At 45.4% G+C, this 143792-nt stretch overlaps 6 protein-coding genes and 4 long non-coding RNA genes across 31 annotated transcripts in view; 3 read left to right on the forward strand and 7 right to left on the reverse strand.

Annotated features, from left to right (window-relative positions):
• Positions 1–4665: 4665 nt before the first annotated feature.
• On the forward strand, positions 4666–13865 carry LOC127914039 (solute carrier family 35 member G2-like). 2 transcript variants are annotated; one of them, XM_052488905.1, is made up of 2 exons: positions 4666–5243; positions 11443–13865. In XM_052488905.1, the coding sequence occupies exon 2, from the start codon at positions 11453–11455 to the stop codon at positions 12845–12847; it is 1395 nt and encodes a 464-aa protein (XP_052344865.1). In that variant the 5' UTR covers positions 4666–5243; positions 11443–11452; the 3' UTR covers positions 12848–13865. The 2 variants fall into 2 exon arrangements, with proteins under 2 accessions (XP_052344865.1, XP_052344864.1); XM_052488904.1 differs by having other exon boundaries at positions 4667–5247.
• Positions 13866–19573: 5708 nt separating this feature from the next.
• Positions 19574–21010, reverse strand: LOC118363147 (uncharacterized). The gene is made up of 2 exons (XM_035743842.2): positions 20704–21010; positions 19574–20521 (listed from the first exon to the last, which is right to left on the reverse strand). Exons 1-2 carry the CDS (start codon positions 20837–20839, stop codon positions 20025–20027), a joined length of 633 nt encoding a protein of 210 aa, XP_035599735.1. The 5' UTR covers positions 20840–21010; the 3' UTR covers positions 19574–20024.
• Positions 21011–26702: 5692 nt separating this feature from the next.
• Positions 26703–30540, reverse strand: LOC118363876 (uncharacterized). Its single transcript, XM_035745162.2, has 4 exons — positions 30143–30540; positions 27502–27585; positions 27190–27321; positions 26703–27089 (listed from the first exon to the last, which is right to left on the reverse strand). The coding sequence occupies exons 1-4, from the start codon at positions 30507–30509 to the stop codon at positions 26809–26811; spliced, it is 864 nt and encodes a 287-aa protein (XP_035601055.1). The 5' UTR covers positions 30510–30540; the 3' UTR covers positions 26703–26808.
• An 18384-nt stretch (positions 30541–48924) lies between these two features.
• atr (ATR serine/threonine kinase) lies at positions 48925–85036 on the reverse strand. The gene is made up of 46 exons (XM_052487028.1): positions 84795–85036; positions 84394–84485; positions 84162–84314; positions 83023–84071; positions 82544–82686; positions 82249–82446; positions 81461–81618; positions 81218–81373; positions 80876–81074; positions 79668–79921; positions 79288–79585; positions 78963–79134; positions 78711–78866; positions 76748–77038; positions 74914–75003; positions 74539–74765; positions 74298–74441; positions 74133–74226; positions 73789–73914; positions 73480–73686; positions 73260–73373; positions 73047–73162; positions 72855–72975; positions 72474–72611; positions 71642–71852; positions 71342–71508; positions 71091–71255; positions 70894–70985; positions 70716–70807; positions 70457–70634; positions 70185–70370; positions 69486–69642; positions 69288–69387; positions 69136–69215; positions 68511–68653; positions 68319–68416; positions 61390–61619; positions 61094–61228; positions 60184–60387; positions 59888–60031; positions 59629–59779; positions 50206–50362; positions 49945–50098; positions 49680–49831; positions 49379–49481; positions 48925–49272 (listed from the first exon to the last, which is right to left on the reverse strand). The coding sequence occupies exons 1-46, from the start codon at positions 84845–84847 to the stop codon at positions 49099–49101; spliced, it is 8022 nt and encodes a 2673-aa protein (XP_052342988.1). The 5' UTR covers positions 84848–85036; the 3' UTR covers positions 48925–49098.
• Positions 50821–54906, reverse strand: LOC127914041 (uncharacterized). Of its 2 annotated transcripts, XR_008087705.1 has the most exons (4): positions 54779–54903; positions 54071–54134; positions 53269–53396; positions 50821–50957 (listed from the first exon to the last, which is right to left on the reverse strand). It is a non-coding gene; the product is annotated as an uncharacterized LOC127914041 (long non-coding RNA). The 2 variants fall into 2 exon arrangements; XR_008087704.1 differs by lacking the exon at positions 54071–54134 and having other exon boundaries at positions 54779–54906.
• Positions 50841–52852, forward strand: LOC127914042 (uncharacterized). The gene is made up of 3 exons (XR_008087706.1): positions 50841–50951; positions 50986–51081; positions 52765–52852. It is a non-coding gene; the product is annotated as an uncharacterized LOC127914042 (long non-coding RNA).
• On the forward strand, positions 79928–80795 carry LOC127914040 (uncharacterized). Of its 12 annotated transcripts, none has more exons than XR_008087700.1 (4): positions 79928–80167; positions 80254–80307; positions 80367–80512; positions 80602–80795. It is a non-coding gene; the product is annotated as an uncharacterized LOC127914040 (long non-coding RNA). The 12 variants fall into 12 exon arrangements; XR_008087693.1 differs by having other exon boundaries at positions 80254–80293; positions 80353–80535; XR_008087692.1 differs by having other exon boundaries at positions 80254–80293; positions 80353–80512.
• A 3344-nt stretch (positions 85037–88380) lies between the features above and the next one.
• On the reverse strand, positions 88381–106036 carry LOC118363150 (plastin-1). 5 transcript variants are annotated; one of them, XM_052488909.1, is made up of 18 exons: positions 105998–106036; positions 104252–104407; positions 103636–103778; positions 101804–101896; positions 94617–94777; positions 93348–93477; positions 92914–93046; positions 92744–92825; positions 92488–92653; positions 91222–91364; positions 91019–91114; positions 90725–90920; positions 90432–90510; positions 90166–90280; positions 89529–89662; positions 89314–89437; positions 89074–89198; positions 88381–88942 (listed from the first exon to the last, which is right to left on the reverse strand). In XM_052488909.1, exons 4-18 carry the CDS (start codon positions 101871–101873, stop codon positions 88804–88806), a joined length of 1893 nt encoding a protein of 630 aa, XP_052344869.1. In that variant the 5' UTR covers positions 101874–101896; positions 103636–103778; positions 104252–104407; positions 105998–106036; the 3' UTR covers positions 88381–88803. The 5 variants fall into 5 exon arrangements, with proteins under 5 accessions (XP_052344869.1, XP_052344867.1, XP_052344866.1 ...); XM_052488907.1 differs by having other exon boundaries at positions 103636–103773; positions 105798–106035; XM_052488906.1 differs by having other exon boundaries at positions 105798–106035.
• On the reverse strand, positions 96748–101743 carry LOC127914043 (uncharacterized). 4 transcript variants are annotated; one of them, XR_008087710.1, is made up of 3 exons: positions 100443–101742; positions 98430–98477; positions 96748–96858 (listed from the first exon to the last, which is right to left on the reverse strand). It is a non-coding gene; the product is annotated as an uncharacterized LOC127914043 (long non-coding RNA). The 4 variants fall into 4 exon arrangements; XR_008087709.1 differs by lacking the exon at positions 100443–101742 and adding an exon at positions 99210–100019; XR_008087708.1 differs by lacking the exon at positions 96748–96858 and adding an exon at positions 96889–96954 and having other exon boundaries at positions 100443–101743.
• A 2785-nt stretch (positions 106037–108821) lies between the features above and the next one.
• The window catches only part of LOC118363198 (serine/threonine-protein kinase PAK 2-like), a 57636-nt gene continuing 22665 nt past the window's right edge, over positions 108822–143792 (reverse strand). Inside the window, exons 1-15 of one of the 2 annotated variants that reach the window (XM_052488912.1) lie at positions 123429–123886; positions 122561–122751; positions 122260–122369; positions 116586–116727; positions 114860–114876; positions 114653–114772; positions 114367–114487; positions 112742–112805; positions 112379–112427; positions 112184–112296; positions 111775–111892; positions 111565–111664; positions 110805–111001; positions 110565–110702; positions 108822–110466 (exon numbers count right to left, since the gene is read on the reverse strand). In XM_052488912.1, coding sequence (XP_052344872.1) covers positions 110380–110466; positions 110565–110702; positions 110805–111001; positions 111565–111664; positions 111775–111892; positions 112184–112296; positions 112379–112427; positions 112742–112805; positions 114367–114487; positions 114653–114772; positions 114860–114876; positions 116586–116727; positions 122260–122369; positions 122561–122735 — 1551 coding nt within the window. In that variant the 5' untranslated portion in view covers positions 122736–122751; positions 123429–123886 and the 3' untranslated portion in view covers positions 108822–110379. Of the gene's footprint in view, positions 110467–110564; positions 110703–110804; positions 111002–111564; positions 111665–111774; positions 111893–112183; positions 112297–112378; positions 112428–112741; positions 112806–114366; positions 114488–114652; positions 114773–114859; positions 114877–116585; positions 116728–122259; positions 122370–122560; positions 122752–123428; positions 123887–143792 lie in introns of those variants that run through there. The other variant, XM_052488911.1, reaches the window with a different exon arrangement.

The following is a 143792-nucleotide window of genomic DNA, read 5'->3' on the forward strand; positions in this document are numbered from 1 at the left end:
AAGTGTTTGAAGCTCTCCATTCCTCCCTCTTCTCTATAATTCATTCTCTCTGCTCTTAATCCTCAGTCTGAGTCTAAGAAAAATGCACAACTTCTCACAGAGAAAACTACTAAAGCATCTCTGTCATTTTCATCTCTCTCTCAATTTAAGGGCTTTGTTGGTATGGGAAACATATGTTTACATTGCCAAAGCAAGTGGCATAGATAATAAATAACATGTAAATAAACAATAAAAATGAACAGTAAACATTACACTCACAAAATTTCCCAAAAAATAAAGACATTTCAAATATCATACTTTGTCTATATAAAGTGTTGTAATGATCTGCAAATAGTTCAAACACAAAATGGAAAATAAATAAACATAAATATAGGTTGTATTTACAATGATGCTTGTTCTTCACTCGTTGACCTTTTCTTGTGTCAACAGGTCACAAATCTCCCTGCTGTGATGGCACACTGTGGTATTTCCCCCAAATGATATGGGAGTTTATCAAAACCGGGTTTGTTTTCCGGAGACACCTGAAACCCCACCTCTTTAAGGAATACCTAGGATAGGATAAGTAATCCTTCTCACCCCCCTAAAAGATTTAGATGCACTATTGTAAAGTGGCTGTTCCACTGGATGTCATAAGGTGAATGCACCAATTTGTAAGTCGCTCTGGATAAGAGCGTCTGCTAAATGACTTAAATGTAAATGTAAATGTTTTCAAATTCTTTGTGGATCTGTATAATCTGAGGGAAATATGTGTCTCTAATATGGTCATATATTGGGCAGGAGGTTAGGAAGTGCAGCTCAGTTTCCACCTCATTTTGTGGGCAGTGAGCACATAGTCTGTCTTATCTTGAGAGCCAGGTCTTCCTTCGGTGGCCTTTCTCAATAGCAAGGCTATGCTCAGTGAGTCTGTACATAGTCAAAGCTTTCCTTACGTTTGGGTCAGTCACAGTGGTCAGGTATTCTGCCACTGTGTGCTCTCTGTTTAGGGCCAAATAGCATTCTAGTTTGCTCTGTTTTTTTTGTTGTAGATTCTTTGCAATGTGTCAAGTAATTATCTTTTTGTTTTCTCATGATTTGGTTGGGTCTAATTGTGTTGCTGTCCTGGGGCTCTGTGGGGTGTGTTTGTGAACAGAGCCCCAGGACCAGCTTGCTTAGGAGACTCTTTTCCAGGTTCATTTCTCTTCAGGCTTTGTTGTTATTATTTGTATTTCACCTTTACTTAACCAGGTAGGCCAGTTGACAACACCTTCATTTAACCATGTAGGCCAGTTGACAACACCTTTATTTAACCAGGTAGGCCAGTTGACAACACCTTTATTTAACCAGGTAGGCCAGTTGACAACACCTTTATTTAACCAGGTAGGCCAGTTGACAACACCTTTATTTAACCAGGTAGGCCAGTTGAGAACACCTTTATTTAACCAGGTAGGCCAGTTGAGAACACCTTTATTTAACCAGGTAGGCCAGTTGAGAACACCTTTATTTAACCAGGTAGGCCAGTTGAGAACACCTTTATTTAACCAGGTAGGCCAGTTGAGAACACCTTTATTTAACCAGGTAGGTCAGTTGAGAACACCTTTATTTAACCAGGTAGGCCAGTTGAGAACACCTATACTTAACCAGGTAGGCCAGTTGAGAACACCTTTATTTAACCAGGTAGGCCAGTTGAGAACACCTTTATTTAACCAGGTAGGCCAGTTGAGAACACCTTTATTTAACCAGGTAGGCCAGTTGACAACACCTTTATTTAACCAGGTAGGCCAGTTGAGAACACCTTTATTTAACCAGGTAGGCCAGTTGAGAACACCTTTATTTAACCAGGTAGGCCAGTTGACAACACCTTTATTTAACCAGGTAGGCCAGTTGAGAACACCTTTATTTAACCAGGTAGGCCAGTTGAGAACACCTTTATTTAACCAGGTAGGCCAGTTGACAACACCTTTATTTAACCAGGTAGGCCAGTTGAGAACACCTTTATTTAACCAGGTAGGTCAGTTGAGAACACCTTTATTTAACCAGGTAGGCCAGTTGAGAACACCTATACTTAACCAGGTAGGCCAGTTGAGAACACCTTTATTTAACCAGGTAGGCCAGTTGAGAACACCTTTATTTAACCAGGTAGGCCAGTTGACAACACCTTTATTTAACCAGGTAGGCCAGTTGAGAACACCTTTATTTAACCAGGTAGGCCAGTTGACAACACCTTTATTTAACCAGGTAGGCCAGTTGAGAACACCTTTATTTAACCAGGTAGGCCAGTTGAGAACACCTTTATTTAACCAGGTAGGCCAGTTGAGAACACCTTTATTTAACCAGGTAGGCCAGTTGAGAACACCTTTATTTAACCAGGTAGGCCAGTTGACAACAAGTTCTCATTTACAACTGTGTCCTGGCCAAGATAAAGCAAAGCAGTGCGACACAAACAACAACACAGAGTTACACATGGAATAAACAAGCGTACAGTCAATAACACAGTAGAAAAAAATAACGTTTATATACAGTGTGTGCAAATGGCGTGAGGAGGTAAGGCAATAAATAGGCCACAGAATAGGTTTTGGAATCACTTCCTTTTAGGTGGTTGTAGAATTTAACGGCCCTTTTCTGGATTTTGCATTATTTGGTGTTTTACGTTGTACGAGGTGGATATATTTTTGCAGAATTCGGCATGCAGAGTCTCAATTTGGTGTTTGTCCTATTTTGTGAATTCTTGGTTGGTGAGCGGACCCCAGACCTCACAACCATAAAGGGCAATGGGTTCTATAACTGCTTGTAGTATTTTGAATAGTCCCATAAAACGCTTATAGTGCTCTCCTCTTCACAGTTGCCATAGAAACAGAACATATTTCCTTCCAAGAAGCAACCTAACACACACTGTCTGTTTTGCGGATGGACGGACAGACAGACAGATTATAGTACGGCTGTTGGACTGAATAGAGCCATAGCACCCCTCTCCTCTAACCCAGAGCCCTTCCCTGGCGAGCCTGTCTGTCTGTCTGTCTGTCTGTCTGTCTGTCTGTCTGTCTGTCTGTCTGTCTGTCTGTCTGTCTGTCTGTCTGTCTGTCTGTCTGTCTGTCTGTCTGTCTGTCTGTCTGTCTGTCTGCCTGTCTGTCTGTCTGTCTGTCTGTCTGTCTGTCTGTCTGTCTGTCTGTCTGCCTGTCCTGTCTGTCTGCTTAACTGACAGACAGGAAGATAATACACTACTCATTACTGTAGAGAAAGCGCTGTGTTAGTGGGTTACCCATATGGCAGGTCTGGTCTCACTAATAGACTGCTTCCTGTCTGTCTGTCTGTCTGTCTGTCTGTCTGTCTGTCTGTCTGTCTGTCTGTCTGTCTGTCTGTCTGTCTGTCTGTCTGTCTGTCTGTCTGTCTGTCTGTCTGTCTGCAGGAAGATAATACACTACTCATTACTGTAGAGAAAGCGCTGTGTTAGTGGGTTACCCATATGGCAGGTCTGGTCTCACTAATAGACTGCTTCCTGTCTGTCTGTCTGTCTGTCTGTCTGTCTGTCTGTCTGTCTGTCTGTCTGTCTGTCTGTCTGTCTGTCTGTCTGTCTGTCTGTCTGTCTGTCTGTCTGTCTGTCTGCAGGAAGATAATACACTACTCATTACTGTAGAGAAAGCGCTGTGTTAGTGGGTTACCCATATGGCAGGTCTGGTCTCACTAATAGACTGCTTCCTGTCTGTCTGTCTGTCTGTCTGTCTGTCTGTCTGTCTGTCTGCAGGAAGATAATACACTACTCATTACTGTAGAGAAAGCGCTGTGTTAGTGGGTTACCCATATGGCAGGTCTGGTCTCACTAATAGACTGCTTCCTGTCTGTCTGTCTGCCTGTCTGTCTGCAGGAAGATAATACACTACTCATTACTGTAGAGAAAGCGCTGTGTTAGTGGGTTAGCCATATGGCAGGTCTGGTCTCACTAATAGACTGCTTCCTGTCTGTCTGTCTGCCTGTCTGTCTGCAGGAAGATAATACACTACTCATTACTGTAGAGAAAGCGCTGTGTTAGTGGGTTATCCATATGGCAGGTCTGGTCTCACTAATAGACTGCTTCCTGTCTGTCTGTCTGCCTGTCTGTCTGCAGGAAGATAATACACTACTCATTACTGTAGAGAAAGCGCTGTGTTAGTGGGTTAGCCATATGGCAGGTCTGGTCTCACTAATAGACTGCTTCCTGTCTGTCTGTCTGCCTGTCTGTCTGCAGGAAGATAATACACTACTCATTACTGTAGAGAAAGCGCTGTGTTAGTGGGTTATCCATATGGCAGGTCTGGTCTCACTAATAGACTGCTTCCTGTCTGTCTGTCTGTCTGTCTGTCTGTCTGTCTGTCTGTCTGTCTGTCTGTCTGTCTGCAGGAAGATAATACACTACTCATTACTGTAGAGAAAGCGCTGTGTTAGTGGGTTACCCATATGGCAGGTCTGGTCTCACTAATAGACTGCTTCCTGTCTAACTGTCTGTCTGTCAACCAGCCTCAGGGACAAACTATAGACTGCATGCAGCTAAAGGAAGAGGTAATTACTGGTATGGGGTACAAGCCATGACACAAACACATGCTTGCATGCACGCAGGCACACACACATACACACACACAATGACAACCCAGGAGAGAGAAAGTCAGAGAGAGAGAGAGAGAGAGAGAGAGAGAGAGAGAGAGAGAGAGAGAAAGAGAGACTATCATCATTCCCTACTACAGCAGAGGAGCGTTGAGAAGGTGATGAAATATAGATGTGGGATAGAGAAGGACCAATAGTTCCCCGCTGGGACCAGATCTGTCTCTGTGTGTGTGCGTGAGTTTGTGCGTGTGTTTGTGCGTGCGTGCATACATAAACGCGCACACACACAAACGTGACTGACAGTGGTCAGTGTTTATGATGATGATTTTTGGTCGCTATGCATGCTTAAGCATAATGACATCGTTCCCTCTTCTTTCACTCTCTCTCTCCACCGTCGGGCAAGCTGAGAAGCGCAGCTGCTGTGTGTGTGAGTGAGGGAGGACGGGTGAGGGATCGGGAGACAGAAAAGGAGGAAGGATTTTTATCACCGACACCCTCTACCCCTGTGGTCGACAACAGTGCTCTACCGGCGGTTGGAGGAGCCAGATAGACCCGTTGGGAGACTGGTAACCTTGGAGGCACGCCAAACCACCCATGAGGAGGGAAGCGGGTGGAAGGATGCCTCTTTCCCTGATCTGACAGAAGACATTTGTTCGGTGAATGAGCGGAGGGCACCGAATTGACGCAATACAGTAGGTGAGTTTCTGGTAGTAGTTACACATATCACTTGATTTAGTCATCAATCTACGCGAGAGCAGGGAATAATGACGGTGGAATAGTCGGCTAACTGACACGGTATCGACCATACCACGGTGGGGCTATTTTCTGTTTATTTTGTGGTTTCTATAATTGTGGTGATAATTTGTCCTGCCGCGTACAGCAGCATTACTTCCTGTGCGCGGGTACGCGCCTCGTTCCAATCATACATCCAGCACGGACCGTGTGTGTGTAACCTTGACAAGACACACTCATCCTCTCTCTCGCCCAGTGACAAGATGACACGTGCACGCAACCCACCACACAGACTCGTGGCATCTTTTTCGTCAGCATCCAGCCAGCCAGACAGCATTCTGTCCTTATTAGAACAGTCAGTGATTGAGTCACCATGAGTAACCATACCTGAGACCTGAAAACCTGCTGAAGCTCTTTCTATACATAGCTCAATGGGTAACACAGTCCTGGGGGCCACACTCAGATGACCTATATTGTAGAAGGTGTGTGTGACTACTGTCTGTGTATATTGTAGGTGTGTGTGTGTCTACTGTCTGTGTATATTGTAGGTGTGTGTGTCTACTGTCTGTGTATATTGTAGGTGTGTGTGTCTACTGTCTGTGTATATTGTAGGTGTGTGTCTACTGTCTGTGTATATTGTAGAAGGTGTGTGTCTACTGTCTGTGTATTTTGTAGGTGTGTGTGTCTACTGTCTGTGTATATTGTAGGTGTGTGTGTCTACTGTCTGTGTATATTGTAGGTGTGTGTGTGTCTACTGTCTGTGTATATTGTAGGTGTGTGTGTCTACTGTCTGTGTACAGTGCCTTGCGAAAGTATTTGGCCCCCTTGAACTTTACGACCTTTTGCCACATTTCAGGCTTCAAACATAAAGATATAAAACTGTATTTTTTTGTGAAGAATCAACAACAAGTGGGACACAATCATGAAGTGGAACGACATTTATTGGATATTTCAAACCTTTTTAACAAATCAAAAACTGAAAAATTGGGCGTGCAAAATTATTCAGCCCCTTTACTTTCAGTGCAGCAAACTCTCTCCAGAAGTTCAGTGAGGATCTCTGAATGATCCAATGTTGAACTAAATGACTAATGATGATAAATACAATCCACCTGTGTGTAATCAAGTCTCCGTATAAATGCACCTGCACTGTGATAGTCTCAGAGGTCCGTTAAAAGCGCAGAGAGCATCATGAAGAACAAGGAACACACCAGGCAGGTCCGAGATACTGTTGTGAAGAAGTCAAAAGCCGGATTTGGATACAAAAAGATTTCCCAAGCTTTAAACATCCCAAGGAGCACTGTGCAAGTGATAATATTGAAATGGAAGGAGTATCAGACCACTGCAAATCTACCAAGACCTGGCCGTCCCTCTAAACTTTCAGCTCATACAAGGAGAAGACTGATCAGAGATGCAGCCAAGAGGCCCATGATCACTCTGGATGAACTGCAGAGATCTACAGCTGAGGTGGGAGACTCTGTCCATAGGACAACAATCAGTCGTATATTGCACAAATCTGGCCTTTATGGAAGAGTGGCAAGAAGAAAGCCATTTCTTAAAGATATCCATAAAAAGTGTTGTTTAAAGTTTGCCACAAGCCACCTGGGAGACACACCAAACATGTGGAAGAAGGTGCTCTGGTCAGATGAAACCAAAATTGAACTTTTTGGCAACAATGCAAAACGTTATGTTTGGCGTAAAAGCAACACAGCTCATCACCCTGAACACACCATCTCCACTGTCAAACATGGTGGTGGCAGCATCATGGTTTGGGCCTGCTTTTCTTCAGCAGGGACAGGGTAGATTGGTTAAAATTGATGGGAAGATGGATGGAGCCAAATACAGGACCATTCTGGAAGAAAACCTGATGGAGTCTGCAAAAGACCTGAGACTGGGACGGAGATTTGTCTTCCAACAAGACAATGATCCAAAACATAAAGCAAAATCTACAATGGAATGGTTCAAAAATAAACATATCCAGGTGTTAGAATGGCCAAGTCAAAGTCCAGACCTGAATCCAATCGAGAATCTGTGGAAAGAACTGAAAACTGCTGTTCACAAATGCTCTCCATCCAACCTCACTGAGCTCGAGCTGTTTTGCAAGGAGGAATGGGAAAAAATGTCAGTCTCTCGATGTGCAAAACTGATAGATACATACCCCAAGTGACTTACAGCTGTAATCGCAGCAAAAGGTGGCGCTACAAAGTATTAACTTAAGGGGGCTGAATAATTATGCACGCCCAATTTTTCTGTTTTTGATTTGTTAAAAAAGTTTGAAATATCCAATAAATGTCGTTCCACTTCATGATTGTGTCCCACTTGTTGTTGATTCTTCACAAAAAAATACAGTTTTATATCTTTATGTTTGAAGCCTGAAATGTGGCAAAAGGTCGCAAAGTTCAAGGGGGCCGAATACTTTCGCAAGGCACTGTATATTGTAGGTGTGTGTGTCTACTGTCTGTGTATATTGTAGAAGGTGTGTGTGTCTACTGTCTGTGTATATTGTAGGTGTGTGTGTCTACTGTCTGTGTATATTGTAGGTGTGTGTCTACTGTCTGTGTATATTGTAGGTGTGTGTGTCTACTGTCTACTGTCTGTGTATATTGTAGGTGTGTGTGTCAACTGTCTACTGTCTGTGTATGTTGTAGAAGGTGTGTGTGTCTACTGTCTGTGTATATTGTAGAAGGTGTGTGTGTCTACTGTCTGTGTATATTGTAGAAGGTGTGTGTGTGTGTCTACTGTCTGTGTATATTGTAGAAGGTCTGTGTGTCTACTGTCTGTGTATATTGTAGGTGTGTGTCTACTGTCTGTGTATATTGTAGGTGTGTGTGTCTACTGTCTGTGTATATTGTAGAAGGTGTGTGTGTTTACTGTCTGTGTATATTGTAGGTGTGTGTGTGTCTACTGTTTGTGTATATTGTAGGTGTGTGTCTACTGTCTGTGTATATTGTAGGTGTGTGTCTACTGTCTGTGTATATTGTAGGTGTGTGTCTACTGTCTGTGTATATTGTCGGTGTGTGTGTCTACTGTCTGTGTATATTGTAGGTGTGTGTCTACTGTCTGTGTATATTGTAGGTGTGTGTGTCTACTGTCTGTGTATATTGTCGGTGTGTGTGTCTACTGTCTGTGTATATTGTTGAAGGTGTGTGTGTGTCTACTGTCTGTGTATATTGTCGGTGTGTGTGTCTACTGTCTGTGTATATTGTTGAAGGTGTGTGTGTGTCTACTGTCTGTGTATATTGTAGGTGTGTGTCTACTGTCTGTGTATATTGTAGGTGTGTGTCTACTGTCTGTGTATATTGTAGGTGTGTGTCTACTGTCTGTGTATATTGTAGGTGTGTGTCTACTGTCTGTGTATATTGTCGGTGTGTGTGTCTACTGTCTGTGTATATTGTTGAAGGTGTGTGTGTGTCTACTGTCTGTGTATATTGTAGGTGTGTGTGTGTGTACTGTCTGTGTATATTGTAGAAGGTGGGTGTGTCTACTGTCTGTGTATATTGTAGGTGTGTGTGTCTACTGTCTGTGTATATTGTAGGTGTGTGTGTCTACTGTCTGTGTATATTGTAGGTGTATGTGTGTGTACTGTCTGTGTATATTGTAGGTGTGTGTGTGTCTACTGTCTGTGTATATTGTAGGTGTGTGTCTACTGTCTGTGTATATTGTAGGTGTGTGTCTACTGTCTGTGTATATTGTAGGTGTATGTGTGTCTACTGTCTGTGTATATTGTAGGTGTGTGTGTCTACTGTTTGTGTATATTGTAGGTGTGTGTGTGTCTACTGTCTGTGTATATTGTAGGTGTATGTGTGTCTACTGTCTGTGTATATTGTAGGTGTGTGTGTGTCTACTGTCTGTGTATATTGTAGGTGTATGTGTGTCTACTGTCTGCGTATATTGTAGAAGGTGTGTGTGTGTCTACTGTCTGTGTATATTGTAGAAGGTGTGTGTGTCTACTGTCTGTGTATATTGTAGAAGGTGTGTGTGTGTCTACTGTCTGTGTATATTGTAGAAGGTGTGTGTGTCTACTGTCTGTGTATATTGTAGAAGGTGTGTGTGTCTACTGTCTGTGTATATTGTAGAAGGTGTGTGTGTCTACTGTCTGTGTATATTGTAGAAGGTGTGTGTGTCTACTGTCTGTGTATATTGTAGAAGGTGTGTGTGTCTACTGTCTGTGTATATTGTAGGTGTGTGTCTACTGTCTGTGTAGTTTGTAGAAGGTGTGTGTCTACTGTCTGTGTATATTGTAGAAAGTGTGTGTGTCTACTGTCTGTGTATATTGTAGGTGTTTGTCTACTGTCTGTGTAGTTTGTAGAAGGTGTGTGTCTACTGTCTGTGTATATTGTAGAAGGTGTGTGTGTCTACTGTCTGTGTATATTGTCGGTGTGTGTGTCTACTGTCTGTGTATATTGTAGTAGGTGTGTGTGTCTACTGTCTGTGTAGTTTGTAGAAGGTGTGTGTCTACTGTCTGTGTATATTGTAGGTGTGTGTCTACTGTCTGTGTAGTTTGTAGAAGGTGTGTGTCTACTGTCTGTGTAGTTTGTTGAAGGTGTGTGTCTACTGTCTGTGTATATTGTAGGTGTGTGTCTACTGTCTGTGTAGTTTGTAGAAGGTGTGTGTCTACTGTCTGTGTATATTGTAGAAGGTGTGTGTGTCTACTGTCTGTGTATATTGTCGGTGTGTGTGTCTACTGTCTGTGTATATTGTTGAAGGTGTGTGTCTACTGTCTGTGTATATTGTAGGTGTGTGTCTACTGTCTGTGTAGTTTGTAGAAGGTGTGTGTCTACTGTCTGTGTATATTGTAGGTGTGTGTCTACTGTCTGTGTATATTGTAGAAGGTGTGTGTTTCTACTGTCTGTGTATATTGTAGAAGGTGTGTGTGTCTACTGTCTACTGTCTGTATATATTGTAGGTGTGTGTCTACTGTCTGTATATATTGTAGGTGTGTGTCTACTGTCTGTGTCTATTGTAGAAGGTGTGTGTCTACTGTCTGTGTATATTGTAGAAGGTGTGTGTGTCTACTGTCTGTGTATATTGTAGGTGTGTGTGTCTACTGTCTGTGTATATTGTAGAAGGTGTGTGTGTCTACTGTCTGTGTATATTGTCGGTGGTGTGTGTGTCTACTGTCTGTGTATATTGTAGAAGGTGTGTGTGTCTACTGTCTGTGTAGTTTGTAGAAGGTGTGTGTCTACTGTCTGTGTATATTGTAGAAGGTGTGTGTGTCTACTGTCTGTGTATATTGTCGGTGTGTGTGTCTACTGTCTGTGTATATTGTTGAAGGTGTGTGTCTACTGTCTGTGTATATTGTAGGTGTGTGTCTACTGTCTGTGTAGTTTGTAGAAGGTGTGTGTCTACTGTCTGTGTATATTGTAGGTGTGTGTCTACTGTCTGTATATATTGTAGAAGGTGTGTGTGTCTACTGTCTGTGTATATTGTCGGTGGTGTGTGTGTCTACTGTCTGTGTATATTGTAGGTGTGTGTGTGTCTACTGTCTGTGTATATTGTAGAAGGTGTGTGTGTCTACTGTCTGTGTATATTGTAGAAGGTGTGTGTGTCTACTGTCTGTGTATATTGTAGAAGGTGTGTGTGTCTACTGTCTGTGTATATTGTAGAAGGTGTGTGTGTCTACTGTCTGTGTATATTGTAGGTGGTGTGTGTGTCTACTGTCTGTGTATATTGTAGAAGGTGTGTGTGTCTACTGTCTGTGTATATTGTAGAAGGTGTGTGTGTCTACTGTCTGTGTATATTGTAGAAGGTGTGTGTGTCTACTGTCTGTGTATATTGTAGAAGGTGTGTGTGTCTACTGTCTGTGTATATTGTAGAAGGTGTGTGTGTCTACTGTCTTGGTATATTGTAGAAGGTGTGTGTGTCTACTGTCTGTGTATATTGTAGAAGGTGTGTGTGTCTACTGTCTGTGTATATTGTAGAAGGTGTGTGTGTGTCCACTGCAGCAGCATCCTCTGCGTCAGAACAGTGAATTACAACCACTGGCTGAGTCACCTGGCAGACACAGAAGAGGGTCACGTCAGATAGACGACTCCGTCTGCTCTCATAGATAGTCCATGGCAATGAGGTCGGAAGACAATGCCATTAGGTGAAACCCCTCTGTTTCTGTCTGAGGGGTGTGTGTCGGTGTCTAACGTTTGTCCTCACCTCTCCTCCCTACAGGTGAGTAACCATGGAATCCACTCATCTTCTGGACGGCTCCAAGAAACGGGTGAAGATCCACCCTCACACCGTCACCGCCAAGTACGCCCCACACACACCCCACACACACACACACTTCCCCCAGCCCGGAGACGAGGGGTACGATGACGCGCCCTCCTTCGAGGACTTCGGCTCCTTCCTGGAGGAGACCTCGGACAAGAAACAGCTGACAGGAACCAGGAAGTGGACAGGAAAGGCCGGCGCTCTGTTTGGAGGGAAGGACAAAAACAAAGACACACCCCCTAGACCTCCAATGGGAGGAGGCGAGGGGGGAGTGGAGGGAGGAGGGAATGGTGCAGGAGGGGGAGTAGGGGAGCAGCTAGCGAGTTTCGGCGAGGCGTCTGTCTCTGCGTCTCGGCTCACGTGGGCCAGTGTGGTCTTGGCGGGGCTGGCTCATGGCTGTGTGTGTGTTCTGACACGCCTGGCCGCCTCACACTTTAATCTCCCACCCTTAACTCTCCTCTTGGTACGATCCATCCTCCAGCTGCTCTATGGGACTGTACCAATGAAACGGGCGGAGACGGCCTTTGGCTCAAAGGGCTATCGGCGGAAGCTGCTCCTGTACGGTCTGACTCACTCCTTCTCCCTCTGCTGCGCTTACTCGTCCTTATCCTTCGTCTCCCCCGGCGATGACGGGGTCATGTTGACAACCTGGCGCCTGGCGACCACCGTCCTGTCGGCCACTCTGGCGTTGTTGCTCCTGGACGAGCGGCTGGGATTGGTAGACCTGGTCACCGTAGCGACAGGCGTGTTAGGACTGGGTCTGGCGCTAGTTCCTAACCCAACAGGGCTGGATGAGAACAACAACGGGACCGAGTCAGGAATGCCCAATGGGGCGACACCGGCACAACAGTCGGCCCAGTTCTGGCGGGAAGCGTTTGGTTGGTCCCTGACTGTTCTCGCAGGGCTATGGATGTCTCTGGCTCTAGTCATGTACCGCTCTCTGAAGGAACGGGTCAGTGTCGGCACCGCTCTGTTCACTGTCAGCTGGACCGGCTGTCTGAGCACCGCAGTCTCCATGCTTCTCCTCCGACAGGGGCCAGTGTGGCCGGCCAGTCTCCAGGCTTGGTGCATCGTCCTGGGGGTAGCTGTGTGCTCTGCTGGGGGGTTTGTGGGGGTGACCCATGGCCTCACCCGACTTCACCCAGCTTTGGTGTCGGCTACACAGGGTCTGGAAGTACCGGTCGCTATGGTGCTGGAGATCGCTGTTGTGCCATTGGTTCCCTCAGTGTGTGAGGTCATAGGGGGTGTGGTGGTGGTGGCAAGCGTGGGTTGGCTTGTTACAGTGAAGCTCCTCCCCTCTCGAGGAAGTGGGAGGAAACAGAGAGAAGAGTACGAAGAGATCCTGGACTCGCCAATTAAATAGCACACACGCACACACACACACAAAAGCACATGCAAGGAGACATGTACGCACAAAGATTCTGGACTGCCAATCAAATAGACCACTCCCCTTCTATCTATGTTTCTGTCTTTCTCTCTTTTCCCAGGGGGTTTGTGCTCTCTCTCTCTCTCTCTGTCTCTCTCTGTCTCTCTCTCTCTCTCTCTCTCTCCTCTCTCTTTCTCTCTCTCTCTCTCTCTCTCTCTGAGGTCAGTGTGTATATAAGAGGACTCTATGGTGAATGTTAATGCTTGAGCTAAAATAGCTGTCTTTAACCACTGATCTAGAATCAGATACACCAACTCCAATCCTTAACTTAACCATTAGGAGGTGTCAAAATACAGTGCCTTGCGAAAGTATTCGGCCCCCTTGAACTTTGCGACCTTTAAACTTCTTCACAACAGTATCTCGGACCTGCCTTGTTCTTCATGATGCTCTCTGCGCTTTTAACGGACCTCTGAGACTATCACAGTGCAGGTGCATTTCTACGGAGACTTGATTACACACAGGTGGATTGTATTTATCATCATTAGTCATTTAGGTCAACATTGGATCATTCAGAGATCCTCACTGAACTTCTGGAGAGAGTTTGCTGCACTGAAAGTAAAGGGCTGAATAATTTTGCACGCCCAATTTTTCAGTTTTTGATTTGTTAAAAAAGTTTGAAATATCCAATAAATGTCGTTCCACTTCATGATTGTGTCCCACTTGTTGTTGATTCTTCACAAAAAAAATACAGTTTTATATCTTTATGTTTTATATCTTTATGTTTGAAGCCTGAAATGTGGCAAAAGTTCGCAAAGTTCAAGGGGTCCAAATACTTTCGCAAGGCACTGTATCTGACCCTGTATCAGTGGTTTGGGAAAACATCTACCTACCCCAATGTGAATAGTAAATGTATCTATTTTGTATTGTAGTTGTTGTAATTGTTGTGAAGTGCCAATACTGTGTTGTCTTACTGGCTATTGTGATGTCATATTAAAACCTCACTGTGTTACTGTGATTTGCTCTCCTACTGACTGTGTGTGTGTGTTGGCTGAGTTTCACATGTTAAAGTGTCACTGACTATGCGAGCCAGCTGAGGGTTAGCGAAGGTGATCAATGCCAACTATAGAGACAGACAGCCAGAGGGAGGGAGAGAGAGAGAGAGAGAGAGACGGACGGAGGGAGGGAGGGAGGGAGGGAGGGAGGAGGGAGGGACAGTCAGAGGGAGGGAGAGAGAGACAGACAGACAGCCAGAGGGAGAGACAGACAGACAGCCAGAGGGAGGGAGAGAGAGAGAGAGACAGACAGACGGAGGGAGGGAGGGAGGGAGGGAGGGAGGGAGGGAGGGAGGGAGGGAGGGAGGGAGGGAGGGAGGGAGGGAGGGAGGGAGGGAGGGACGGACGGACGGACGGACGGACGGACAGACAGAGGAGGAGAGGGGCGAGGGGGAGAGAGAGAGAGACAGCCAGACAGACAGAGAGAGAGAGACAGCCAGAGGGAGGGCGAGAGAGACAGACAGACAGAGAGAGAGAGGGAGAGAGAGACAGACAGCCAGATGGAGAGAGAGAGACAGACAGAGAGAGAGACACAGCCAGAGGGAGGAAGAGAGAGAGAGAGACAGCCAGAGTGAGGTAGGGAGAAAGAGACAGACAGACAGAGGGTGGGAGAGAGAGAGAGAGAGAGAGAGAGACAGACAGACAGCCAGAGGGATGGAGAGAGAGAGAGAGAGAGAGACAGACAGACAGACAGCCAGAGGGAGGCAGAGAGAGAGAGACAGCCAGAGGGAGGGAGAGAGAGAGAGAGAGAGAGAGAGAGAGACAGACAGACAGACAGACAGACAGACAGACAGACAGACAGACAGACAGACAGACAGACAGACAGACAGAGAGATGGAGAGAGAGAGACAGACAGCCAGAGGGAGGGAGAGAGAGAGAGAGAGACAGACAGACAGACCGAGGGAGGGAGAGAGACAGACAGCCAGAGGGAGGGAGAGAGAGAGAGACAGCCAGAGGGAGAGAGAGATGGAGGGAGGGAGGGAGGGAGGGAGGGAGGGACAGACAGCAAGAGGGAGGGAGAGAGAGAGAGACAGACAGCCAGAGGGAGGGAAAGAGAGAGACAGACAGACAGCCATGGGGGAGGGCGAGAGACAGACAGCCAGGGAGAGAGAGAGAGACAGACAGCCAGAGGGAGGGAGAGAAAGAGAGAGACAGAGGGAGAGAGAGAGAGAGCGAGAGAGACAGACAGCCAGAGGGAGGGAGAGAGACAGACAGCCAGAGAGAGGGCAAGAGAGAGGGAGAGAGGAGGATGGGAGAGAGGAGGATGGGAGAGAGCAGGATGGGAGAAATGAGGATGGGAGAAAGGAGGATGGGAGAGAGCAGGATGGGAGAGCAGGATGGGAGAGAGCAGGATGGGAGAGAGCAGGATGGGAGAGAGGAGGATGGGAGAGAGCAGGATGGGAGAGAGCAGGATGGGAGAGAAGAGGATGGGAGAGAGGAGGATGGGGGAGAGCAGGATGGGAGAGAGCAGGATGGGAGAGAGCAGGATGAGAGAGAGCAGGATGGGGAGAGCAGGATGGGAGAGAGGAGGATGGGAGAGAGCAGGATGGGGGAGAGGAGGATGGGAGAGAGGAGAATGGGAGAGAGGAGGATGGGGGAGAGCTGGATGGGAGAGAAGAGTATGGGAGAGAGGAGGATGGGGGAGAGCAGGATTGGAGAGAGGAGGATGGGAGAGAGGAGGATGGGGGAGAGGAGGATGGGAGGGAGGAGAATGGGAGAGAGGAGGATGGGGGAGAGGAGGATGGGAGGGAGGAGAATGGGAGAGCAGGATGGGAGAGAGGAGGATGGGAGAGAGGAGGATGGGAGAGAGGAGGATGGGGAGAGCAGGATGGGAGAGAGCAGGATGGGAGAAAGCAGGATGGGAGAGAGGAGGATGGGAGAGAGGAGGATGGGAGAGAGCAGGATGGGAGAGAGGAGGATGGGAGAGAGGAGGATGGGGGAGAGGAGGATGGGAGAGAGGAGGATGGGAGGGAGGAGAATGGGAGAGAGGAGGATGGGGGAGAGGAGGATGGGAGGGAGGAGAATGGGTGAGAGGAGGATGGGAGAGAGGAGGATGGGGGAGAGCAGGATGGGAGAGAGGAGGTAGGGGAGAGGAGGATGGGGGAGAGCAGGATGGGAGAGAGGAGGATGGGAGAGAGGAGGATGGGGGAGAGCAGGATGGGAGAGAGCAGGATGGGAGAGAGCAGGATGGGGGAGAGCAGGATTGGAGAGAGAAGGATGGGAGAGAGGAGGATGGGGGAGAGGAGGATGGGAGAGAGGAGGATGGGAGAGAGCAGGATGGGAGAGAAGAGGTAGGGAGAGAGGAGGATGGGGGAGAGCAGGATGGGAGAGAGGAGGATGGGGGAGAGCAGGATGGGAGAGAAGAGGTAGGGAGAGAGGAGGATGGGGGAGAGCAGGATGGGAGAGAGGAGGATGGGAGAGAGGAGGATGGGGAGAGCAGGATGGGAGAGAGCAGGATGGGAGAGAGCAGGATGGGAGAGAGCAGGATGGGGGAGAGCAGGATTGGAGACAGGAGGATGGGAGAGAGGAGGATGGGGGAGAGGAGGATGGGAGGGAGGAGAATGGGAGAGAGGAGGACGGGGGAGAGGAGGATGGGAGGGAGCAGAATGGGAGAGCAGGATAGGAGAGAGGAGGATGGGAGAGAGGAGGATGGGAGAGAGGAGGATGGGGGAGAGCAGGATGGGGGAGAGCAGGATGGGAGAGAAGAGGTAGGGAGAGAGGAGGATGGGGGAGAGCAGGATGGGGGAGAGGAGGATGGGAGAGAGGAGGATGGGAGAGAGCAGGATGGGAGAGAGCAGGATGGGAGAGAGCAGGATGGGAGAGAGCAGGATGGGGGAGAGCAGGATTGGAGAGAGGAGGATGGGGGAGAGGAGGATGGGAGGGAGGAGAATGGGAGAGAGGAGGATGGGGGAGAGGAGGATGGGAGGGAGGAGAATGGGAGAGCAGGATAGGAGAGAGGAGGATGGGAGAGAGGAGGATGGGAGAGAGGAGAATGGGAGAGAGGAGGATGGGAGAGAGCAGGATGGGAGAGAGCAGGATGAGAGAAAGCAGGATGGGAGAGAGGAGGATGGGAGAGAGGAGGATGGGAGAGAGCAGGATGGGAGAGAGGAGGATGGGAGAGAGGAGGATGGGAGAGAGGAGGATGGGGGAGAGGAGGATGGGAGAGAGGAGGATGGGAGAGAGGAGAATGGGAGAGAGGAGGATGGGAGAGAGCAGAATGGTAGAGAGGAGGATGGGAGAGAGGAGAATGGGAGAGAGCAGGATGGGAGAGAGCAGGATGGGAGAGAGGAGAATGGGGGAGAGCTGGATGGGAGAGAAGAGTATGGGAGAGAGGAGGATGGGGGAGAGCAGGATGGGAGAGAGGAGGATGGGAGAGAGGAGGATGGGGGAGAGGAGGATGTGAGGGAGGAGAATGGGAGAGAGGAGGATGGGGGAGAGGAGGATGGGAGGGAGGAGAATGGGAGAGAGGAGGATGGGAGAGAGGAGGATGGGGGAGAGCAGGATGGGAGAGAAGAGGAAGGGAGAGAGGAGGATGGGGGAGAGCAGGATGGGAGAAAGCAGGATGGGAGAGAGCAGGATGGGAGGGACCAGGATGGGAGGGACCAGGATGGGGAGAGCAGGATGGGAGAGAGGAGGATGGGAGAGAGCAGGATGGGAGAGGAGAATGGGAGAGAGGAGAATGGGAGAGAGCAGGATGGGAGAGAGGAGGATGGGAGAGAGCAGGATGGGAGAGAGCAGGATGGGAGAGAGGAGGATGGGAGAGAGCAGGATGGGAGAGAGCGGGATGGGAGAGAGGAGGATGGGAGAGAGGAGGATGGGGGAGAGCAGGATGGGAGAGAAGAGTATGGGAGAGAGGAGGATGGGGGAGAGCAGGATGGGAGAGAGCAGGATGGGAGAGAGGAGGATGGGGGAGAGGAGGATGGGGGAGAGCAGGATGGGAGAGAGCAGGATGGGAGAGAGCAGGATGGGAGAGAGCAGGATGGGGAGAGCAGGATGGGAGAGAGGAGGATGGGAGAGAGCAGGATGGGAGAGAGGAGGATGGGAGAGAGCAGGATGGGAGAGAGGAGAATGGGAGAGAGCAGGATGGGAGAGAGCAGGATGGGAGAGAGGAGGATGGGGGAGAGGAGGATGGGAGGGAGGAGAATGGGAGAGAGGAGGATGGGAGAGAGGAGGATGGGGGAGAGGAGGATGGGGGAGAGCAGGATGGGAGAGAAGAGGAAGGGAGAGAGCAGGATGGGAGAGAGGAGGATGGGAGAGAGGAGGATGGGGGAGAGCAGGATGGGAGAGAGGAGGATGGGGGAGAGCAGGATGGGAGAGAGCAGGATGGGAGAGAGCAGGATGGGAGAGAGGAGGATGGGAGAGAGGAGGATGGGAGAGAGGAGGATGGGAGAGAGGAGGATGGGGGAGAGGAGGATGGGAGAGAGGAGGATGGGAGAGAGGAGGATGGGGGAGAGCAGGATGGGAGAGAGGAGGATGGGAGAGAGCAGGATGGGAGAGAGGAGGATGGGGGAGAGGAGGATGGGAGAGAGGAGGATGGGAGAGAGGAGGATGGGAGAGAGGAGGATGGGAGAGAGGAGGATGGGAGAGAGGAGGATGGGAGAGAGCAGGATGGGAGAGAGGAGGATGGGAGAGAGCAGGATGGGAGAGAGGAGGATGGGGAGAGGAGGATGGGAGAGAGGAGAATGGGAGAGAGGAGGATGGGAGAGAGGAGGATGGGAGAGAGGAGAATGGGAGAGAGGAGAATGGGAGAGAGGAGGATGGGGGAGAGGAGGATGGGAGAGAGGAGGATGGGAGAGAGCAGCATGGGAGAGAGGAGGATGGGGGAGAGGAGGATGGGAGAGAGGAGAATGGGAGAGAGGAGGATGGGAGAGAAGAGTATGGGAGAGAGGAGGATGGGAGAGTGTATCTATCCATCTGATAGCAGCTGTTTGTGAGTGCATGCTGTGATTAAGACTAATAATAACCTCTCATCTCTCCTCTCGTCATCTCTCGTCATCCCTCCTCTCGTCTCCTCTCCTCTCATCATCTCTCCTCTCCTCTCATCATCTCTCCTCTCCTCTCATCATCTCTCCTCTCCTCTCGTCTATCGTTGTGTCAGGTCACAATGCATGTAAACCAGGATGGTGGGATTCAAATACCTTGAACCCTGTGACATTTTGAAACTAGGCCTTGAAGAAAAGAGAGAAAAGCCGACAGTTTCCAAACACACCCTCCTTCTAGCCTAGCCTCCAGCTGGCTGCTACTTTATATGGAAAACTCTCTTCATGTCACCCACACACACAAGCACACACACCCCGACACACACACACCAGCACGCACCAACACACACACACCAGCACACACCGACACACACCGACACACACACACACTCAAACACACACACACACACACAAATACACACACACACACACACACAGATGAATGAAGTTCTGTGGCAGCAGAACCGTCACTGTGTTATAAGTCTGGCAAAACTTCAAAAATCCTAAACAGTTTATTAAAGTGTATAAACTTAGTAATGAGAAAAAGGACTGTGTCTGATTATAGCTGAGATGTCAACAGTATCTGAGACACTCCTGTTATTATCCACAATGTCCATGATGACAAGTTTCCCTGGTAAAGATGGTGGGTGTATAACTTGAGACAGGAGGAACCCTTTCCACCAATTAAAAAGTTTAACAAATCTTTATTCATCACTTAGACAATTAGAGTCACAGAGCATTTCCTTTAATTCTACAGAATTTAAAAGAATACTAAACATATTTCAGGGCGATTGTTTTGCTTTACTATTGTATAAAATTCCAAAATTTCAACAAGTTTATATTTTAGTTTTAATTCAGTCCCTGATAGAGGACAATTTCCATCAGACATCCTTCCTTTAATTTCTCCTCGTCTTTTTTCATCCTTCGTTCCCTACAGAGGATATTAGGCCCAGCTGGGTCTGCACCTTCTGCTTTTACATCGCTATAGCAACCAGAGGCCACTCAATCTTTCCCGGGTCCGATGATGGTGATGATGTCACTTCCTGTTTCTTTGTGCTTGACGGGAACAGCTTCATGCCCAAACCCAGTCCGAGACCCGCCCCTACACTGCCAGGTCTCGTCCCTATTGGTCTACCTGTCCCACTAAGCCCCTCCCCTAAATCCATTCTCTTTATGCCCTGTCCTGATTGGCTCTGCTTCTCTATGCCCGGCTCCAAAAGATTCAGCCCCTTCTGTCACCTCCCCTCTCAGCTTACTCTCCTCCAATCGATGTAGTCTATGGTTCTGCTCTTTGCTGTTCTGAAGGAGAAGATGTAACACAGCCATCATCCTCCCATAACTTTCTGCTCCCTCCTGCCTGATCTGCTGTATTGAAGAATTCATCCTCCCCTCTCGTTCTGTTACCTCCTCCTTCAGCTCCACTAGGCCTCGATGGAGCCTGGGGCTCGCCTGCTCTGCCTGTCCCCGGAAAACTGCTTCGATGGCAGGCAGGCACTGCTGGCAGACTCCCGGGGTTCCACAGCGTTGCTCCAGGGCTTCCATCAGCATCATATCCCTCTGGTGGGAGTCCTCCAGAGCCACGAAGAGTTTGTTCCAGCGAGAGAGGTCTGTAGCCTGGCAGGTAGTCATAGGGGAGTCCCCTGGAGGGAGAGGGAACCAGACGCCACACTGTCAATCTACAGTCAGCCATACAAGCCACCTCTAGATTGTAGGCCTCAGGTGAACAAGTGAAACAGAGAGAGAAAAGGGGGAGCAGGTCAAGGAGAGAAACGGAGAGACAGAAGAACAAGGGAAGAAATGAAGGAGTGAAAGACAGACGTACCGTCCTGTTGGTCCTGTGTAATCTCGTTTTCGTAGTTGTCTGCGTAGTTCACTTCATATTCCTCTGCGTTCACACACACCGACACACACACACAGCAGAGTACACACACCATAAGCCAGACCCTGTTCACCAACATGCTGCCGCTTCCGAGTCTGTGTGTGTGGAAGAAAGTGTGAATGCGAGTGTGTATGTATGTAAAAGAAGACCGTCCCGTTGCCAGTGGTACTCCAGAGGTCTTGTGCTGTATTCTCTCTCTCTCTCTCTCTCTCTAGTTGACTAGACTGAGCCCACGATTGTCTGGGCTGACTTTTATACACCAGGAGAAGGGGAGGAGAGAAAAGGGGGATAAAGTGGGGGAGGGCGTGTTACACCACCATGTAACCACCTGTACTGTGAGAGGGAGGGGCAATATGCAGGGTGGAGTGGTGCCACTTTTACAGCAGGACAACGAGAGAGGGAGAGACAGAGAGACAGGGAGAGACAAGGAGAGACAGAGAGACAGGGAGAGAGGGAGAGAGGGAGAGACAGGGAGAGAGACAGGGAGAGACAGAGACAGGGAGAGACAGGGAGAGAGAGAGACAGGGAGAGAGGAGAGACAGGGAGAGAGAGAGAGAGAGAGAGAGAGAGAGAGAGAGAGAGAGAGAGAGAGAGAGAGAGAGAGAGAGAGAGAGAGAGAGAGAGAGAGAGACAGGGAGAGAGGGAGAGACAGGGAGAGAGGGAGAGACAGGAGAGAGAGAGAGAGAGAGAGAGAGAGAGAGAGAGAGAGAGAGAGAGAGAGAGAGAGAGACAGGGAGAGAGAGGGAGAGACAGGGAGAGACAGAGACAGGGAGAGACAGAGAGACAGGAGAGAGAGGGAGAGACAGGAGAGAGAGAGAGAGAGAGACAGGGAGAGAGGGAGAGACAGGGAGAGACAGAGAGACAGGGAGAGAGGGAGAGAGAGAGAGAGAGACAGGGAGAGAGGGAGAGACAGGGAGAGACAGAGACAGGGAGAGACAGAGAGACAGGGAGAGAGAGAGAGAGACAGGGAGAGAGGGAGAGACAGGGAGAGAGAGAGAGAGACAGGGAGAGGGAGAGACAGGGAGAGACAGAGAGACAGAGGGAGAGGGAGAGACAGGGAGAGAGGGAGAGACAGAGAGAGAGGGAGAGAGAGACAGAGACAGGGAGAGACAGGGAGAGACAGAGAGACAGAGAGAGAGGGAGAGACAGAGAGAGAGGGAGAGACAGGGAGAGAGAGAGAGAGGGGGAGAGGGGGAGAGAGGGAGAGAGAGAGAGAGAAAGATATATATATATATATATATATATATATATACATGTATATTAGAGAGAGAGACCACTGCACAACAGCAGAATCTGAGACGGGGCTGCATTTCCTGACAAAATGTAAAAAATATAAAACAATTAGTGAGTTTCATTTTCCCAAATTTGAAACCCTTATTCAAGGTTTCAAAGACCTCTCTGATGAGAGTAGGCTACCCGTCCTGTTGGGGGAGGGCGCAGAGAGCTGTGGGTTGGCAGCTGAGAGGGAGAGACAGAGATAGAGAGGGAGAGAGACAGGGAGAGAGAGAGACAGAGAGAGAGGGAGAGGCAGAGAGAGAGAGAGGGAGAGAGATAGAGAGGGAGAGACAGAGAGAGAGGGAGAGACAGAGAGAGAGGGAGAGAGATGTAGAGACAGAGAGAGATCGAGAGACAGAGAGAGAGGGAGAGAGAGGGAGAGACAGAGAGAGAGGGAGAGACAGAGAGAGAGGGAGAGGGATGCTGAGAACGAGACACAAATAAGTTACACCTGCTGATCCCAGAAGGGACTTTAACAGCCACAAAACACAAAGCTAAATATGTCAGTGTCTACCTCCTCCCTTGGCCTGCAGGTCATCACATTGCTAACAGGGGAAACACATTTACCAGCAGATGACAGATGTGTGTTAACACCCTGCTTGTCTGTCCTCTAACCAGAGAGAGGGAGACACACCCTGCTTGTCTGTCCTCTAACCAGAGAGAGGGAGACACACCCTGCTTGTCTGTCCTCTAACCAGAGAGAGGGAGACACACCCTGCTTGTCTGTCCTCTAACCAGAGAGAGGGAGACACACCCTGCTTGTCTGTCCTCTAACCAGAGAGAGGGAGACACACCCTGCTTGTCTGTCCTCTAACCAGAGAGAGGGAGACACAACCTGCTTGTCTGTCCTCTAACCAGAGAGAGGGAGACACACCCGGTTGGATAGACCAGAGAGAGGGAGACAACCTGCTTGTCTGTCCTCTAACCAGAGAGAGGGAGACACACCCGGTTGGATAGACCAGAGAGAGGGAGACACACCCTGCTTGTCTGTCCTCTAACCAGAGAGAGGGAGACACACCCTGCTTGTCTGTCCTCTAACCAGAGAGAGGGAGACACACCCTGCTTGTCTGTCCTCTAACCAGAGAGAGGGAGACACACCCTGCTTGTCTGTCCTCTAACCAGAGAGAGGGAGACACAACCTGCTTGTCTGTCCTCTAACCAGAGAGAGGGAGACACACCCGGTTGGATAGACCAGAGAGAGGGAGACACACCCTGCTTGTCTGTCCTCTAACCAGAGAGAGGGAGACACACCCTGCTTGTCTGTCCTCTAACCAGAGAGCGGGAGACACACCCTGCTTGTCTGTCCTCTAACCAGAGAGAGGGAGACACACCCTGCTTGTCTGTCCTCTAACCAGAGAGAGGGAGACACACCCTGCTTGTCTGTCCTCTAACCAGAGAGAGGGAGACACAACCTGCTTGTCTGTCCTCTAACCAGAGAGAGGGAGACACACCCTGCTTGTCTGTCCTCTAACCAGAGAGAGGGAGACACACCCTGCTTGTCTGTCCTCTAACCAGAGAGAGGGAGACACACCCGGTTGGATAGACCAGAGAGAGGGAGACACACCCTGCTTGTCTGTCCTCTAACCAGAGAGAGGGAGACACACCCTGCTTGTCTGTCCTCTAACCAGAGAGAGGGAGACACACCCTGCTTGTCTGTCCTCTAACCAGAGAGAGGGAGACACACCCTGCTTGTCTGTCCTCTAACCAGAGAGAGGGAGACACACCCGGTTGGATAGATCAGAGAAAGGGAGACACACCCGGTTGGATAGACCAGAGAGAGGGAGACACACCCTGCTTGTCTGTCCTCTAACCAGAGAAAGGGAGACATACCCGGTTGGATAGACCAGAGAGAGGGAGACACACCCGGTTGGATAGACCAGAGAGAGGGAGACACACCCGGTTGGATAGACCAGAGAGAGGGAGACACACCCGGTTGGATAGACCAGAGAGAGGGAGACACACCCGGTTGGATAGACCAGAGAAAGGGAGAGGCTAAGAATATGACTTAAAACAATAACAACAGTCATATAAAACGACACAACTTAATGAGTAAAACCGTGCTATTAATAGCCCAGTGACCTCAGGCATTGTCAACATATAAATAAGTGTTGTTCAACGTTGTGATTTGGGCCACTGCCTCTGGTCTTTACCACTGAGGGATGGAGAGGGAGCAGTTCAGTAGTGTACAGTTCAGTAGTGTACAGTTCAGTAGTGTACAGTTCTGTATAGTGTACATTTCAGTATAGTGTACAGTTCAGTATAGTGTACAGTTCAGTAGTGTACAGTTCAGTATAGTGTACAGTTCAGTAGTGTACAGTTCAGTAGTGTACAGTTCAGTATAGTGTACAGTTCAGTATAGTGTACAGTTCAGTAGTGTACAGTTCAGTATAGTGTACAGTTCAGTAGTGTACAGTTCAGTATAGTGTACAGTTCAGTAGTGTACAGTTCAGTATAGTGTACAGTTCAGTATAGTGTACAGTTCAGTATAGTGTACAGTTCAGTAGTGTACAGTTCAGTATAGTGTACAGTTCAGTAGTGTACAGTTCAGTAGTGTACAGTTCTGTATAGTGTACATTTCAGTATAGTGTACAGTTCAGTATAGTGTACAGTTCAGTATAGTGTACAGTTCAGTAGTGTACAGTTCAGTAGTGTACAGTTCAGTAGTGTACAGTTCAGTAGTGTACAGTTCAGTATAGTGTACAGTTCAGTATAGTGTACAGTTCAGTATAGTGTACAGTTCAGTAGTGTACAGTTCAGTATAGTGTACAGTTCAGTAGTGTGCAGTTCAGTAGTGTACAGTTCTGTATAGTGTACATTTCAGTATAGTGTACAGTTCAGTATAGTGTACAGTTCAGTAGTGTACAGTTCAGTATAGTGTACAGTTCAGTAGTGTACAGTTCAGTATAGTGTACAGTTCAGTATAGAGTACAGTTCAGTAGTGTACAGTTCTGTATAGTGTACAGTTCAGTAGTGTACAGTTCAGTAGTGTACAGTTCAGTAGTGTACAGTTCTGTATAGTGTACAGTTCAGTATAGTGTACAGTTCAGTATAGTGTACAGTTCAGTAGTATACAGTTCAGTAGTGTACAGTTCAGTATAGTGTACAGTTCAGTATAGTGTACAGTTCAGTATAGTGTACAGTTCAGTAGTATACAGTTCAGTAGTGTACAGTTCAGTAGTGTACAGTTCAGTAGTTTACAGTTCTGTATAGTGTACAGTTCAGTAGTATACAGTTCAGTAGTGTACAGTTCAGTAGTGTACAGTTCAGTAGTGTACAGTTCAGTATAGTATACAGTTCAGTATAGTGTACAGTTCAGTATAGTGTACAGTTCAGTATAGTGTACAGTTCAGTATAGTGTACAGTTCAGTAGTGTACAGTTCTGTATAGTGTACAGTTCAGTAGTGTACAGTTCAGTATAGTGTACAGTTCAGTATAGTGTACAGTTCAGTATAGTGTACAGTTCAGTAGTGTACAGTTCAGTATAGTGTACAGTTCAGTAGTGTACAGTTCAGTATAATGTACAGTTCAGTAGTGTACAGTTCTGTATAGTGTACAGTTCAGTAGTGTACAGTTCAGTAGTGTACAGTTCAGTATAGTGTACAGTTCAGTATAGTGTACAGTTCAGTAGTGTACAGTTCAGTATAGTGTACATTTCAGTAGTGTACAGTTCAGTAGTGTACAGTTCAGTAGTGTACAGTTCAGTATAGTGTACAGTTCAGTATAGTGTACAGTTCAGTAGTGTACAGTTCAGTATAGTGTACATTTCAGTAGTGTACAGTTCAGTATAGTGTACAGTACCAGTATAGTGTACAGTACCAGTATAGTGTACAGTACCAGTATAGTGTACAGTTCAGTCGTGTACAGTACCAGTATAGTGTACAGTTCAGTAGTGTACAGTACCAGTATAGTGTACAGTTCAGTCGTGTACAGTACCAGTATAGTGTACAGTTCAGTAGTGTATAGTACCAGTATTTGTAAGTCGCTCTGGATAAGAGCGTCTGCTAAATGACTTAAATGTAAATGTAAATGTAAATGCAGTATAGTGTACAGTTCAGTAGTGTACAGTTCAGTATAGTGTACAGTACCAGTATAGTGTACAGTACCAGTATAGTGTACAGTTCAGTCGTGTACAGTACCAGTATAGTGTACAGTTCAGTAGTGTACAGTACCAGTATAGTGTACAGTTCAGTAGTGTACAGTTCAGTATAGTGTACAGTTCAGTAGTGTACAGTTCAGTAGTGTACAGTTCAGTATAGTGTACAGTTCAGTAGTGTACAGTTCAGTAGTGTACAGTTCAGTAGTGTACAGTACCAGTATAGTGTACAGTTCAGTCGTGTACAGTACCAGTATAGTGTACAGTTCAGTAGTGTATAGTACCAGTATTTGTAAGTCGCTCTGGATAAGAGCGTCTGCTAAATGACTTAAATGTAAATGTAAATGTAAATGCAGTATAGTGTACAGTTCAGTAGTGTACAGTTCAGTAGTGTACAGTTCAGTATAGTGTACAGTTCAGTAGTGTACAGTTCAGTATAGTGTACAGTTCAGTAGTGTACAGTTCAGTATAGTGTGTGATTTAGCATTGCTTCTGGTGTATTGTCACTTAGTAAATCTGGCTCATAATGACAACCCTTAGATCTTTAGATCTTCGCTTTACAAAGGATGTGTGATTCTTCTCCCCTTTTCAAGATGTGTTTATTGATCGTAAGGCCCTCCGCGAGGCCCTGACATTCAAACTCCTCTTTACATGAGACCATCACAGTATTTCTGATGTTGTCACACAGTGAAAAGCAGGAAACCACTGAAGATGTTTTGATTATATGAGTTATCATAGAGTCTGAAGCTCGCAGGGAGACGCATGTACACCACGTCTCCCTCCTCCAGCTCCAGAATGACTCCATTAGATAAATGGATCCAGTATCCATGGCTATTGTAATGATAGTTAGACATGGTCGCCTGCCCATTCTTTAACATGGATATACCCATGTAACCAAGCCCATGTTGAGCAGCGGTGAATCTGATGTAGTAGACGCCTCTCACTGGTGCTGTGAAGGCACCTGCAGCAGAGGACAAGAAGAGAGGGGTCAACTCTTTACTTTTCTCCACTTCAACTCTGGCACACGGAACACCACCTCTGGACAGAAACAGGCATCTTACCTGTAATCGGGCTGTAGGCCTTGCCGATGTTGGTGATGACTCTGGTGTAGACCAGGTTGGCGTCAGTATTGAAGGGACCTATGGGTCCCTTATCGTTCAAACCAGCAGCAGAGAAAGCCACTTTTGGTCTGTCTGTGAATACAGGAGAGAAAACACACAGTCCCACTTAGAGCGTTATTTTGTTCTGTCCCCACGATGATAGTTCTGTGCAATGCTCCGTGACTGAAACAACAACAGGGTGATGAGACGTTAGATGTGAGACATGTGAGCTGTAGTTCTTCTCTCAACGGCCGGGTCTGGATCTGTCGTTACCTGTGTTCTGTTTCTTCAGTTCCTCAACATCATTCCTCGTGGTGGTCAGTTCTCTCTCACTGGCACTCAGTCTGGCCTCCAGGGCTGAAGAAGATCAAAGACACATCAATATTCCACCAGCAAAATATGTCATATGTTTTGTGGTTTAGTAATGATATTGATTCAATTAATATATACAGAACAAAAATATAAACGCAACATGTAAAGTGTTGGTCCCATGTTTCATGAGCTGAAATAAAAGATCCCAGAAATGTTCCATACCCACAAAAAGTTTATTTCTCTCAAATGCGGTGCACAAATCTGTTTACATCCCTGTTAGTGAGCATTTCTCCTTTGCCAAGATAATCCACCCACCTGACAGGTGTGGCATGTACAGTGGGGCAAAAAAGTATTTAGTCAGCCACCAATTGTGCAAGTTCTCCCACTTAAAAATATGAGAGAGGCCTGTAATTGTCATCATAGGTACACTTCAACTATGACAGACAAAATGAGAAGAAAAAATCCAGAAAATCACATTGTAGGATTTTTAATGAATTTATTTGCAAATTATGGTAGAAAATAAGTATTCGGTCACCTACAAACAAGCAAGATTTCTGGCTCTCACAGACGTGTAACTTCTTCTTTAAGAGGGTCCTCTGTCCTCCACTCGTTACCTGTATTAATGGCACCTGTTTGAACTTGTTATCAGTATAAAAGACACCTGTCCACAACCTCAAACAGTCACACTCCAAACTCCACTATGGCCAAGACCAAAGAGATGTCAAAGGACACCAGAAACAAAATTGTAGACCTGCACCAGGCTGGGAAGACTGAATCTGCAATAGATAAGCAGCTTGGTTTGAAGAAATCAACTGTGGGAGCAATTATTAGGAAATGGAAGACATACAAGACCACTGATAATCTCCCTCGATCTGGGACTCCATGCAAGATCTCACCCCGTGGGGTCAAAATGATCATAAGAACGGTGAGCAAAAATCCCAGAACCACACAGGGGGACCTAGTGAATGACCTGCAGAGAGCTGGGACCAAAGTAACAAAGCCTACCATCAGTAACACACTACGCCGCCAGGGACTCAAATCCTGCAGTGCCAGACGTGTCCCCCTGCTTAAGCCAGTACATGTCCAGGCCCGTCTGAAGTTTGCTAGAGAGCATTTGGATGAACCAGAAGAAGATTGGGAGAATGTCATATGGTCAGATGAAACCAACATATAACTTTTTGGTAAAAACTCAACTCGTTGTGTTTGGAGGACAAAGAATGCTGAGTTGCATCCAAAGAACACCATACCTACTGTGAAGCATGGGGGTGGAAACATCATGCTTTGGGGCTGTTTTTCTGCAAAGGGACCAGGACGACTGATCCGTGTAAAGGAAAGAATGAATGGGGCCATGTATCGTGAGATTTTGAGTGAAAACCTCCTTCCATCAGCAAGGGCATTGAAGATGAAACGTGGCTGCATGACAATGGTCCCAAACACACCGCCCGGGCAACAAAGGAGTGGCTTCGTAAGAAGCATTTGAAGGTCCTGGAGTGGCCTAGCCAGTCTCCAGATCTCAACCCCATAGAAAATCTTTGGAGGGAGTTGAAAGTCTGTGTTGCCCAGCAACAGCCCCGAATGGGCCAAAATACCAGCAAAGTGTGTGAAAACCTTGTGAAGACTTACAGAAAACGGTTGACCTCTGTCATTGCCAACAAAGGGTATAAAACATAAGTATAACCATAATTTGCAAATAAATTCATTAAAAATCCTACAATGTGATTTTCTGGATTTTTTCTTCTCATTTTGTCTGTCATAGTTGAAGTGTACCAATGATGAAAATGACAGGCCTCTCTCATCTTTTTAAGTGGGAGAACTTGCACAATTGGTGGCTGACTAAATACTTTTTTTGCCCCACTGTATAGGAGCTGATTAAACAGTAAGATCATTACACAGGTGCACCTTGTGCTGGGGGCAATAAAAGGCCACTCTAAAATGTGCAGTTTTGTTGCTGACTGCAGGAGCCACCAAAGCTGTTGCTAGAGAATTGAATGTTAATTTCTCTACCATAAGCCACCTCCAACGTTGTTTTAGAGAATTTGGCAGCACATCCAACCGGTTTCATGACCGCAGACCATGTTTAACAACGCCAGCGCATGACCTCCACATCAGGCTTCTTCTGCATCTGCGGGATCGTCTGAGACCAGCCACCCGGACAGCTGATGAAATGTTAATGGAATTTATATGTTTAAATACATTTTTGACTATCATAGCTGGGCCTCCGTCTGTTTCATTCAACCAGTATCTTACAAATTCTGGGTTGCAGACCGAGTAGTTTAATTGAATTATGAACATTGAGAACATAATTCTCGTAACATGAAACTGAGGATTATTTCTGTCTGTAATAAAGCCCTTTTGTGTGGAAAAAAAATAATTCTGATTGGATGGGCCTTGCTTCCCAGTGGGCCTGGGAAGGCATAGGCCCACCCACTTGGGGGCCAGGCCCACCAATGGCTGCGCCCCTGCCCAGTCATGTGAAATCCATAAATCAGGGCCTAATGAATTTATTTCAATTGACTGAAATCCTTCTATGAACTGGAACTCAGTAGAATTGTAGAAGTTGTTGCATTTATATTTTTGGTCAGTATTTATAGACCAATGTTACCTGCATCATCTTTCTCCAGTTCCGCCACTTTGGCCTTAGTGACCATCAGCTGGATTCTTAGGTCCATCACTGTGTTTTTCTGTGTCTCTACCTCACCCTCACAGGCTGTCACTCTGCCCTCCATCGCCCTCAGCTTCTCTCTCTGCTCCATCACCATGTCTCTCAGGCCCTTCATCTCATCCCAGATGTCAGGTTGCGTGGTCGCACGTTCGCCGGTCACCTCTGTAGCTTCGCTCCCTGGGCTCTCTCTCCCTGCACTGTGTCCCTGTTGAGTGATGTCACTCTCTCTGACCCGTCCACTCTCCTCCTGAGTCCATGTCCCAGACAGACAGAACAGTAACACAAGCAGAGCTACAGCACCCCTCATTCTGAAACGATACCTTTTCAGATATGATGCACTTCATGAGGCTCAGACCCCCTCCTTATATACACACATCAGTTAAGCAGTATGTGTACAAGAGACACGTCATAAAAAGTCAAGGTTAAAAACAAGACGATTTGATCACGTTTTGGGGCTGGTCAGCTCTATCAATGCTGTATAAGACTGTGAGACGTCTGCACCTGTTGTTTAAGTGACGGATCCCCTGACGTCAGCTGTTGTCAACTACCTGCTGCTATCGGGTTGGAATGTAGTTGCAGGGTGCTTTTTCAGACCGATATGGGAATGTTTTGGTGACGGAATGATGTGGCTCTTCCTTAGTGCTGCACGGTCCAAAAACAATAGTGTGTGTTTGACTGTGTCTATGTGTTCCTTCCTAAGCAGCACGTGCACAGAAGACAGGTCACTCAACGGAGAAATGGAAACTATAGCCAGGGGCATTCTGGTAAGACTCGCCTCGCAAGCAGGTCAGCTCAGTCCGTGTTGTATAAGACCGTGAGAAGGCTGCAACTGTTGTTTAGGAAATGATCTACAACGACCTGAACCAGAATTCTCTCCTACATACAGCTCACTAACAGTATTTACAAGTGACTAACCGTACAACATACTATTAACACATTGGAGAGTATGTGTAGCAGGTTTAACAGAATAGCAGAATGTAAACGAAGATATTTAAATGTTTTAGCATAGTTTTTTATGTTTTGTCCTGCAAACACCTGACCCCTAATGACGACCCTTCGGTCTTTGGATCAGTACTTTACAAAAGATGCACGATTCTACTTGTTTTCAAGACGTTTTTATTGATAGAAGTAAGAGGAGCCATTTTGGATCATTTTAGACCATGACAGCATCCATGATTTTCTCACACAGTGAAGAGCAGGAAGCCACTGAAAGGTGTTTCTCTGCTGTCAACGAGCCTGTTCCCTAAAGGGAGACGCATGTACACCACATCTCCTTCCTCCAGCTCTAGGCTGAGTCCATTAGACAGTGTCTCATTCCCTCCAGCATTATTCCCACGACTGTACATGATGCTCTGCCCATTCTTGGACATGGATATACCCATGTACTCTCAACTCGCAGTATGAGAAGCAGTGACTCGGATGTAGTAGACACTGGTGCTGTGAAGGCATCTGCAGCAGAGGACAAGAAGAGAGGTGTCAACTCTTTACTTTTCTCCACTTCAACTCGGGCACACGGAAGGACAGACAGAAACAGGCATCTTCCGGCTGTCACTCGGTGAAAGTTACCTGTAATCGGGCTGTAGGCCTTGCCGATGTTGGTGATGACCCTGGAGTATACCAGTGTGGTTTCAGTATTGAATGGGCCTACAGATCCTGAATCAGTCAAACCAGCAGAGAAGGCTACCTTTGGTCTGTCTGTGAACACAGGAGAGGAAACACTGTCCCAGTTAGAGAGAATTCACTATGTTCTGTCCTTTAGATGATGTACACTACATGACCAAAAGTATGTGGACACCTGCTCGTCGAATATCTCAATCCAAAATCATGTGCATTAATATGGAGTTGGCCTCCCCCTTTGCTGCTATAACAGCCTCCACTCTTCTGGGAAGGCTTTCCACTAGATGTTGGAACATTGCTTCCATTCAGCCACAAGAGCATTAGAGAGATCGGCACTGATGTTGGGCGATTATGCCTGGCTCATAGTCGGCGTTCCAATTCATCCCAAAGGTGTTCGATATGGTTGAGGTCCGGGCTCTGGGCAGGCCAGTCAAGTTATTCCACACCAATCTCGACAAACCATTTCTGTATGGACCTCGCTTTGTGCCCGGGGGCATTGTCATGCTGAAACAGGAAAGGGCCTTTCTCAAACTGTTGCCACAAAGTTGAATGCACAGAATCGTCTAGTGTCATTGTATGCTGTAGTGTTAAGATTTTCCTTCACTGGAACTATGGGGCCTAGCCCGAACCATGAAAAACAGGCCCAGACTATGATTCCTCCCCCACCAAACTTTACAGTTGGAACTATGCACTCAGACAGGTAGCATTCTCCTGGCATCCGCCAAAGCCAGATTTGTTTGTCGGACTGGCAGATGGTGAAACGTGATTTATCACTCCAGAGAACGCATTTCCACTGCTCCAGAGTCCAATGGCAGCGAGCTTTACACCACCTCAGCCAACACTTGGCATTGTGCATGGTGATCTTAGGCTTGTGTGCGGCTGCTGGGCCATGGAAACCCATTTCATAAAGCTCCCGACCAACAGTTCTTGTGCTGACGTTGCTTCCAGAGGCAGTTTGGAACTCGGTAGTGAGTGTTGCAACCGAGGACAGACGATTTGTACATGCTAAGCGCTTCAGCACCCGGTGGTCCCGTTCTATGAGCTTGTGTGGTCTACCACTTTGCGGCTGAGCCGTTGTTGCTCCTAGGCGTTTCCACTTCACAATAACAGCACTTAGAGTTGACCGGGGCAGCTCTAGCAGCGCAGAAATTTGACGAACTGACTTGTTGGAAAGGTGGCATCCCATGACGGTGCCACGTTGAAAGTCACTGAGCTCTTCAGTAAGGCCATTCTACTGCCAATGTTTGTCTATGGAGATTGCACGGTGGTGTGCTCGATTTTATTCACTTGTCAGCAACTGGTGTGGCTGAAATAGCAGAATCCACAAATTTGAAAGGGTGTCCACATACTTGTTTTTATATGTAGTGTATATCAGAACAACAACAGAGAGACAGGCCTTAGACATCAACAATCATGTCAAACATAACTCCTCTCTCAATGACTGATTCTGGATCCTGAATGACTGTTAGTGAGGTGCACATTTGTTTTACTTGAAACCTCTCTTCAGCTCCATAGTCGTTTTAAAACAAATCTCTCTGTCGTCAGCTCCTCCACCTTACAGTCTGGCCTCCAGGGTTAGAAGGATATTCAAATAATTGTATTTTTACATATTTATTTCCACATGTAAAAAACAGAACAACATCCCTTCCTGTCATTACCTGTATTCTGTCTCTTCAGTTCCTGAACATCTTTCCTAGTGGCGGTCAGCTTACTCTCGCTGGCTCTCAGTCTGGCCTCCAGGGTTAAGGACACACGTGACACCAGTTATCCAAAGATATCAATTTTTGTGGGGTATTTATTAGGATCCCTATTAGCCGCTGGAAAACCATGTCTCTCAACTCCTTCATCTCGGTCCAGATGTCAGGGGTGGTGGTCTGTTCATTGGTCGTCTCTGTAGCTTCGCTCCCTCGGCTCTCTCTCCCTGCACTGTGTCCCTGTTGAGTGATGTCACTCTCTATGACCCCTCCACTCTCCTTCTGAGTCCATGTCCCAGACAGACAGAACACCCTCCACTCTCCTCCTGAGTCCATGCCCCAGACAGACAGAACACCCTCCACTCTCCTTCTGAGTCCATGTCCCAGACAGAACACCCTTCACTCTCCTCCTGAGTCCATGCCCCAGACAGACAGAACACCTTCCACTCTCCTCCTGAGTCCATTCCCCAGACAGAACACCCTCCACTCTCCTCCTGAGTCCATGCCCCAGACAGACAGAACACCCTCCACTCTCCTTCTGAGTCCATGTCCCAGACAGAACACCCTCCACTCTCCTCCTGAGTCCATGCCCCAGACAGACAGAACACCCTCCACTCTCCTCCTGAGTCCCTTCCCCAGACAGACAGAACACCCTCCACTCTCCTCCTGAGTCCATTCCCCAGACAGAACACCCTCCACTCTCCTCCTGAGTCCATTCCCCAAACAGACAGAACACCCTCCACTCTCCTCTTGAGTCCATGCCCCAGACAGACAGAACACCCACCACTCTCCTCCTGAGTCCATGCCCCAGACAGACAGAACACCCTCCACTCTCCTCTTGAGTCCATGTCCCAGACAGACAGAACACCCTCCACTCTCCTCTTGAGTCCATGTCCCAGACAGACAGAACACCCTCCACTCTCCTCCTGAGTCCATGCCCCAGACAGACAGAACACCCTCCACTCTCCTCCTGAGTCCATGTCCCAGACAGACAGAACACCCTCCACTCTCCTCCTGAGTCCATGTCCCAGACAGACAGAACACCCTCCACTCTCCTCCTGAGTCCATGTCCCAGACAGACAGAACACCCTCCACTCTCCTCTTGAGTCCATGTCCCAGACAGACAGAACACCCTCCACTCTCCTCCTGAGTCCATGCCCCAGACAGACAGAACACCCTCCACTCTCCTCCTGAGTCCATGCCCCAGACAGAACACCCACCACTCTCCTCCTGAGTCCATTCCCCAGACAGACAGAACACCCTCCACTCTCCTCCTGAGTCCATTCCCCAGACAGACAGAACACCCTCCACTCTCCTCCTGAGTCCATGTCCCAGACAGACAGAACACCCTCCACTCTCCTCCTGAGTCCATTCCCCAGACAGAACACCCTCCACTCTCCTCCTGAGTCCATGCCCCAGACAGACAGAACACCCTCCACTCTCCTTCTGAGTCCATGTCCCAGACAGAACACCCTCCACTCTCCTCCTGAGTCCATGCCCCAGACAGACAGAACACCCTCCACTCTCCTCCTGAGTCCATTCCCCAGACAGACAGAACACCCTCCACTCTCCTCCTGAGTCCATTCCCCAGACAGACAGAACACCCTCCACTCTCCTCCTGAGTCCATTCCCCAAACAGACAGAACACCCTCCACTCTCCTCTTGAGTCCATGTCCCAGACAGACAGAACACCCTCCACTCTCCTCCTGAGTCCATGCCCCAGACAGACAGAACACCCCCCACTCTCCTCTTGAGTCCATGCCCCAGACAGACAGAACACCCTCCACTCTCCTCCTGAGTCCATGCCCCAGACAGACAGAACACCCTCCACTCTCCTCCTGAGTCCATGCCCCAGACAGAACACCCTCCACTCTCCTCCTGAGTCCATGCCCCAGACAGACAGAACACCCTCCACTCTCCTCCTGAGTCCATGCCCCAGACAGACAGAACACCCTCCACTCTCCTCCTGAGTCCATGTCCCAGACAGACAGAACACCCTCCACTCTCCTCCTGAGTCCATTCCCCAGACAGACAGAACACCCTCCACTCTCCTCCTGAGTCCATGTCCCAGACAGACAGAACACCCTCCACTCTCCTCTTGAGTCCATGCCCCAGACAGACAGAACACCCACCACTCTCCTCCTGAGTCCATTCCCCAGACAGACAGAACACCCTCCACTCTCCTCTTGAGTCCATGTCCCAGACAGACAGAACACCCTCCACTCTCCTCTTGAGTCCATGTCCCAGACAGACAGAACACCCTCCACTCTCCTCCTGAGTCCATGCCCCAGACAGACAGAACACCCTCCACTCTCCTCCTGAGTCCATGCCCCAGACAGACAGAACACCCTCCACTCTCCTCCTGAGTCCATGTCCCAGACAGACAGAACACCCTCCACTCTCCTCTTGAGTCCATTCCCCAGACAGACAGAACACCCTCCACTCTCCTCCTGAGTCCATGTCCCAGACAGACAGAACAGCAACACAAGCAGAGCTACAGCACCCCTCATTCTGAAACGATACCTGTTCAGATATGATGGACTTTATGAGGCTCAGACCCCCTCCTTATATACACACATCAGTTAAGCAGTATGTGTACAAGAGACACGTCATAAAAAGTCAAGGTTAAAAACAAGACGATTTGATAAGTTTCATTTTTGGGCTGGACTGTTTTATTGATTTTGTAGAAATCAATAAATATCTCTCAGCTGGTAGTGCATGGCACTTGCAACACCAGGGTTGTCGGCTCAATTCCCAAGGGGGACCAGTACATAAAGAGTATTAAATATATGCACTCACTACTATTTTAGACGGGAATGTTTTGGTGACGTCATGCTGTCGCTCTTCCTGCATGGTCCAATAAGAATGTGTGTCACGTTCTGACCTTATCTCCTTTGTTTTGTCTTTGTTTTAGTATGATCAGGGCGTGAGTTGGGGTGGGCAGTCTATGTTCTTTTTTCTATGATTTGGCCTGGTATGGTTCTCAATCAGAGGCAGCTGTCAATCGTTGTCCCAGATTGAGAACCATACTTAGGTAGCCTGTTTTCACCTTTGAGTTGTGGGTGATTGTTTTCTGTTGAGTGTTTGTTTCTGCACCAGACAGAACTGTTTCGTTCATTCACTTGGTTGTTTTTGTTCAGTGTTCATTTCTTTATAAAAAAGATGGACATTTGCTGCGCATTGGTCCTCACCTTCTTCCACCAAAAACGTCCGTGACAGTGTGTACATACCTGACTGTGTCCCCCTTCCTCAGCAGTACGTGTACCAAAGACAGGTCCCTCAATGGAGATGTGGAAACTATGACCAAGGACTTCCAGATAAGGTTCACCTCGCCACAGGTCTGCTCATGTTGTAGAAGACCGTGAGAAGTATGCAACTGTTGTTTCCTAAATGATCTCCGACACCGAACCAGAATTCTCACCTACATACAGCTTACCAAAAGTATTTACAATTGACTAACTGTACAACATGCGATTTAGATTTGAAAGTTTGCATACTATAAAATGTAATATCCCCAAACAGCGTACTAAGTAAAGCTTTGTCCGTGTGCGAGTGTTTGTGTGTGTGGGCAAGGGCAAGGGCAGATCTGGAGTTCATATTTCCTCAGCCACACAGGATGTCCATAAAACATCTCACCAGGAGACCTCTCTCTGACGGACAGGTGAAACATTCCATAGTCACAGGAAACAGTTATGACCGGGAACGCCACAGGAAAACCAGGAATACCGAAAGCCATGGACGGATTTAAGACTCCGACTTCTCATTTGGCTCTGATACAGGCCCTCAGCTCAGAGAGGGCGGGTGTGCGGGCACACACGCACACACACACACACGCACACGCACACGCACACACACACACACACACACACACGCATCATAGAAACACAGCAGCCATAGATTCAGAGCTCTGATAAACATCACACTGCACCAGAGCCTCATTATCAGTTTAATATGATTCTAAATAATTCCAGATGATCTAATATGGTCAGAGTTAATAATAAAACATAATGTCACTGAAACAACTCTGACAGGTTCAGAGACATGGAAGTCAAACCTCAATAGTTAATGTGTGTGTGTTCTGTGTCCCAGTAACCCAGAGTAACCACGTAGACCTCAGCACCAGCAGATCGAGGCGGGGCTGTCGTGCGTGCGCGTGTGTGTGTGGGTGTATAGCTGTCCTGTCAGGCAGGGTCAATTGAAAACATCTGTAGACGGAAATATTTACACAGTTTAGCCTGGTGGGACTATTTTCAAGGCTGTGTGTATGTTTAATACTATGGAATAAGCGCGACATGTTGCCGTATGGAAAATGACCTCACCCTATAGAGGTGAAGGGTCACACACACACATGTATAACATATGCAACAAAATGTCACCTCTCTTGATCACACAAACTGTTTTCAGATGACACAATACATCATGTAAACACAGCTGTCAGTGTTCCTCCAAGTCTCCAAATAGACAGACTATACCAACCATATAGATCTACACCCCCATATACAGTAACCTATATACATCTAGATAACCTGCACATACTGTAGACCACCACCATATACATACATTCAGGTCTGGATACTGTAGTGGAAATTTCCTGTATTTACCAAATCATGAGAGCAAACCACACACAAGTCAGAGTTATCATTTTTACATTTTTTAATTTCACCTTTATTTAACCAGGTAGGCTAGTTGAGAACAAGTTCTCATTTGCAACTGCGACCTGGCCAAGATAAAGCATAGCAGTGTGAGCAGACAACACAGAGTTACACATGGAGTAAACAATTAACAAGTCAATAACACAATAGGAAAAAAAAAGTGGAGTCTATATACATTGTGTGCAAAAGGCATGAGGTCGGCGAATAATTACAATTTTGCAGATTAACATTGGAGTGATAAATGATCAGATGGTCATGTACAGGTAGAGATATTGGTGTGCAAAAGAGCAGAAAAGTAAATAAATAAAAACAGTATGGGGATGAGGTAGGTAAAAATGGGTGGGCTATTTGCCGATAATGTACAGCTGCAGCGATCGGTTAGCTGATCAGATAGCAGATGTTTGAAGTTGGTGAGGGAGATAAAAGTCTCCAACTTCAGCGATCATAAAGTCCATCTTTAATTATATGAGCTCCATCACAACCCTGTGACTCTCAGATCAATTCAGTGTCTATAAATGAATTCTCTGAGAGTGCTTACAAAACAGTTCTTAGTATCATTTATAGCCAAGACACACCCATCTCAACTCACATGACGAATAACAGATCTTAGGAACATTACAAAGGAAGACTTTACTTGAGAGAGGAGTATCCCATAGCCAGACTGCATTAGCTATAAATTATCGTTCAGTTTGCTCTCCTAAAACGAGGTTCTACTTCTCGTTCTTGGTACAACATAGTACCAAGACATTAGGATATATAGCAATTGTCATTTTAGGAGACACGGAGACACAGTGACTGGCACACAGACATTGTAGAGCCAAGAGATAATTGGTTCCCCCCCAATCATCCCTTCACATGGTTTAAAAGATATGACAAGCTTGACCTCTCTCCTCTCTCTCCTTTCCTCTCTTCGGCCCAAGTAACTGAACCCTGACAGAGAACAGATAACAGCCAACAGTATTATCCAAAAATAGACATTCTAATGACATATCTCACATAAGCATGAAATAAAATAAATAAAACATTTTATTTATAAATGTTACCTAAATAATTCTGATTCTGCCACGACAATACGTAACTCCCTTAAAGAGTACATGGATGCTCCGATAGACACACAGGTTATGACAGGACAGTAGATATCAACATCTAAGACTTCCCTACCACTGATGACTCCATAGTAGCATGTCGTCTTACTCTTCCTGGATTAGCCCGTACGCGTGTGTCCTGCTGGGTCCAACAACAACACTGGTGAATGGTCAATACAAGCCTGCTACGGTTTATAGACGGCCCCTATAGCTGTGTTGCACTTCACCACTACGACTGAGACATTGGACCAATCCGAAGTGACACCCTATTTCCCCTAGTGCACTATTTTAGGTCAGAGCCTTCATTTAGGACCTAGCCATGGTAGCTGATGTTTTGGCAGAGAGGAGCTGTTCACAACTCAAACCCACAATATAAATGTACGCTTTTCATACAGACAGTTCCACAGTCAGATTGTTCAGTCAGCTACAGGACCACCTGCAGGCTGACTGGTTCTCTGGCTGGTTGGTTGTTGAGAGTTGGTTGTTTGTCACGTTCTCCTTGGTTGTCGAGGACTCGTTGATTGCTGAGAAATCATTGGCTGCTAAGGGTTTGATGGTTTCCTGGTGGCTTATCAAGGGCTGTCTGTTGCCTGGTTGGTTTATAAGGGTTGGTTGGTTACCGGGTTTGTGGTTGAGTTCTCTGTTTGTTGACGACTCATTGGTTTCTAAGGGCTGGCTGTTTGTCTGGTAGGTTGCTCGAGATTGGTTGGTTACCTGATTGGTTGTTGTGGACTCGTTGGTTATTGGAAAGTCATTGCTGGCTTGGTTAGTTACCTGGTTGGTGGTTGAGGACTCATTCGTAGCTAACGGTTGGCTAGTTGCCTGGTTGATTGTCAAGGGTTGTCTGGTTGCTTGGTTGTTTGTCGGGGACTTGTTGATTCGTGAGGACTCAGTGGTTGCTAAGTATTGGCTGGGTGCCTGGTTGGTTGCTAGGGATTGACTGGTTGCCTGGCTGGTTGTCAAGGGCTGGTTAGTTGCTAAGGGTTGGGTTGTTGCCTGGTTGGTTGATGAGGACACATTGGTTGTTGGGGACTCATTGGTTGCCTGGTTGGTTTGTAGGGGTTGCCTGGTTGGATGTCAAGGGTTGGCTGGTTGCTGGTTGTTTGTCAAGTTCTCATTGTTTGTTGACGACTCATTGGTTGCTAAGGGTTGGCTGTTTGTCCGGTAGGTTGCTAGAGATTGGTTGGTTACCTGATTGGTTGTCGAGGGCTGGTTAGTTACCTGGTTGGTGGTCGAGGACTCATTAGTTGTTGAAAACACATTGGTTGTCTGGTTGGTTGCCCTGTTGGTGGCTGAGGGTTGGCTAGTTGTCTGGTTGGTTGTTGAGAACTCGTTGGTTGTTGATGAGTCATTGGTTGCTAAGGGTTTGAAAGATTCCCAGCTGGTTGTAAAGGGTTGGCTGGGGACCTGGTTAGTTGCTAAGGATAGGCTGGTTGCCTGGTTAGTTGTCGAGGGCTGGTGAGTCGCTAAGGGTTGGCTAGTTGCCTGGTTGGTTGTTGAGGACTCGTTGGTTATTGAGAAGTCATTGCTGGCTTGGTTGGTTTGTAAGGGTTGGTTAGCTACCTGGTTGGTGGTTGAGGACTCATTGGTTGCTAATGGTTGGCTGGTTGGTTGTCAAGGCTTGGCTGGTTGCTTGGTTGTTTGTCGGGGACTCGTTGATTGGTGAGGACTCAATGTTTGCTAAGGATTGACTGGGTGCCTGGTTGGTTGCTAGGGATTGACTGGTTGCCTGGTTGGTTGTCAATGGCTGGTTAGTTGTTAAGGGTTGGTTTGTTGCCTGGTTGGTTGATGAGGACACATTGGTTGTTGGGGACTCATTGGTTGCCTGGATGGTTTGTAGGGATTGGCTGGCTGCCTGGTTGGTTTGTAGAGGTTGGCTGGTTGCCTGGTTGATTTCTAGGGGTTGGCTGGTTGCCTGGATGATTGTCGAGGCCTCGCAAATCAAAATGGAAATAAGTCTGACCTTGATATGTGATTTTTGTCAATAAACTAATCTAAACTAGTTGGTTACCTGGTTGGTTGTAGAGGATCCAGTGGTTGCTAAAATTTGTCTGCTTGTCTGGTTGTTTGTCGAGGACTTCTTGGTTTTTGAGGACTCGTTGGCTGCCTGGTTGGTTGCTAAGGGTTGGCTGTTTGCCTGGTTGGCTGCTACAGGTTGGCTCGTTACCTGGATGGTTGTCGAAGACTCACATGTTGCTAAGGGCTGGGTAGTTGTTAAGGGCAGGTTACCTGTGGAGGGTTGGTTAGTTTCTAAGTGCCAGTTGTTATTGTAGCAGATCAGAGGGGGAGCACGACAAAGAGAGAAAACAAAAAGCGGTTAACACACACACACACACACACACAGATACAAACACACAGATACACACACACAGATACACACACACAGATACACACACAGATAGATACACACACAGAGATACACACCAGGCCAGTTGGGTGTGTAGGTCCTGTGTGAGCTGGTAACACTGAGCGTAGCAGCTACCCTGGGCTTCTACAAAGTCAGACAGGCTTCTCAACTGGGCAGCCTGCAACAGACAGGGTAGAACGAGAGCGTGAGCAGGTGTCTGTGTTAATACCATTGTATGTGAATGTGTGTGTGTGTGTGTGTGTGTGTTGGTACATACATGTGTAGTGTTGATTCCCTCCAGCAGTAGTCTGGTGATCTCTGACTGTCGGTCAAACACACACTGAGAGATTCTCAGCTCCATCTCTGCCTGAGAGACTTCCTGGGCCCACATCTGACGGCATTGGATAGAGATACATAGGAATCAATGAGAAGACATACAGGAACAGGACCAACCAATGAGAAAACTGCTGGTCCATTTTCATCATATCGTCCAGTCTTACTGTGCTACCTGATGTTAAAACAAGCGTGTGGGAGTGTGCATGTGTATATGTGAGGACTGACCTTCAGCCATCTGACTCGTAGGAAGCTGAACATGTAGGAGACATGAGCTACATACTCCTCTCCTAATGGGTTAGCATTTAGAACCTGAGAGAGAGAAAGAGAGAGAGAGAGAGAGAAAATAGGGAGAGGGAGAGAATGAGAGAGGAGAGAGCGATGAGACTTGACTTTTGATGCTGTGCAATGTTGACACTCTTGGAAACCTAAGGCACACCTCTCCTGACCCAACTACACATAAATCTTTCAAGCCACCACTGACCCTTCGTTAAGTCTGAGTAGGTCCAATGGATAGCAACATACGTCCAGCCTGACAAGCTCTAAATCGCATGAAAGCCAGTGAGGGCTATGGAAAAAAATGAGTTTTATTTTTTATTAAAAAATGTAATGGCAAAATAATTTAACAGTGCACCAGGGGTACTTGCTACTGTGATTCCTGAGATGCAGAGCCTTTTGGAGTATTTTGAGATTCAAAAAGTATAGTTTGTTACATTGTTTGCTAGCTCAGTTGGTTAGCGAAGGGTCAATTCATGAGGTCAGCAGTATGTGGTCAGCAGTATGAGGTCAGCAGTATGAGAGCTGTATGAGGTCAGCAGTATGAGGTCAGCAGTATGTCAGCTGCATGAGGTCAGCAGTATGTGGTCAGCAGTATGTGGTCAGCAGTATGTCAGCTGTATGAGGTCAGCAGTATGTGGTCAGCAGTATGTGGTCAGTAGTATGAGGTCAGCAGTATGAGGTCAGCAGTATGAATGAGGTCAGCAGTATGAATGAGGTCAGCAGTATGAGGTCAGCAGTATGAGGTCGGCAGTATGAGGTCGGCAGTATGAGGTCGGCAGTATGAGGTCGGCAGTATGTGGTCAGCAGTATGAGGTCGGCAGTATGTGGTCAGCAGTATGAGGTCAGCAGTATGAGGTCAGCAGTATGAGGTCAGCAGTATGAGAGCTGTATGAGGTCAGCAGTATGTCAGCTGTATGAGGTCAGCAGTATGAGGTCAGCAGTATGTCAGCTGCATGAGGTCAGCAGTATGTGGTCAGCAGTATGTATTCAGTAGTATGAGGTCAGCAGTATGAATGAGGTCAGCAGTATGAATGAGGTCAGCAGTATGAATGAGGTCAGCAGTATGAGGTCAGCAGTATGAGGTCAGCAGTATGAGGTCAGCAGTATGAGGTCAGCAGTATGAGGTCAGCAGTATGAGGTCAGCAGTATGAGGTCAGCAGTATGAGGTCAGCAGTATGAGGTCGGCAGTATGTGGTCAGCAGTATGAGGTCAGCAATATGAAGTCAGCAGTGTGAAGTCAGCAGTGTGAAGTCAGCAGTGTGAAGTCAGCAGTGTGAGGTCAACTGTATGAGATCAGCAGTATGTGGTCAGCAGTCAGCAGTATGAGGTCAGCAGTATGAAGTCAGCAGTATGAATGAGGTCAAATCAAATCAAATTTTATTTGTCACATACACATGGTTAGCAGATGTTAATGCGAGTGTAGCGAAATGCTTGTGCTTCTAGTTCCGACAATGCAGTAATAACCAACAAGTAATCTTACTAACAATTCCAAAACTACTGTCTTATACACAGTGTAAGGGGATAAAGAATATGTACATAAGGATATATGAATGAGTGATGGTACAGAGCAGCATAGGCAAGATACAGTAGATGGTATCGAGTACAGTATATACATATGAGATGAGTATGTAAACAAAGTGGCATAGTTAAAGTGGCTAGTGATACATGTATTACATAAGGATGCAGTCGATGATATAGAGTACATTATATACGTATGCATATGAGATGAATAATGTAGGGTAAGTAACATTATATAAGGTAGCATTGTTTAAAGTGGCTAGTGATATATAGGTATTCCTCTTGTCCAGATGGGTTAGGGCAGTGTGCAGTGTGGTTGAGATAGCATCGTCTGTGGACCTATTTGGGCGGTAAGCAAATCGGAGTGGGTCTAGGGTGTCAGGTAGGGTGGAGGTGATATGGTCCTTGACTAGTCTCTCAAAGCACTTCATGATGACGGAAGTGAGTGCTACGGGGCGGTAGTCGTTTAGCTCAGTTACCTTAGCTTTCTTGGGAACAGGAACAATGGTGGCCCTCTTGAAGCATGTGGGAACAGCAGACTGGTATAGGGATTGATTGAATATGTCCGTAAACACACCGGCCAGCTGGTCTGCGCATGCTCTGAGGGCGTGGCTGGGGATGCCGTTTGGGCCTGCAGCCTTGCGAGGGTTAACACGTTTAAATGTCTTACTCACCTCGGCTGCAGTCAAGGAGAGACCGCATGTTTTCGTTGCAGGCCGTGTCAGTGGCACTGTATTGTCCTCAAAGCGGGCAGAAAAGTTATTTAGTCTGCCTGGGAGCAAGACATCCTGGTCCGTGACTGGGCTGGATTTCTTCCTGTAGTCCGTGATTGACTGTAGACCCTGCCACATGCCTCTTGTGTCTTGAGCCGTTGAATTGAGATTCTACTTTGTCTCTGTACTGACGCTTAGCTTGTTTGATAGCCTTGCGGAGTGAATAGCTGCACTGTTTGTATTCGGTCATGTTACCAGACACCTTGCCCTGATTAAAAGCAGTGGTTCGCGCTTTCAGTTTCACACGAATGCTGCCATCAATCCACGGTTTCTGGTTAGGGAATGTTTTAATCGTTGCTATGGGAACGACATCTTCAACGCACGTTCTAATGAACTCGCACACCGAATCAGCGTATTCGTCAATGTTGTTATCTGACGCAATACGAAACCTATCCCAGTCCACGTGATGGAAGCAGTCTTGGAGTGTGGAGTCAGCTTGGTCGGACCAGCGTTGGACAGACCTCAGCGTGGGAGCCTCTTGTTTTAGTTTCTGTCTATAGGCAGGGATCAACAAAATGGAGTCGTGGTCAGCTTTTCCGAAAGGGGGGCGGGGCAGGGCCTTATATGCGTCGTGGAAGTTAGAGTAACAATGATCCAAGGTTTTTCCACCCCTGTTTGCGCAATCGATATGCTGATAAAATTTAGGGAGTCTTGTTTTCAGATTAGCCTTGTTAAAATCCCCAGCTACAATGAATGCAGCCTCCGGATAAATGGTTTCCAGTTTGCAAAGAGTTAAATAAAGTTCGTTCAGAGCCATCGATGTGTCTGCTTTGGGGGGGGATATATACGGCTGTGATTATAATCGAAGATAATTCTCTTGGTAGATAATGCGGTCTACATTTGATTGTGAGGAATTCTAAATCAGGTGAACAGAAGGATTTGAGTTCCTGTATGTTTCTTTCGTCACACCATGTCTCGTTAGCCATAAAGCATACGCCCCCGCCCCTCTTCTTACCAGAAAGGTGTTTGTTTCTGTCGGCGCGATGCGTGGAGAAACCAGTTGGCTGCACCGCCTCGGAGAAGGTTCTCTCCAGTGAGCCATGTTTCCGTGAAGCACAGAACGTTACAGTCTCTGATGTCCCTCTGGAATGCTACCCTTGCTCGGATTTCATCAACCTTGTTGTCTAGAGACTGGACATTGGCGAGAAGAATGCTAGGGAGTGGTGCATGGTGTGCCCGTCTCCGGAGTCTGACCAGAAGACCGCCTCGTTTCCCTCTTTTTCGGAGTTGTTTTTTTGGGTCGCTGCATGCGATCCATTCCGTTGTCCTGTTTGTAAGGCAGAACACAGGATCCGCGTCGCGAAAAACATATTCTTGGTCGTACTGATGGTGAGTTGACGCTGATCTTATATTCAGTAGTTCTTCTCGACTGTATGTAATGAAACCTAAGATGACCTGGGGTACTAATGTAAGAAATAACTAAAAACTAAAAACTGCATAGTTTCCTAGGAACGCGAAGCAAGGCGGCCATCTCTGTCGGCGCCGGAAGTATGAATGAGGTCAGCAGTATGAGGTCAGCAGTATGTCAGCTGTATGAGGTCAGCAGTATAAGGTCAGCAGTATGATGTCAGCAGTATGAGGTCAGCAGTATGTGGTCAGCAGTATGTGGTCAGCTGTATGTGGTCAGCAGTATGAGGTCAGCAGTATGAGGTCAGCAGTATGAGGTCAGCAGTACAAGGTCAGCAGTATGTCAGCTGTATGAGGTCAGCAGTATGATGTCAGCAGTATGTGGTCAGCAGTATGTGGTCAGCAGTATGTGGTCAGCAGTATGTGGTCAGCAGTATGAGGTCAGCAGTATGAGGTCAGCAGTATGAGGTCAGCAGTATGTGGTCAGCAGTATGTGGTCAGCAGTATGTGGTCAGCTGTATGAGGTCAGCAGTATGAGGTCAGCAGTATATCAGCTGTATGAGGTCAGCAGTATATCAGCTGTATGAGGTCAGCAGTATATCAGCTGTATGAGGTCAGCAGTATATCAGCTGTATGAGGTCAGCAGTATATCAGCTGTATGAGGTCAGCAGTATAAGGTTAGAAGTATATCAGCTGTATGAGGTCAGCAATATGTCAGCTGTACATGGTCAGCAGTATGAGATCAGCAGTATGTCAGCTGTATGAGGCCAGCAATATGTCAGCTGTACGTGGTCAGCAGTATGTCAGCTGTATGAGGTCAGCAGTATAAGGTCAGAAGTATATCAGCTGTATGAGGTCAGCAGTATAAGGTCAGCAGTATATCAGCTGTATGTGGTCAGCAGTATGTCAGCTGTACGAGGTCAGCTGTATGTCAGCTGTATGAGGTCAGCAGTATAATGTCAGCAGTATATCAGCTGTATGAGGTCAGCAGTATAAGGTCAGCAGTATATCAGCTGTATGAGGTCAGCAGTATAAGGTCAGCAGTATATCAGCTGTATGAGGTCAGCAGTATATCAGCTGTATGATGTCAGCAGTATGTGGTCAGCAGTATATCAGCTGTATGAGGTCAGCAGTATAAGGTCAGCAGTATATCAGCTGTATGTGGTCAGCAGTATGAGGTCAGCAGTATGTCAGCTGTACGAGGTCAGCAGTATAAGGTCAGAAGTATATCAGCTGTATGAGGTCAGCAGTATAAGGTCAGCAGTATATCAGCTGTATGAGGTCAGCAGTATGTCAGCTGTATGAGGTCAGCAGTATGTCAGCTGTATGAGGTCAGCAGTATAATGTCAGCAGTATATCAGCTGTATGAGGTCAGCAGTATATCAGCTGTATGAGGTCAGCAGTATGTCAGCTGTATGAGGTCAGCAGTATGTCAGCTGTATGAGGTCAGCAGTATATCAGCTGTATGTGGTCAGCAGTATGTCAGCTGTACGAGGTCAGCAGTATGTCAGCTGTATGAGGTCAGCAGTATAAGGTCAGCAGTATATCAGCTGTATGAGGTCAGCTGTATAAGGTCAGCAGTGTGTGTGTTCTCACCCGGGCCTCACTGTCTGCTTCCTGTGCCTTTCTCAGTCTGGCCTTCGCAATGTCCAGATCTAACCGCTTATTCACCAGCTGCCTGCGCTCATTCTACACACACACACACACACACACACACACACACACACACACAGTTGTCGGAGTGTATTTGTGTGTGTGTGTTGTGATGTGGTGTGGTGTGTGTACCTGTATGACTGTGTATTCCTGGTCAGTAAACCTCCGTAGAGGAGACAGGAAGTTGATGTCTGTACTCTGGATCAGCTTCTTGTTTGGATCAGCTTCTGATGATTTTGTCAGTCCAGGTCTTCGTGGACTCTGCTCTGTCCAGGAGACTCTCCAACCGGCTGTCCAACTCTGTCTTCTCAGCCTGTCCCAGAGCTTCCTCCGTATACTGAGGAGATACAACACGTCATCTATGTGTGTGTTGTAGATGCAGTTTCAAAGGATCACATGGAATCACATTTGAGGAATGGCTGCGCCGGAGACCGTCGCTGTCCACTGTCACGTGGTGCTGAACATGACGTTGTCCATATGAATGGTGCTGAATCACCGATTACTGACCAGCGGCTTTGTTCACTTGAGCACAATTTATTTGTTTTTTAATAATAATAAATGTTTTATTTATTTTACTAGGCAAGTCAGATTCTTATTTACAATGACAGCCTAGGAACAGTGGGTTAACTGCGTTGTTCAGCGGCAGAATGACAGATTTGTCAGCTCAGGGACTCGATCTAGCAACCTTTCGGTTACTAGTCCAACGCTCCAACCACTAGGCTACCTGCCGCACCAAATACACATCCGTCATCTCCGCTACTATGTAACTGAATCAGATTGACATAAATCGACCCTTGAATATCACTGAAGTTAAATTCAACATCTCCCTAACCTGAACTGCTCGGTTGATAAACGCGCCCCCGTCCACAGCGAGCCTCGTGATATCCATCTGGTCAAGGTCGGGCCGATCTCCTACGGCGCAACGAGCTAGGCTAGTTGTCTAGCAGCCGTGGACAGCTATAAAAAGACATCTCTTCTAAACGGATTACTGGCATGTGAAAAACTGAGACCGTAAACAACGAACATTCTCGAAAGACAGAGTATGACTAGCGGTGATGTATTCTGTCATAACATTTTTCACACAGAGGAGCTAAGAATATCCATCATATCAGCTCGCGTTGTTTGAATGAATGACAGCAGAATCTGTTTACCTCTCCAGTAGCTCGTTTCTCTATTCGCGGTTTTAGGTGATTTTGGTGACGCCAATGGGCTGCTGCAAAGGACATTTGTCGCGCTATGACGCTAAAGAAGATTAGGCATCCCGCCAAATTTCAAACCCCCTCTGTCATGTGAGTGAATACTTCTTGTATATTTCTGTTCCTGTTTCAACTATCACCAGACAGACTGACTGGCCCCTCAGTAATCTGAACAGGGTGATGAGATTAGACCACACACACACACACACACACACACACACACCAGCATTTCAGAAAATACTTTTTAATTTTTTAAAAATTAATAATGGGAAATATGCAACTTCCCCATGAAAAACATAATTACTCCAGACTTACAAAAACATGAAAAAGGAAAATCACTTAATGGATAACAACAAGAAAAGTATTGAATTTGTCAACAGTGTCTCAGAGAAGCCGTGTGTATCACAGGTAAGGTCCCCAGCCCAGGTACATCTGACACAGTAGTTTGTCGTCGGTAGCCTCCTCTATGAGGTAGTGGACGTGTCCCTCTATAGACAGAGGCAGACCCAACACCTTGTTACGACTCTTTATCACGCCCTGCAAACGCTGATCAATCTCACACACATGGGTCTTGGCCTGGGAGGGGAGAAAGGATGTTTTGGTTAAAACTTTCACATTTATTTAGAGATACTGTGTTTTCTATGAACATTTCTTTAGAGAGAGGGATAGTGTGTGTGTGTACCTTCTCATTGACTATCTCACCAGTCTCACTGGCCTGTGTCTTGGACAGTCCTTTAGGTTTACTCCACTCTACCAGAGGGTCATGGAGGAACGTCTTCAGTACACTGAAACAAAAACACACACACACACTAACTACACACACTGACTACACGCCCCCCACCCTACCATTGGTCCTTTGAAGTCCCACTCACCTGGCGGGCTAGTTTGGCACATGTTGATCTCAGTAGCCTCTGGCAAGAGGGACAGCTTCATTGAAATCCCTGTGTTTATATATATATATATATATATATATGTGTGTGTACCTCATAAGTGGTTCTCTCTGGTCCCTCATCAGACGTAGCGTGACTTCACAGGCGGTTCTGAACAGCCCCTCTGTCCCCATGGGGCCCATTGCATGGACCATGTTCTGGGTCAGTCTGAACGGAACCACTTCCGGAACATCAAACGTCTCACCCTGAGAGAGTGAAGGTGGGAGAAAGAGAGGGAGAAGGGGTAGGATCGAGAGGCAGGTATTGAATTTGGCCTCATGAACTTGTTGAGGTGCAAGCAAGTCCAAGCAACACACACCTTGTTGAAGAGGCAGTTGAAGTCGACGTGAACACACTCCCCGGTGAATGAGTCAAACAGGATGTTCTCTCCATGGCGGTCTCCAAGACCCAGGATGTAGCCCACCACGGACATCACCGCTGTGGAGCGACAGTAGGCTGACCTGCTGCTGTACCTACACACACACCGACCAGAGACAGACACACACAAACACGGTAAATCACCAGTAATTTATAGGCGTATGTGTGTGTTGTAAATGTGTGTGTGTGTACTGGGCCGTACCATGTGGTGGGGTCAGGGAAGGTTCGGAGGAACCATTCATAGAAGACAGGGGGGTGTCTGGCACACAGGATGTCCTTATGGATTTTCAGCTTCTCCTCAAACGGTGCAGTCTTAGGAAGAATGAACTTCTTCAACTCTTTACCTGACATCAGGATACCTACACACACACACACACACACACACACACACACACACGTGAGTTTTATTGAGTGTGTGGTCAGTGTGTGTACCTGTCTCCTAGTAGAGTGTGGTCAGTGTGTGTACCTCTCTCCTAGTAGAGTGGTCAGTGTGTGTGTACCCCTCTCCTAGTAGAGTGTGGTCAGTGTGTGTGTACCTCTCTCCTAGTAGTGTGGTCAGTGGGTGTACCTCTCTCCTAGTAGAGTGTGGTCAGTGGGTGTACCTCTCTCCTAGTAGTGTGGTCAGTGGGTGTACCTCTCTCCTAGTAGTGTGGTCAGTGGGTGTACCTCTCTCCTAGTAGTGTGGTCAGTGGGTGTACCTCTCTCCTAGTAGTGTGGTCAGTGGGTGTACCTCTCTCCTAGTAGTGTGGTCAGTGGGTGTACCTCTCTCCTAGTAGTGTGGTCAGTGGGTGTACCTCTCTCCTAGTAGTGTGGTCAGTGGGTGTACCTCTCTCCTAGTAGTGTGGTCAGTGGGTGTACCTCTCTCCTAGTAGTGTGGTCAGTGGGTGTACCTCTCTCCTAGTAGTGTGGTCAGTGGGTGTACCTCTCTCCTAGTAGTGTGGTCAGTGGGTGTACCTCTCTCCTAGTAGAGTGTGGTCAGTAGGTGTACCTCTCTCCTAGTAGTGTGGTCAGTGGGTGTACCTCTCTCCTAGTAGTGTGGTCAGTGGGTGTACCTCTCTCCTAGTAGTGTGGTCAGTGGGTGTAGAGTGTGGTCAGTGTGTGTGTACCTCTCTCCTAGTAGTGTGGTCAGTGGGTGTACCTCTCTCCTAGTAGAGTGGTCAGTGGGTGTACCTCTCTCCTAGTAGAGTGTGGTCAGTGTGTGTACCTCTCTCCTAGTAGTGTGGTCAGTGTGTGTACCTGTCTCCTAGTAGAGTGTGGTCAGTGTGTGTACCTCTCTCCTAGTAGTGTGGTCAGTAGGTGTACCTCTCTCCTAGTAGTGTGGTCAGTAGGTGTACCTCTCTCCTAGTAGTGTGGTCAGTAGGTGTACCTCTCTCCTAGTAGTGTGTGGTCAGTGGGTGTACCTCTCTCCTAGTAGTGTGTGGTCAGTGGGTGTACCTCTCTCCTAGTAGTGTGGTCAGTAGGTGTACCTCTCTCCTAGTAGTGTGGTCAGTGGGTGTAGAGTGTGGTCAGTGTGTGTGTACCTCTCTCCTAGTAGTGTGGTCAGTAGGTGTACCTCTCTCCTAGTAGTGTGGTCAGTAGGTGTACCTCTCTCCTAGTAGTGTGGTCAGTAGGTGTACCTCTCTCCTAGTAGTGTGGTCAGTAGGTGTACCTCTCTCCTAGTAGTGTGGTCAGTAGGTGTACCTCTCTCCTAGTAGTGTGGTCAGTAGGTGTACCTCTCTCCTAGTAGTGTGGTCAGTAGGTGTACCTCTCTCCTAGTAGTGTGGTCAGTAGGTGTACCTCTCTCCTAGTAGTGTGGTCAGTAGGTGTACCTCTCTCCTAGTAGTGTGGTCAGTGGGTGTAGAGTGTGGTCAGTGTGTGTGTACCTCTCTCCTAGTAGTGTGGTCAGTGGGTGTACCTGTCTCCTAGTAGAGTGGTCAGTGGGTGTACCTCTCTCCTAGTAGAGTGGTCAGTGGGTGTACCTCTCTCCTAGTAGAGTGGTCAGTGGGTGTACCTCTCTCCTAGTAGAGTGTGGTCAGTGTGTGTACCTGTCTCCTAGTAGAGTGTGGTCAGTGTGTGTACCTGTCTCCTAGTAGAGTGTGGTCAGTGTGTGTACCTGTCTCCTAGTAGAGTGTGGTCAGTAGGTGTACCTCTCTCCTAGTAGTGTGGTCAGTAGGTGTACCTGTCTCCTAGTAGTGTGGTCAGTAGGTGTACCTCTCTCCTAGTAGTGTGGTCAGTGGTGTACCTCTCTCCTAGTAGTGTGGTCAGTAGGTGTACCTCTCTCCTAGTAGTGTGGTCAGTGGGTGTAGAGTGTGGTCAGTGTGTGTGTACCTCTCTCCTAGTAGTGTGGTCAGTGGGTGTACCTCTCTCCTAGTAGAGTGGTCAGTGTGTGTACCTCTCTCCTAGTAGAGTGGTCAGTGTGTGTACCTCTCTCCTAGTAGAGTGGTCAGTGTGTGTACCTCTCTCCTAGTAGAGTGTGGTCAGTGTGTGTACCTGTCTCCTAGTAGAGTGTGGTCAGTGTGTGTACCTGTCTCCTAGTAGAGTGTGGTCAGTGTGTGTACCTCTCTCCTAGTAGAGTGTGGTCAGTGTGTGTACCTCTCTCCTAGTAGAGTGTGGTCAGTGTGTGTACCTCTCTCCTAGTAGAGTGTGGTCAGTGTGTGTACCTCTCTCCTAGTAGTGTGGTCAGTGTGTGTACCTGTCTCCTAGTAGAGTGTGGTCAGTGGTGTACCTCTCTCCTAGTAGTGTGGTCAGTGGTGTACCTCTCCTAGTAGAGTGTGGTCAGTAGGTGTACCTCTCTCCTAGTAGTGTGGTCAGTGGGTGTACCTCTCTCCTAGTAGTGTGGTCAGTGGGTGTACCTCTCTCCTAGTAGTGTGTGGTCAGTGGGTGTACCTCTCTCCTAGTAGTGTGTGGTCAGTGGGTGTACCTCTCTCCTAGTAGTGTGGTCAGTAGGTGTACCTCTCTCCTAGTAGTGTGGTCAGTAGGTGTACCTCTCTCCTAGTAGAGTGTGGTCAGTAGGTGTACCTCTCTCCTAGTAGAGTGTGGTCAGTAGGTGTACCTCTCTCCTAGTAGTGTGGTCAGTAGGTGTACCTCTCTCCTAGTAGAGTGTGGTCAGTGGGTGTACCTCTCTCCTAGTAGTGTGGTCAGTAGGTGTACCTCTCTCCTAGTAGAGTGTGGTCAGTAGGTGTACCTCTCTCCTAGTAGAGTGTGGTCAGTGTGTGTACCTCTCTCCTAGTAGAGTGTGGTCAGTGTGTGTACCTCTCTCCTAGTAGAGTGTGGTCAGTGGGTGTACCTCTCTCCTAGTAGTGTGGTCAGTGGGTGTACCTCTCTCCTAGTAGTGTGGTCAGTGGGTGTACCTCTCTCCTAGTAGTGTGGTCAGTGGGTGTACCTCTCTCCTAGTAGTGTGGTCAGTGGGTGTACCTCTCTCCTAGTAGAGTGTGGTCAGTGGGTGTACCTCTCTCCTAGTAGAGTGTGGTCAGTGTGTGTACCTCTCTCCTAGTAGAGTGTGGTCAGTGGGTGTACCTCTCTCCTAGTAGAGTGTGGTCAGTGGGTGTACCTCTCTCCTAGTAGAGTGTGGTCAGTGGGTGTACCTCTCTCCTAGTAGAGTGTGGTCAGTGGGTGTACCTCTCTCCTAGTAGAGTGTGGTCAGTGGGTGTACCTCTCTCCTAGTAGAGTGTGGTCAGTGGGTGTACCTCTCTCCTAGTAGAGTGTGGTCAGTGGGTGTACCTCTCTCCTAGTAGAGTGTGGTCAGTAGGTGTACCTCTCTCCTAGTAGTGTGGTCAGTAGGTGTACCTCTCTCCTAGTAGTGTGGTCAGTGGGTGTACCTCTCTCCTAGTAGTGTGGTCAGTGGGTGTACCTCTCTCCTAGTAGAGTGTGGTCAGTAGGTGTACCTCTCTCCTAGTAGAGTGTGGTCAGTAGGTGTACCTCTCTCCTAGTAGAGTGTGGTCAGTAGGTGTACCTCTCTCCTAGTAGAGTGTGGTCAGTAGGTGTACCTCTCTCCTAGTAGAGTGTGGTCAGTGTGTGTACCTCTCTCCTAGTAGAGTGTGGTCAGTGGGTGTACCTCTCTCCTAGTAGAGTGTGGTCAGTGGGTGTACCTCTCTCCTAGTAGTGTGGTCAGTGGGTGTACCTCTCTCCTAGTAGTGTGGTCAGTGGGTGTACCTCTCTCCTAGTAGAGTGTGGTCAGTGGGTGTACCTCTCTCCTAGTAGAGTGTGGTCAGTGGGTGTACCTCTCTCCTAGTAGAGTGTGGTCAGTGTGTGTACCTCTCTCCTAGTAGAGTGTGGTCAGTAGGTGTACCTCTCTCCTAGTAGAGTGTGGTCAGTGGGTGTACCTCTCTCCTAGTAGAGTGTGGTCAGTGGGTGTACCTCTCTCCTAGTAGAGTGTGGTCAGTGGGTGTACCTCTCTCCTAGTAGAGTGTGGTCAGTGGGTGTACCTCTCTCCTAGTAGAGTGTGGTCAGTGTGTGTACCTCTCTCCTAGTAGAGTGTGGTCAGTGTGTGTACCTCTCTCCTAGTAGAGTGTGGTCAGTGGGTGTACCTCTCTCCTAGTAGTGTGGTCAGTAGGTGTACCTCTCTCCTAGTAGAGTGTGGTCAGTGGGTGTACCTCTCTCCTAGTAGAGTGTGGTCAGTGGGTGTACCTCTCTCCTAGTAGAGTGTGGTCAGTGGGTGTACCTCTCTCCTAGTAGAGTGTGGTCAGTGGGTGTACCTCTCTCCTAGTAGAGTGTGGTCAGTGGGTGTACCTCTCTCCTAGTAGAGTGTGGTCAGTGGGTGTACCTCTCTCCTAGTAGAGTGTGGTCAGTGGGTGTACCTCTCTCCTAGTAGTGTGGTCAGTGGGTGTACCTCTCTCCTAGTAGTGTGGTCAGTGGGTGTACCTCTCTCCTAGTAGTGTGGTCAGTGGGTGTACCTCTCTCCTAGTAGTGTGGTCAGTAGGTGTACCTCTCTCCTAGTAGTGTGGTCAGTAGGTGTACCTCTCTCCTAGTAGTGTGGTCAGTAGGTGTACCTCTCTCCTAGTAGAGTGTGGTCAGTAGGTGTACCTCTCTCCTAGTAGTGTGGTCAGTAGGTGTACCTCTCTCCTAGTAGTGTGGTCAGTAGGTGTACCTCTCTCCTAGTAGTGTGGTCAGTAGGTGTACCTCTCTCCTAGTAGTGTGGTCAGTAGGTGTACCTCTCTCCTAGTAGTGTGGTCAGTAGGTGTACCTCTCTCCTAGTAGTGTGGTCAGTAGGTGTACCTCTCTCCTAGTAGTGTGGTCAGTAGGTGTACCTCTCTCCTAGTAGTGTGGTCAGTAGGTGTACCTCTCTCCTAGTAGTGTGGTCAGTAGGTGTACCTCTCTCCTAGTAGTGTGGTCAGTAGGTGTACCTCTCTCCTAGTAGTGTGGTCAGTAGGTGTACCTCTCTCCTAGTAGTGTGGTCAGTAGGTGTACCTCTCTCCTAGTAGTGTGGTCAGTAGGTGTACCTCTCTCTAGTAGTGTGGTCAGTAGGTGTACCTCTCTCCTAGTAGTGTGGTCAGTAGGTGTACCTCTCTCCTAGTAGTGTGGTCAGTAGGTGTACCTCTCTCCTAGTAGTGTGGTCAGTAGGTGTACCTCTCTCCTAGTAGTGTGGTCAGTAGGTGTACCTCTCTCCTAGTAGTGTGGTCAGTAGGTGTACCTCTCTCCTAGTAGTGTGGTCAGTAGGTGTACCTCTCTCCTAGTAGTGTGGTCAGTAGGTGTACCTCTCTCCTAGTAGTGTGGTCAGTAGGTGTACCTCTCTCCTAGTAGTGTGGTCAGTAGGTGTACCTCTCTCCTAGTAGTGTGGTCAGTAGGTGTACCTCTCTCCTAGTAGTGTGGTCAGTAGGTGTACCTCTCTCCTAGTAGTGTGGTCAGTAGGTGTACCTCTCTCCTAGTAGTGTGGTCAGTAGGTGTACCTCTCTCCTAGTAGTGTGGTCAGTAGGTGTACCTCTCTCCTAGTAGTGTGGTCAGTAGGTGTACCTCTCTCCTAGTAGTGTGGTCAGTAGGTGTACCTCTCTCCTAGTAGTGTGGTCAGTAGGTGTACCTCTCTCCTAGTAGTGTGGTCAGTAGGTGTACCTCTCTCCTAGTAGTGTGGTCAGTAGGTGTACCTCTCTCCTAGTAGTGTGGTCAGTAGGTGTACCTCTCTCCTAGTAGTGTGGTCAGTAGGTGTACCTCTCTCCTAGTAGTGTGGTCAGTAGGTGTACCTCTCTCCTAGTAGTGTGGTCAGTAGGTGTACCTCTCTCCTAGTAGTGTGGTCAGTAGGTGTACCTCTCTCCTAGTAGTGTGGTCAGTAGGTGTACCTCTCTCCTAGTAGTGTGGTCAGTAGGTGTACCTCTCTCCTAGTAGTGTGGTCAGTAGGTGTACCTCTCTCCTAGTAGTGTGGTCAGTAGGTGTACCTCTCTCCTAGTAGTGTGGTCAGTAGGTGTACCTCTCTCCTAGTAGTGTGGTCAGTAGGTGTACCTCTCTCCTAGTAGTGTGGTCAGTAGGTGTACCTCTCTCCTAGTAGTGTGGTCAGTAGGTGTACCTCTCTCCTAGTAGTGTGGTCAGTAGGTGTACCTCTCTCCTAGTAGTGTGGTCAGTAGGTGTACCTCTCTCCTAGTAGTGTGGTCAGTAGGTGTACCTCTCTCCTAGTAGTGTGGTCAGTAGGTGTACCTCTCTCCTAGTAGTGTGGTCAGTAGGTGTACCTCTCTCCTAGTAGTGTGGTCAGTAGGTGTACCTCTCTCCTAGTAGTGTGGTCAGTAGGTGTACCTCTCTCCTAGTAGTGTGGTCAGTAGGTGTACCTCTCTCCTAGTAGTGTGGTCAGTAGGTGTACCTCTCTCCTAGTAGTGTGGTCAGTAGGTGTACCTCTCTCCTAGTAGTGTGGTCAGTAGGTGTACCTCTCTCCTAGTAGTGTGGTCAGTAGGTGTACCTCTCTCCTAGTAGTGTGGTCAGTAGGTGTACCTCTCTCCTAGTAGTGTGGTCAGTAGGTGTACCTCTCTCCTAGTAGTGTGGTCAGTAGGTGTACCTCTCTCCTAGTAGTGTGGTCAGTAGGTGTACCTCTCTCCTAGTAGTGTGGTCAGTAGGTGTACCTCTCTCCTAGTAGTGTGGTCAGTAGGTGTACCTCTCTCCTAGTAGTGTGGTCAGTAGGTGTACCTCTCTCCTAGTAGTGTGGTCAGTAGGTGTACCTCTCTCCTAGTAGTGTGGTCAGTAGGTGTACCTCTCTCCTAGTAGTGTGGTCAGTAGGTGTACCTCTCTCCTAGTAGTGTGGTCAGTAGGTGTACCTCTCTCCTAGTAGTGTGGTCAGTAGGTGTACCTCTCTCCTAGTAGTGTGGTCAGTAGGTGTACCTCTCTCCTAGTAGTGTGGTCAGTAGGTGTACCTCTCTCCTAGTAGTGTGGTCAGTAGGTGTACCTCTCTCCTAGTAGTGTGGTCAGTAGGTGTACCTCTCTCCTAGTAGTGTGGTCAGTAGGTGTACCTCTCTCCTAGTAGTGTGGTCAGTAGGTGTACCTCTCTCCTAGTAGTGTGGTCAGTAGGTGTACCTCTCTCCTAGTAGTGTGGTCAGTAGGTGTACCTCTCTCCTAGTAGTGTGGTCAGTAGGTGTACCTCTCTCCTAGTAGTGTGGTCAGTAGGTGTACCTCTCTCCTAGTAGTGTGGTCAGTAGGTGTACCTCTCTCCTAGTAGTGTGGTCAGTAGGTGTACCTCTCTCCTAGTAGTGTGGTCAGTAGGTGTACCTCTCTCCTAGTAGTGTGGTCAGTAGGTGTACCTCTCTCCTAGTAGTGTGGTCAGTAGGTGTACCTCTCTCCTAGTAGTGTGGTCAGTAGGTGTACCTCTCTCCTAGTAGTGTGGTCAGTAGGTGTACCTCTCTCCTAGTAGTGTGGTCAGTAGGTGTACCTCTCTCCTAGTAGTGTGGTCAGTAGGTGTACCTCTCCTAGTAGTGTGGTCAGTAGGTGTACCTCTCTCCTAGTAGTGTGGTCAGTAGGTGTACCTCTCTCCTAGTAGTGTGGTCAGTAGGTGTACCTCTCTCCTAGTAGTGTGGTCAGTAGGTGTACCTCTCTCCTAGTAGTGTGGTCAGTAGGTGTACCTCTCTCCTAGTAGTGTGGTCAGTAGGTGTACCTCTCTCCTAGTAGTGTGGTCAGTAGGTGTACCTCTCTCCTAGTAGTGTGGTCAGTAGGTGTACCTCTCTCCTAGTAGTGTGGTCAGTAGGTGTACCTCTCTCCTAGTAGTGTGGTCAGTAGGTGTACCTCTCTCCTAGTAGTGTGGTCAGTAGGTGTACCTCTCTCCTAGTAGTGTGGTCAGTAGGTGTACCTCTCTCCTAGTAGTGTGGTCAGTAGGTGTACCTCTCTCCTAGTAGTGTGGTCAGTAGGTGTACCTCTCTCCTAGTAGTGTGGTCAGTAGGTGTACCTCTCTCCTAGTAGTGTGGTCAGTAGGTGTACCTCTCTCCTAGTAGTGTGGTCAGTAGGTGTACCTCTCTCCTAGTAGTGTGGTCAGTAGGTGTACCTCTCTCCTAGTAGTGTGGTCAGTAGGTGTACCTCTCTCCTAGTAGTGTGGTCAGTAGGTGTACCTCTCTCCTAGTAGTGTGGTCAGTAGGTGTACCTCTCTCCTAGTAGTGTGGTCAGTAGGTGTACCTCTCTCCTAGTAGTGTGGTCAGTAGGTGTACCTCTCTCCTAGTAGTGTGGTCAGTAGGTGTACCTCTCTCCTAGTAGAGTGTGGTCAGTAGGTGTACCTCTCTCCTAGTAGAGTGTGGTCAGTAGGTGTACCTCTCTCCTAGTAGAGTGTGGTCAGTAGGTGTACCTCTCTCCTAGTAGTGTGGTCAGTAGGTGTACCTCTCTCCTAGTAGTGTGGTCAGTAGGTGTACCTCTCTCCTAGTAGTGTGGTCAGTAGGTGTACCTCTCTCCTAGTAGAGTGTGGTCAGTAGGTGTACCTCTCTCCTAGTAGTGTGGTCAGTGTGTGTACCTCTCTCCTAGTAGTGTGGTCAGTAGGTGTACCTCTCTCCTAGTAGTGTGGTCAGTGTGTGTACCTCTCTCCTAGTAGTGTGGTCAGTGGTGTACCTCTCTCCTAGTAGTGTGGTCAGTAGGTGTACCTCTCTCCTAGTAGTGTGGTCAGTGTGTGTACCTCTCTCCTAGTAGTGTGGTCAGTGTGTGTACCTCTCTCCTTGTAGAGTTTGTTCAGTAGGTGTACCTCTCTCCTAGTAGTGTGGTCAGTAGGTGTACCTCTCTCCTAGTAGAGTGTGGTCAGTAGGTGTACCTCTCTCCTAGTAGAGTGTGGTCAGTAGGTGTACCTCTCTCCTAGTAGAGTGTGGTCAGTAGGTGTACCTCTCTCCTTGTAGTGTGGTCAGTAGGTGTACCTCTCTCCTAGTAGAGTGTGGTCAGTAGGTGTACCTCTCTCCTAGTTGAGTGTGGTCAGTAGGTGTACCTCTCTCCTAGTAGTGTGGTCAGTAGGTGTACCTCTCTCCTAGTAGTGTGGTCAGTAGGTGTACCTCTCTCCTAGTAGTGTGGTCAGTAGGTGTACCTCTCTCCTAGTAGTGTGGTCAGTAGGTGTACCTCTCTCCTAGTAGTGTGGTCAGTAGGTGTACCTCTCTCCTAGTAGTGTGGTCAGTAGGTGTACCTCTCTCCTAGTAGTGTGGTCAGTAGGTGTACCTCTCTCCTAGTAGTGTGGTCAGTAGGTGTACCTCTCTCCTAGTAGTGTGGTCAGTAGGTGTACCTCTCTCCTTGTAGAGTTTGTTCAGAATGTGTCGGAGACCTCCAGTGTTGTTGACCCACTCGATGATGCCACACTCCTCATTCAGTGGGATCACAGCATATGTACGGATATGGAGCTCCCTCCTCCTGGACTCTGCATCCTTACGCAGGCACTACACACACACACACACACACACACAATAGTCTGAAGTGTTCTGTCATCTCTGGGCTACAGCAGAGTGATGTACAGATGCCAGTTGGAGAAGTGACAGGTTAAACACCTTGTTAATGAGGCAGTTGAACTCCATGAGACGACAGTCCTTCCGGAGGTCATCTTTAGGTTTACACATCACAGTGTAGCTCCTCCCATCACTTCCCTTCAGGCCGATCTTCTTGGGCTTCTGGAGGGAGGCTAGGATCTCCACCTATACACACATTATTGTGAGACACACACACACCATGTGGCACGACACAGACACACACACAGAAAGACATACTACTCCCCCCATACACGCACCATGTGACACGCACCACGTGACACGCAGAAAGACAAGCTACCCCCCCCACACACACTCACAGTATCTTCAAAGCCGTCGAGGTAGGCCCAGTGTCCGGGGAATGCGTCGTGGTGCAGTGTGTTTGCAGGGCCAGTAGAGGGCAGTGTGGGGATGAGGACAGACTGCAGAGGGATCAGGATCTGGCTGAACGACGGCTCCTCCACTAGGCGCTTCAACTGCTTGAAATGGACCCCCATACTGAGAGTACTACTGTTACCATCCACCTGGAATACAGAGAGAGAGAAATGGACCCCATACTGAGAGTACTGTTACCATCCACCTGGAATAGAGAGAGAGAAATGGACCCCATACTGAGACTACTACTGTTACCATCCACCTGGAATACAGAGAGAGAGAAATGGACCCCATACTGAGAGTACTGTTACCATCCACCTGGAATAGAGAGAGAGAAATGGACCCCATACTGAGACTACTACTGTTACCATCCACCTGGAATACAGAGAGAGAGAAATGGTCCCCATACTGAGAGTACTACTGTTACCATCCACCTGGAATACAGAGAGAGAGAGAGAGAAATGGACCCCATACTGAGAGTACTACTGTTACCATCTACCTGGAATACAGAGAGAGAAATGGACCCCATACTGAGAGTACTACTGTTACCATCTACCTGGAATACAGAGAGAGAAATGGACCCCATACTGAGACTACTGTTACCATCTACCTGGAATACAGAGAGAGAAATGGACCCCATACTGAGACTACTGTTACCATCCACCTGGAATACAGAGAGAGAAATGGACCCCATACTGAGACTACTGTTACCATCCACCTGGAATACAGAGAGAGAAATGGACCCCATACTGATATGTTAGCAGGGTGTGTGTGTGTCTGCAGTGTGTGTGTGTGTGTGTCTGCAGTGTGTGTGTGTCTGCAGTGTGTGTGTGTCTGCAGTGTGTGTGTGTGTACCGGCTTGTTGCAGAGCTCCAGTAGTTTGTCAGTCAGTCTGTTGGCATCTCCTATGAACTTCCCCAGACTCTCCTTCAGACTGACAGCCTTCCTCAGGATCTCCTTACAGCGGTTCATACGGGTGGGGTAGGACGACTGGAACACACGCACACATTTAGCAAGTGCTTTGAGCCTATGACATGAAAATCACTTTCTCGAGTATCATTATAATCTCCATGCAAGGTAGGACAGTAGCTACGCAGACCCACATCCCTTCCTGCCCCACACACTCACACCCCACCCCTCCCCTCCCCTACCTTGGACACTGCGGTCATCAACCACATGGCCTGCTGAGGGTAGGCCAGCAGCACCTTGGCAGCGATGTCCATGAGGACGTTGAAGACGTCCTCACTGCTGTGACACACCCTGGAGATGAGCTGGGAGAAGGCAGTGAGGAACTGGTATGGAGCCAGCCTGGTACAGTGGTCGCTGACCACCTGGTTGATCTTCCCCAGCTCCACGCGTATCTGCCGCTCCGCTCGACCCGCTATGGAGGGGAGCGATGGACATGTTATTCAGTTCAACACGTCTCGGTTTGTCTAAAGGCCCTTCTAGGAGGGATACACAGAGCAAGAGGAACGCCAACACACTTACCTTTCTCCCCCTCACTGACCAACACACTGTTACCTTTCTCCCCCTCACTGACCAACACACTGTTACCTTTCTCCCCCTCACTGACCAACACACACTGTTACCTTTCTCCCCCTCACTGACCAACACACACTGTTACCTTTCTCCCCTCACTGTTACCTTTCTCCCCCTCACTGACCAACACACTGTTACCTTTCTCCCCCTCACTGACCAACACACTGTTACCTTTCTCCCCCTCACTAACCAACACACACTGTTACCTTTCTCCCCCTCACTGTTACCTTTCTCCCCCTCACTGACCAACACGCACTGTTACATTTCTCCCCTCACTGACCAACACACACACTGTTACCTTTCTCCCCCTCACTGACCAACACACTGTTACCTTTCTCCCCTCACTGTTACCTTTCTCCCCTCACTGACCAACACACACACTGTTACCTTTCTCCCCCTCACTGACCAACACACACTGTTACCTTTCTCCCCCTCACTGACCAACACACACACTGTTACCTTTCTCCCCCTCACTGACCAACACACTGTTACCTTTCTCCCCCTCACTGTTACCTTTCTCCCCCTCACTGACCAACACACACACTGTTACCTTTCTCCCCCTCACTGACCAACACACACTGTTACCTTTCTCCCCCTCACTGACCAACACACACTGTTACCTTTCTCCCCTCACTGACCAACACACACACTGTTACCTTTCTCCCCCTCACTGACCAACACACTGTTACCTTTCTCCCCCTCACTGACCAACACACTGTTACCTTTCTCCCCCTCACTGACCAATACACACTGTTACCTTTCTCCCCCTCACTGACCAACACACACTGTTACATTTCTCCCCTCACTGACCAACACGCACTGTTACATTTCTCCCCTCACTGACCAACACGCACTGTTACCTTTCTCCCCTCACTGACCAACACACACTGTTACCTTTCTCCCCTCACTGACCAACACACACTGTTACCTTTCTCCCCTCACTGACCAACACACACTGTTACCTTTCTCCCCCTCACTGACCAACACACACTGTTACCTTTCTCCCCTCACTGACCAACACACACACTGTTAACTTTCTCCCCTCACTGACCAACACACACTGTTACCTTTCTCCCCCTCACTGACCAACACACACTGTTACCTTTCTCCCCCTCACTGACCAACACGCACTGTTACATTTCCCCCCTCACTGACCAACACGCACTGTTACCTTTCTCCCCTCACTGACCAACACGCACTGTTACCTTTCTCCCCTCACTGACCAACACACACACTGTTACCTTTCTCCCCTCACTGACCAACACACACTGTTACCTTTCTCCCCTCACTGACCAACACACACTGTTACCTTTCTCCCCTCACTGACCAACACACACACTGTTACCTTTCTCCCCTCACTGACCAACACACACTGTTACCTTTCTCCCCCTCACTGACCAACACACACACTGTTACCTTTCTCCCCTCACTGACCAACACACACACTGTTACCTTTCTCCCCCTCACTGACCAACACACACACTGTTACCTTTCTCCCCTCACTGACCAACACACACTGTTACCTTTCTCCCCTCACTGACCAACACACACACTGTTACCTTTCTCCCCTCACTGACCAACACACACACTGTTACCTTTCTCCCCTCACTGACCAACACACACACACTGTTACCTTTCTCCCCCTCACTGACCAACACACACACACTGTTACCTTTCTCCCCCTCACTGACCAACACACACTGTTACCTTTCTCCCCCTCACTGACCAACACACACTGTTACCTTTCTCCCCCTCACTGACCAACACACACTGTTACCTTTCTCCCCCTCACTGACCAACACACACTGTTACCTTTCTCCCCCTCACTGACCAACACACACTGTTACCTTTCTCCCCTCACTGACCAACACACACTGTTACCTTTCTCCCCCTCACTGACCAACACACACTGTTACCTTTCTCCCCCTCACTGACCAACACACACTGTTACCTTTCTCCCCCTCACTGACCAACACACACACTGTTACCTTTCTCCTCCTCACTGACCAACACACTGTTACCTTTCTCCCCCTCACTGTTACCTTTCTCCCCTCACTGACCAACACACACTGTTACCTTTCTCCCCTCACTGACCAACACACACACTGTTACCTTTCTCCCCCTCACTGACCAACACACACTTACCTTGCTCCCCCTCACTGACCAACACGCACTGTTACCTTTCTCCCCTCACTGACCAACACACACTGTTACCTTTCCCCCTCACTGACCAACACACACTGTTACCTTTCTCCCCCTCACTGATCAACACCCTGTTACCTTTCTCCCCTCACTGACCAACACACACTGTTACCTTTCTCCCCTCACTGACCAACACACACACTGTTACCTTTCTCCCCTCACTGACCAACACACACACTGTTACCTTTCTCCCCCTCACTGACCAACACACTGTTACCTTTCTCCCCCTCACTGACCAACACACTGTTACCTTTCTCCCCTCACTGACCAACACACTGTTACCTTTCTCCCCTCACTGACCAACACACACACTGTTACCTTTCTCCCCTCACTGATCAACACACTTACCTTTCTCCCCTCACTGACCAACACACTGTTTGTTACCTTTCTCACCCTCACTGACCAACACACACTGTTACCTTTCTCCCCTCACTGACCAACACACACACTGTTACCTTTCTCCACCTCACTGATCAACACACTGTTACCTTTCTCCCCTCACTGATCAACACCCTGTTACCTTTCTCCCCTCACTGACCAACACACACACTGTTACCTTTCTCCCCTCACTGACCAACACACTGTTACCTTTCTCCCCCTCACTGACCAACACACTGTTACCTTTCTCCCCCTCACTGACCAACACACACACTGTTACCTTTCTCCACCTCACTGATCAACACACTGTTACCTTTCTCCCCTCACTGATCAACACCCTGTTACCTTTCTCCCCTCACTGACCAACACACACACTGTTACCTTTCTCCCCTCACTGACCAACACACTGTTACCTTTCTCCCCTCACTGACCAACACACTGTTACCTTTCTCCCCTCACTGACCAACACACTGTTACCTTTCTCCCCTCACTGACCAACACACACACTGTTACCTTTCTCCCCCTCACTGATCAACACACTTACCTTTCTCCCCTCACTGACCAACACACTGTTTGTTACCTTTCTCACCCTCACTGACCAACACACACTGTTACCTTTCTCCCCTCACTGACCAACACACACACTGTTACCTTTCTCCCCTCACTGACCAACACACACACTGTTACCTTTCTCTCCCTCACTGACCAACACACACACTGTTACCTTTCTCCCCTCACTGATCAACACACTTACCTTTCTCCCCTCACTGACCAACACACTGTTTGTTACCTTTCTCACCCTCACTGACCAACACACACTGTTACCTTTCTCCCCCTCACTGACCAACACACACACTGTTACCTTTCTCCACCTCACTGATCAACACACTGTTACCTTTCTCCCCCTCACTGATCAACACCCTGTTACCTTTCTCCCCCTCACTGACCAACACACACACTGTTACCTTTCTCCCCCTCACTGACCAACACACTGTTACCTTTCTCCCCCTCACTGACCAACACACTCTTACCTTTCTCCCCCTCACTGATCAACACACACACTGTTACCTTTCTCCACCTCACTGATCAACACACTGTTACCCTTCTCCCCCTCACTGATCAACACCCTGTTACCTTTCTCCCCCTCACTGACCAACACACACACTGTTACCTTTCTCCCCCTCACTGACCAACACACTGTTACCTTTCTCCCCTCACTGACCAACACACTGTTACCTTTCTCCCCTCACTGACCAACACACACACTGTTACCTTTCTCCCCCTCACTGATCAACACACTTACCTTTCTCCCCTCACTGACCAACACACTGTTTGTTACCTTTCTCACCCTCACTGACCAACACACACTGTTACCTTTCTCCCCCTCACTGACCAACACACACACTGTTACCTTTCTCCCCCTCACTGACCAACACACACACTGTTACCTTTCTCCCCCTCACTCACCAACACACACACTGTTACCTTTCTCCCCTCACTGACCAACACACTGTTACCTTTCTCACCCTCACTGACCAACACACTGTTTGTTACCTTTCTCACCCTCACTGACCAACACACACTGTTACCTTTCTCCCCCTCACTGACCAACACACTGTTTGTTACCTTTCTCACCCTCACTGACCAACACACACTGTTACCTTTCTCCCCCTCACTGACCAACACACACACTGTTACCTTTCTCCCCTCACTGACCAACACACACTGTTACCTTTCTCCCCCTCACTGACCAACACACACACCGTTACCTTTCTCTCCCTCACTGACCAACACACACTGTTACCTTTCTCCCCTCACTGACCAACACACACTGTTACCTTTCTCCACCTCACTGACCAACACACACACTGTTACCTTTCTCCCCTCACTGACCAACACACACTGTTACCTTTCTCCACCTCACTGATCAACACACTGTTACCTTTCTCCCCTCACTGACCACACACACTGTTACCTTTCTCCCCTCACTGACCAACACACACACTGTTACCTTTCTCCCCCTCACTGACCAACACACTGTTTGTTACCTTTCTCACCCTCACTGACCAACACACACTGTTACCTTTCTCCCCTCACTGACCAACACACTGTTTGTTACCTTTCTCACCCTCACTGACCAACACACACTGTTGCCTTTCTCCCCCTCACTGACCAACACACACACTGTTACCTTTCTCCACCTCACTGATCAACACACTGTTACCTTTCTCACCCTCACTGACCAACACACACTGTTACCTTTCTGCCCCTCACTGACCAACACACTGTTTGTTACCTTTCTCCCCTCACTGACCAACACACACTGTTACCTTTCTCCCCTCACTGACCAACACACACACTGTTACCTTTCTCCACCTCACTGATCAACACACTGTTACCTTTCTCCCCTCACTGACCAACACACACTGTTACCTTTCTCCACCTCACTGACCACACACACACTGTTACCTTTCTCCCCTCACTGACCAACACACACTGTTACCTTTCTCCCCCTCACTGACCAACACACACTGTTACCTTTCTCCCCTCACTGACCAACACACACTGTTACCTTTCTCCCCTCACTGACCAACACACACTGTTACCTTTCTCCCCTCACTGACCAACACACACTGTTACCTTTCTCCCCCTCACTGACCAACACACACTGTTACCTTTCTCCCCTCACTGATCAACACACTGTTACCTTTCTCCCCTCACTGACCAACACACTGTTACCTTTCTCCCCCTCACTGACCAACACACTGTTACCTTTCTCCCCCTCACTGACCAACACACACTGTTACCTTTCTCCCCTCACTGATCAACACACTGTTACCTTTCTCCCCCTCACTGACCAACACACACACTGTTACCTTTCTCCCCCTCACTGACCAACACACACTGTTACCTTTCTCCCCCTCACTGTTACCTTTCTCCCCCTCACTGACCAACACACACTGTTACCTTTCTCCCCCTCACTGACCAACACACACTGTTACCTTTCTCCCCCTCACTGACCAACACACACTGTTACCTTTCTCCCCCTCACTGACCAACACACACTGTTACCTTTCTCCCCCTCACTGACCAACACACACTGTTACCTTTCTCCCCCTCACTGTTACCTTTCTCCCCCTCACTGACCAACACACACACTTACCTTTCTCCCCCTCACTGACCAACACACACTGTTACCTTTCTCCCCTCACTGACCAACACACACTGTTACCTTTCTCCCCTCACTGACCAACACACACTGTTACCTTTCTCCCCTCACTGACCAACACACACTGTTACCTTTCTCCCCTCACTGACCAACACACACTGTTACCTTTCTCCCCTCACTGACCAACACACACTGTTACCTTTCTCCCCTCACTGACCAACACACACTGTTACCTTTCTCCCCTCACTGACCAACACACACTGTTACCTTTCTCCCCTCACTGACCAACACACACTGTTACCTTTCTCCCCTCACTGACCAACACACACTGTTACCTTTCTCCCCTCACTGACCAACACACACTGTTACCTTTCTCCCCTCACTGACCAACACAAACACTGTTACCTTTCTCCCCCTCACTGACCAACACACACTGTTACCTTTCTCCCCCTCACTGACCAACACACACTGTTACCTTTCTCCCCCTCACTGTTACCTTTCTCCCTCACTGACCAACACACACACTGTTACCTTTCTCCCCTCACTGACCAACACACACTGTTACCTTTCTCCCCTCACTGACCAACACACACACTACCTTTCTCCTCCTCACTGACCAACACACACTGTTACCTTTCTCCTCCTCACTGACCAACACACACTGTTACCTTTCTCCACCTCACTGACCAACACACTGTTACCCTTCTCCCCCTCACTGACCAACACACTGTTACCCTTCTCCCCCTCACTGATCAACACACTGTTACCCTTCTCCCCCTCACTGACACTTACCTTTCTCATACTCGTAGACTTTGGCCCCGAAGTCCAGCCAGAGAGACAGCATCCGAGGCATGGCCTGATAGATGTACTGGTTCCCAAACTGCAGAGCTCTGGACAACAACACAGGACATAGTTCAGAAGTGGTGGCGACAATATCCGGCAGTAGACATTTCAATATTACGACAGGAGAGATGCTCGTCTTACTTTCCAAAGTAGGTGACGATGTATCGTATGAGGTTGCCCTGTTTCTCCAGCTTGTTGTCTGTCACCATGGGCATCAACTTGTCATAGTATTTAGCCAGGTAGAAGTTACCATCCTCCCACTCTGGTAGCAGGGTGGTCACATCCTGCAGAGGTAGAGGAAGGCAACGTTAGTGTTGGGTACATTGTAAGCCTTCATGATGGCACTGGACACTGTTGGGTAGTATAGCATTGCGTAGTATATGGTTGATAGTGTTGGGTAGTATAGCGTTGTGGAATATATGGTTCATAGTTCGGGTAGTATCGTCTTGGGTAGTAGGGCTTTGGGTAGTATATGGTTGATAGTGTTGGGTTGTAGAATGTCGGGTAGTTGGGTAGTATAATGTCAGGTAGTATTGCGTTGGGTAGTATAATGTCGGGTAGTTGGGTAGTATCGCGTTGGGTCGTATAATGTCGGGTAGTTGGGTAGGATAATGTCGGGTAGTATAATGTCGGGTAGTTGGGTAGGATAATGTAGGGTAGTGTTGCATTGGGTAGTATAATGTCGGGTAGTTGGGTAGTATAATGTCGGGTAGTTGGGTAGTATCGCTTTGGTTAGTATAATGTCGGGTAGTATCGTACTACGTACCTTGTAGGCCTTCATGATGGCGTTCGACTCAAAGTTGGCTGTCTCCTCCATGAAGCGTCCCACCAGAAGCATGGCTTTACCTGAAACTCCATATCATCATGACCTGTAATTACATCTCATTATGTTATGTCATTATTAACAGTAGACTTTACCTTTGGTCTGTAGACTCCTCTGGTCTGAGAGAGGCTGGTCGACTGGGAAACACTGAGTCACTCCCTTCTGGAGAACTATCAACGCCTGGTGGACATCTCCCTACAGAGACACAGAGAGAGATGCATGCGAGTGTGAGTGAGTGAGAGTATATGTGTTTGTGTGTAAGAGAGAGTAGGTTAGTGTTTATATGCGTGTACCTTGGACCACAGCCACTTGGCCTTCTCTGTCAGTAGTTCGGCAGTGTGTGTGTTCTGTCCGTTCAGCAGAGCGTTGAAGGCTGTCTGGTGATGTCCTGCCTTCCTGGCCACCCGGGCACTCTGCAGCCAGCACTCTCCGACCAGCCCCTCACACACACTGAGACACACACACACAAAATGAGTAACCTTGCCTGTGATGTGAAAATTAGCATTAGCTCTCAGAGTGATTGCCTCGGCTTTAGCTTAGTGGTGTTGTGGAAATGACCACCAGGGACACCTGAAGTCCACATTAAGTGAATAATTGATTATTAACAGTAAGCTGGAGAGGTCACAGTCAAACTTAGATGCATAAAGAACCGGTCTGAAAGATGCAGTCGAGTTACTTCTCTTATATACTACTTATATGTGCATGATTTAGCTTATCCATTATTCAAAATTCATTCATTTGGTTCATGCATGTTACAAACCAATACCTCACGAGGCTTCTTCTCTCCAAGCTGAGACCTTCAAACTGACATATCTTTCGTTCTCAAAACAAGGGTTCTGGGCGTACTGCCTAATTGCAGATACTGATAGTGAGGATTCTTCCCAGGCACGATCAATCAGTCACTTACACGAACCCAGTCTAATTGGTTATTAGAAAAGCACAAACATCAAATATTCCTTTACACTGGGTTCAAAGAGTCTAGTGGAACTCACCTTGAGCCGATGCTCAGCAGGGCTCGCCGCAGGGCCAGGATTGGCTCTTTGGCGCGGAAAGAATTCTGGGTCATCTCCAGCCGATCTGGCCAATGGGAGGGCAGCGTGGCTGTGCTAGGGGCATGGCCTTCTCTCTGTCTCTGGAGGTCAGTGAAGGCATGCTCCAACTCACTCAGCATGTGGAGCCTAAACACACACAAATACACACATCAGTGTGCCTGTATGTGTGTATAAAGGTGGGTGCATCTGGTGTGAGTAGGTTAGTGTGTGACCTGACGATGTATTCGTATCCTCTCTGGTAGGTCCCAGTCTCATAGCTAGCAGCAGCTAGAGGCACCACCTGCTCTGTCCTGACCAGCTTCAGTTTGTCGTAGAACGTCTCTGCGTCGCGCCGCTTAGCCGCTAGCAGCATCTGACCCAGCCTCACACCCCACGTGCTGGACTTACGATCTGCACACACACACACACCAAAACAACAGTCAAATGTTATAGCAATGTCAACAACGTCAACGTGTGTGTGTGTGTTCTCACCAGAGCCCAGGTAGTCCTCCAGTAGGTCCCACTTGCTGAGCTTCCAGGCAGCTTCCACCCTGTAGGTGTTCAGATCTGACTTCCACTGGGGCCTACGGATAACCAGGTGAAAATAACCTGTGTTTACAATGGAAAGGACTCATTTACTGGACTAGCATGGATGTGTGTGTTTTGTCACCTGTTGGCCAGGACTCCATTGACCTGTGTGACGACAGTAGAGAGCTGTCCCAGCCCCAGCATAGAACTCATCACCCCATGGTAGTGTCCAATCTAGACAGGGAGACAGAGATTTCACTGCAGTCTGTATTCACAACCACATATACTGATGCACACTTCATCAGCACGTGTGTGTGTGTGTGTGTGTGCGCGTGTTACCTGGTCGGACTCGAGCTGTATGGCCCGGTCGTAACAGGCCGTAGCGTCTCTTAGCAACCCGATGCTCTCGTGTTCTAGAATCTGTTCCCGTAGGGACGGCTCTTCCCGCCGGAGAGCGTTCGCACCCCTCACACCGTCCGGTTCGTGCATGGCCGCGTACAGCGTCTGCACACACACACTATGCGTTAGGATTCTCTAATCAGCATGTGTCTCACCGGTAGACGTGATGCGGTGGTGGGTGAGAGAGTTACCTGTAGGAAGCTCAGATGATCTTGGATGTCCTCTTTGTTCTCCAGTATGTAAGCCTCGAAGTGCATCAGGGCTCTGGTGTAGGCTTTAGACCGTAGAGAGGCCTTGGCTAACACGTCCTGAGGGATGCCTTTTAGAAACGCTACCACCCGCTGGTAGTCACCACTTTCTGTAAAAACACACACACACACACGAGACAAAAGGAGACACACTTCAAAGCAAACCATAATTCCACGCCTGAGCTGAGCTGTTATTACACAGTGCATTCTGAGGTTCAGCAATGAAGTGTGTGTGTTACTAACCGCTGTGTTTGATTCTAGCCGACAGTGTGTGTCGGCTCCACTGGGTGAGGTGAGCCAGCATACTGAACACCGTCTGGGTGCTCAGCTGTGATAGGCTGGACGTTGCTTCCTGGTTCTGAGTACTGAGCTGTGAAAGGCTAGATGAGGCCTCCTGGACACGCCCCCCACGCCCATCACCCTCTGTGAGCACAGCCAGCATTTCCTCTGTTACCTGGAGAAACAGATTTAATTTAGATTTAACTTTTACATTTTTTTTTGTATTTGATCACCTTTTCCGCCACAATTTTGTGATATCTAATTGGTATTTACGATCTTGTCTCATCGCTGCAACTCCCCAATGGGCTCGGGAAAGACGAAGGTTGAGTCATGCATCCTCCGAAACATGACCCGCCAAACAGCGCTTCGTAACACCTGCCCGCTTAACCAGGAAGCCAGCTGCACCAATGTGTTGGAGGAAACACTGTTCAACTGACGACCGAAGTCAGCCTGCAGGCGCCCGGCCCGCCACAAGGAGTCACTAGAGCGCGATGAGCCAAACCCGCCCCTGACCCAGGCGACGCTGGGCCAATTGTGCGCCGCACTATGGGACTCCCGGTCACGGCCGGTTGCGACACAGCCTGGGATCAAACCCGAGTCTGTAGTGATGCCTCAAGCACTGCGATGCAGTGCCTTAGATCACTGCGCCACTCGAGAGGCCAGATCAATCATTTAATGTCACAATAAATGTAATCTCAGTTGGAGTTAATTATGTTCATTTGATCTAAATAAGCTTTTAGTTGTTGTAATTCTATTAGTCATAAAGAAAGAGGAGGTAGTGAGCTGTGTATGGTACCTCTCCTTGTTCAACAGCAGTGCAGCCCATCAGCATGTAAAGCAGTATATGGGGCAGCAGGTAGATGGTAACTTTGTAGTCGTGTTTGATGATGAAACTGCAACAGGTGAATACCTTGCTGGCCAACTCATGTCTCACCTGAAACAAACCCATACAACATGTCGGAAAGTTATCCCCCAAACAATTTGAATTGGTTTATAAATTAAAAACAGCGTTACCACATATACATTTAAAAGTGTGTACCACAGGGTTTAATGTTGGGACCAGTGTTTTTTTTTATTGTTGGCCATGAACTCTGGTATATATTTCAATACTGACCTGGCTGGTGAGGTATCCAGCAAAGCTAGCTGACAGTGGTTAAAGTCCAGGCTCAGAGGTTACCTTGCTGATGAGGTATCCGGCCCAGGTAGCTGACCAATCAGAGAACTTGGTTCCTCGGCTGCTGAGGTAGACAGGCTTCTTCACCTTGGACCAGTTCACCACCTTTTGACTGCTCTTATACCTACACAAACAGGAGAGATGATGTGGTGTGTACGTGTGTGTGAGAGAGTGAGAGAGTGAGAGAGAGAGTACCTGCTGTTGAGGTGAGGCTCCAGTATCTCTTGGACTTGTTCAGGGAATCTCCTCCACAGCCGTCGACCAGGGGAGTCACTACGGCCCTCACGACACTCAAAAATAGACAGCAGCTCCTGGAACAAACACACACGTGTCAGGAAGGAGCTCCATGTTTTTGCCTCCAATGAATGAATTGGTTGTGAACAATAAAGAATTATATTGTGTGTGTACCTGCATTGCATAGGCTGCCGAGTCCTGTGCTCTGACATCATCAGCATACGCCAAGAAAGTCCTGGTCAGTTCCGTCAGTAGTTCATAGGCAAAGTTACTCTCCTCCACCCCACTCTATACACACACACACACACAAATATTTATTCAGATTCAACCAATTGGAAGAAACGCTGTTTCCTTTCTGGGTTCATTTCCCAGCGTCTTCACACTCTGTCCTTACCACGAAGGTGTTGCTGCTGCCGTGTGTGTGTGTGCGCGAGAGGTCCAGCCGTCCAGGGTCCACGGCCCCCAGTTCCCCCAGACACTCCCCACACAGCAGCCTGGCCGTCGGGGAAGAGTCCTGACAACCTCGCAGTAACACTGAGACTAACGAGGAGATGACTGGCTCTACCGCCTCCGACGCACACACCTGTCGCAGCAACCACTCCTAGAGAACACACACACAGCAGAACATAACACACAGCATCTCAGCAACACACACAAAATGGGACAACTATGAGTCATGTGTTGTTACAGAAACAACACACACCTGGTTGCTGTGCATCATGTCCTTGAGGCTGGTCAGAGCGTGAACTCTGACGTCCAGGTTCTCGTGTTGGACAGCCCTCATGGAGAGCTGCAGGCCTGCAGCCAGGTCACTGGTCCTGGACGTCAACTAGAGAGAAGAGTACCTTCATTATCTTCGTCATCATCAAAAGTGAGTGTATTGGTGTTTTTCCCCTGCGGAGTAAAACAGTGTTTTTGGGTGAACGTCTCAGGCCTACGGACCAAAGGCTGGAAGGACTTTATCTGGCCAGGGTAATAACCCATATGTGTGTACTCACCTTTTGTAGGACTGTGTGTGGGTGTGTGTGTGGGTGTGGGTGTTCCCACCTTCTTGTAGTCCTGCAGGACAGTGTGTATGTCTTTGAGTTCAGGGTGGTCTGGCAGGAAGTAGATTTCATGGAGATAGTCCTGCACCTCTTCCCTGTAGGACACAGACAGAGATTGTTACGTGTGTTACGTGTGTGTGTGGGTGGTGTGTATGTGTCCAGTTACCTGTTGTCCAGTATGAGGTAGTGTATTATAGCAGCAGTCTCTCTGGGCTGGAGTGGTATCAGCGGAAGAAGCGCCACGATCACATGACTGAGCAACGGCCCCAGGTGGGCGGGCTCTACCGTACGCACAAAACACTCCCACGTCCTGTCCACACAGGAAACAATAAGTTAGAACCAGGAAGAAGGAAGCAAGCAAACTGAATTAGTGTGTGTGTGTATGTGTCAGCACTATGTGTACTGACTGGCAGCAGAGCAGAGGGAAGTCTTGTCTGTATCGTAGTCCAGTCCGTAGTGTGGTCATCATCTTGACTCGGACTGAGCTGGTGTGTTTGGAGCCCATCATCTTCATCAGGGCCATCAGGCTGGTCAGGGCCATCTTCTTACCGTCCTTCTCCCCAGCACTGGAGCTCAGCAGCTGCATGTTGAAGAAGGCCAGGATGCCCAGCAGCTTGGGCTGGAGGTAATCAGCCTGGGGGAGAGAGAGAGAGATTTAAAGTAAAGAGGAAGACGTTTTCCAAGCACTCAGTGACACTGAAGCCTCGCCATTGCTAAAGGACTGATGCATCTCCTAGAAACTAATCAGAAAAGCAATGATGTCATCAGTGTGATGGCATTACCATGTGTTCCGGGGTAGTGATGTCACGGGGTCCCTGGTATGGGTCATCATTGGAGGCAAATGAGGCCAGGATGGCCAGACCATTAAACACCTACACACAAACACACAGTCAAACCATTAAACACCTACACACAAACACACAGTCAAACCATTAAACACCTACACACAAACACACAGTCAAACCATTAAACACCTACACACAAACACACAGTCAAACCATTAAACACCTACACACAAACACACAGTCAAACCATTAAACACCTACACACAAACACACAGTCAAACCATTAAACACCTACACACAAACACACAGTCAAACCATTAAACACCTACACACAAACACACAGTCAAACCATTAAACACCTACACACAAACACACAGTCAAACCATTAAACACCTACACACAAACACACAGTCAAACCATTAAACATCTACACAGACACACAGTCAAACCATTAAACATCTACACACAAACACACAGTCAAACCATTAAACATCTACACACAAACACACAGCCAAACCAATTAACACCTACACACAAACACACAGTCAAACCATTAAACACCTACACACAAACACACAGTCAAACCATTAAACATCTACACACAAACACACAGTCAAACCATTAAACATCTACACACAAACACACAGTCAAACCATTAAACACCTACACACAAACACACAGTCAAACCATTAAACACCTACACACAAACACACAGCCAAACCATTAAACACCTACACACAGTCAAACCATTAAACACCTACACACAAACCATTAAACACACACAGTCAAACCATTAAACACTACAGTCAAACCATTAAACACCTACACACAAACCATTAAAAACACACAAACACACAGTCAAACCATTAAACATCTACACACAAACACACAGTCAAACCATTAAACACCTACACACAAACACACAGCCAAACCATTAAACACCTACACACAGTCAAACCATTAAACACCTACACACAAACCATTAAACACCTACACACAAACCATTAAACACCTACACACAGTCAAACCATTAAACACCTACACACAAACCATTAAACACCTACACACAGCCAAACCATTAAACACCTACACACAAACACACAGTCAAACCATTAAACACCTACACACAAACACACAGTCAAACCATTAAACACCTACACACAAACACACAGTCAAACCATTAAACACCTACACACAAACACACAGTCAAACCATTAAACACCTACACACAAACACACAGTCAAACCATTAAACACCTACACACAAACACACAGTCAAACCATTAAACACCTACACACAAACACACAGTCAAACCATTAAACACCTACACACAAACACACAGTCAAACCATTAAACACCTACACACAAACACACAGTCAAACCATTAAACACCTACACACAAACACACAGTCAAACCATTAAACACCTACACACAAACACACAGTCAAACCATTAAACACCTACACACAAACACACAGTCAAACCATTAAACATCTACACACAAACACACAGTCAAACCATTAAACATCTACACACAAACACACAGTCAAACCATTAAACACCTACACACAAACACACAGTCAAACCATTAAACACCTACACAGACACACAGTCAAACCATTAAACATCTACACACAAACACACAGCCAAACCATTAAACACCTACACACAAACACACAGTCAAACCATTAAACATCTACACAGACACACAGTCAAACCATTAAACATCTACACAGACAACGCAATAAGCCACAAAAGGCCATGATGACATGAAGTGAACATATTCCAGCTAAAGGATGTGGAACACAAAGCGATGCCCCAGTGTGTGTACTTGTTGGTAGTGTTCTCCCAGGCGTAGCAGCAGCTCGTTGTGCAGGCCCTGGAAGTCCTGCCTCAGCAGAGAGCCCAGCTCTATCTCCGTCTCTCTCTGGAGGTAGTGGAAGGCTCTCTCCAGCTCCTCCTTAGTGCAGGAACACACCAGGTGACTGAAGATGTACTTAAAGTTGTTGATCAGGATCTCGCGCCGGTTCGCTTTCATCTCATTGGCCAGTGTCCTGATTAGGGCGGAGCCTGTGGCGCTGGCCTTCGCTGCCAGATAGGGGAGGAGCACCTGGAGAGTCCTCTGCAAAGACACACACACACATACTTTATACACACATTTCAATTGGTCCAAATTAAATCCTTGCTGATTTCAATATCAAGTTCTAGATTATAATAAACAAACTGAAATTTGTTTGTGTTTTTCACAATTTCTGACATTTAATCCTAGTAAAAATTCCTAGTCTTAGGTCATTTAGGATCACCACTTCATTTTAATGTGAAATGTCAGAATAATAGTTGAGAGAATGATTTGTCAGCTTCTATTTCTTTCATCACATTCCCAGTGGGTCAGAAGTTTACATACACTCAATTATTATTTGGTAGCATTGCCTTTAAATTGTTTAACTTGGGTCAAACGTTTCAGGTAGCCTTCCACAAGCTTCCCACAATAAGTTGGGTGAATTTTGGCCCATTCCTCTTGACAGAGCTGGAGTAACTGAGTCAGGTTTGTAGGCCTCCCTGATCGCACACACTTTTTCAGTTCTGCCCACACATTTTCTACAGGATTGAGGTCAGGATTTTGTGATGGCCACTCCAATACCGTGACTTGGTTGTCCTTAAGCCATTTTGCCACAACTTTGGAAGTATGCTTGGGGTCATTGTCCATCTGGAAGACCCATTTGCGACCAAGCTTTAACTTCCTGACTGATGTCTTGAGATGTTGCTTCAATATATCCACATCATTTTCCTCCTTCATGATGCCATCTACTTTGTGAAGTGCACCAGTCCCTCCTGCAGCAAAGTACCCCCACAACATGATGCTGCCACCCCCGCGCTTCATGGTTGGGATGGTGTTCTTCGGCTTGCAAGCCTCCCCCTTTTTCCTCCAAACATAACAATGGTCATTATGGCCAAACAGTTCTATTTGTGTTTCATTAGACCAGAGGACATTTCTCCAAAAAGCGTGATATTTGTCCCCATGTACAGTTGCAAACAGTAGTCTGGCTTTTTTATGGCGGTTTTTGAGCAGTGGCTTCATCCTTGCTGAGCGGCCTTTCAGGTTATGTCAATATAGGGCTCGTTTTAATGTGGATATAGAAACTATTGTACCTGTTCCCTCCAGCATCTTCACAAGGTCCTTTGCTGTTCTGGGATTGATTTGCACTTTTCGCACCAAAGTACATTAATCTCTAAGAAACGGAACACATCTCCTTCCTGAGTGGTATGATGGCTGCATGGTCCCATGGTGTTTATACTTGCATACTGTTGATTATACAGATGAACGTGGTACCTTCAGGCATTTGGAAATGGTCTACAATTGTTTTCTGAGGTATTGGCTGTTTTCTTTTGATTTTCCCCATGTCAAGCAAAGAGGAACTGTGTTTGAAGGTAGGCCTTGAAATACATCCACAGATACACCTCCAATTGACTCAAATTATGTCAATTAGCCTATTAGAAGCTTCTAAAGCCATGACATAATTTTCTGGAATTTTCCAAGCTGTTTAAAGGCACAGTCAACTTAGTGTATGTAAACTTCTGACCCACTGGAATTGTGATACAGTGAATTATAAGTGAAATAATCTGTCTGTCAACAATTGTTGACATGCACCAAGTCGATGTCCTAACAGACATGCCAAAACTATAGTTTGTTAACAAGAAATTTGTGGAGTGGTTGAAACATTAGTCTTAATGATTCCAACCTAAGTGTGTGTAAACTTCCGACTTCAACTGTATATATCTGTGTGTGTACATACCGTGAGGAAGCGCTGCAGGTCAGGGAAGTCAAAGGCGTGGGCGACCTGAGACAGGATGTCCAGAGCTACTTCTCTCTGATTGGCTAGCTGGCTACCTTGCTCTGGTGTGCTCCGCAGGGAGCCGACGTGACGCGAGTGGAGAGACTCTACCAGGAACTAAACACACACACACACACCAACACTGGTACAACCAGGTACAAGCAGACAGTTGTGATTACATACAAGTGTGTGTGTGTTGGCAGACAGGGTTACCTGGCAGACAGGGTTCTTGTACTGACTGAACAGTGTCTGTAGCTTGAGTCCTCTAGCTGTGGCCAGGGCAGTGATCTGTGTGTAGGCTGTGACAGAGACAGGAGAGGACTTGGACAGGAGACAGTGCAGTAACCTCAGGAGAGAGAACGACACCAAGCTACCCTTAGCAGCCCTGGGGGAGAGCGAGAGAGAGAGAGGGAGGGAGAGACAGAGAGAAAGAGGGGGGTGGGGGGGGGAGAAAGCTTGTTAGAACTGTCACCAAGGTCTAATTCATCTCCATCACATCTTTTTCACCAAGACATTAAAAGTGTTTTCTGATGTTTACCTGCCAATCTCTCCAGTGGTCAGTATGAGTGTGCTGCGTAGCTCGTCGTCTCTGTTGAGTTTAGCCTTACTGAACGCCTCCTTCACACGAGACACCAGCAGCTCCTTGACTGGATCCTGGTCAGGTTCGGAGGTGGGCTCCGCCAGCAGGAAGCGAACTGATTGGCTGAAGAGTGTTCTGACTGATGGGTCTGGGTCTTCTATTAGGCCAATCAGATCTCTCAGAATGGCCAGAGAGTCACTGTCTCCGCCTCCAAGGTTGACATGCTGGCAGAGGTGCGGCAGAGCATCTAGGAATGCTAAGACACACACACACACACACACACACGTAAGATCTCACACACTCATTTCGTCAACATTAAAACAAGAACACACACACACCTCTTTTGGCAACACTGCTGCTACTCGGTCGTAGCAGAGGTAAGATGGGCTTGATGACGGATGCTCCAATGGGAGTGCCCTTCCCAACATGCTCAGCTGCAAGGCCGAGGCGGGAGCAAAGGATCATGGGTAGTGGGAGGGGCTCCTTGTGATTGACATTTAATTTGGAGCTTCCCGATAGGACGCAGGTCAGCTGACCAGAAATACCAGCTAGCTCCGCCCTCACCTGCTCTGAGCTGTCCTCCAGGACACTCCTACACAGACAGAAACACTGTTAACATACCCCTGACACAGTGATGGAAACGCTGAAAGTATGTCAGTGTGCAAGGTGCTGTGTGTTAGGTTGTGGTGTGTGTACTTACATTAAGGTGGTGTGTGTACTTACATTAAGGTGGTGTGTGTACTTACATTAAGGTGGTGTGTGTACTTACATTAAGGTGGTGTGTGTCAGGTTATGGTGTGTGTACTTACATTAAGGTGGTGTGTGTACTTACATTAAGGTGGTGTGTGTACTTACATTAAGGTGGTGTGTGTACTTACATTAAGGTGGTGTGTGTCAGGTTATGGTGTGTGTACTTACATTAAGGTGGTGTGTGTCAGGTTGTGGTGTGTGTACTTACATTAAGGTGGTGTGTGTCAAGTTGTGGTGTGTGTACTTACATTAAGGTGGTGTGTGTACATTAAGGTGGTGTGTGTCAGGTTGTGGTGTGTGTACTTACATTAAGGTGGTGTGTGTCAGGTTGTGGTGTGTGTACTTACATTAAGGTGGTGTGTGTCAGGTTGTGGTGTGTGTACTTACATTAAGGTGGTGTGTGTCAGGTTGTGGTGTGTGTACTTACATTAAGGTGGTGTGTGTACTTACATTCAGGTTGTGGTGTGTGTACTTACATTAAGGTGGTGTGTGTCAGGTTATGGTGTGTGTACTTACATTAAGGTGGTGTGTGTCAGGTTGTGGTGTGTGTACTTACATTAAGGTGGTGTGTGTCAGGTTGTGGTGTGTGTACTTACATTAAGGTGGTGTGTGTCAGGTTGTGGTGTGTGTACTTACATTAAGGTGGTGTGTGTCAAGTTGTGGTGTGTGTACTTACATTAAGGTGGTGTGTGTCAAGTTATGGTGTGTGTACTTACATTAAGGTGGTGTGTGTCAAGTTGTGGTGTGTGTACTTACATTAAGGTGGTGTGTGTCAGGTTGTGGTGTGTGTACTTACATTAAGGTGCTGTGTGTTAGGTTGTGGTGTGTGTGTCCCACATGGTGCAGTAGTAGAGGAAAGCTCCTGACAGCGCTGGCCCTGACCACCTCATGGGGACTCTCTAGGGCCTGGGAACACACAGACACACGCCACGACACACACACATCCTCACGCAGCAGAGACAGCAGCAACACACACTCCGCCTGGACCTGGGGGGCTGCAGAGACAGAGATGTTATATTCACACACACACACACACACACACACACACACACACACACACACACACACACACACACACACACACACACACACACACACACACACACACACACACACACACACACACACACTAACTCACAGTAGCAGGGAGACATTCTCTTAGCCAAGTCGGAGAGGCTGGGGGGGAATCCTGCCATCTGATAGGCTGGGACAGACGATAGCTCACACACCCATGGCACTGACAGCAACGCGCACACACTATTCTGGAGACCACTGTCCTCAGCCGGGCTACTCACTACGCACAGACACGGAGGTAAGAACGACATTTTACATGACAACAATTTATATGTGTGTGTGTGTGTGTGCGTGTGTGTTTTCTTACTGGTCAGGTAGATGATGGAGTCCAGTATTCTGACAGCCACCTGGATGGCAGACCGTATATGGGCGTGGTCAGCAGTAGACTTAGCCCCACCCAGCAGTGATTGACAGGTTTCCAAAGCCCTGCCCAGAGTGGAGGCAGACAGCCACAGCAGAGAGGAACTGGAGGAGAGAAAGAGAGATGGAAAGATCTGTGTGAGAGATAATGTGGGTGTGTGATACCTGGTGTGTGTTGGTGTGTGTGTGTTACCTTCCGGGTGGGTGTGTGATACCTGGTGTGTTTTGGTGTGTGTGTGTTACCTTCCGGGTGGGTGTGTGATACCTGGTGTGTTTTGGTGTGTGTGTGTGTTACCTTCTGGGTGGGTGTGTGATACCTGGTGTGTTTTGGTGTGTGTGTGTGTTACCTTCCGGGTGGGTGTGTGATACCTGGTGTGTTTTGGTGTGTGTGTGTTACCTTCCGGGTGGGTGTGTGATACCTGGTGTGTTTTGGTGTGTGTGTGTGTTACCTTCTGGGTGGGTGTGTGATACCTGGTGTGTTTTGGTGTGTGTGTGTGTGTGTTACCTTCTGGGTGTGTGTGTGATACCTGGTGTGTGTGTGTGTGTGTGTTACCTTCTGGGTGGGTGTGTGATACCTGGTGTGTTTTGGTGTGTGTGTGTGTTACCTTCTGGGTGGGTGTGTGATACCTGCTGTGTTTTGGTGTGTGTGTGTGTGTGTTACCTTCTGGGTGGGTGTGTGATACCTGGTGTGTTTTGGTGTGTGTGTGTGTTAACTTCTGGGTGTGTGTGATATACCAGGTGTGTGTGTAACAGAGGCCAGCCAGGTGCAGGATGAGAGCGAGTCCCTCCAGAGCTCTCAGGGTCATCTGAGGGTCAGCATCAGGCTCAGGGGTCGTCGGGTCAAGGTCACAGTTCACCAGAGAAGCCAGAAGGTCATCCAGCCTGCTGCTCACTGCCGCCCACACCTCACTACGCACACGCATGTCCACCTCCCTACACACACACATAAATAAAGATAAAGATGGTAACACGTTGATATGGACAGTAGGATTTAGAGTGATCTAGAGAGTAGAGATCAGATGTGACTCACATCGGGGGGGTTTCGGGGGTCTTGCTGGCCAGGGGGGTGATGGGTAGACAGGGTCGCTTAGCAGCCGTTTCTCCATCCTCCCTCTCTTGCATCACCACGGCAACCTCAGCCTTCAGGGCAGTGTAAAGAAACCCATGCACACACTGACACACAAACACACACACACAAAGGACTGTAAGTTGATTTTACACAAATATTCAAACGAAATGCAATTGGTTGATAAATGAAGGCCAGTGTGTGTGAGAGAGATACAAGTGGAAAGGGGACTCTAGATGGATATAACCCGTTTCAGCATGGTCATTGCCATTGAGGGGTTCCACCATTTTAAAATAGTCAACTGGGTGGAGACTACAATGGGTTGGGAGCGATCAGTCAACGATCAGAGCATGGTCTTCTTTTTCAAATTGGGTTCGCTATGGTTTATAAAATATCACCGTCTAGTGGCCACAATAAATTAATGACACACAAGATTTGGTTCAGGACTCCAGGTGGTGGTAAATCATCAACATTAGCTTAACGCTTTCTTTAACACAAAAGAAGAAGAAAATTGACCACTTTAAAATAGAGATTGCTTCACTTGCGCTGGCCATGCTGAGAAAAACAAAGATGATACAAAGATGAGTCCTCTTTCTAACTCTATGGTGTGTGCGTACCTCAGACTGTTTCTCCATCCCGATGGAGAGTGTGAGGTTTCTGCAGACTTCAGTGACTCTCTGTCTCCGTAGCGACGAGGCGCTCTCGTATCCCGATGGAACGGACAACAGGAAGTTAAAGACAAAGCTCAGAGATTGGCTGACCTCTAATTCCAGAACTAAGCCCGTCCCTGCCAGAACACACACACGTTCCAACAGCTGGGCCAGGTGGGTACGCTCAAAACGTGTGTGTGTGTGAGCAGATCCAAACACACACTGGGTCAGCTTCAGCAGCTCTCCCCCATATGTCTCTGGCTCAGGTGTGTGTGTGTCCAGCAGCATCAGGTATGCTGTAAAAAACTCCTGACTCCGCCTCTCTGGGAACCCACCAATCTCTGCCAACCGCCTCAGCATCACCATAGCAACCTTCCTTAACCGAGCACTCCCATAGGACAAAACCAAACATCCCGCCTCCCAAGCCACCCCCATCTCCCTGCGGCTGGCCAATCCCCTGAGGGCATCGGTCAGAACGTTCACTGTCACTGCAACCAGGGTTTCCAAGGCGGCAGGCGAGGGGAGGAGGAGTGGTGAGGGGGTGAGATAAGGGGTGAGAGAGACAGAGAAAGACTGCAGGGTTACCGGCCACAAGGTGTGTGTGTTTGTAGAGTGTGTATGTGTTCCTGGGGTGTGTGAGTGTGTGTGTGTGTAGAGCAGATTGCTGAGGTCCTGGGCCAATCCAAGCATCTCTTTGGCGATGACGTTGAAGGTGATTGGTGCTCGCGGTCTGAGTGCGTGCAGTAGGGAGCAGAGGACGGCCGAGACACGCCCATGGATGACGTCACAGCTTGGAGATGCGGCGACCCGCAGCAACCTGCCGACAACCCACCTACTGAACTCTAGTGAGAGAGACAGAGCGGGAGAATAAGGGAGAGGGAGTAAGGAGGAGAGGACAGTTTAAACCACAAGATGGGTGTGTGCGTTCTTACCGGTGCTGCTCTGCTGTGTGTCTGTGAAGTGGGCCAGCTGACAGGCAGGGTTGACAAACATCAGAGAGGAAGACTTTATAATATGCTGAACAAAGTCCAACAGCATCACACACGCTGGCTCTGAACTGGACCTCTTAGACAGCTCCAACGCAACTGAAACACACACACACACACACACAGTCAATACACTGGGCGAGGAGAAACAGCGACAGAGCGAGAAACAGCGACTCACCGACATCTACGTCTGTCAGTATTCGGTCAATGAACTGACAGAGAATCTGACGAGGCTTCTGAACGACCTTGTTGTATTCCTCTGCCGTGGCACTGGAAGTGTAGAAAATCGTCAAACCTTCAATGTGTCTGATATGCATGAATGATTCTACTGCATTGGCAAGTTGTTACAGCAGTGTAGTTAGCTAGCTACAGTAGCTAGCTAAGTGTACTTTTAACAAGCTACCGAGCTAGTTAGCATTATTGATGTTTATCAAGTCACACTGTTCAATTATTTTATTAAACAGAAATATGCCGAGCAGTTAGAAAACTTTACTAAGTTAGCCAGCATTAGCTAGCATGTTAGCTACCTACAGTAGCTAAACAATAACAATGTCCAGCGTAAAAACAGCGGAGTCTCACCTCGCTAGCTCCTGCAGTGCAGGTATCATAGCGGACATCTCCAAGCCTTCCATCTTTAGACCGGGGACTGTGAACAGTCCACAAAACGCTCTATTTAAAAACAGCTGGCTAAATTGTACACTGCTATGAGAGAAACGACAACATTTCGGCCCTCATGTCTTCCTCAAAGGAGCCGTTTGAAAACTTTCGCTCCAAAGTGACGTTTGGCTATGGCAACCGTAGAGGTCCAGTCTTGATTCGGAGAAGTTACAAACGCAAACTGCTCTCCCTTGAGGAAACTGCAGCAGGGAGGATGGAAAACTCACAGATTTGCAGAATTTAGAACTCAGTAATTTAATAGGATCTCTGTGGGAAAAATCCTAAAATATTTGCATGTTACTGTTATTGTCCAGCATTACCTATTGAACATGATGATCACATTGGCCTTTTTCTACTCTGCAATATAACTGTGTATGTCTGTCTACTTCTGCAGGTGGGTCTGAGATTGAGAATCTGGACTACTAGCCTGAGTTTGTAGGTGTCTTGTGATTATACAGTACCAGTCAACAGTTTGGACACACCTACTCATTCAAGGGTTTTTCTTTCTTTTGACTATTTTCTACATTGTACAATAGTACTGAAGACATCAAAACTATGAAATAACACATACGGAATCATGTAGTAACCAAAAAAGTGTTAAACAAATGTAAATATATTTTATATTTGAGATTCTTCAAAGTAACCACCCATACAAAATGGCACCGACAGAGATGGTCACCTAACTATTATTTCTTACATTGTTAGCCCACATTGTTAGCCCAGAAAATCTCAAGTGTTATTACCTACAGCCGGGAAGAACTATTGGATATAAATGCGACGTCAACTTACCAACATTACGACCAAGAATACGACTTTCCCGAAGCGGATCTTTTGTTCGGACCTCCACACTGGACATGGGATCTAATCCCAGAGGCTGATCCAAAACAACGCTGGAGAGGCAGACAGAGTGGCCTACTGGTCAGACATAGAAAGCTAATCTGAGAACAAGGTTCCTAAATTCTATCAGCATATCAAATTTACGACACGAGCTGGTAGCTTTCTGGACCATTGCTACGAAGTTCCGCGATGCATACAAAGCCCTACCCCGCCCTCCCTTCGGCAAATCTGACCATGACTCCCTTTTGTTGCTCCCAGCCTATAGACAGAAACTAAAACAGGAAACGCCTGTCTGACAATCGGATTCCACACTTCAGGATTGCTTCGATCACGTGGACTAGGATATGTTCCGGGTAGCCTCAGACAATAACATTAATGTATACTCTGACTTGGTGAGCAAGTTTATTAGCAAGTGCATAGGTGATATTGTACCCACTGTGACTATTACAACCTTCCCTAACTAGAAACAGTGGATTGATGCCAGCATTCACGCAAAACTGAAAGTGTGGAACCACCACTTTTAATCATGGGAAGGCAACTGGAAACATGATAGAATACAAACAGTGTAGCTATTCCCTCCGCAAGACAATCAAACAAGCAAAGCGTCAGTATAGAGACAAAGTAGAGTAACAATTCAACGGCTCAAACACGAAACGAATGTTGCAGGATCTACAGTCAATCACGGATTACAAAAAGAAAACCAGCCCCGTCGTGGACATCGACGTCTTGATCCCAGACAAATTAAACAACTTCTTTGCTCTCTTTGAGGACAATACAATGCCACTGACACAGCCCGCTACCAAAGCCTGTGGGCTCTCCTTCTCCCTGGCCAACGTGAGTAAAACATTTAAACGTGTTAACCCTCGCAAGGCTGACGGCCCAGACAGCATCCCTAGCCGCATCCTCAGTGTACCTGATACTCTACCTGATACCCTACAACCACTCCAATTTGCTTACCGCCCCAATAGGTCCACAGACGACACAATCGCCATCACAAGGTACACTGCCATCTGGACAAGAGGAATACCTATATAAGAATGCTGTTCATTGACTACAGCTCGGCATTTAACACCATAGTACCCTTCAAACTCATCATTAAGCTGGAGACCCCGGGTCTCGACCCTGCCCTGTGCAACTGGGTCCTGGACTTTCTGATGGTCCACCCCCAGGTGGTGAGGGTAGGAAACAACCTCTCCACCCCACTGATCCTCAACACTGGGGCCCCACAAGGGTGCGTTCTCAGCCCTCTCCTGTACTCCCTGTTCACCCTTGGCTGCACGCCTCCAACTCAATCATCAAGTTTGCTAGCACACTTAACCAGCATGGCTACCACAGCAGTCTATAGCAATACACCATCCCATCTGGTTTGTGCTTAGTGGGACTATGTTTTTCAAATGGACAATGGCCCAACACACCTCCAGGCTGTGTAAGGGCTATTTGACTAAGAAGGATAGTGATTGAGTGCTGTATCAGATGACCTGGCCTCCACAATCTCCCAACCTCAACCCAATTGAGATGGTAAGGAATGAGTTGGGCCGCAGAGTGAAGGAAAAGCAGCCAACAAGTGCTCAGCATATGTGGGATCTCCTTCAAGACGGTTGGAAAAGCATTCCAGGTGAAGCTGTTTGAGAGAATGCCAAGATTGTGCAAAGCAGTCATCAAGGCAAAGGGTGGCTACTTTGAAGAATCTCAAATATAAAATTTGTTTAACACCTTTTTGGTTACTACATGATTGCATATGTGTTATTTCATAGTTTTAATGTCTTCATTATTCTACAATGTAGAAAATAGTAAAAATAAAGAAAAACCATTGAATGAGTAGGTGTGTCCATACTTTTTGACTGGTTCTTTATATTCTAAGAGCTTGTAGGTATTGTGTGGTTTATTTCCATTATCAGGCTGAGCATCAGTGTTTGGCTCCAAAATGTTTCCGTTTGTGTTTCTCACTTCGGAGGCTCAGCCCAAAACATCTGTCACGCCCTGACCTTAGAGATCAATTTTATTTCTCTATTTGGTGAGGTCAGGGTGTGATGTGGGGTGGGAATTCTGTGTTTTGTATTTCTTTGGTTTTGGCAGAGTGTGGTTCCCAATCAGAGGCAGCTGTCTATCGTTGTCTCTGATTGGGAATCATACTTATGTAGCCTGTTTTCCTACCTATGTTGTGGGATCTTTTTTTTTTTTTTGTTAGATCTGCGAAGCCGGCAGAACGTGACGGTCGTTATTCCTTTTGTTGTTTTTGATTGGTGTTCTGAGTATTAAAGATCATGAACACTTACCACGCTGCACCTTGGTCTACTTCTTCAGACGATCGTCACAAGAGCTGTATCTGTGGTACAGTAATTATCACTGCCAGTTGAAATGTGGGAGTGAGGCGAGAGGGGAAGATGTAACTGTGAATTAAATTAACTAAATCACATCCCAGCGTTGTTAGTGAGATGGAAGTTGGGACCGTGCATCAAATCCCACAAGGCTAACTGACCTAGTTCTATCACACAGTTCTCCTTTGTTGTCCTCTGTTCCTGGTAAACATTTCTCTCAGTCCCGGGTGAAGGGTGTCATAAACACGTGTTTATTAAATGGGTTTTATTATACGTGTTTATGATTAAGTATTAAAAAATGCTCCACCCCTCCCACACACAATTTGCATGAACAAAATGTCAGGCTGCCAGGATATTATCTTCAGTCGATTGAGTTTACTAAGTCAAGAGAATTACACAACATTTACAGGTCTGTAGTGTGTCTGTGCTGTTAGTTCTGTAAGGTGTGTTTGTGATTGAAACCAAAGGGTTCATGTCCCCTCCACTATATAGATTTATAATTCTATTCTGTTGTTTCTTTTCCACAGAATGAATTAATACATTCATAATTTAGATATTAAAATGATCCATCAGTGCCTCCTTGAGCACACTAGGCACATAACCGCTCGGTTTCTATCAGTATGAAATAAATGTTTAATGAACAATCATCTATGATTATATACACTGATCTAATCACAGACGAGATGTGCAGGAGACAGGAAGAGGGTAAAGGGTAAGGAACCAATTGGGACAGGCTGTTAGTGTATGTTAGTGTGTCTGAGTGTGTGTGTGTGTGTTCAGCCATCAGCTTTCTTCATGCCCCTCCCCATCAGGCATGCGAACACAGTCAGAACCATCTTGGGTTTCACCTCAACCAGGTCATCAGGCAGAGCGTAGACACGGGCTCCAATCTTCCTGGATACCGTGATAGCATACCTACAGGAAGACAAAAGGGAAGGGAAGTCAGCTCAGGGGTCAGAGGATAGAGGTCAGTTCGAAGTAAGAGGTTAGAGGTTGAGGGTCGAGGTCATTTAGAGTTCAGAGGTTAAGGGTCAGGGGTTATTTACTTGGCGTTGTTGAGCTTATCTGCATCGCTGAGCTCCCCTCTCTTCACCAGCTCCTCTTTGATAGATTTGGGGGCGATGGTGTCTAACAAATCTATCACTGGGAGACTAGTACTGATCAGCTTATCCTGCAGGACACACACACACACAGATGCAAATTAGAACTGTTCACGCACACACACACATTAAAGCTGTTTACATGCACACAATGTGCACTGCACACTCACACACGTACACACCCACCTTGAAGCTGCTGATCTGTGAGTCCTTGCCTCCCTCTTTGAGCTGAGTGTTGACCCAGTTGATTATGATCTGGTCTCCAATCTTCTCCCCATCTCCTAGATCAGACAACACCTGGAGAGTGTACCTGAGGGGGGTGGGGGATGATAGAGGGATAGTAAGAGGTGAGAGAGATGTCGAAGTGAAAAAGGAAAGGTGTGTGTTTGTACTATACATACCTCCTCATCAGCTGCCAGACCAGAGCCAGTGTGTGCATGGGACTTCCCTCATTCAGATTCACTCCTCCAATTCCCACCAATGAGAATCGAGCTTTATTCCGACCCAGTTCCACCGCATAGGTACAGTTCTCCAACTACACACACAGACACACCAACACAATGCCTGGAAATCCTCTGTATTTTCATCAACAATATATTGATAAAGGAGAGTCTGTGTGTGTCTGTGTGTCTGTGTGTCTGTGTGTGTGTGTGTGTGTGTGTGTGTGTGTGTGTGTGTGTGTGTGTGTGTGTGTGTGTGTGTGTGTGTGTGTGTGTGTGTGTGTGTGACTGTGTGCGCGCCAAGAACGCAAGATATTATTGTTGTGTGTGAGGCCAAGGGGAGGTGCTTGTTTTGGAAGTGGGCTGCTCATTGGACGGCTACATGGAGCAGGCCTTTGCTGAGAAGCCTGACAAAAACTAGGGCAAAGCCATTGGCTAGGTACTGGTCTGTTTCAGCTGTCGTGGGCAGCCTAGCTGTTTGGAGAAGCAGGTGCCTTCTGTACCCTGGAGTGCCACACATACATGGACTTTTGACATGTTTGGGATCCTTTTTTGTCAATTTGATTGGTGGATTCAAATAAAGTATGTGTGTGTGTACCTTCTTCATGTTACTGCCCAGTGCAGAGTATGGAGGTCTGTTGACTTTTTTCCACTCTACAGGGACGTTGACTTTCTCATACAGCTGGAGAATCACCACCGCATCACACAGGTCACTGCAACACACACACACACACCAATCAACACATGCAAACATTAACACACACACTTGTATACCCTCTCTCTCTGTGTGTGTGTGTGTGTGTGTGTGTGTGTGTGTGTGTGTGTGTGTGTGTGTGTGTGTGTGTGTGTGTGTGGTTACTGTACCAGTAGAGGTGGTTGACATAGGGAGCAACTCCCAGAGAGTTCATCCAGTTCCTGAATGTTTTCTCCTCTCTGGATTCTCCTGTTAGGACAACACTACACATATTACAGTGTGCTGTGTCTGTGTGTGAGAGAGAAAGAGTGTGTGTGTGTGTTTGTGAGTGTGTGAGAGAGAAAGAATGTGTGTGTGTGTGTGTGTGTGTGTGTGTGTGTGTGTGTGTGTGTGTGTGTGTGTGTGTGTGTGTGTGTGTGTGTGTGTGTGTGTGTGTGTGTGTGTGTGTGTGCGTGCAGCTCACCCTCTATGAGTGCTGTGTCTATGTTGTTGCTGTTAGTCCTCTTCAGGGCCGGGTGTGTGTTGAAGAGGTTGGCTACGAAGGCCAGGTTCAGCTTGCTGTTGCCAGACACCACATCCATAGGAGACACAAACTGTCTGCAGTCCAGACGGGCTGCCTGGCGAAGCATCATCTCTGCCCTGCGTTCGTCGTCACGCTCCTATACACACACACACACACACACACACAAACGTAAGTGGCAACACACACACACACATGAAAACATGAACACGCACATATGAATACACACCCACTTACATTGATGCCGGTCATATCGATGTGGATGGCCATCTCGTCTATGTCCTCTCCTTTAGGTGAGATCTGGTCCAACAGGGTGAAATACGCTCTGGAATCCTACAGTATAATAACAGCATTAATACATAAACAACATATTTGCAGTGTGTGTGTGTGTGTGTGTGTGTGTGTGTGTGACCGTATGTGATTGACAGTCTGTGTGTTACCTTGATGTCTTGGCTGAAGTTGCTGATTGGTTGGGCCCCAGCGTTGCCTAGGTGATGGTTGACCCAGCGTAGCAACAGTTCTTCAGGAGACAATGACATCAGGTGTTCTAACTCCTCCCCCTCAAACAGCAGGTTAATAAGAGCTGCAAATAAACACAATAAGCCAATCGATTTGCAGTGTGGTACAGATACACACACACACAAACAGCCAATAGGGTTGCAGGATGTTACAAGTGGGGTCCCTCCTGTCTCAGCCTCCAGTATTTATGCTGCAGTAGTTTGTGTCGGGGGGCTAGGGTCAGTTTGTTATATCTGGAGTACTTCTCCTGTCCTATTCGGTGTCCTGTGTGAATCTAAGTGTGTGTTCTCTAATTCTCTCCTTCTTTCTTTCTCTCTCTCGGAGGACCTGAGCCCTAGGACCATGCCCCAGGACTACCTGACATGATGACTACTTGCTGTCCCCAGTCCACCTGGCCATGCTGCTGCTCCAGTTTCAACTGACCTGAGCCCTAGGACCATGCCCCAGGACTACCTGACATGATGACTCCTTGCTGTCCCCAGTCCACCTGGCCATGCTGCTGCTCCAGTTTCAACTGTTCTGCCTTACTATTATTCGACCATGCTGGTCATTTATGAACATTTGAACACCTTGGCCATGTTCTGTTATAATCTCCACCCGGCACAGCCAGAAGAGGACTGGCCACTCCACATATACTCTCTCGAATTCTCTCTTTCTTTCTCTCTCTCAGAGGACCTGAGCCCTTGGACCGTGCCCCAGGACTACCTGACATGATGACTCCTTGCTGTCCCCAGTCCACCTGGCCATGCTGCTGCTCCAGTTTCAACTGTTCTGTCTTGTTATTATTCGGCCATGCTGGTCATTTATGACCATTTGAAAATCTTGGTCATGTTCTGTTATAATCTCCACCCGGCACAGCCAGAAGAGCACTGGCCACCCCACATAGCCTGGTTCCTCTCTCGGTTTCTTCCTAGGTTTTGGCCTTTCAAGGGAGTTTTTCCTAGCCACTGTGCTTCTACACCTGCATTGCTTGCTGTTTGGGGTTTTAGGCTGGGTTTCTGTATAGCACTTTGAGATATCAGCTGATGTACGAAGGGCTATATAAATACATTTGATTTGATTTGATTTGGTCATGTAATTTGACATGGGCATGAAGCTCATATGACATTGAAACTAAATTAGACACTATGTTTGTGGCTGTTTATGTGTTTGACAATGTGTGTGTGTGTGTGTGTGTGTGTGTGTACCCTCGTTGCTGCTGATCTCTATGTCAGCAAACAGTCCTATCTTGATAATCTGCCAAAGCAGCCCCAGCACCAGGTGGGGTTTCCCAGCCATCAGGTCAGGGGCGTCGATGTTGACCACGGTACAGCCGATAGACAATGCAGAGTTTATCGCCAGCATCAGGTTCTCCTAGAGAAGGGAGAGGGAGAGATTGAGAGTTAGAGATTTGATATGGGACAGTCCAATTTTTCCTCTGTGTGTGTGTGTGTGTTAACTCACGGTCATGGTAAAGGTGGTTTGTTTCTTGGTGTTGATGACTCTCTCATCGATGGTGTCAGACTGGGAGAGGTTGATCATTTTACTGCAAAGACAAAACAGAGTATATGTTAGCAGTGTGTGTGTGTGTGTGTGAGTGTGTGTATATATATTTGTGCCTGTGTGTGTGTTACCAGAGCAGGATCCCATCTTTTACTGATTTGAAGAGACTGTCTCCGTCAGGGTTCATGGGTAGAAGGTGTTTACAGTCTTCATCTTTAGCCAGAGACTTGTTGATCCAGTTCACAAATGCCACCTTCTCCTCATCTAACACACACACACACACACCCACACATACGCACACAAACACACACACACACACCCACACAAAAACACACACGTTCTTGCATGATTAGGACACAAACATTTTCTCTCTCTCTCTCTCTCTCTCTCTCTCTCTCTCTCTCTCTCTCTCTCTCTCTCTCTCTCTCTCTCTCTCTCTCTCTCTCTCTCTCTCTCTCTCTCTCTCTCTCTCTCTCTCTCTCTCTCTCTCTCTCTCTCTCTCTCTCTCTCTCTCTCTCTCTCTCTCTCTCTCTCTCTCTCTCTCTCTCTCTCTCTCTCTCTCTACCTGAGTAGGAGTGCTGTGTTCCCTCGCTGGAGATTCCTGACAATCCTCCAAAGGATTGTATCCCTTCTCTCCTGGCGATGGTTTTCTTGAACGTCTCACTGAGCTCCTTACTCTTCAGCTCCTGGTAGATCTACAAGACAGGATGGGCCGTGTCTCTGAGTGTGTCTGTGTGAGTGTGTCTTTGTGAGTGTGTCTGTGTCTGTGTGAGAGTGTCTGTGTCAGTGTGTCTGTGTGAGTGTGTCTGTGTCAGTGTCAGTGTGTCTGTGTGAGTATGTCTGTGTGAGAGTGTCTGCGTGAGTATGTCTGTGTGAGTATGTCTGTGTCAGAGTGTCTGTGTCAGTGTGTCTGTGTGAGTGGGTGAGTGTGTCTGTGTGGGTGTGTCTGTGTGAGTATGTCTGTGTGAGTATGTCTGTGTGAGAGTGTCTGTGGCAGTGTGTCTGTGTGTGTGTCTGTGTCAGTGTGTCTGTGTGAGTATGTCTGTGTCAGTGTGTCTGTGTGAGAGTGTCTGTGTGAGTGTGTCTGTGTCAGTGTGTCTGTGTGAGTATGTCTGTGTGAGAGTGTCTGTGTGAATGTGTCTGTGTGAGTGTGTCTGTGTGAGTGTGTCTGTGTGAGTGTGTGAGTGTGTCTGTGTGAGTGTGTCTTTGTGAATGTGTCTGTGTGAGTGTGTCTGTGTGAGTGTGTCTGTGTGAGTGTGTGAGTGTGTCTGTGTGAGTGTGTATGTGTGAGTGTGTCTGTGTGAGTGAGTCTGTGTGAGTGTGTGCGTGTGTCTGTGTGAGTGTGTCTGTGTGAGTATGTCTGTGTGAGTGTGTCTGTGTGAGTGTGTCTGTGTGAGTGTGTCTGTGTGAGAATGTCTGTGTGAGTGTGTCTGTGTGAGTGTGTCTGTGTGAGTGTGTCTGTGTGAGTATGTCTGTGTGAGTGTGTCTGTGTCAGTGTGTCTGTGTGAGTATGTCTGTGTGAGTGTGTCTGTGTGAGTGTGTCTGTGTGAGTGTGTCTGTGTGAGTATGTCTGTGTGAGTATGACTGTGTGAGTGTGTCTGTGTCAGTGTGTCTGTGTGAGTGTGTCTGTGTGAGTGTGTCAGTGTGTCTGTGTGAGTATGTCTGTGTGAGTGTGTCAGTGTGTCTGTGTGAGTATGTCTGTGTGAGTGTGTCTGTGTAAATGTGTCTGTGTGAGAGTGTCTGTGTGAATGTGTGAGTGTGTCTGTGTGAGTGTGTATGTGGATGCGTGCCTACATGTGTCACTGTCTTTACTTCGGTGTATTTTAAATCTTACCGAGACGAACTCTTCAAAGCTGATCTTCCCGTCCTTGTTGGTGTCTCCTGCTACGAAGATCTCCACTATGTCTCTGACTCTGTAGCCTGGCATGGAGAAACTAGCCTCTCTGAACAGCTCCTGCAGCTCAAAGTCACTGACAAAACCACTGTTGTCAGTATCTGTATGGGAGGAAACACAGGCAGTCAGGCAGGTAGGCAGATAGGCAGGCAGACGGACAGACAGAAAGAGAGAGAGACAGACAGAGCGAGAGAGGGATGGGTAGGCAGGTAGGCAGGCAGGCGGACAGACAGAAAGAGAGAGAGACAGACAGAGCGAGAGAGGGATGGGTAGGCAGGTAGGCAGGCAGGCAGGCAGGCAGGCAGACAGACAGAAAGAGAGACAGACAGAGCGAGAAAGAGATGGGTAGGCAGGTAGGCAGGCAGGCAGACAGACAGAAAGAGAGACAGAGAGACAGACAGAGTGACAGAGAGATGGGTAGGCAGGTAGGCATGCAGGCAGGCAGACAGACAGAAAGAGAGACAGAGAGACAGACAGAGCGAGAGAGGGATGGTAGGCAGGCAGGCAGACAGACAGAAAGAGAGACAGACAGAGCGAGAGAGAGATGGGTAGGCAGGTAGGCAGGCAGGCGGACAGACAGAAAGAGAGAGAGACAGACAGACAGAGCGAGAGAGGGATGGGTAGGCAGGCAGGCAGACAGACAGAAAGAGAGACAGACAGAGCGAGAGAGAGATGGGTAGGCAGGTAGGCAGGCAGGCAGGCAGACAGACAGAAAGAGAGACAGAGAGACAGACAGAGTGACAGAGAGATGGGTAGGCAGGTAGGCAGGCAGACAGAATTATGACCAGATGAAGTGCCATGCTCAAGGCCAAAATGGAGGCCCGTTACTAGTTCCCTCCCCTCTTGTCATCTCCGGGTTCTGGATTTAAACCAGCAACCTTTTAGCTACTAGTCACTGTCTCTAACCTCAAGGTTACCGATATCCCTCTCTAATCTCCAGATTACCTCTCTAACCTCAAGGTTACATATATCCCTCTCTAATCTCCAGATTACCTCTCTAACCTCAAGGTTACTTATTTCCCTCTCTAACCTCTAGGTTACATTTCTAACCTCTAGGTTACCTCTCTAACCTCTAGGTTAACTCTCTAACCTCAATGTTATATATCTCCCTCTCTAATCTCTAGATTACCTATCTAACTTCAAGGTTACCTATATCCCTCTCTAACCTCTAGGTTACCTCTCTAACCTCAAGGTTACCTATCTAACTTCAAGGTTACCTATATCCCTCTCTAACCTCTAGGTTACCTCTCTAACCTCAAGGTTACCTATATCCCTCTCTAACCTATAGGTTACCTATCTAACCTCTAGATTACCTATCTAACCTCTAGATTATCTATCTAACCTCTAGATTATCTATCTAACTTCAAGGTTACCTATATCCCTCTCTAACCTCTAGGTTACCTATCTATCCTCTAGGTTACCCATATCCCTCTCTAACCTCTAGGTTACCTCTCTAACCTCTAGATTATCTATCTAACCTCTAGGTTACCTCTCTAACCTCTAGGTTACCTATCTATCCTCTAGGTTACCTATATCCCTCTCTAACCTCTAGGTTACCTATCTATCCTCTAGGTTACCTATATCCCTCTCTAACCTCTAGGTTACCTATCTATCCTCTAGGTTACCTATATCCCTCTCTAACCTCTAGGTTACCTCTCTAACCTCTAGATTATCTATCTAACCTCTAGGTTACGTCTCTAACCTCTAGGTTACCTATCTATCCTCTAGGTTACCTATATCCCTCTCTAACCTCTAGGTTACCTATCTATCCTCTAGGTTACCTATATCCCTCTCTAACCTCTAGGTTACCTATCTATCCTCTAGGTTACCTATATCCCTCTCTAACCTCTAGGTTACCTATCTATCCTCTAGGTTACCTATATCCCTCTCTAACCTCTAGATTATCTATCTAACTTCAAGGTTACCTATATCCCTCTCTAACCTCTAGATTATCTATCTAACTTCAAGGTTACCTATATCCCTCTCTAACCTCTAGATTATCTATCTAACTTCAAGGTTACCTATATCCCTCTCTAACCTCTAGGTTACCTATCTATCCTCTAGGTTACCTATATCCCTCTCTAACCTCTAGGTTACCTATCTATCCTCTAGGTTACCTATATCCCTCTCTAACCTCTAGGTTACCTATCTATCCTCTAGGTTACCTATATCCCTCTCTAACCTCTAGATTATCTATCTAACTTCAAGCTTACCTATATCCCTCTCTAACCTCTAGGTTACCTATCTATCCTCTAGGTTACCTATATCCCTCTCTAACCTCTAGATTATCTATCTAACTTCAAGGTTACCTATATCCTTCTCTAACCTCTAGGTTACCTATCTAACCTCTAGGTTACCTATCTCCCTCTCTAACCTCTAGGTTACTTCTCCAATCTCTAGGTTACCTCTCTAACCTCTAGGTTACCTCTCTAACCTGCAGGTTTCTCCCTAACCTCTAGGTTATATATCTCCCTATCTAACCTCTAGGTTACCTCTCTAACCTTGAGGTTACCTGTCTCCCTCTCTAACCTATAGGTTACCTCTCTAACCTTTAGGTTAACTCTCTAACCTCTAGGTTACCTATCTATCCTCTAGGTTACCTATATCCCTCTCTAACCTCTAGGTTACCTCTCTAACCTCAAGGTTACCTATATCCCTCTCTAATCTCCAGATTACCTCTCTAACCTCAAGGTTACCGATATCCCTCTCTAATCTCCAGATTACCTCTCTAACCTCAAGGTTACCGATATCCCTCTCTAATCTCCAGATTACCTCTCTAACCTCAAGGTTACCGATATCCCTCTCTAATCTCCAGATTACCTCTCTAACCTCAAGGTTACTTATTTCCCTCTCTAACCTATAGGTTACATTTCTAACCTCTAGGTTACCTCTCTAACCTCTAGGTTAACTCTCTAACCTCAAGGTTATATATCTCCCTCTCTAATCTCTAGATTACCTATCTAACTTCAAGGTTACCTATATCCCTCTCTAACCTCTAGGTTACCTCTCTAACCTCAAGGTTACCTATCTAACTTCAAGGTTACCTATATCCCTCTCTAACCTCTAGGTTACCTCTCTAACCTCAAGGTTACCTATATCCCTCTCTAACCTATAGGTTACCTATCTAACTTCAAGGTTACCTATATCCCTCTCTAACCTCTAGGTTACCTCTCTAACCTCAAGGTTACCTATATCCCTCTCTAACCTATAGGTTACCTATCTAACTTCAAGGTTACCTATATACCTATCGAACCTCTAGGTTTCCTATATCCCTCTCTAACCTCTAGGTTACCGCTCTAACCTCTAGATTATCTATCTAACTTCAAGGTTACCTATATCCCTCTCTAACCTCTAGGTTACCTATCCATCCTCTAGGTTACCTATCTAACTTCAAGGTTACCTATATCCCTCTCTAACCTCTAGGTTAACTCTCTAACCTCAAGGTTACCTATCTAACCTCAAGGTTACCTATCTAAGGTCTAGGTTACCTATCTAATCTCTAGGTTACCTATCTAACCTCTATGTTACCTATCTAACCTCTAGGTTACCTATCTAACCTCTAGGTTACCTATCTAACCTCTAGGTTACCTATCTCCCTCTCTAACCTCTAGGTTACTTCTCCAACCTCTAGGTTACCTCTCTAACCTCTAGGTTACCTCTCTAACCTCAAGGTTACCTATATCCCTCTCTAACCTATAGGTTACCTATCTAACCTCTAGATTACCTATCTAACCTCTAGATTATCTATCTAACCTCTAGATTATCTATCTAACTTCAAGGTTACCTATATCCCTCTCTAACCTCTAGGTTACCTATCTATCCTCTAGGTTACCCATATCCCTCTCTAACCTCTAGGTTACCTCTCTAACCTCTAGATTATCTATCTAACCTCTAGGTTACCTCTCTAACCTCTAGGTTACCTATCTATCCTCTAGGTTACCTATATCCCTCTCTAACCTCTAGGTTACCTATCTATCCTCTAGGTTACCTATATCCCTCTCTAACCTCTAGGTTACCTATCTATCCTCTAGGTTACCTATATCCCTCTCTAACCTCTAGGTTACCTATCTATCCTCTAGGTTACCTATATCCCTCTCTAACCTCTAAATTATCTATCTAACTTCAAGGTTACCTATATCCCTCTCTAACCTCTAGATTATCTATCTAACTTCAAGGTTACCTATATCCCTCTCTAACCTCTAGATTATCTATCTAACTTCAAGGTTACCTATATCCCTCTCTAACCTCTAGGTTACCTATCTATCCTCTAGGTTACCTATATCCCTCTCTAACCTCTAGGTTACCTATCTATCCTCTAGGTTACCTATATCCCTCTCTAACCTCTAGGTTACCTATCTATCCTCTAGGTTACCTATATCCCTCTCTAACCTCTAGATTATCTATCTAACTTCAAGCTTACCTATATCCCTCTCTAACCTCTAGGTTACCTATCTATCCTCTAGGTTACCTATATCCCTCTCTAACCTCTAGATTATCTATCTAACTTCAAGGTTACCTATATCCTTCTCTAACCTCTAGGTTACCTATCTAACCTCTAGGTTACCTATCTCCCTCTCTAACCTCTAGGTTACTTCTCCAATCTCTAGGTTACCTCTCTAACCTCTAGGTTACCTCTCTAACCTGCAGGTTTCTCCCTAACCTCTAGGTTATATATCTCCCTATCTAACCTCTAGGTTACCTCTCTAACCTTGAGGTTACCTGTCTCCCTCTCTAACCTATAGGTTACCTCTCTAACCTTTAGGTTAACTCTCTAACCTCTAGGTTACCTATCTATCCTCTAGGTTACCTATATCCCTCTCTAACCTCTAGGTTACCTCTCTAACCTCAAGGTTACCTATATCCCTCTCTAATCTCCAGATTACCTCTCTAACCTCAAGGTTACCGATATCCCTCTCTAATCTCCAGATTACCTCTCTAACCTCAAGGTTACCGATATCCCTCTCTAATCTCCAGATTACCTCTCTAACCTCAAGGTTACCGATATCCCTCTCTAATCTCCAGATTACCTCTCTAACCTCAAGGTTACTTATTTCCCTCTCTAACCTATAGGTTACATTTCTAACCTCTAGGTTACCTCTCTAACCTCTAGGTTAACTCTCTAACCTCAAGGTTATATATCTCCCTCTCTAATCTCTAGATTACCTATCTAACTTCAAGGTTACCTATATCCCTCTCTAACCTCTAGGTTACCTCTCTAACCTCAAGGTTACCTATCTAACTTCAAGGTTACCTATATCCCTCTCTAACCTCTAGGTTACCTCTCTAACCTCAAGGTTACCTATATCCCTCTCTAACCTATAGGTTACCTATCTAACTTCAAGGTTACCTATATCCCTCTCTAACCTCTAGGTTACCTCTCTAACCTCAAGGTTACCTATATCCCTCTCTCTAACCTATAGGTTACCTATCTAACTTCAAGGTTACCTATATACCTATCGAACCTCTAGGTTTCCTATATCCCTCTCTAACCTCTAGGTTACCGCTCTAACCTCTAGATTATCTATCTAACTTCAAGGTTACCTATATCCCTCTCTAACCTCTAGGTTACCTATCCATCCTCTAGGTTACCTATCTAACTTCAAGGTTACCTATATCCCTCTCTAACCTCTAGGTTAACTCTCTAACCTCAAGGTTACCTATCTAACCTCAAGGTTACCTATCTAAGGTCTAGGTTACCTATCTAATCTCTAGGTTACCTATCTAACCTCTATGTTACCTATCTAACCTCTAGGTTACCTATCTAACCTCTAGGTTACCTATCTAACCTCTAGGTTACCTATCTCCCTCTCTAACCTCTAGGTTACTTCTCCAACCTCTAGGTTACCTCTCTAACCTCTAGGTTACCTCTCTAACCTGCAGGTTTCTCCCTAACCTCTAGGTTATATATCTCCCTCTCTAACCTCTAGGTTACCTCTCTAACCTTGAGGTTACCTGTCTCCCTCTCTAACCTCTAGGTTACCTCTCTAACCTTTAGGTTAACTCTCTAACCTCTAGGTTACCTATCTATCCTCTAGGTTACCTATATCCCTCTCTAACCTCTAGGTTACCTCTCTAACCTCTAGATTACCTATCTAACCTCTAGATGATCTATCTAACTTCAAGGTTACCTATATCCCTCTCTAACCTCTAGGTTACCTATCCATCCTCTAGGTTACCTATATCCCTCTCTAACCTCTAGGTTAACTCTCTAACCTCAAGGTTACCTATCTAACCTCAAGGTTGCCTATCTAACCTCTAGGTTGCCTATCTAACCTCTAGGTTACCTATCTAACCTCTAGGTTACCTATCTAACCTCTAGGTTACCTATCTAACCTCTATGTTACCTATCTAACCTCTAGGTTACCTATCTAACCTCTAGGTTACCTATCTAACCTCTAGGTTACCTATCTCCCTCTCTAACCTCTAGGTTACTTCTCCAACCTCTAGGTTACCTCTCTAACCTCTAGGTTACCTCTCTAATCTGCAGGTTTCTCCCTAACCTCTAGGTTATATATCTCCCTCTCTAACCTCTAGGTTACCTCTCTAACCTTGAGGTTACCTGTCTCCCTCTCTAACCTCTAGGTTACCTCTCTAACCTTTAGGTTAACTCTCTAACCTCTAGGTTACCTCTCTAACTTCTAGGTTACCCCTCTAACCTCCAGGTTACCTCTCTAACCTCCAGGTTACCTCTCTAACCTCCAGGTTAACTATCTTCCTCTCTAACCTCCAGGTTACCCCTCTAACCTCTAGGTTACCCCTCTAACCTCCAGGTTAACTATATCCCTCTCTAACCTCTAGGTTACCTCTCTAACCTCCAGGTTAACTATCTCCCTCTCTAACCTCCAGTTTACCCCTGTAACCTCCAGGTTAACTATCTCCCTCTCTAACTTCTAGGTTACCTCTATAACCTCTAGGTTACCCCTCTAACCTCCAGGTTACCTCCCTAACCTCGAGGTTAACTCTCTAACCTCTGTGGGTGTCTGTGGGTGTGTGTGTGTGTGTGTGTGTGTGTGTGTGTGTGTGTGTGTGTGTGTGCGTGCGTGCGTGCGTGTGTGCGTGTGTGTGTGTGTGTGTGTGTGTGTGTATGTGTGTGTGTGTGTATGTGTGTGTGTGTGTCTGTAACTAACCGATCCTGTTGAAAGCCTCCCGGAGCTCCTCCAGGTCCTCTCGTGAAATCTGGGTCACATTTTTCGCCATACTGGACAGTCTATCTAGATTACCTGATATTTATATTATATACACATACACACACACACACACACACACACACACACACACACACACACACACACACACACACACACACACACACACACACACACACACACACACACACACACACACACACACACACAGTCAATTTATCATCACAATTAAAGGAAATATTTATAATTGAAACGCAAGGTACAGATGCAGAACAATCTAGAGGCAAAAGAAACGCACACCTATTTAGGCGAGGTGCTGGCTAGCGGAGTGGAACACTTCACAAAATAAAGGAGAGCCGCACACTCTAGGAGCTCAGATGCAGAAATGTTAATGTCCAACGTTTCGACAGACAAGCTGTCTTCATCAGGGTATAATTACAAACACTGCGGGATAACTCATTTATATAGTGTGTGGCATGATATTATTGGTAAATTCTCATACATTAAAATATCAAACAAAAAACAAATGGATAGCGTACGATCATAGATACAATTTGGCTACATAAGCCTACAAACATTTACAATAGCAAAATCACAACAATCACACGATTGCAGAACAAACTTGACTGCTAAACTGACAAGCAGGCAACATGCTTCCATTGTGACCTCATGCTTCAATTGTGACCTCATGCTTCCATTGTGACCTCATGCTTCCATTGTGATCTCATGCTTCCATTGTGACCTCATTCTTCCATTGTGACCTCGTGCTTCCATTGACCTGCCAGTGTATTGAGCAATAAGCTAATCTACCAGTACTAGCAGTGATAAGTGTGCTATCACAGGCTGCAGAGAATACAGAGCTAACTACAATAAGGAGAGAGTAAAGATTGTCTACAATCTAGAATCTAATCAAAATAGTAGACCATACAATTTTTAGTGTATATTATTGAACCATACAATCTCAGCCCCAGAAGGTCGGGCCCATATCTTTAAGCTCACAAAGACAACATGATACAGTTCTGTATCATGATCTATTATTATTAAAATAGTTGTGTGGTTATTGATTAACTCGAGGGAGAGATACGAGGACAATAAGGATATGTGTTGTGTGTTGTGTCCCGGAATGGCCTCAATATACACTGAGTGTACAAAACATTAGGAACACCAGCTCTTTCCATGACATAGACTGACCAGGTGAATCCAGGTGAAAACTATGATCCCTTATTGATCACTTGTTAAATCCAATTCAATCAGTGTAGATGAAGGGGAGGAGACAGTTTAAAGAAGGATTTTTAAGCATTGGGACATGGATTGTGTATGTGTGCCATTCAGAGGGTGGATGGGCGAGACATAACACTGAAGTGCCTTTGAACAGGGTAAGGTGGTAGGTGTCAGGCATATCGGTTTGAGTGTGTCAAGAACTGCAACGCTGCTGGGATTTTCACGCTCAACAGCGTTTTTCAAGAATGCTCCACCACCCAGAGGACATCCTGCCAACTTGAAACAACTGTGGGAAGCATTGGAGTCAACATGGGCCAACATCCCTGTGGAACGCTTTTGACACCTTGTAGAGTCCATGCCCCGTCGAACTGAGACTGTTCTGGGGGCACACTCAGCGTAGACTCTATATATGGCAGTGACTTTCATCCCACAGCTCTCTACTGTTCCATTCAAGTTTAGTCAATTCGGGAAATGAAATTCGATTTCGGATGCACATTTTTGAATTTGAATTGACTGAATTGACACACCCAGACAGCTCCCCTCGCTGACCCTCCACACACCTGACCCCAGGGGGCTCACACCTCAGAACACACCTTCATAAAAGCCTGTGTCTATTTGGTTCTGTTCTGGACGAGAGGGGCCAAGGTCTCTCTGCTCCCCAGCGTTCAGTCACTCCTGGCTGGGTAGAGCGGGTCTGCCGACAGGCCTAACAGGGGCTAGGAGTTGTTCAGCTGCGCTGGGTAGAGAAGAGGAGTTTGAATATTTTACATCCTTCTCCACATGAACATCAGCTGCGGAGGTAACTGCGTTGTTGTGAGCTGATATGTTCATTATTATGTGGTGTCCTAAATTACATGATCAAAAAAATCTAAAAAATATATACAGATGAATGATAGTAGACGCTAGTTAGACATTTACTTCGCAGGAAATGGACTTACAAACTAAGTGCAACAAGTATATTACAGAACTTAAACACTACTGGCTGAGACAAGACTGTATGACAAGTTCTGCTATATTTTTCATCTCGCTGTTCGCCAGCTACTTAGAAGACTTTGGTGACTCATTGCGACCCTAGACTGCGTATCATTTGATGCCAAGCAGTGATCGATCAGTCTTCCTCCTTTGATATACTGTAAGTGTCAGAAAGCATTACATAGGCTACTGTATTTGTGTAGTAAATAGCAGCCGAAACAGGAAATGAAGACTTACCGTGAAGAGAGGATCAGACAGGGCTGGAGAAGCTTGGTAGAGGTTTAGAGGTGGTCAGGTGTCTTCTCGCTCGCTGTCTTGACCGAAGCAGCGGAGGACAAGAGACCTTCGGCCCATTGAACTCTGGGATGGGCGTGGTCCTCCAGAGACTCCAGCCTGGGAGTTAGCAATTAACCCTTTAGCTGTGTCATCGGTTTCTTTCACCACACACCGGCATGCACGAACGCACACACGCATGCACACACACACAACCACACACAACCACATTGTAGAGAGATGTAAGAGGGACACACACACACACACACACACACACACACACACACACACACACACACACACACACACACACACACACACACACACACACACACACACACACACACACACACACACACACACCTTCCTTTCTTTGTTGCCAGACAATACAATGAAACTTTATGCAAGGAGAAAACAGGACGTTATTACACAAACTCACCGCTTTACTGTAACAACCACTGCTTTACTGTAACAACCCACTGCTTTACTGTAACAACCCACTGCTTTACTGTAACAACCCACTGCTTTACTGTAACACCCCACTGCTTTACTGTAACAACCCACTGCTTTACTGTAACAACCCACTGCTTTACTGTAACACCCCACTGCTTTACTGTAACAACCCACTGCTTTACTGTAACACCCCACTGCTTTACTGTAACAACCCACTGTTTTACTGTAACAACCAACTGCTTTACTGTAACAACCCACTGCTTTACTGTAACAACCCACTGCTTTACTGTAACAACCCACTGCTTTACTGTAACACCCCACTGCTTTACTGTAACAACCCACTGTTTTACTGTAACAACCAACTGCTTTACTGTAACAACCCACTGCTTTACTGTAACAACCCACTGCTTTACTGTAACAACCCACTGCTTTACTGTAACAAACAACTGCTTTACTGTAACAACCCACTGCTTTACTGTAACAACCCACTGCTTTACTGTAACAACCCACTGCTTTACTGTAACAACCCACTGCTTTACTGCCATATAAATGCTTCACCTTGATAGAGCCACATAGAGAAATGCTGAATTTACTGACTTTTCAAACAACAGCTAACTTAACTGCTATGGTTACTGAGAATCCAAATACTCGTTATGACTGGCAAAGTTGGTCAAACCTTTATATGGCTCTGGTTACCCAGTAACTCAGTCCTCCAGTACTGCAGTAAGGAGCTCTGGTCACCCAGTAACTCAGTCCTCCAGTACTGCAATAATGAGCTCTGGTCACCCAGTAACTCAGTCCTCCAGTACTGCAATAATGAGCTCTGGTCACCCAGTAACTTAGTCCTCCAGTACTGCAGTAAGGAGCTCTGGTCACCCAGTAACTCAGTCCTCCAGTACTGCAATAAGGAGCTCTGGTCACCCAGTAACTTAGTCCTCCAGTAAGGAGCCCTGGTCACCCAGGAACTCAGTCCTCCAGTACTGCAGTAAGGAGCTCTGGTCACCCAGTAACTTCGTCCTCCAGTACTGCAATAAGGAGCTTACTGTCTTTCACTCACCAGCCTGCTGAGAGGTTTAGGATCCGACCTGCAGGATAACAGGGATCCGGCCTCCCCTCTCCTCTCTTCAGAAACACACAAGTCCCACACTGTCCCTGAACCAAATAACACAAACCTCTATACGTTGTCTCTATACGTGGTCTCGACACACACCAACCTCATTAGTCTGTCTAATTAGTCTGTCTACCTCTAAAACAGACCTTCAGAACTCCCTCTCTTCCTCAGCTCTGCTCTCCATCTGACACCTGTCCCACACCGGGCCTCTCTGGTTACACACACACACACACACACACACACACACACACACACACACACACACACACACACACACACACACACACACACACACACACACACACACACACACACACACACACACACACACACACACACACACACACAGAGCTATCAAGACATAAATGTCCGCCAACTACAGATGCTATTGGGTATTGTATCGCTTACATATCTCAATGTGAAACCATCTAACAATCAGTGCTTTATATTGGTCCCGTTATTACACTGTAATCCAGCTGTGAATGACCTGAGAGATTAAACACTATGATTGAGAAGGAGAGCGTGGGAGAGAAGGGAGAGATAAAGGAGGAGCGGAGATAGAGAAAAGGGAGGGAGTGAGAAAGAGAGGGTGGGGTAAAGAGAGAGAGAGAGGGAGATACCCCCATGAAAAGCTGTAGTGATAAGCAGTGAACGCAGAATGCCCTCGACTGGTACACCCAGAGTACTTCACCTATAATGTTCTACACAGACACAGTGCTTCACCTATAATGTTCTACACAGACACAGTACTTCACCTATAATGTTCTACACAGACACAGTGCTTCACCTATAATGTTCTACACAGACACAGTACTTCACCTATAATGTTCTACACAGACACAGTGCTTCACCTATAATGTTCTACACAGACACAGTACTTCACCTATAATGTTCTAGTACTTCACAGACACAGTACTTCACCTATAATGTTCTACACAGACACAGTACTTCACCTATAATGTTCTACACAGACACAGTACTTCACCTATAATGTTCTATACAGACACAGTACTTCACCTATAATGTTCTATACAGACACAGTACTTCACCTATAATGTTCTACACAGACACAGTACTTCACCTATAATGTTCTACACAGACACAGTACTTCACCTATAATGTTCTATACAGACACAGTACTTCACCTATAATGTTCTATACAGACACAGTACTTCACCTATAATGTTCTACACAGACACAGTACTTCACCTATAATGTTCTACACAGACACAGTACTTCACCTATAATGTTCTACACAGACACAGTACTTCACCTATAATGTTCTACACAGACACAGTACTTCACCTATAATGTTCTACACAGACACAGTACTTCACCTATAATGTTCTATACAGACACAGTACTTCACCTATAATGTTCTACACAGACACAGTACTTCACCTATAATGTTCTACACAGACACAGTACTTCACCTATAATGTTCTACACAGACACAGTACTTCACCTATAATGTTCTACACAGACACAGTACTTCACCTATAATGTTCTACACAGACACAGTACTTCACCTATAATGTTCTACACAGACACAGTACTTCACCTATAATGTTCTACACAGACACAGTACTTCACCTATAATGTTCTACACAGACACAGTACTTCACCTATAATGTTCTACACAGACACAGTACTTCACCTATAATGTTCTACACAGACACAGTACTTCACCTATAATGTTCTACACAGACACAGTACTTCACCTATAATGTTCTACACAGACACAGTACTTCACCTATAATGTTCTACACAGACACAGTACTTCACCTATAATGTTCTACACAGACACAGTACTTCACCTATAATGTTCTACACAGACACAGTACTTCACCTATAATGTTCTACACAGACACAGTACTTCACCTATAATGTTCTACACAGACACAGTACTTCACCTATAATGTTCTACACAGACACAGTACTTCACCTATAATGTTCTACACAGACACAGTACTTCACCTATAATGTTCTTCTTCACCTATAATGTTCACAGACACAGTACTTCACCTATAATGTTCTACACAGACACAGTAACTACACAGACACACCTATAATGTTCTACACAGACACAGTACTTCACCTATAATGTTCTACACAGACACAGTACTTCACCTATACTTCACCTATAATGTTCTACACAGACACAGTACTTCACCTATAATGTTCTACACAGACACAGTACTTCACCTATAATGTTCTACACAGACACAGTACTTCACCTATAATGTTCTACACAGACACAGTACTTCACCTATAATGTTTCTACTTCACAGACACAGTACTTCACCTATAATGTTCTACACAGACACAGTACTTCACCTATAATGTTCTACACAGACACAGTACTTCACCTATAATGTTCTACACAGACACAGTACTTCACCTATAATGTTCTACACAGACACAGTACTTCACCTATAATGTTCTACACAGACACAGTACTTCACCTATAATGTTCTACACAGACACAGTACTTCACCTATAATGTTCTACACAGACACAGTACTTCACCTATAATGTTCTACACAGACACAGTACTTCACCTATAATGACACAGTACTTCACCTATAATGTTCTACACAGACACAGTACTTCACCTATAATGTTCTACACAGACACAGTACTTCACCTATAATGTTCTACACAGACACAGTACTTCACCTATAATGTTCTACACAGACACAGTACTTCACCTATAATGTTCTACACAGACACAGTACTTCACCTATAATGTTCTACACAGACACAGTACTTCACCTATAATGTTCTACACAGACACAGTACTTCACCTATAATGTTCTACACAGACACAGTACTTCACCTATAATGTTCTACACAGACACAGTACTTCACCTATAATGTTCTACACAGACACAGTACTTCACCTATAATGTTCTACACAGACACAGTACTTCACCTATAATGTTCTACACAGACACACGCACACAAGCATTAGTTCAAGTCTATCTTTAATCATTTACATAGACTGTTTGAAAATACATGGCTTCCTGTAAAAAAAAAAACAGGTGGTTTCATTAATTAAAAATGAACAACAGAAGGGGATACTTATTAAAATCATCAACATCATCAGACTCAACCAATCAACCTCTCTGACTGGAATGTCTGTGAAATGGAATGGAACTCGTCTAGCACGGTGGAATGCTTTTTGATTGGCCAATCATAGGAGCAAATCCTAACTTCCACTTAAGTCACGTTGTCACGTAGTTATGCGTTGATGTCAATGGGAGACTAAGTGACAATTCAACTTAATGAAGTGAAAGTTAGGATTCACCCCATAGAGCCTGTTGTGTTCATTAAGGCACACCGTTATGGAAGGTTTCTATCAGAATGTTAGTCACAAAACACCAAATGAAAAGTATTTATACACGTTAAAAAACAGTTCTCCAAGTATCACCATTTTTTCCCCTCAACATTTGTCAAAGTTCATAATATACAAAACAATTTTGAAAAATGCCATTTGGTTTTGCTGCCAAAATATTTGAATTGAATACCGAGATTACAGCAATTACTTTCTTTCATTTTGTTAAAGGTGCAATCTGTAGTTTTATTTGCAGGTGTACTGCAACACTGATACTGTAGGATTGAAATGAACTATTTGTTTGTGGGACAATCATTTTTACAGATTGCACCTTTAAGGTTTCTTAGTCAGAGTAAAGAGAGAGAAAGAACAGGTAGCAGGCAGAGACAAACAGAACAAGAAAACCTCACAACATATGAATGAAAAAGAGGGTGAGGAAAATGGAGGGGGGGTGAGGGACAGATGAGGAGGGGGTGTGAGGGACAGACAGGGAGGGGGTAAGAGACATAGGAAGACTGGTGTGTGATATGGAGTGAGGGGTGAGGGACAGATGAGGAGGGGGAGTGAGGGACAGACAGGGAGGGAGGGGGTAAGAGACATAGGAAGACTGGTGTGTGATATGGAGTGAGGGGTGAGGGACAGATGAGGAGGGGAGTGAGGGACAGACAGGGAGGGAGGGGGTAAGAGACATAGGAAGACTGGTGTGTAATATGGAGTGAGGGGTGAAGGACAGACAGGGAGGGGGGGTGAGGGACAGACAGGGAGGGGGTGAGGGACAGACAGGGAGGGGGAGAGAGACATAGGAAGACTGGTGTGTGATATGGAGTGAGGGGTGAGGGACAGATGAGGAGGGGGGGTGAGGGACAGATGAGGGGGGGGTGTGAGGGACAGACAGGGAGGGGGTAAAAGACATAGGAAGACTGGTGTGTGATATGGAGTGAGGGGTGAAGGACAGAGGGGAAGGGGAGTCAAACAGAGCAGGAAGCCGACTTGTGTGACTTGTAGGTGTACGAGCCAGGGCCCTAGCAGGCTGGTGTTTAGCATCAAGGAGGAGATGCTGTCAGTTACTGAGAGGCACTGACGAGTTGGCACTGCAGGGCTGGAAGTTAGCTGGTAAGGCTAGTAGTTAGCAGTTAGCACTCAGGCTAACACAGAGATATAGGAATCCAGTGTATCTGTGGCTAACCAGGGTTAGCGGTTACTCTTCATGGCCTCCTTGGCTGCCAGGATGAGAGGGGTGAGGCTGGAGAGAGGCTTGGCCAGCTTTAGGAATGGATGCTACAGGGAAGACAAGAGATCAACCAATGAAACAAACTCTTCTCATCACGGTGTGTGTGTGTGTGTGTTTGTTTGTGCGTGTGTGTGTGTGTGTGTACCTGCAGTAGTTCTTTCCCCCCTCCTCTCTTCTCTACATCCATCTCCAGACAGCGGGACAGGAAGGACCTGAACACTGGAGATAACTTCTCTGGAGACTGGAGCTCTGGAGTCCCATTGGTGGCTATCAGGTAGAGGGCCTGTAGGAGACACAGACTGAACATTAGTGGCCACCAAGTGCAATGCCTGGACACACACACAGGCATGGAACCCCCCCCACACACACACACATCCAACCTCACCCTGAGTGGGTTCTCGTTGAGGTAAGGGGGTTCTCCCTCCACCATCTCTATAGCCATGATGCCCAGGGACCAGATGTCCACCTTGGGTCCGTAGGCCTTCCTGGTCACCACCTCAGGAGCCATCCAGTAGGGAGTCCCCACCATGGTGCTTCTTTTACTCTGCTCTGGAGTGATCTGGGCACAGAACCCAAAGTCAGCTGGAGAGGGAGGGGAGAGAACAGACATGTTAGAGGGACGGTTAATATGAAACATTCACCTAGTCACATTCAGCTAGACAGAGGAGAGAAAACAGGTAAGTTAGTGTGACTGTCAAGCCAATACAATGATAGGACACAAAACAATAGGACACTTAGAATTGGCAAGGCATTTTATCTAGGAACAGAACCTAGAACCAGCTACAGAGGAGAGGGGGAGATATGAAGGGAGAGAGGAAGAGGAGGCAGACAGAAAGTGTGTGTGTTTGTGTGTGTGTAACGTGTACGCTGGGAGTCAGGAAGCAACTACAGGGAGTGAATAATTGAATTAATAAATAGAACATGAAACAGAAAAAGCTCACAGACATGAAACCAGAACAGAGTCAATGGCGCCTGGGGAAGGAACCAAAGGGAGTGACATATATAGGGAAGGTAATCAGGGAGGTGTTGGAGTCCAGGTGAGTCTGATGAGGCGCTGGTGCCCATAACGATGGTGACAGATGTGTGTAATCATGAGCAGCCTGGTGACCTAGTGCGCCGGAGAGGGAGTGTGTGTGTGTTCTTACTGAGCTTGACAGATCCGTCCATGCCCAGCAGCACGTTGTCACTCTTGATGTCTCTGTGGATCACCTGGTTGGCATGGAGAAACTCCAGAGCCTGCAGACACTACAGGACACACACAGGACACACCGTCACACACACCTCCCTGTGCTCTGTGACTGAGTGTGAGTGAGTATACCTTTCGGCAGACAGCAGCAGTGTGTGTGTGTGTGTACCTCTCTGCACACGGCAGCGATCTGAGCCTCGTCCATGCATGTTTCCGTGACAACGTCCGTGAGCGAACCTCCAGCCAGATACTCCATCACCACAAACAACTCCTCACCTACCAGGAAACTACACGCACGCACGCACGCACGCACGCACGCACGCACACACACACACACACACACACACACACACACACACACACACACACACACACACACACACACACACGCACACACGCACACACACACACACACACACACACACACACAGGAACAGAAACAGAAACAAAGTAAATAACTGACTCCAACACACAGAGTACTGACACAGGCGTACTTCTGAGGTGTGTGTGTGTGTGCGTGTGTGCGTGTGTGTGTGTGTGTGTGTGCGTGCGTGCGTGTGTGTGTGCGTGCATATTACCTGTCTACGTAGTTGACGATGTTTGGTTGTTGTAACTCCTTCATCACCAGGATCTCGTTGATGATCAGCTCCTTCTTCGGCTGTTTCTGGAGGTTGATCTGTTTGATAGCTACCTGTAACACACACACAAGTTTTAAGTCTGTGTTCAGTCTGAAAGTGTGTGTGTGTTGGTGTTGACCCAGGAAGGGACCTTACCTCTGCACCAGTGGCAACATCGATGGCTGTATAGACAGTACCAGACGCTCTGAGAGAGAACGAGAGAGAAAGAGAGAACGAGAGAGAACGAAAGAGAGGGAGAGCGAGAGAGAACGAGAGAGAGGCAGAGCGAGAGAGAGAACGAGAGAGAGGGAGAGCGAGAGAGAATGAGAGACAGCGAGAGAGAGAGAGAGTAGTGTCCAATCTGTTACTTAGATATGGATAAAGGCACAAAAGGTGAATGGACTCACCTCTACAGTGTGTGTGTGTGTGTGTGTGTGTGTGTGTGTGTGTGTGTGTGTGTGTGTGTGTGTGTGTGTGTGTGTGTGTGTGTGTGTGTGTGTGTGTGTGTGTGTGTCTCACCCCTGGCCGATCTTCTCATAGCGTGTGTACTTCTTCTTGGGATCTCCAATACTGACGATGGTTCCTGAAAGACATAGAGCCAGACTGGTGACATGATGTGTGTGACATACCGTATGTCTGTGTGTAATATACTGTATGTCTGTGTGTAATATACTGTATGTCTGTGTGTAATATACTGTATGTCTGTGTGTAATATACTGTATGTCTGTGTGTAATATACTGTATGTCTGTGTGTAATATACTGTATGTCTGTGTGTAATATACTGTATGTCTGTGTGTAATATACCGTATGTCTGTGTGTAATATACTGTATGTCTGTGTGTAATATACTGTATGTCTGTGTGTAATATACCGTATGTCTGTGTGTAATATACTGTATGTCTGTGTGTAATATACTGTATGTCTGTGTGTAATATACTGTATGTCTGTGTGTGATATACTGTATATCTGTGTGTGATATGATGTGTGTTATATACTGTATGTCTGTGTGTAATGTGATGTGTGTGATATACTGTATGTCTGTGTGTAATATACTCTATATCTGTGTGTAATATACTGTATATCTGTTTGTGATATGATATGTGTAATATACTGTATGTCTGTGTGTAATATACTGTATGTCTGTGTGTAATATACTGTATGTCTGTGTGTAATATACTGTATGTCTGTGTGTAATATACTGTATGTCTGTGTGTAATATACTGTATGTCTGTGTGTAATATACTGTATGTCTGTGTGTAATATACTGTATGTCTGTGTGTGATATACTGTATGTCTGTGTGTAATATACTGTATGTCTGTGTGTAATATACTGTATGTCTGTGTGTGATATACTGTATATCTGTGTGTGATATGATGTGTGTTATATACTGTGGTCCTTCTGTAGCTCAGTTGGTAGAGCATGGCGCTTGTAACGCCAGGGTAGTGGGTTCGATTCCCGGGACCACCCATACGTAGAATGTATGCACACATGACTGTAAGTCGCTTTGGATAAAAGCGTCTGCTAAATGGCATATATTATATATTATTATTATTATATACTGTATATCTGTGTGTAATGTGATGTGTGTAATATACTGTATGTCTGTGTGTAATATACTGTATGTCTGTGTGTAATATACTGTATGTCTGTGTGTAATACACTGTATGTCTGTGTGTGATATACTGTATGTCTGTGTGTAATATACTGTATGTCTGTGTGTAATATACTGTATATCTGTTTGTGATATGATATGTGTAATATACTGTATGTCTGTGTGTAATGTGATGTGTGTAATATACTGTATGTCTGTGTGTGATATGATGTGTGTAATATACTGTATGTCTGTGTGTAATGTGATGTGTGTGATATACTGTATATCTGTGTGTGATATGATGTGTGTAATATACTGTATGTCTGTGTGTAATGTGATGTGTGTGATATACTGTATGTCTGTGTGTGATATGATGTGTGTAATATACTGTATGTCTGTGTGTAATGTGATGTGTGTGGTATATGCACAATACATTCTATTTGTGTAAGATACTGTGTGTGTGTTCCATGTGTGTGTGTGTGTTCCAGGTGTGTGTGCATTCCAGGTGTGTGTGTGTGTGTGTGTTCCAGGTGTGTGTGTGTGTTTCCTTACGTAGTTTCTCCATGATTTCCTCGTCAGTCATCTTGCCCTGCTGTTTCTTCTTGTTCCTGTTGGAGGCGGAGTCAGGCTCTGGCAGCGGAGGAAGTGGGTCGATGACAGATTTGGTGTACACCTACCACACACACAGACACACACACATGGTTGAGTTCTAGTTTTTTTTCATTGCAGTCACACTATCTCAGAAGAGTAGCGTTCCTGAAACACTTTTCCAGGCCCTGTGTGTGTGTGTGTGAGTGTGTGTGTGTGTGTGTGTGTGTGTGTGTACGGGGTAACTTACTGATTTGGTGTGCTCAGGCCGTGGCGCCACAATAGGGGGCGGCGCTTCGTCTCCATCATCCTCATCATCATCACCGTCCTTACCGCCTGATGGCGAGGACGTGGCACCCTGCTTTCCAGGCTGGAACACACACACACACAGTGTTGCAATGAATAAGCCCTTAGTAGTTTGTACTTTGGAATTTTCTTGTGGTAGTTTAGTACTCACCGACTGTGCATCTTTTTCTGAGGGAAGAGGACAGAGAGACAGCCAGAGAGACAGACAGAGACATACAGAGAGACAGACAAAGTGACAGACAGAGACAGACAGAGAGACAGACAGAGAGAGAGACAGACAGACAGAGAGACAGACAGACAGAGAGACAGACAGAGAGACAGACAGAGACATACAGAGAGACAGACAGAGACAGACAGAGAGACAGACAGAGAGACAGACAGAGCGACAGACAGAGACAGACAGACAGAGAGAGAGACAGACAGACAGACAGACAGACAGACAGACAGACAGACAGAGAGAGAGACAGACAGACAGACAGAGAGACAGACAGAGAGACAGAGACAGAGAGAGAGACAGAGAGAGACAGACCGAAAGAGACAGAGACAGAGACAGACAGAGAGAGAGAGAGAGATACAGACAAGTGACAGACAGAGAGACAGAGAGACAGACAGACAGAGACAGACAGAAAGAGACAGAGAGAGAGAGTTTTAATGAAACATCTATAGACATCGGAGAGATTTATGACTGATTCATTCACATGATAGAAGAGACCCAGGGTACTTCTCAAATGGCATCCTATTCCCTTCACAGTGCAGTACATAGGGAAAAGGGTGCCATTTGGGATGCAGACAAATCACATCAAATCAAATCAAATTTATCATATGCGCCAAATACATGTGTAGCTCACCGTGAAATGCAGACTTACAAGCCCTTAACCAACAATGCAGAGTTTAAAGAAAATATTTGTTAAATAAAGGAAAGAAAGAAAAAGTTACACAATAAAATAACAGTAGCGAGGCTTTCTACAGGGTGTGCCGAGTCAATGTGCAGGGGTACAGGTTAGTCGGTAATATGTGCATGTAGGTGGGGGTAAAGTGACTATGAATAGATAATAAACAGTGGGTAGAAACAGTGTAAAAAAGGGGGTCAATGTAAATAGTCCGGGTGGCTATTTGATAAACTGTTCAGTAGTCTAATGGCTTGGGGGTAGAAGCTGTTGAAGAGCCCTTTGGACCTGCACTTGGTGCTCCGCTACTGCTTGCTGTGTGGTAGCAGAGAGAACAGTCTATGATTAGGGTGGCTGGAGTCTTTGACAATCTTTAGGGCCTTCCTCTGACACCGCCTGGTATAGAGGTCCTGGATGGCAGGAAGCTTGGCCCCAGTGATGTACTGGGCCGATCGCACTAACCTATGTAGTGTCTTACGGGCGGATGCCGAGCAGTTACCGTACTAGGCGGTGATGCAACCATGCTCTTGATGGTTCAGCTGTAAAACCTTTGGAGTATCTGAGGACCCATGCCAAATCTTTTCAGTCTCCTGAGGGGGAATAGGTTTTGTAGTGCCCTCTTCACGTCTATCTTGGTGTGTTTGGACCATGATAGTTCTTGGTGATGTGGACACCAAGGAACGCTCTCGACTGGCTCCGCTACAGCCCGGTCGATGTTAAGGGGCCTGTTAGGCCTTTTCCTGTAGTCCACGATCCGCTCCTTTGTCTTGCTCACATTGAGGGAGATGTTGGTGTCCTGGCACCACACTGCCAGGTCTCTGACCTCCTCCCTGTAGGCCGTCTCATTGTTGTCGGTGATCAGGCTGTTGTGTTGTCAGCAAACATAATGATGGTGTTGGAGTTATGGGTAAACAGGGAGTACAGGAGGGGACTAAGCACGCACCCCTGAGATATAGAGGTAGAGATATAGAGATAGAGAGATGGACCAACCTGAGAAGGAGAGGTATTTCTGTTTTGCGGTGGAGGAGTCGTAGAACTTGAGAATGTCCAGAACAGCCTGAGGATTCTGCTTCTGCTCCGATTTACTGATGTTAGACGTCTGGAGCAGTTTGGACCACTGCTCCGGCATGCCCTACACACACACACAGACACACACGCAGATTATTACTCAAACACACACACAGATTATTACTCAAACACACATACACACACACACAGATTATTACTCAAACACACATACACACACACATACACAGATTATTACTCAAACACACACACACACACACACACACACACACACACACACACACACACACACACACACACACACACACACACACACACACACACACACACACACACACACACACACACACACACACACACACACACACACTGATTATTACTCAAACACACATACACACACACACACACACAGATTATTACTCAAACACATACTCACACACACAGATTATTACTCAAACTGTCACGAGTCCGACCGAGGGTGTTTCCCCTTCCCGGGCGGTTGGCGCTCGGCGGTCGTCGTCACCGGCCTATTAGCTGCCACTGATTGTTTTTCCTCCCCCTCCTTGTATGTTTAGTGGTAGCACCTGTTCATGATTGAATCAGCTAATTAGTTTTGTCTTTATTAGGCAGCCGGCCCGCCTGGTTGTTGTGCGGGATTATTGCAGTGTAACCTTCGGCTCTGTTGTTAGAAGTACGTGTTAGTGCCTGGTCGTTACGTTTTCTGTTGTACATTCTCATTCCCTGTGTTTGGGGCCGTTACTATTGTGAGCACCCTGGGATGCGTTGGCGCTATTAAAGACGCACAGCTTTGCACTCACTGTCTCCTGCGTTTGACTCCACACCTACGACACCTGAAGTGTTACAGAATCCCGCACCATAAATCGAATGGAGTCAGCAGGAGCAGCAGCCAACCCTCTCCCATCGATGGAGGAACGGGTTCTCCACCACACCACCATTCTCCATCGGATCGGATCCGCGATGGATCAAGTGATGGAGAGAATGGACCGATGGGAGAGGAGTGGTCTCCTCTCTCCACCTTCGGCACCCCGACTCCGGTCTCCCCATCACTCGACTCCAGCACCCTTCGTCTGACGCTACCGAGGGCTTATGATGGGAGCGGCGGGTTGCCAGGGGTTTCTGCTTCAGCTGGAGCTATACCTGGCCACCGTTAGACCCCCTCCCTCAGGAGCGGAGAGGGTGAGTGTCCTCATCTCCTGCCTCACGGGTCGTGCTCTGGAGTGGGCGAACGCAGTCTGGAATGGCCCAGACTCAGCGCGGGAGCACTACCCAGAGTTTTCCTGCCGCTTCCGTGCCGTATTTGATCACCCTATAGACGGCCGAGCGGTGGGAGAACGACTTTTTCATCTCAGGCAGGAGAGGAGGAGCGCCCAGGATTACGCGCTGGAGTTCCGGACCTTGGCAGCCGGATCTGGGTGGAACGACAGGGCCCTTATGGACCACTACAGGTGTAGTCTCCGAGAGGACGTCCGCCGGGAGTTAGCGTGTCGGGACACCACTCTGTCACTGGATCAGCTGATTGACATGTCCATTCGACTGGACAATCTGCTGGCTGCCCGCGGGCGTTCAGAGAGGGTCCTGTGCGTTCCACCACCCAGCCCCTCCGCTCCCATTCCGACTTCCCTGCACCAACTGTGGTCGGAGAGGACACACGTCTGATCGGTGCTGGGGGGGTCCGTCTGGGAGTAGAGATGGCAGGCGGAACGCTTCTCGGTCACCCCAGGTGAGTCAGCATCAGACTCACCCAGAATCCCTTGTTGGCCATATGTTTGTCTTAATCTCTTTCCTTCACTTTTTTCCCTCTTCCCAGCATAGGGCGCTAGTCGATTCAGGCGCAGCTGGGAACTTTATGGGTCGCGGACTCGCCCTTAAGTTAGGGGTTCCGCTGGTGCCGATAGATTCTCCTTTCCCCGTGCACTCCCTAGATAGCCGGCCATTAGGGTCAGGGATGGTCGGGAGACCACGGTCCCACTGGACATGGTGACGCAGGGGAATCATAGGGAGCGTATCAGTTTTTATTATTGATTCGCCTGCGTTTCCAGTGGTGCTGGGGACTCCTGGCTGGCCCGGCACAATCCTAAAATTTCGTGGAGACAAGGGGTTCTCCAGGGGTGGTCAGAGGAGTGTTCTGGAAGGTGTTTGGGAGTTTCCATCGGTGCCACGTCGGTGGAGAGTCCAGACCAGGGTTCCACGGTGTGCATTCCCCAGTATGCCGATTTGGCAATCGCTTTCAGTAAAGTGAAAGCGACTAAATTACCACCTTATCGACCGGGGAAGGGATTATGCGATAGATCTCCAGGTAGACGCTGCGCTTCCCAAGAGTCATGTGTACCCGCTGTCCCAGGAGGAGACGTTGGCAATGGAGACATATGTCACGGAGTCGCTGGGACAGGGGTACATTCGGCCCTCCATTTCACCCGTCTCCTCGAGTTTCTTTTTGTGAGGAAAAAGGAGGGAGGTTTGCGTCCGTGTATCGATTATAGAGGTCTAAACGCCATCACAGTGGGGTATAGTTACCCTCTACCTCTCATCGCTACGGCGGTGGAATCGTTCCACGGAGCGCAGTTCTTCACAAAACTGGATCTCAGGAGCGCGTATAGTCTGGTGCGTATTCGGAAGGGAGACGAGTGGAAAACCGCATTTAGTACTACATCCGGCCACTATGAGTACCTCGTCATGCCGTATGGGTTAAAGAATGCTCCAGCCGTTTTCCAATCCTTTGTAGACGAGATTCTCAGGGACCTGTGCGGTCAGGGGTGGTTGTTTATATCGATGACATTCTGATCTACTCGGCCACTCACCCCGCGCATGTGTCTCTGGTGCGCAAAGTGCTTGGAAGACTGCTGGAGCATGACCTATACGTCAAGGCTGAGAAATGCGTGTTCTCTAAACGAGCCGTCTCTTTTCTGGGATATCGCATTTCCACCTCGGGGGTGGTGATGGAGGGTGAACGCATTAGGGCCGTGCGTAATTGGCCGACTCCAACCACGGTAAAGGAGGTGCAGCGGTTTTGGGTTTTGCCAACTACTACCGGAGGTTTATCCGGGGTTTTGGCCAGATAGCGGCTCCCATTACCTCACTGCTGGGGGGGGGCCCGGTGCGATTGCAGTGGTCAGCACAGGCGGACAGGGCATTCAACAAGTTGAAGGCGCTGTTCACTGAGGCGCCCGTGTTGGCGCATCCGGATCCCTCTCTAGCATTCATAGTGGAGGTGGACGCGTCCGAGGCTGGGGTGGGTGCCGTGCTATCACAGCGCTCGGGTACGCCACCAAAACTCCGCCCCTGCGCTTTCTTCTCAAGGAAGCTCAGCCCAGCGGAGCGTAACTATGATGTGGGGGACCGGGAGTTGCTAGCGGTGGTTAGAGCTCTGAAGGTGTGGAGACACTGGCTTGAGGGGGCTAAGCACCCTTTTCTCATCTGGACCGACCACCAGAATCTGGAGTATATTCGGGCTGCAAGGAGACTTAACCCACGTCAGGCAAGGTGGGCCATGTTCTTCACCCGGTTCCGGTTTACTTTGTCTTATAGACCGGGCTCCCAGAGCGTGAGGGCTGACGCACTGTCCCGCCTTTACGACACCGAGGATGGGTCCACCGAACCTACTCCCATCCTTCCCGCCTCTAAGCTGGTAGCCCCAGTGGTATGGGAGGTGGACTCGGACATCGAGCGGGCGTTACGGGCTGAACCCGCGCCTCCTCAGTGTCCAGCGGGCGAAGGTACGTGCCGCTTGATGTTCGGGACAAGCTGATTCGGTGGGCTCACGTCCTACCCTCCTCGGGTCACCCTGGGGTGACGAGGACAGTGGGGAGCCTTCAGGGGAGGTATTGGTGGCCTACGTTGGTTAAGGACGTTAAGGGTTATGTCTCCTCTTGCTCAGTGTGCGCTCAGAGTAAGGCTCCTAGGCACCTTCCTAGAGGAAGCTACAACCCCTCCCCGTTCCACAGCGGCCATGGTCACATCTGTCCATAGATTTCCTGACCGATCTTCCGCCGTCTCAGGGGAACACCGCGGTTCTAGTGATTGTGGATCGGTTTTCTAAGTCCTGCCGTCTCCTCCCGTTGCCCGGTATCCCTACAGCCCTGCAGACTGCGGAGGCATTATTTACCCATGTCTTTCGGCACTACGGGGTGCCGGAGGACATCGTTTCTGATCGGGGCCCCCAATTCACGTCTCGGGTATGGAGAGCGTTCATGGAACGTTTGGGGGTCTCTGTCAGCCTGACCTCCGGTTATCACCCGAGAGTAATGGGCAGGTGGAGAGATTGAACCAGGAGGTGGGTAGGTTTCTGCGGTCGTATTGCCAGGATCGGCCAGGGGAGTGGGCACGATACATTCCCTGGGCTGAAATGGCTCAGAACTCACTACGCCACTCCTCTACTAACGTGTCCCCTTTTCAGTGTGTGTTGGGATACCAGCCGGTCCTGGCACCATGGCATCCGAGCCAGACCGAGGCTCCTGCGGTGGAGGAATGGGTACAGCGCTCCAAGGAGACCTGGAGGGCCGTCCAGGAGTCTCTACGACAAGCGAGTGGACGGCAGAAGAGGAGTGCTGACCGCCACCGCAGTGAGGCCCCCGTGTTTGTACCGGGGGACAGGGTCTGGCTCTCGACCCGAAACCTACCTCTCCGCTTGCCCTGCCGGAAGCTGGGTCCGCAGTGTGTAGGGCCCTTTAAAGTCCTGAGGAGAATAAACGAGGTGTGTTATCGATTACAACTCCCTTCCTATTATCGAATTAACCCCTCGTTTCATGTGTCTCTCCTCAGGCCGGTGGTAGCTGGTCCCCTGCAGGACAGTGAGGTACCGGAGGTCCCTCCCCCTCTGGACATCGAGGGGACCCCGGCGTACACGATCCGGGCCATTCTGGACTCAAGACGCCGGGTGAGGGGCCTGCAGTACCTCGTGGACTGGGAGGGGTACGGTCCAGAGGAGAGGTGCTGGGTACCGGTGAGGGACATCTTGGATCCATCCATGTTGAGGGATTTCCATCGCCTCCATCCGGATCGCCCTGCACCTCGTCCTCCGGGCGACCTCGAGGCCGGTGTCGGCGCGCTGCGGGAGCCGCGCGTCAGGAGGGGGGTACTGTCACGAGTCCGACCGAGGGTGTTTCCCCTTCCCGGGCGGTTGGCGCTCGGCGGTCGTCGTCACCGGCCTATTAGCTGCCACTGATTGTTTTTCCTCCCCCTCCTTGTATGTTTAGTGGTAGCACCTGTTCATGATTGAATCAGCTAATTAGTTTTGTCTTTATTAGGCAGCCGGCCCGCCTGGTTGTTGTGCGGGATTATTGCAGTGTAACCTTCGGCTCTGTTGTTAGAAGTACGTGTTAGTGCCTGGTCGTTACGTTTTCTGTTGTACATTCTCATTCCCTGTGTTTGGGGCCGTTACTATTGTGAGCACCCTGGGATGCGTTGGCGCTATTAAAGACGCACAGCTTTGCACTCACTGTCTCCTGCGTTTGACTCCACACACCTACGACACCTGAAGTGTTACACAAACACACATACTCACACACAAAGGTTATTACTCAAACACACATATACACACACACACACATATATATGCCACAGACACACCCACAGATGAATCGTTAAACACACACACTAGGAGAAACAAAGACAGACTCACTGTGAACTCTCCTGTGACAGAGTCGAAGCCCACATGGATGGTGTGTTCAAAGTCTGACGGAGAGGAGATCTCTGGTCTGTTGTCCTTATCACGATCCTTCTTCCTGCCTCCTGACACACACACACACACACACACATACTATAATTAATATGCACACTTCTTAACACAGCTTAGATGTCTGTGTGGTTCTGTATATGTGTGTGTGTATGTTTGTGTGGCATCATCATCGGCATCGGTCGACAGCCATGAGAAAGTGTGTGTTTGTGTGTGTGTGTGTGTGTGTGTGTGTGTGTGTGTGTACCTTTCTCGGAGGCAAATATGGAGATCATTTTACTTCGTTTCTGTTTCTCAGGGACAGAGGGGAGGGACCGAGAGTTGTAGTTGCCCGACACGGAGTCCTTGGCTCCGCCTCCTTGGCTGTTCATTCTGACAGGGGGAGCGGGGGGCTTGTCTTCACACACACCGCTGTCACACATCTACACACACACACACCTGGAGAGGGAGAGAGACACACACCGCTGTCAGAGAAAAAGAGAGACCTCTATCATGCCTTGACACACCGACACAAAGCGAGAAGGTGTGTGTCCCCGTGTGTGTGTCTGCGTGTAAGAGGGAACAAAGAGTGGATGAGGAAGATACATGTTATGTGTGGTTTCCTGCTGTGTGTGTGTGTGTGTGTGTGTGTGTGTGTGTGTGTGTGTGTGTGTGTGTGTGTGTGTGTGTGTAATGCATTGCAGAGCAGAAGGATGTTTTCGGCTACAAATAAGGTCAAATCTCCCGTCTGACACCTTTTCACCTGCACACCACAACCTCTTCCTCTCTCAGAGAAAAACACGAGAGTTCCCCTTCAAAAGGTATAAGGCACAGTGACATCATCACCATCAACAGGAAATAGCCTACATCTAGCTCACAGAGCTTTCTTAACATCCTGTCTCTGACCCTGCTGTGTGTGTGTGTTTCCTGCCTTTCGATTTCCAATGTTTTTCTCTCCCCTCCACTAAAAGGACAGTCAACATTCCACACTGTCGGAAAGACACCCTAGCCTCCTTCTCCCGCTGTCTCTCTGTCTACAGCTTTGTATCCCCGATCAGACAGCATCCAGACATCAACAACTACATCAGCTGTCCCCAGACTCTCCCCCTTTCCTCACCCCTCTCCCTCCTACTTACCCTTTCTGTCCTCCTCCCCTGTGCTTTTCAGAAGAGTAGGTCAACAACAGCTTTACTTTAGCTTGTAATATCCGTGTGTGTACCTTATTACGCTCTCCGTCCCTGTCTCTCTCAGTCCCTGTCTCTCTCAGTCCCTGTCTCTCTCGGTCCCTGTCTTTCTCGGTCCCTGTCTCTCTCAGCCCCCGTCTCTCTCAGTCCCCGTCTCTCTCAGTCCCTGTCTCTCTCAGTCCCTGTCTCTCTCAGTCCCTGTCTCTCTCAGTCCCTGTCTTTCTCGGTCCCTGTCTCTCTCAGTCCCCGTCTCTCTCAGTCCCCGTCTCTCTCGGTCCCTGTCTCTCTCAGTCCCTGTCTTTCTCGGTCCCTGTCTCTCTCAGTCCCCGTCTCTCTCAGTCCCCGTCTCTCTCAGTCCCCGTCTCTCTCAGTCCCTGTCTCTCTCAGTCCCTGTCTCTCTCAGTCCCTGTCTCTCTCGGTCTCTGTCTTTCTATTTCCCCCCCTCCCTCTCTCTCCCTCTCTCTCCCTCTCTCTCCCACTCTCTCTCTCTCTCTCTCTCTCTCTCTCTCTCTCTCTCTCTCTCTCCAGGACATGTTATAACAGGCAGTCTCATTCCACAGCGGTCATAGACACAGCCAGTTCTATCATGCCCAGCAGTTCTTGCTCATCTCCATGGTTACGCCCTGCTCCAGCCCTGCCCAGCCTAGCTTGTCAGGCAGTGTATGTGTGTGTGTGTGTCAGGGTAATAATGGGGGTTATCCAGGCTGGGACTCGTTCCCTATGAATTCCATTGCTCCATGGTTTGCGTTTGTTTGTGGGTGTGGGTGCATTTGTGTGTGTGTGTGTGTGTGTGTGTGTGTGTGTGTGTGTGTGTGTGTGTGTGTGTGTGTGTGTGTGTGTGTGTGTGTGTGTGTGTGTGTGCATGCGTGAGGCGTGAGGCACTTCCCTTAGGCCACAGAAACAAATGAATATCACCATCATGACCTCTGATAGGCTGCAGGGAATTGTCACCATATTGCTTCGTCCCAGCCAATCTAATGTATTTATACCCATAAGGGGGAGTGAACAAAAGCACACTTTGAACAAGTGCAGACTTCCAGGATAGGAGAGGGAATCTGAACCCACCCTCTGTTTATATATTGTAGGTCTACTCTCTATGTTACATTCTGCTCTCTCCGTTACATTCTGCTCTCTCCCTTACATTCTGCTCTCTCCATTACATTCTGCTCTCTCCATTACATTCTGCTCTCTCCCTTACATTCTGCTCTCTCCATTACATTCTGCTCTCTCCATTACATTCTGCTCTCTCCCTTACATTCTGCTCTCTCCCTTACATTCTGCTCTCTCCCTTACATTCTGCTCTCTCCCTTACATTCTGCTCTCTCCGTTACATTCTGCTCTCTCCCTTACATTCTGCTCTCTCCCTTACATTCTGCTCTCTCTCTTACATTCTGCTCTCTCCATTACATTCGGCTCTCTCCCTTACATTCTGCTCTCTCCCTTACATTCTGCTCTCTCTCTTACATTCTGCTCTCTCCATTACATTCGGCTCTCTCCCTTACATTCTGCTCTCTCCCTTACATTCTGCTCACCGTTACGTTCTACTCTCTCCTCTTTGTTTCGAGGGGAAACCCACTTCCTCATCCTGGAATTTCTAGAGGCCCCGAGGATCACACAGCCAAACTGACGAATCAGACAGAAGCAGGAAGCAAACATAGTTGACGTTGTTTACAGGAAGTAGAGTGAAAAAGCCTTTTGTGTTCAACGTCTATAAAAGGAAATAGCTGACTGCACAGGACACACACACAGACACCTCCATGCCATGCTACACAGTGTACTCATTCATTCCAGCACACATCACACCTCAGAACACATGTCAGAATTCCACTTACAATGGTACATGTGATGCACACAGAGAGAGGTAGGCTACATGTGATGCACACAGACAGTGGTAGGCTACATGTGATGCACACAGACAGTGGTAGGCTACATGTGATGCACACAGAGAGTGGTAGACTACATGTGATGCACACAGAGAGTGGTAGGCTACATGTGATGCACACAGACAGTGGTAGGCTACATGTGATGCACACAGAGAGTGGAAGGCTACATGTGATGCACACAGACAGTGGTAGGCTACATGTGATGCACACAGAGAGTGGTAGGCTACATGTGATGCACACAGAGAGTGGTAGGCTACATGTGATGCACACAGACAGTGGTAGGCTACATGTGATGCACACAGACAGTGGTAGGCTACATGTGATGCACACAGACAGTGGAAGGCTACATGTGATGCACACAGAGAGTGGTAGGCTACATGTGATGCACACAGAGAGTGGTAGGCTACATGTGATGCACACAGACAGTGGTAGGCTACATGTGATGCACACAGAGTGGAAGGCTACATGTGATGCACACAGACAGTGTAGGCTACATGTGATGCACACAGACAGTGGTAGGCTACATGTGATGCACACAGACAGTGGAAGGCTACATGTGATGCACACAGACAGTGGTAGGCTAGATGTGATGCACACAGACAGTGGTAGGCTACATGTGATGCACACAGAGAGTGGTAGGCTACATGTGATGCACACAGAGAGTGGTAGGCTACATGTGATGCACACAGACAGTGGTAGGCTACATGTGATGCACACAGACAGTGGTAGGCTACATGTGATGCACAAAGACAGTGGTAGGCTACATGTGATGCACACAGACAGTGGTAGGCTACATGTGATGCACACAGAGAGTGGTAGGCTACATGTGATGCACACAGACAGTGGAAGGCTACATGTGATGCACAAAGACAGTGGTAGGCTACATGTGATGCACACAGACAGTGGTAGGCTACATGTGATGCACACAGACAGTGGTAGGCTACATGTGATGCACACAGACAGTGGTAGGCTACATGTGATGCACACAGACAGTGGTAGGCTACATGTGATGCACACAGACAGTGGTAGGCTACATGTGATGCACAAAGACAGTGGTAGGCTACATGTGATGCACACAGACAGTGGTAGGCTACATGTGATGCACACAGACAGTGGTAGGCTACATGTGATGCACACAGACAGTGGTAGGCTACATGTGATGCACAAAGACAGTGGTAGGCTACATGTGATGCACACAGACAGTGGTAGGCTACATGTGATGCACACAGACAGTGGAAGGCTACATGTGATGCACACAGACAGTGGTAGGCTACATGTGATGCACACAGACAGTGGAAGGCTACATGTGATGCACACAGACAGTGGTAGGCTACATGTGATGCACACAGACAGTGGTAGGCTAGATGTGATGCACAAAGACAGTGGTAGGCTACATGTGATGCACACAGACAGTGGTAGGCTACATGTGATGCACACAGACAGTGGTAGGCTACATGTGATGCACACAGACAGTGGTAGGCTACATGTGATGCATGTAGCTATAATATAATAATATAACTATAATAATATAATAATATGTTTATAGCCAGGCTATATAATAGGTGGATGTGATATCTCCACTATAATAATAATATGTTTATAGCCAGGCTATATAACAGGTGGATGTGATATCTCCACTATAATAATAATATGTTTATAGCCAGGCTATATAACAGGTGGATGTGATATCTCCACTATAATAATAATATGTTTATAGCCAGGCTATATAATAGGTGGATGTGATATCTCCACTATAATAATAATATGTTTATAGCCAGGCTATATAATAGGTGGATGTGATATCTCCACTATAATAATAATATGTTTATAGCCAGGCTATATAATAGGTGGGTGTGATATCTCCACTATAATAATATAATAATATGTTTATAGCCAGGCTATATAATAGGTGGATGTGATATCTCCACTATAATAATAATATGTTTATAGCCAGGCTATATAATAGGTGGATGTGATATCTCCACTATAATAATAATATGTTTATAGCCAGGCTATATAATAGGTGGATGTGATATCTCCACTATAATAATAATATGTTTATAGCCAGGCTATATAACAGGTGGATGTGATATCTCCACTATAATAATATAATAATATGTTTATAGCCAGGCTATATAACAGGTGGATGTGATATCTCCACTATAATAATATAATAATATGTTTATAGCCAGGCTATATCTCCACTATAATAATAATATGTTTATAGCCAGGCTATATAATAGGTGGGTGTGATATCTCCACTATAATAATAATATGTTTATAGCCAGGTTATATAACAGGTGGATGTGATATCTCCACTATAATAATAATATGTTTATAGCCAGGCTATATAACAGGTGGATGTGATATCTCCACTATAATAATATAATAATATGTTTATAGCCAGGCTATATCTCCACTATAATAATAATATGTTTATAGCCAGGCTATATAACAGGTGGATGTGATATCTCCACTATAATAATAATATGTTTATAGCCAGGCTATATAATAGGTGGATGTGATATCTCCACTATAATAATAATATGTTTATAGCCAGGCTATATCTCCACTATAATAATAATATGTTTATAGCCAGGCTATATAACAGGTGGATGTGATATCTCCACTATAATAATAATATGTTTATAGCCAGGCTATATAATAGGTGGGTGTGATATCTCCACTATAATAATAATATGTTTATAGCCAGGCTATATAATAGGTGGGTGTGATATCTCCACTATAATAATAATATGTTTATAGCCAGGCTATATAATAGGTGGGTGTGATATCTCCACTATAATAATAATATGTTTATAGCCAGGCTATATAACAGGCGGATGTGATATCTCCACTATAATAATAATATGTTTATAGCCAGGCTATATAATAGGTGGATGTGATATCTCCACTATAATAATAATATTTTTATAGCCAGGCTATATAATAGGTGGATGTGATATCTCCACTATAATAATCTAATAATATGTTTATAGCCAGGCTATATCTCCACTATAATAATAATATGTTTATAGCCAGGCTATATCTCCACTATAATAATAATATGTTTATAGCCAGGCTATATAACAGGTGGATGTGATATCTCCACTATAATAATCTAATAATATGTTTATAGCCAGGCTATATCTCCACTATAATAATAATATGTTTATAGCCAGGCTATATCTCCACTATAATAATAATATGTTTATAGCCAGGCTATATAATAGGTGGATGTGATATCTCCACTATAATAATAATATGTTTATAGCCAGGCTATATAACAGGTGGATGTGATATCTCCACTATAATAATAATATGTTTATAGCCAGGCTATATCTCCACTATAATAATAATATGTTTATAGCCAGGCTATATAATAGGTGGGTGTGATATCTCCACTATAATAATAATATGTTTATAGCCAGGCTATATAATAGGTGGATGTGATATCTCCACTATAATAATAATATGTTTATAGCCAGGCTATATAATAGGTGGGTGTGATATCTCCACTATAATAATAATATGTTTATAGCCAGGCTATATAACAGGTGGATGTGATATCTCCACTATAATAATAATATGTTTATAGCCAGGCTATATAACAGGTGGATGTGATATCTCCACTATAATAATAATATGTTTATAGCCAGGCTATATAATAGGTGGGTGTGATATCTCCACTATAATAATAATATGTTTATAGCCAGGCTATATAATAGGTGGGTGTGATATCTCCACTATAATAATAATATGTTTATAGCCAGGCTATATCTCCACTATAATAATAATATGTTTATAGCCAGGCTATATAACAGGTGGATGTGATATCTCCACTATAATAATAATATGTTTATAGCCAGGCTATATAACAGGTGGATGTGATATCTCCACTATAATAATAATATGTTTATAGCCAGGCTATATAATAGGTGGGTGTGATATCTCCACTATAATAATAATATGTTTATAGCCAGGCTATATAATAGGTGGGTGTGATATCTCCACTATAATAATAATATGTTTATAGCCAGGCTATATAATAGGTGGATGTGATATCTCCACTATAATAATAATATGTTTATAGCCAGGCTATATAACAGGTGGATGTGATATCTCCACTATAATAATAATATGTTTATAGCCAGGCTATATAATAGGTGGGTGTGATATCTCCACTATAATAATAATATGTTTATAGCCAGGCTATATAACAGGTGGATGTGATATCTCCACTATAATAATAATATGTTTATAGCCAGGCTATATAATAGGTGGGTGTGATATCTCCACTATAATAATAATATGTTTATAGCCAGGCTATATAATAGGTGGGTGTGATATCTCCACTATAATAATAATATGTTTATAGCCAGGCTATATAATAGGTGGATGTGATATCTCCACTATAATAATAATATGTTTATAGCCAGGCTATATAATAGGTGGATGTGATATCTCCACTATAATAATAATATGTTTATAGCCAGGCTATATAATAGGTGGGTGTGATATCTCCACTATAATAATAATATGTTTATAGCCAGGCTATATAATAGGTGGATGTGATATCTCCACTATAATAATAATATGTTTATAGCCAGGCTATATAACAGGTGGATGTGATATCTCCACTATAATAATAATATGTTTATAGCCAGGCTATATAACAGGTGGATGTGATATCTCCACTATAATAATAATATGTTTATAGCCAGGCTATATAATAGGTGGATGTGATATCTCCACTATAATAATAATATGTTTATAGCCAGGCTATATAATAGGTGGGTGTGATATCTCCACTATAATAATAATATGTTTATAGCCAGGCTATATAACAGGTGGATGTGATATCTCCACTATAATAATAATATGTTTATAGCCAGGCTATATAATAGGTGGATGTGATATCTCCACTATAATAATAATATGTTTATAGCCAGGCTATATAACAGGTGGATGTGATATCTCCACTATAATAATAATATGTTTATAGCCAGGCTATATAACAGGTGGATGTGATATCTCCACTATAATAATAATATGTTTATAGCCAGGCTATATAACAGGTGGATGTGATATCTCCACTATAATAATAATATGTTTATAGCCAGGCTATATAATAGGTGGATGTGATATCTCCACTATAATAATAATATGTTTATAGCCAGGCTATATAACAGGTGGATGTGATATCTCCACTATAATAATAATATGTTTATAGCCAGGCTATATAATAGGTGGGTGTGATATCTCCACTATAATAATAATATGTTCATAGCCAGGCTATATAACAGGTGGATGTGATATCTCCACTATAATAATATAATAATATGTTTATAGCCAGGTTATATAATAGGTGGATGTGATATCTCCACAATAATAATAATATGTTTATAGCCAGGCTATATAATAGGTGGGTGTGATATCTCCACTATAATAATAATATGTTTATAGCCAGGCTATATCTCCACTATAATAATAATATGTTTATAGCCAGGCTATATAACAGGTGGATGTGATATCTCCACTATAATAATAATATGTTTATAGCCAGGCTATATCTCCACTATAATAATAATATGTTTATAGCCAGGCTATATAATAGGTGGGTGTGATATCTCCACTATAATAATAATATGTTTATAGCCAGGCTATATCTCCACTATAATAATACTATGTTTATAGCCAGGCTATATCTCCACTATAATAATAATATGTTTATAGCCAGGCTATATCTCCACTATAATAATAATATGTTTATAGCCAGGCTATATAATAGGTGGATGTGATATCTCCACTATAATAATAATATGTTTATAGCCAGGCTATATCTCCACTATAATAATAATATGTTTATAGCCAGGCTATATAATAGGTGGGTGTGATATCTCCACTATAATAATAATATGTTTATAGCCAGGCTATATAATAGGTGGGTGTGATATCTCCACTATAATAATAATATGTTTATAGCCAGGCTATATAATAGGTGGGTGTGATATCTCCACTATAATAATAATATGTTTATAGCCAGGCTATATCTCCACTATAATAATAATATGTTTATAGCCAGGCTATATCTCCACTATAATAATAATATGTTTATAGCCAGGCTATATCTCCACTATAATAATAATATGTTTATAGCCAGGCTATATCTCCACTATAATAATAATATGTTTATAGCCAGGCTATATAATAGGTGGATGTGATATCTCCACTATAATAATAATATGTTTATAGCCAGGCTATATAATAGGTGGGTGTGATATCTCCACTATAATAATAATATGTTTATAGCCAGGCTATATCTCCACTATAATGATAATATGTTTATAGCCAGGCTATATAATAGGTGGATGTGATATCTCCACTATAATAATAATATGTTTATAGCCAGGCTATATAACAGGTGGGTGTGATATCTCCACTATAATAATAATATGTTTATAGCCAGGCTATATAACAGGTGGGTGTGATATCTCCACTATAATAATAATATGTTTATAGCCAGGCTATATCTCCACTATAATAATAATATGTTTATAGCCAGGCTATATCTCCACTATAATAATAATATGTTTATAGCCAGGCTATATCTCCACTATAATAATAATATGTTTATAGCCAGGCTATATCTCCACTATAATAATACTATGTTTATAGCCAGGCTATATCTCCACTATAATAATACTATGTTTATAGCCAGGCTATATCTCCACTATAATAATAATATGTTTATAGCCAGGCTATATCTCCACTATAATAATAATATGTTTATAGCCAGGCTATATAATAGGTGGATGTGATATCTCCACTATAATAATACTTTGTTTATAGCCAGGCTATATCTTCACTATAATAATATGTTTATAGCCAGGCTATATAATAGGTGGATGTGATATCTCCACTATAATAATCTAATAATATGTTTATAGCCAGGCTATATCTCCACTATAATAATAATATGTTTATAGCCAGGCTATATCTCCACTATAATAATAATATGTTTATAGCCAGGCTATATAATAGGTGGATGTGATATCTCCACTATAATAATAATATGTTTATAGCCAGGCTATATAACAGGTGGATGTGATATCTCCACTATAATAATAATATGTTTATAGCCAGGCTATATAACAGGTGGATGTGATATCTCCACTATAATAATAATATGTTTATAGCCAGGCTATATAACAGGTGGATGTGATATCTCCACTATAATAATAATATGTTTATAGCCAGGCTATATCTCCACTATAATAATAATATGTTTATAGCCAGGCTATATCTCCACTATAATAATAATATGTTTATAGCCAGGCTATATCTCCACTATAATAATATAATAATATGTTTATAGCCAGGCTATATCTCCACTATAATAATAATATGTTTATAGCCAGGCTATATCTCCACTATAATAATAATATGTTTATAGCCAGGCTATATAATAGGTGGATGTGATATCTCCACTATAATAATAATATGTTTATAGCCAGGCTATATAACAGGTGGATGTGATATCTCCACTATAATAATAATATGTTTATAGCCAGGCTATATAATAGGTGGATGTGATATCTCCACTATAATAATAATATGTTTATAGCCAGGCTATATAATAGGTGGATGTGATATCTCCACTATAATAATAATATGTTTATAGCCAGGCTACATAATAGGTGGATGTGATATCTTCACTATAATAATAATATGTTTATAGCCAGGCTATATCTCCACTATAATGATAATATGTTTATAGCCAGGCTATATAATAGGTGGATGTGATATCTCCACTATAATAATAATATGTTTATAGCCAGGCTATATAATAGGTGGGTGTGATATCTCCACTATAATAATACTATGTTTATAGCCAGGCTATATAATAGGTGGGTGTGATATCTCCACTATAATAATAATATGTTTATAGCCAGGCTATATCTCCACTATAATAATACTATGTTTATAGCCAGGCTATATCTCCACTATAATAATAATATGTTTATAGCCAGGCTATATCTCCACTATAATAATAATATGTTTATAGCCAGGCTATATCTCCACTATAATAATACTATGTTTATAGCCAGGCTATATCTCCACTATAATAATAATATGTTTATAGCCAGGCTATATAATAGGTGGGTGTGATATCTCCACTATAATAATAATATGTTTATAGCCAGGCTATATCTCCACTATAATAATACTATGTTTATAGCCAGGCTATATCTCCACTATAATAATAATATGTTTATAGCCAGGCTATATCTCCACTATAATAATAATATGTTTATAGCCAGGCTATATAATAGGTGGATGTGATATCTCCACTATAATAATACTTTGTTTATAGCCAGGCTATATCTTCACTATAATAATATGTTTATAGCCAGGCTATATAATAGGTGGATGTGATATCTCCACTATAATAATCTAATAATATGTTTATAGCCAGGCTATATCTCCACTATAATAATAATATGTTTATAGCCAGGCTATATCTCCACTATAATAATAATATGTTTATAGCCAGGCTATATAATAGGTGGGTGTGATATCTCCACTATAATAATACTATGTTTATAGCCAGGCTATATAATAGGTGGATGTGATATCTCCACTATAATAATAATATGTTTATAGCCAGGCTATATAATAGGTGGGTGTGATATCTCCACTATAATAATAATATGTTTATAGCCAGGCTATATAATAGGTGGATGTGATATCTCCACTATAATAATAATATGTTTATAGCCAGGCTATATAATAGGTGGATGTGATATCTCCACTATAATAATAATAATATGTTTATAGCCAGGCTATATCTCCACTATAATAATAATATGTTTATAGCCAGGCTATATCTCCACTATAATAATAATATGTTTATAGCCAGGCTATATAATAGGTGGATGTGATATCTCCACTATAATAATAATATGTTTATAGCCAGGCTATATAACAGGTGGATGTGATATCTCCACTATAATAATAATATGTTTATAGCCAGGCTATATAATAGGTGGATGTGATATCTTCACTATAATAATAATATGTTTATAGCCAGGCTATATCTCCACTATAATAATAATATGTTTATAGCCAGGCTATATAATAGGTGGATGTGATATCTCCACTATAATAATAATATGTTTATAGCCAGGCTACATAATAGGTGGATGTGATATCTTCACTATAATAATAATATGTTTATAGCCAGGCTATATCTCCACTATAATGATAATATGTTTATAGCCAGGCTATATAATAGGTGGATGTGATATCTCCACTATAATAATAATATGTTTATAGCCAGGCTATCTATATACTAGGTGGATGTGATATCTTCACTATAATAATAATATGTTTATAGCCAGGCTACATAATAGGTGGATGTGATATCTTCACTATAATAATAATATGTTTATAGCCAGGCTACATAATAGGTGGATGTGATATCTTCACTATAATAATAATATGTTTATAGCCAGGCTACATAATAGGTGGATGTGATATCTCCACTATAATAATAATATGTTTATAGCCAGGCTATATACTAGGTGGATGTGATATCTTCACTATAATAATAATATGTTTATAGCCAGGCTACATAATAGGTGGATGGGATATCTTCACTATAATAATAATATGTTTATAGCCAGGCTATATCTCCACTATAATGATAATATGTTTATAGCCAGGCTATATCTTCACTATAATAATATGTTTATAGCCAGGCTATATAATAGGTGGATGTGATATCTCCACTATAATAATCTAATAATATGTTTATAGCCAGGCTATATCTCCACTATAATAATAATATGTTTATAGCCAGGCTATATCTCCACTATAATAATAATATGTTTATAGCCAGGCTATATACTAGGTGGATGTGATATCTTCACTATAATAATAATATGTTTATAGCCAGGCTACATAATAGGTGGATGTGATATCTTCACTATAATAATAATATGTTTATAGCCAGGCTATATCTCCACTATAATGATAATATGTTTATAGCCAGGCTATATCTTCACTATAATAATATGTTTATAGCCAGGATATATAATAGGTGGATGTGATATCTCCACTATAATAATCTAATAATATGTTTATAGCCAGGCTATATAATAGGTGGATGTGATATCTCCACTATAATAATAATATGTTTATAGCCAGGCTATATCTCCACTATAATAATACTATGTTTATAGCCAGGCTATATCTCCACTATAATAATAATATGTTTATAGCCAGGCTATATCTCCACTATAATAATAATATGTTTATAGCCAGGCTATATCTCCACTATAATAATAATATGTTTATAGCCAGGCTATATAATAGGTGGGTGTGATATCTCCACTATAATAATAATATGTTTATAGCCAGGCTATATCTCCACTATAATAATACTATGTTTATAGCCAGGCTATATCTCCACTATAATAATAATATGTTTATAGCCAGGCTATATCTCCACTATAATAATAATATGTTTATAGCCAGGCTATATACTAGGTGGATGTGATATCTTCACTATAATAATAATATGTTTATAGCCAGGCTACATAATAGGTGGATGTGATATCTTCACTATAATAATAATATGTTTATAGCCAGGCTATATCTCCACTATAATGATAATATGTTTATAGCCAGGCTATATCTTCACTATAATAATATGTTTATAGCCAGGCTATATAATAGGTGGATGTGATATCTCCACTATAATAATCTAATAATATGTTTATAGCCAGGCTATATCTCCACTATAATAATAATATGTTTATAGCCAGGCTATATCTCCACTATAATAATACTATGTTTATAGCCAGGCTATATCTCCACTATAATAATAATATGTTTATAGCCAGGCTATATAATAGGTGGGTGTGATATCTCCACTATAATAATAATATGTTTATAGCCAGGCTATATCTCCACTATAATAATACTATGTTTATAGCCAGGCTATATCTCCACTATAATAATAATATGTTTATAGCCAGGCTATATCTCCACTATAATAATAATATGTTTATAGCCAGGCTATATAATAGGTGGATGTGATATCTCCACTATAATAATACTTTGTTTATAGCCAGGCTATATCTTCACTATAATAATATGTTTATAGCCAGGCTATATAATAGGTGGATGTGATATCTCCACTATAATAATCTAATAATATGTTTATAGCCAGGCTATATCTCCACTATAATAATAATATGTTTATAGCCAGGCTATATCTCCACTATAATAATAATATGTTTATAGCCAGGCTATATAATAGGTGGATGTGATATCTCCACTATAATAATACTATGTTTATAGCCAGGCTATATAATAGGTGGATGTGATATCTCCACTATAATAATAATATGTTTATAGCCAGGCTATATAATAGGTGGATGTGATATCTCCACTATAATAATAATATGTTTATAGCCAGGCTATATAATAGGTGGATGTGATATCTCCACTATAATAATAATATGTTTATAGCCAGGCTATATAATAGGTGGATGTGATATCTCCACTATAATAATCTAATAATATGTTTATAGCCAGGCTATATCTCCACTATAATAATAATATGTTTATAGCCAGGCTATATCTCCACTATAATAATAATATGTTTATAGCCAGGCTATATAATAGGTGGATGTGATATCTCCACTATAATAATAATATGTTTATAGCCAGGCTATATAACAGGTGGATGTGATATCTCCACTATAATAATAATATGTTTATAGCCAGGCTATATAATAGGTGGATGTGATATCTTCACTATAATAATAATATGTTTATAGCCAGGCTATATCTCCACTATAATAATAATATGTTTATAGCCAGGCTATATAATAGGTGGATGTGATATCTCCACTATAATAATAATATGTTTATAGCCAGGCTACATAATAGGTGGATGTGATATCTTCACTATAATAATAATATGTTTATAGCCAGGCTATATCTCCACTATAATGATAATATGTTTATAGCCAGGCTATATAATAGGTGGATGTGATATCTCCACTATAATAATAATATGTTTATAGCCAGGCTATCTATATACTAGGTGGATGTGATATCTTCACTATAATAATAATATGTTTATAGCCAGGCTACATAATAGGTGGATGTGATATCTTCACTATAATAATAATATGTTTATAGCCAGGCTACATAATAGGTGGATGTGATATCTTCACTATAATAATAATATGTTTATAGCCAGGCTACATAATAGGTGGATGTGATATCTCCACTATAATAATAATATGTTTATAGCCAGGCTATATACTAGGTGGATGTGATATCTTCACTATAATAATAATATGTTTATAGCCAGGCTACATAATAGGTGGATGGGATATCTTCACTATAATAATAATATGTTTATAGCCAGGCTATATCTCCACTATAATGATAATATGTTTATAGCCAGGCTATATCTTCACTATAATAATATGTTTATAGCCAGGCTATATAATAGGTGGATGTGATATCTCCACTATAATAATCTAATAATATGTTTATAGCCAGGCTATATCTCACTATAATAATAATATGTTTATAGCCAGGCTATATCTCCACTATAATAATAATATGTTTATAGCCAGGCTATATACTAGGTGGATGTGATATCTTCACTATAATAATAATATGTTTATAGCCAGGCTACATAATAGGTGGATGTGATATCTTCACTATAATAATAATATGTTTATAGCCAGGCTATATCTCACTATAATGATAATATGTTTATAGCCAGGCTATATCTTCACTATAATAATATGTTTATAGCCAGGATATATAATAGGTGGATGTGATATCTCCACTATAATAATCTAATAATATGTTTATAGCCAGGCTATATAATAGGTGGATGTGATATCTCCACTATAATAATAATATGTTTATAGCCAGGCTATATCTCCACTATAATAATACTATGTTTATAGCCAGGCTATATCTCCACTATAATAATAATATGTTTATAGCCAGGCTATATCTCCACTATAATAATAATATGTTTATAGCCAGGCTATATCTCCACTATAATAATAATATGTTTATAGCCAGGCTATATAATAGGTGGGTGTGATATCTCCACTATAATAATAATATGTTTATAGCCAGGCTATAATAGGTGGATGTGATATCTCCACTATAATAATACTATGTTTATAGCCAGGCTATATCTCCACTATAATAATAATATGTTTATAGCCAGGCTATATCTCCACTATAATAATAATATGTTTATAGCCAGGCTATATACTAGGTGGATGTGATATCTTCACTATAATAATAATATGTTTATAGCCAGGCTACATAATAGGTGGATGTGATATCTTCACTATAATAATAATATGTTTATAGCCAGGCTATATCTCCACTATAATGATAATATGTTTATAGCCAGGCTATATCTTCACTATAATAATATGTTTATAGCCAGGCTATATAATAGGTGGATGTGATATCTCCACTATAATAATCTAATAATATGTTTATAGCCAGGCTATATCTCCACTATAATAATAATATGTTTATAGCCAGGCTATATCTCCACTATAATAATACTATGTTTATAGCCAGGCTATATCTCCACTATAATAATAATATGTTTATAGCCAGGCTATATAATAGGTGGATGTGATATCTCCACTATAATAATAATATGTTTATAGCCAGGCTATAATAACTAGGTGGCTATATCTCCACTATAATAATAATATGTTTATAGCCAGGCTATATCTCCACTATAATAATAATATGTTTATAGCCAGGCTATATACTAGGTGGATGTGATATCTTCACTATAATAATAATATGTTTATAGCCAGGCTATATAATAGGTGGATGTGATATCTTCACTATAATAATAATATGTTTATAGCCAGGCTATATCTCCACTATAATGATAATATGTTTATAGCCAGGCTATATCTTCACTATAATAATATGTTTATAGCCAGGCTATATAATAGGTGGATGTGATATCTCCACTATAATAATAATAATATGTTTATAGCCAGGCTATATCTCCACTATAATAATAATATGTTTATAGCCAGGCTATATCTCCACTATAATAATAATATGTTTATAGCCAGGCTATATCTCCACTATAATAATAATATGTTTATAGCCAGGCTATATAATAGGTGGTGTGATATCTCCACTATAATAATAATATGTTTATAGCCAGGCTATATCTCCACTATAATAATACTATGTTTATAGCCAGGCTATATCTCCACTATAATAATAATAGGTTTATAGCCAGGATATCTCCACTATAATAATAATATGTTTATAGCCAGGCTATATAATAGGTGGATGTGATATCTCCACTATAATAATAATATGTTTATAGCCAGGCTATATCTTCACTATATAATAATAATATGTTTATAGCCAGGCTATATCTCCACTATATAATAATATGTTTATAGCCAGGCTATATCTCCACTATAATAATAATATGTTTATAGCCAGGCTATATAATAGGTGGATGTGATATCTTCACTATAATAATAATATGTTTATAGCCAGGCTATATAATAGGTGGATGTGATATCTCCACTATAATAATAATATGTTTATAGCCAGGCTATATAATAGGTGGATGTGATATCTCCACTATAATAATAATATGTTTATAGCCAGGCTATATAATAGGTGGATGTGATATCTCCACTATAATAATAATATGTTTATAGCCAGGCTATATAATAGGTGGATGTGATATCTCCACTATATAATAATAATATGTTTATAGCCAGGCTATATCTCACTATAATAATAATATGTTTATAGCCAGGCTATATCTCCACTATAATAATCTATGTTTATAGCCAGGCTATATCTCACTATAATAATAATATGTTTATAGCCAGGCTATATCTCCACTATAATAATAATATGTTTATAGCCAGGCTATATCTCCACTATAATAATAATATGTTTATAGCCAGGCTATATAATAGGTGGGTGTGATATCTCCACTATAATAATAATATGTTTATAGCCAGGCTATATCTCCACTATAATAATACTATGTTTATAGCCAGGCTATATCTCCACTATAATAATAATATGTTTATAGCCAGGCTATATAATAGGTGGATGTATATCTCCACTATAATAATAATATGTTTATAGCCAGGCTATATACTAGGTGGATGTGATATCTTCACTATAATAATAATATGTTTATAGCCAGGCTACATAATAGGTGGATGTGATATCTTCACTATAATAATAATATGTTTATAGCCAGGCTATATCTCCACTATAATGATAATATGTTTATAGCCAGGCTATATCTTCACTATAATAATATGTTTATAGCCAGGCTATATAATAGGTGGATGTGATATCTCCACTATAATAATCTAATAATATGTTTATAGCCAGGCTATATCTCCACTATAATAATAATATGTTTATAGCCAGGCTATATCTCCACTATAATAATATATGTTTATAGCCAGGCTATATCTCCACTATAATAATAATATGTTTATAGCCAGGCTATATAATAGGTGGGTGTGATATCTCCACTATAATAATAATATGTTTATAGCCAGGCTATATCTCCACTATAATAATACTATGTTTATAGCCAGGCTATATCTCCACTATAATAATAATATGTTTATAGCCAGGCTATATCTCCACTATAATAATAATATGTTTATAGCCAGGCTATATAATAGGTGGATGTGATATCTCCACTATAATAATACTTTGTTTATAGCCAGGCTATATCTTCACTATAATAATATGTTTATAGCCAGGCTATATAATAGGTGGATGTGATATCTCCACTATAATAATCTAATAATATGTTTATAGCCAGGCTATATCTCCACTATAATAATAATATGTTTATAGCCAGGCTATATCTCCACTATAATAATAATATGTTTATAGCCAGGCTATATAATAGGTGGATGTGATATCTCCACTATAATAATACTATGTTTATAGCCAGGCTATATAATAGGTGGATGTGATATCTCCACTATAATAATAATATGTTTATAGCCAGGCTATATAATAGGTGGATGTGATATCTCCACTATAATAATAATATGTTTATAGCCAGGCTATATAATAGGTGGATGTGATATCTCCACTATAATAATAATATGTTTATAGCCAGGCTATATAATAGGTGGATGTGATATCTCCACTATAATAATCTAATAATATGTTTATAGCCAGGCTATATCTCCACTATAATAATAATATGTTTATAGCCAGGCTATATCTCCACTATAATAATAATATGTTTATAGCCAGGCTATATAATAGGTGGGTGTGATATCTCCACTATAATAATAATATGTTTATAGCCAGGTTATATAACAGGTGGATGTGATATCTCCACTATAATAATAATATGTTTATAGCCAGGCTATATAATAGGTGGATGTGATATCTCCACTATAATAATATGTTTATAGCCAGGCTATATCTCCACTATAATAATAATATGTTTATAGCCAGGCTATATAATAGGTGGATGTGATATCTCCACTATAATAATATGTTTATAGCCAGGCTACATAATAGGTGGATGTGATATCTTCACTATAATAATAATATGTTTATAGCCAGGCTATATCTCCACTATAATGATAATATGTTTATAGCCAGGTTATATAATAGGTGGATGTGATATCTCCACTATAATAATAATATGTTTATAGCCAGGCTATCTATATACTAGGTGGATGTGATATCTTCACTATAATAATAATATGTTTATAGCCAGGCTACATAATAGGTGGATGTGATATCTTCACTATAATAATAATATGTTTATAGCCAGGCTACATAATAGGTGGATGTGATATCTTCACTATAATAATAATATGTTTATAGCCAGGCTACATAATAGGTGGATGTGATATCTCCACTATAATAATAATATGTTTATAGCCAGGCTATATACTAGGTGGATGTGATATCTTCACTATAATAATAATATGTTTATAGCCAGGCTACATAATAGGTGGATGGGATATCTTCACTATAATAATAATATGTTTATAGCCAGGCTATATCTCCACTATAATGATAATATGTTTATAGCCAGGCTATATCTTCACTATAATAATATGTTTATAGCCAGGCTATATAATAGGTGGATGTGATATCTCCACTATAATAATCTAATAATATGTTTATAGCCAGGCTATATCTCCACTATAATAATAATATGTTTATAGCCAGGCTATATCTCCACTATAATAATAATATGTTTATAGCCAGGCTATATACTAGGTGGATGTGATATCTTCACTATAATAATAATATGTTTATAGCCAGGCTACATAATAGGTGGATGTGATATCTTCACTATAATAATAATATGTTTATAGCCAGGCTATATCTCCACTATAATGATAATATGTTTATAGCCAGGCTATATCTTCACTATAATAATATGTTTATAGCCAGGATATATAATAGGTGGATGTGATATCTCCACTATAATAATCTAATAATATGTTTATAGCCAGGCTATATAATAGGTGGATGTGATATCTCCACTATAATAATAATATGTTTATAGCCAGGCTATATCTCCACTATAATAATACTATGTTTATAGCCAGGCTATATCTCCACTATAATAATAATATGTTTATAGCCAGGCTATATCTCCACTATAATAATAATATGTTTATAGCCAGGCTATATCTCCACTATAATAATAATATGTTTATAGCCAGGCTATATAATAGGTGGGTGTGATATCTCCACTATAATAATAATATGTTTATAGCCAGGCTATATCTCCACTATAATAATACTATGTTTATAGCCAGGCTATATCTCCACTATAATAATAATATGTTTATAGCCAGGCTATATCTCCACTATAATAATAATATGTTTATAGCCAGGCTATATACTAGGTGGATGTGATATCTTCACTATAATAATAATATGTTTATAGCCAGGCTACATAATAGGTGGATGTGATATCTTCACTATAATAATAATATGTTTATAGCCAGGCTATATCTCCACTATAATGATAATATGTTTATAGCCAGGCTATATCTTCACTATAATAATATGTTTATAGCCAGGCTATATAATAGGTGGATGTGATATCTCCACTATAATAATCTAATAATATGTTTATAGCCAGGCTATATCTCCACTATAATAATAATATGTTTATAGCCAGGCTATATCTCCACTATAATAATACTATGTTTATAGCCAGGCTATATCTCCACTATAATAATAATATGTTTATAGCCAGGCTATATAATAGGTGGGTGTGATATCTCCACTATAATAATAATATGTTTATAGCCAGGCTATATCTCCACTATAATAATACTATGTTTAT

This window comes from Oncorhynchus keta, chromosome 30, assembly GCF_023373465.1.
Source record: "Oncorhynchus keta strain PuntledgeMale-10-30-2019 chromosome 30, Oket_V2, whole genome shotgun sequence".
Classification (NCBI taxonomy): domain Eukaryota; kingdom Metazoa; phylum Chordata; class Actinopteri; order Salmoniformes; family Salmonidae; genus Oncorhynchus; species Oncorhynchus keta.

Excerpts from the sequence above, each read along its gene's own strand:
- LOC127914039 (XM_052488905.1), top strand. The coding sequence starts at position 11,453 with ATGGAATCCACTCATCTTCTGGACGGCTCCAAGAAACGGGTGAAGATC.
- LOC118363147 (XM_035743842.2), bottom strand. The coding sequence starts at position 20,839 with ATGTTGGTGAACAGGGTCTGGCTTATGGTGTGTGTACTCTGCTGTGTG. Across the intron at positions 20,522-20,703 it reads TACACAGGACCAACAGGACG|GGGACTCCCCTATGACTACC; the intron begins GTACGTCTGTCT and ends CTCTCCCTCCAG.
- LOC118363876 (XM_035745162.2), bottom strand. The coding sequence starts at position 30,509 with ATGAGGGGTGCTGTAGCTCTGCTTGTGTTACTGTTCTGTCTGTCTGGG. Across the intron at positions 27,586-30,142 it reads ACTGGAGAAAGATGATGCAG|CCCTGGAGGCCAGACTGAGT; the intron begins GTAACATTGGTC and ends GATCTTCTTCAG. Across the intron at positions 27,090-27,189 it reads GGCCTACAGCCCGATTACAG|GTGCCTTCACAGCACCAGTG; the intron begins GTAAGATGCCTG and ends CCTCTGCTGCAG.
- atr (XM_052487028.1), bottom strand. The coding sequence starts at position 84,847 with ATGGAAGGCTTGGAGATGTCCGCTATGATACCTGCACTGCAGGAGCTA. Across the intron at positions 70,635-70,715 it reads GGAGGACTACCTGGGCTCTG|ATCGTAAGTCCAGCACGTGG; the intron begins GTGAGAACACAC and ends GTGTGTGTGCAG. Across the intron at positions 49,832-49,944 it reads TCAACTGCCTCTTCAACAAG|GGTGAGACGTTTGATGTTCC; the intron begins GTGTGTGTTGCT and ends TCACTCTCTCAG.
- LOC118363150 (XM_052488909.1), bottom strand. The coding sequence starts at position 101,873 with ATGGCGAAAAATGTGACCCAGATTTCACGAGAGGACCTGGAGGAGCTC. Across the intron at positions 91,365-92,487 it reads AGAGATCAGCAGCAACGAGG|CTCTTATTAACCTGCTGTTT; the intron begins GTACACACACAC and ends GTTTATTTGCAG. Across the intron at positions 89,199-89,313 it reads CACAGATCAGCAGCTTCAAG|GATAAGCTGATCAGTACTAG; the intron begins GTGGGTGTGTAC and ends TGTGTCCTGCAG.